At 39.8% G+C, this 131,326-nt stretch overlaps 2 protein-coding genes and 2 long non-coding RNA genes across 6 annotated transcripts; 3 read left to right on the forward strand and 1 right to left on the reverse strand.

Annotated features, from left to right (window-relative positions):
• Positions 1 to 633: 633 nt before the first annotated feature.
• LOC133255121 (uncharacterized) lies at positions 634 to 2,650 on the reverse strand. The gene is made up of 2 exons (XR_009738892.1): positions 2,396 to 2,650; positions 634 to 1,413 (listed from the first exon to the last, which is right to left on the reverse strand). It is a non-coding gene; the product is annotated as an uncharacterized LOC133255121 (long non-coding RNA).
• A 3,983-nt stretch (positions 2,651 to 6,633) lies between these two features.
• On the forward strand, positions 6,634 to 11,339 carry LOC133255120 (uncharacterized). The gene is made up of 2 exons (XR_009738891.1): positions 6,634 to 8,512; positions 9,804 to 11,339. It is a non-coding gene; the product is annotated as an uncharacterized LOC133255120 (long non-coding RNA).
• A 7,261-nt stretch (positions 11,340 to 18,600) lies between these two features.
• TRIM69 (tripartite motif containing 69) lies at positions 18,601 to 54,588 on the forward strand. 3 transcript variants are annotated; one of them, XM_061429724.1, is made up of 8 exons: positions 18,601 to 18,926; positions 21,664 to 21,810; positions 39,341 to 39,817; positions 40,654 to 40,749; positions 43,359 to 43,592; positions 44,368 to 44,390; positions 44,473 to 44,597; positions 53,992 to 54,588. In XM_061429724.1, the coding sequence occupies exons 2-8, from the start codon at positions 21,745 to 21,747 to the stop codon at positions 54,531 to 54,533; spliced, it is 1,563 nt and encodes a 520-aa protein (XP_061285708.1). In that variant the 5' UTR covers positions 18,601 to 18,926; positions 21,664 to 21,744; the 3' UTR covers positions 54,534 to 54,588. The 3 variants fall into 3 exon arrangements, with proteins under 3 accessions (XP_061285708.1, XP_061285709.1, XP_061285710.1); XM_061429725.1 differs by lacking the exon at positions 21,664 to 21,810 and having other exon boundaries at positions 18,605 to 18,926; XM_061429726.1 differs by lacking the exons at positions 18,601 to 18,926; positions 21,664 to 21,810 and having other exon boundaries at positions 39,466 to 39,575.
• Positions 54,589 to 60,664: 6,076 nt separating this feature from the next.
• TERB2 (telomere repeat binding bouquet formation protein 2) lies at positions 60,665 to 104,637 on the forward strand. Its single transcript, XM_061429727.1, has 7 exons — positions 60,665 to 60,774; positions 60,889 to 60,970; positions 61,733 to 61,872; positions 63,960 to 64,021; positions 66,791 to 66,876; positions 92,551 to 92,639; positions 104,489 to 104,637. Exons 1-7 carry the CDS (start codon positions 60,711 to 60,713, stop codon positions 104,629 to 104,631), a joined length of 666 nt encoding a protein of 221 aa, XP_061285711.1. The 5' UTR covers positions 60,665 to 60,710; the 3' UTR covers positions 104,632 to 104,637.
• The last annotated feature ends 26,689 nt before the right edge of the window (positions 104,638 to 131,326 follow it).

The raw sequence follows: 131,326 nt of genomic DNA on the forward strand, positions 1-131,326 counted from the left end.
GCTGTTTAAGAACGTTTTTCATAGCCATGGTGAAGGCTTCCGCCTTTTCCTTTGTCTTTTTTTGCCTTTCTTTCTTTTCCTCATATTCCCTAGCATAATAGACTGTCTGAGCCAGTTGTAACAGAGTATCTAAAGACTGATTTGGTCCATACACCCGTTAATAGCTTACCGCGGATATCTGGAGCCGACTGAGTGAGAAATCTATCCTTTAAGATCACTTTTCCCTCTTCACTTTCAGGATCAATCTCAGTGAATCTGCGAAGGGCTTCTCTCAGTCTATCTAGGAATTTACCAGGAGCTTCCTTCTCCTGTTCTATGTCGCCAATTTGCCATAGTTTAAAGGCTTAGAACGCGCCTGCCTAAGTCCCTCAAGAATACATCTAACAAAATGACTCTGATCCCATCTTCCTTTAGCTGTGTTGTAGTCCCAGTCTGGTTCTATAGTTGGGACCGCCTGATTCCCAGTGGGGAGGGCCGCTATCTCGTTCTCCCTCTTCCCTACTGATTCATTACCAAGCCACTCATCTCCATAAGCAACCGCTTTTCCCAAAACTCGAGTCTTTCACTCAGGAGTCAGCGTTTGTCCCAAGATATACATCACATCCTTCCAAGTGAGGTCATAAAGCAGAGTAACACCTTTAAAAGCTCTAATATATTTTTCTGGGTCCTCTAGATAGTTTACCAGATCCTCCTTGATTCTTTGTATTTCTTGATAAGAGAAAGGCTTATTAACTCTCACAGACTGATTATTTCTCCCGGTGGGTGTTTCATAAAGAGGCAACAGCTTGTGTGGCTGTTCCTCAGTCTCTCTGGCTGTTCTGCGCATATGATCCCAGGGATAGATTGGAGAAACCTGTTTTTCCTCTTCTCTTTGTCTCCTGTCCTCCATCTCATCTCTTACTTCGATGCTCTGAGTTTCTACTGAAAGCAGAGTAGTCTGAGGTCGTACTGGGACAGGAGTTGTTTGGACCTCCATGTGGGCAGTTTGAATCTCAGTTTGGATTTCCACTGAGACCAAGGCAACCCTTCTGAGGGGGGTTCTCTGGCTTTCAGTTTGCTCAGCTTGGAGCCCCGGGTACGGGGGCAAAGTGGGAGGACAGGAGGGAGCTGAAGGTTTCACGCCCAAATCTATACCCTTAGGACATAAGTCTGGCATATTTCGCAGAGAGAAAAAGGGCAACACATATGCCATTTCTACCCATTTCCCTTGTTCCTTACAGAACCGGTCTAATTATAGAACAGTATTAAGTATCCCTCCAACTGGCCACCGTTTGCCGTCCTCCAATGGATACCGTGGCCATGCAGTATCACATAGGAAGACCAGGTATGTCCTCTTTAAGCCCTGGGGATCAAATCTATCCCAGTTTTCAGGATACAGTTCAAAGGAGTGAGGCTGAAATTGTTAGCTCCCATCTGTAAGAGAGAAAAAAGCGACCAAGGCCATTTTTCTACCGGAGGTGTCCCTCCCTGCTCTAGATGGGGGTGTAGGCAGATATTACACCAAAAGCTTTTCCTTCCTGGTCGGACTTAGTCTGTCCCTTACCGACGCAGGCGCAGTCCACGTCCCTCCCGGTTCTACCACCGAGATGGGGTGGGGATGTACCAGGGGTAGACTTGATAGCATCCCTACTTGACGTCCAGCTCTTCACCCTTAACCTTGCTTGCCTCTGACGTCACCCGGGGGGACACTACTGGGGGAAACATTCGTCACCTGAGTGCCTGTGCACGACCCTGGGTATTTCCTGACCACAATAAGACCGACACGAACATAAAACTGAGATGTTCTTTCCAAGCGTCACCACACCAGTTTAAGAGCCTCCTCTGATCCACTAAGAGCCAGCGTTACCAAAGAAAAAAAACCCATTGCAGTCCCAATCTGAGTAACCTTTAACCTCAGAGATGTTCTTGGAGCTAGAGCTCCATCTAGCTTCCGAGCTTTTGATTTCTACCGAGGCTAGGTGCTTTCTTGGCTACCAATCCAAGTTTGGGACCTAAGCCACAGTACACTGTAACAGTATAGATCACAAGTCCCTTGAAAGTCTATGATCCGCCAGATTACATTAGTACTTCTAATTCCCAAGGAGTTATGAAATGGTCAAAGAGACAGAAAAGTTTGACCGAGAAAGGAGAGTTCAGTCCACAAGCTTTGCCCATTTCTGGTTGGTTCCCGAAGGAGACATTGGGTGCCTCTTGACATTGGCAGGTCGGTATAACCCCCTGACAGGTTTCTGCCATAAGCCATATGAGATCACCATGGAACCTCAGAGCAGGGCTCCTTACTTGCTTCACGCAGGGCATGTCATTCATTCACACAAGCACGCCGTAGAGTTAGTAAAGCATGGCAGACAACATGTTTGCTAAGAGAACAAAGAACTAAAGCTCCAAGCATCCTTACCTTGTCCTGAAGGATCCCGGACGAGCCTCCAAGATGAAAGGTTGTTGTTGAATCACACGAAGACACTGGGATTCTTGGCCCCCGGAGAAGAATTCAATCCGGGGCCAGAGATGAGGCTTGATCGCTCAGAGCCTTTGTGTAATAAAGTTTTATTAAAGTATAGAGGAGATAGAGAAAGCTTCTGACATAGGCATCAGAAGGGGGTAGAAAGAGTACCCGCTTGCTAGTGTTAACAATGAAGTTATATAATCCAAAGAATGTCTGGAGGTTGTGAAGACCTCATCAGACCTACTCCCATAATTTACATTTTAAGATAACACTGTCCTCAGGCAGGATACATCCTTGTAAAGACCAGGTCTACTCCCATAATTTACATTTTAAGATAACAGAAGGTTTAATCCAGAGACTGTCCTTAGGCAGGATACATTATTGTTACATAATCCTAAGGAATGTGGAGAAAGGAAAAAGGTTTGTCCTTTCTTCCTCCTTGAGAATTCCAGACCCCTCTCTCCTTGGGGACCCCTAGACTCCTTATCAACCTGCCTAGGAAATGACTCTCTCAGCAGGAATCCCTTAGAAGAAATGGAGTAGCCATCATGGTCATCAAAAGAGTCCGAAATGCAGTACTTGGATGCAATCTAAAAAATGACAGAATGATCTCTGTTCGTTTCCAAGGCAAACCATTCAATATCACAGTAATCCAAGTCTATGCCCCAACCAGTAATGCTGAAGAAGCTGAAGTTGAACGGTTCTATGAAGACCTACAAGACCTTGTAGAACTAACACCCAAAAAAGATGTCCTTTTCATTACAGGGGACTGGAATGCAAAAGTAGGAAGTCAAGAAATACCTGGAGTAACAGGCAAATTTGGCCTAGGAGTATGAAATGAAGCAGGGCAAAGGCTAATAGAGTTTTGCCAAGAGAATGCACTGGTCATAGCAAACACCCTCTTCCAACAACACAAGAGAAGACTCTACACACGGACATCACCAGATGGTCAATACCGAAATCAGATTGATTATATTCTTTGCAGCCAAAGATGGAGAAGCTCTATACAGTCAGCAAAAACAAGACAGGAGCTGACTGTGGCTCAGATCATGAACTCCTTATTGCCAAATTCAGACTTAAATTGAAGAAAGTAGGGAAAACCACTAGACCATTCAGGTATGACCTAAATCAAATCCCTTATGATTATACAGTGGAAGTGAGAAATAGATTTAAGGGACTAGATCTGATAGATAAGAGTGCCTGATGAACTATGGACTGAGGTTCGTGACATTGTACAGGAGACAGGGATCAAGACCATCCCCATGGAGAAGAAATGCAAAAAAGCAAAATGGCTGTGTGGGGGAGGCTTTATAAATAGCTGTGAAAAGAAGAGAAGTGAAAAGCAAAGGAGAAAAGGAAAGATATAAGCATCTGAATTCAGAGTTCCAAAGAATAGCAAGGAGAGATAAGAAAGCCTTCTTCAGCGATCAATGCAAAGAAATAGAGGAAAATAACAGAATGGGAAAAACCAGAGATCTCTTCAAGAAAATTAGAGATACCAAGGGAACATTTCATGCAAAGATGGGCTTGATAAAGGACAGAAATGGTATGGACCTAACAGGAGCAGAAGATATTAAGAAGATGTGGCAAGAATACACAGAAGAACTGTACAAAAAAGATCTTCAAGACCAAGATAATCATGATGGTGTGATCACTCATGTAGAGCCAGACATCCTGGAGTGTGAAGTCAAATGGGCCTTAGAAAGCATCACTACGAAAAAAGCTAGTGGAGGTGATGGAATTCCAGTTGAGCTATTTCAAATCCTGAAAAATGATGTTGTGAAAGTGCTGCACTCAATATGTCAGCAAATTTGGAAAACTCAGCAGTGGCCACAGGACTGGAAAAGGTCAGTTTCACTCCAATCCCAAAGAAAGGCAATGCCAAAGAATGTTCAAGCCACCGCACAATTGCACTCATCTCACACGCTAGTAAAGTAATGCTCACAATTCTCCAAGCCAGGCTTCAGCAATACGTGAACCGTGAACTTCCAGATGTTCAAGCTGGTTTTAGAAAAGGCAGAGGAACCAGAGATCAAATTGCCAACATCCGCTGGATCATTGAAAAAGCAAGAGAGTCCCAGAAAAAACATCTATTTCTGCTTTATTGACTATGCCAAAGCCTTTGACTGTGTGGATCACAATAAACTGTGGAAAATTCTTCAAGAGATGGGAATACCAGACAACCTGACCTGCCCCTTGAGAAACCTATATGCAAGTCAGGAAAACAACAGTTAGAACTGGACATGGAACAACAGACTGGTTCCAAATAGGAAAAGGAGTACGTCAAGGCTGTATATGGTCACCCTGCTTATTTAACTTATATGCAGAGTTCGTCATGAGAAACGCTGGGCTGGAAGAAGCACAAGCTGGAACCAAGATTGCCGGGAGAAATATCAATAACCTCAGATATGCAGATGACACCACCCTTATGAAAGAAAGTGAAGAGGAACTAAAAAGCCTCTTGATGAAAGAGAAAGAGGAGAGTGAAAAAGTTGGCTTAAAGCTCAACATTCAGAAAACTAAGATCATGGCATCTGGTCCCATCACTACATGGGTAATAGATGGGGAAACAGTGGAGACAGTGTCAGACTTTATTTTTTTTGGGCTCCAAAATCACTGCAGATGGTGATTGCAGCCATGAAATTAAAAGACACTTACTCCTTTCAAGGAACATTACGACCAACCTAGATAGCAGAGACATTACTTTGCCAACAAAAATCTGTCTAGTCAAGTCTATGGTTTTTCCTGTGGTCATGTATGGATGTGAGAGTTGGACTGTGAAGAAAGCTGAGCACTGAAGAATTGATGCTTTTGAACTATGGTGTTGGATAAGACTTTGGAGAGTCCTCTGGAGTGCAAGGAGATCCAACCAGTCCATTCTAAAGGAGATCAGCCCTGGGTGTTCTTTGGAAGGAATGATGCTAAAGCTGAAACTCCAGTACTTTGGCCACCTCATGCGAAGAGTTGATTCATTGGAAAAGACTCTGATGCTGGGAGGGATTGGGGGCAGGAGGAGAAGGGGACGACAGAGGATGAGATGGCTGGATGGCATCACTGACTCGATGGACGTGAGTCTGAGTGAACTCCGTGAGATGGTGATGGACAGGGAGGCCTGGCGTGCTGCGATTCATGGGGTCGCAAAGAGTCGGACACGACTGAGCGACTGAACTGAACTGAACTGATGCCAGTAGCATACTGTTTTGATGACTGTAGCTTTGTAGTAGAGTTTGAAATCAGAGCATGTGAGACTGTCAGCTTTGTTCTTCTTTGTCAAGATTATTTTGGCTAGTCAGGATCTATTATGTTTCTTTGCAAATTTTAGAATTATATGAAGAGTGCCACTGGTATTGTGATAGGGATTGGACTGAATCTGTAGATTATTTTGGGAAGTACGGTCACTTTAGCAATATTAACTCTTCAAATCCATGGACACAGTGTATCTTTCCATCTGCTTATTTCATCTTTGATTTCTTTTATCGCTGTTTATAGTTTTCTGAGTACAGGTCTTTTATGTCCTTAGATTTATTCTTAGGTATTTTATTCTTTTTGATAGGACTGTTAATGGGGCTGTTTTCTTTCTTTTTTTACACAGCATCACAGCAGGATTTATTGTTTCTTTGGTACCGTTTTCTTAATTTTTCTGACAGTTCATTGTTACTGTATAGAAATGCAACAGATTTCTGTATATTAATTTCATATCCTGCTACTTTACCAAATTCATTGATGAGTTCTAGTAGATTTATGGTGGTGTCTTTAGGATTTTCTACATATAATATAATGTCATCTGCAAACAGTGAAAGTTTTACTTCTTCCTTTCCAACTTGGATTTCTTTTTTTTTTCTTTTTCTTGTCTTACTGCTATAGTTAGGACTTCCAATACTACACTGAATAAAAGTGGTGAGAGTAGTGGGGAGAGTAGGTATCTTTGTCCTATTTCTGATCTTTCAGCTTTTCATTATTGAGTATAACATTAGTTGTGGGCTTGTCATGTATGGCCTTTTTTATGTTGAGGTATATATTCCCTCTATACCCACTTCATTGAGTTTTTAATCATAAGTAAATGTTTAATTTTGTCAAAATCTTTTTCTGCATCAATTGAGATGATCATATAATTTTTATTCAGTTCAGTTCAGTCACTCACTCATGTCTGACTCCTTGCGACCCCATGAACTGCAGCCTCCCTGTCCATCACCAACTCCTGGAGTTCACCCAAACCCACGTCCATCGAGTCGGTGATGCCGTCCAACCATCTCATCCTCTGTTGTCCCCTTCTCCTGCTGCCCCCAATCCCTCCCAGCATCAGGGTCTTTTTAAATGAGTCAGCTCTTTGCATCAGGTGGCCAAAGTATTAGAGTTTTAGCTTCAACATCAGTCCTACCAATGAACACCCAGGACTGATCTCCTTTAGGATGACTGGTTGGATCTCTTTGCAGTCCAAGGGACTCTCAAGAGTCTTCTCCAACATCACAGTTCAAAAGCATCAATTCTAAAAAAAAAAAAAAAAAAAAGCATCAATTCTGCGCTCAGCTTTCTTTATAGTCCAACTCTCAAATCCATACATGACTACTGGAAAAACCATAGCCTTGACTAGATAGACCTTTGTTGACAAAGTAACATCTCTGCTTTTCAATATGCTGTCTAGGTTGGTCATAACTTTCTATCCAAGGAGTAAGCGTCTTTTAATTTCATGGCTTCAATCACCATCTGCAGTGATTTTGGAGCCCAGAGAAATAAAGTCTGTTCTTGTTTCCACTGTTTCCCCATCTATTTGCCATGAAGTGATGGGACCGGATGCCATGATCTCCGTTTTCTGAATGTTGAGCTTTAAGCCAAGTTTTTCACTCTCCTCTTTCACTTTCATCAAGAGGCTCTTTAGTTCTTCTTCACTTTCTGCCATAAAGGTGGTGTCATCTGCATATCTGAGGTTATTGATATTTCTCCTGGCAATCTTGATTCCAGCTTGTGCTTCCTCCAGCCCAGTTTCTCATGATGTACTCTGCATAGAAGTTAAATAAGCACGGTGACAATATACAATTAATGTGATGTCCTGTGAATGCTCACCCATCCGTGCATCTCTGGGATTACTTGATCATGATATATGATCCTTTTAAGGTATTGTTGAATTTGACTTGCTAATATTGTATTTTGTAAGGATTTTTACATCTATGTTTGTCAAGGATTTTGGCATATAATTTTCTTTTTTTGTGATATTTGTTTGGTTTTGGTACCAGGATGATACTGGTCTTATACAGTGAGTTCAGAAGCATTCCTTCCTCTTCAGTTTTTTGGAAGAGTTTGAGAAGGATAGGTGTTAACTGTTCTCTAAATGGTAAGTCATCTGGTCATGGGCTTTTTTTTTTGATTGGGAGTTTTGGAATTACTGATTCAATTTCATACTAGTAATTGGTCAGTTAATATTTTCTCTTTCTTCCTGATTCAGTCTTGGGAGGCTGTACATTTCTAGGAATTTTTCCATTTCTTCTAGGTTGTCCATTTTATTGGCATATAATTGTACCCAGTAATCTCTCTTTTGCTTTGGTTTTCATTTATTTGGGCTCTCTCTTTTTCCTGATGGGTCTGGTTAATGCTTGATCAATTTTGTTTATCTTAAAAAAAAAAAACAACAAAAAAACACAAAACTCTGACGTTTCATAGATCTTTTCTATTTTTCAAGTACCAATTTCATTTATTTCCACTCTGACACCTTTATGATTTCTTTCCTTACACTAACTTTTGAGTTTTGTTTATTCTTCTTTTTCTAGTTCCTATATATGTAGAGTTAGGTTGTTTATTTGAGAGTTTTCTTATTCCTGGGGTAGGTTTGTATCACTATAAACTTCCCCCTTAGAACTGCTTTCATTGTGTCCCATAGATTTTTGGATCACTGCATTTTCATTTTTGTTTGTCTCCAGGTATTTCTTTTAAGATGTGATAATTTTATTTATTTATTTTTGGCCATGTTGCAAGGCATGTGGGATCTTAGTTTCAGGACCAAGGACTGAACCTGCATCCTCTGCATTGGAAGCACAGAGTCTTAACCACTGAACCGCCAGGAAGTCTTGTCTCCAGGTATGTTTTTAATTTCTTCTTTGATTTCTTCAGTGATCCATTGATTGTTTAGTAGCATATTGTTTAGTCTCCATGTGTTTTTTCCCCTTGTAGTTATTTCTAGTCTCATGGCATTGAGGTTGGAAAGATGCCTGATATGATTTCAGTTTTCTTAAGTTTGTTGAGACTTCCTTTGTGGCCTAGTACATTATCTATTCTGGAGAATGTTCCACGTGCACTTGAAAAAATGTGTATTCTACTGCTTTTGCATGGAATGTTCTATATATATCTGTTCAGCTGTTCTAATATAGTGTTTAAGGCAGTGTTTCCTTATTGATTTTCTGTCTAGATGATCTACTGATGTATGTGGGGGTATTAAAGTCCCCTACTATTATGTTACTGTTGACTTCTTCCTGTTTGTCTGCTCATATTTGCTTTATGTATTTAGGTGCTCTGTGTTGGGTGAACAATTGTTATTATCTATTTTTTTTTTTGGCCATGCCATGTGGCTTGTGGGATCTTCGTTCCCTGACTAGGGATCAAACCCTGGGCCCATGGCAGTGAAAGCACTGAGTTGTAACCACTGGAGTACCAGAGAATCCCCATATCTATCTTTTTAATTATAGTCATCCTAATTGGTGTAAAATGGTATCTAATTATGGCTTTGATTTGCATTTCCCTAATGATGATTAATGATGCATTATTTTTAAGTTACAAAATAATTTTAAAGAAGTATTTTCATGCTGAGGTTTTGAGAACTTTAACTATCTAGGTCACATGTCCCAATATCACAGAGACTAGACTCAAACCAAATCTCTCTATGGCTAATGCTTGGACTCCATACCCTCTTTTATAGAATAGAATCTAGGATAAAACTTCACTAGCTGCCTCTGTTAGAAAGGGAATCCTGGCCAAGATGAACCTCTGCATGGACTAATTGGTTCATTCGTCTCTTATTTACTATGAGAAACTCAAATATACACAGAGCTTTTTAGTCTCTCCATTTTCACTCTGAAGAAAAAAAAAAGTGTTTTCTTGAGATTCTCATAATGGATCTTGGATGAAGTAGTGACCCTTTCTCCTTGGTTAATGATTTTGTGCTTCTCTTTATGTTAGTGCCCACTGGGCTTCTCCTTCTCCTCCTCACCATCATCAGGACATGGAATGAGGAGGGACACAAAGTTTAAACTTAGTTTAAATGCACAGTTATCAAAAATTTTGAATATACTTTCCTCTATTTATCTATATATTTTATACTGCTGTCAATCTTATTTTAAGTATTACTAATGCTTAATTTTTCCTTTTTCTTCAGTTAAAAATTCAGATTGAGCTTTCTCGTAAGTGGCTCCCAGAAGATTCACTCCACCCCACTGTGGGAACACAGTAGTTGTGGAGGTGGAAACAGGAATGGAACCAGAATCAGAGTTCAAATATACTGGAAAATCTGAGCTCAACCAAGAGCTGTGGCACATTGAGGAGTTTCAGTTCAGTTCAGTTGCTCCGTCTGTCTGACTCTTTGTGACCCCATGAATCGCAGCACGCCAGGCCTCCCTGTCCATCACCAACTCCCGGAGTTTACTCAAACTCATGTCCATCGAGGCGGTGATGCCATCCAGCCATCTCATCCTCTGTCGTCCCCTTCTCCTCCTGCCCTCAATCCCTCCCAGCATCAGGGTCTTTTCCAATGAGTCAACTCTTCACATGAAGTGGCCAAAGTATTGGAGTTTCAGCTTTAGTATCAGTCCTTCCAATGAATATCCAGGACTGATCTCCTTTAGAATGGACTGGTTAGATCTCCTTGCAGTCCAAGGGACTCTCAAGAGTCTTCTCCAACACCACAGTTCAAAAGCATCAATTCTTCGGCACTCAGCTTTCTTCACAGTCCAACTCTCATATCCATACGTGACAACTGGAGAAACCATAGCCTTGACTAGATAGACCTTTGTTGGCAAAGTAATATCTCTGCTTTTGAATATGCTACTTAGGTTGGTCATAACTTTCCTTCCAAGGAGTAAGCATCTTTTAATTTCATGGCTGCAGTCACCATCTGCAGTGATTTTGGAGCCCAGAAAAATAAAGTCTGACACTTTTCCCACTGTTGTTTAGCATTCACTATAAACTTTGGCACAGGTTACTTATTTCAACACTGGATCTAAAAAGCACAAAGAACACAAGAATGTACTATGGTATCAAGGTGAGTTCCAGACAAGCAAGAGAATTCCACACATCTGTGGAAGGGGGCACAACTCTGGACATGATCTTGGAAGTGGAACTGATAGGACTTGGGGAAAGTTATGAAACAGCTGAACTCACTTGTGAATCTCTAGACCCTGCAGTGATTAACCTAACTCACCATGACTCTGTTGTGATTACTGAAGAAAGGAGGAGGTCAGGTGGAAATACAAGGTCACTGCATGGCCAAACGGGCAGCTGTGTGGTGAGCAGTGATAAGAAGGGTGATAAGGGACAGAGATGCATCTGTGACCAACAGCACCTACCATAACGCCCTGGAAGAAGAGACTTTAAGTTGCACATTACTTGGTTATATCCACTGTTGAAATTGTATGGATGGGCACTCGAGAGATTGAACTGAGTAAATGACATGTCTACTTTACAGAATGTGGCCACATCTGTAGGCAGTGCCTCTGCACTTCCCTTAAATATACTAAAAATCATCCAGTTTGTTTGAAAATTCAGCTGCCGTCAGTACCACTGCATCTATATATGAAGTGTGCTGTGTTGCTCAGGACAGACGGATAACCTGGTTAGGATTTTCCCATGACCTTATGCAGAAACTATAGATTGTTGCCATTCAGTACACTGAATTAAAAAAGCCTGGTTTTAAAAACCGCTCTCTGGAGTATATAGAAAACTCTTTCGTCGTACACGCTATGAGACTACCTTTTGATTTGTTTCATGCTGCAGGGCTTGACTTGGTTGTCATAGTATACTAGAGGCTGGTGGTTGTCCTCAAAGCAAATTTTCCTTTCTTCCTCATAACAGTCAATTTTAAATTGGCCACATATGGGCATTTTTGGTCATGTAAATAAGGGCAACATCCTAGAGATCACGGAGCAAATAAATGGAAGGAACCTGAGAGACTGACAACTTTGCAAACCAGAGCCACCTACAAGTTTGGGCTTTTACTTGAGAGGTGAATAAACTTCATTCTTATTTAAATAAACATTATATGGGGTCTTGTTTAAAGAAATGGAAACTTTATTTTAATTAATGGACTAAGGAGGGTGATATCTCCCTGGTTTCTTTGAATTTCATGACTCCACTAGAGTAGAAGGAAGTCAGTCCTTTATAACCACCTCGCCAACCAGCACGGTGGAGGTAGGTATAAAAGCAGGCCCCATGTCCTGCTGGGACTCCTAGTGGCTGTTAAAATCAGCCTGAGGAGATGTCTAGACACTGGAATCTAGAGTTGGGCTTCCGTGCTCTTTGACCTGCCACACCAGAGAGAGGCTGCCTTAACCCTAGGTTTACAAGTGTGCCTGCCTTCCACCATACTGGTCAGCTAATCTACAAGCTGGTGTGCGTCTATGTGAACAAATACATCACTGCATCCACATCCCAGGTGCTCCTGCAGTCTGACTGAGTCACAGGCCTTGAGAAAGCCTCCTTCTCGCCATCCTCCAGCACACATTAGCTCTTTTTTGTTTTGAAGAAAATCATATAGGACTCATAATTTCATCTGCACTTTACAGTTATAGAGGACATGATTTCTCCTATGTTCTCTCCTTTTCCCTCAGAATGAAATGTGAAGTAAAGTGTATTCTTTACTTACAATTGTTGTAGCAGTGTTGCTTTTCTCCATGGAGGCTCAGTTGTGCCAATGGAGCAGTGCCTATCCCAGCACCGTGTCTGTTCTACACACTGTATTCTCTGCAATGTCTCATACTTCAGACCTCAGTTGCTTGACTTGGCACAGTATATGCAAGATCAATGTGGTATACACCTTTTGTGTGGGTTTCTTTGTATGTTCTAAAATGAAACGAGGAAGAAAAATAACATGAAAATTTTAAAAAGTTATAAATATTAGATGTAGAACTTCCTACATTTCAATAATCCATCTTTTGTGTTTCACTTTGGAGACCATAAATTGCTCTATGACATAGCACAATATATCACAAACTTGGCTAATGATTGAAACACCTGAGGTGCCTATTAAATACAGATTCTGCTTTTGCATGTATTGTCCATGCAATTACTAGTGGTAAAGAACCTGCCTGCCAATGCAGGAGACATAAGAGACACGAGTTTGATCCCTGGGTCAGGAAGATCCCTTGAAGGATGGCATGGCAACCCACTCTGGTATTCTTGCCTGGAGAATCCCATGGACAGGGGAGCCTGGAGGGCTACAGTCCATAGGGTCACAAAGAGTTGAACACTACTGAAGCGACTTACCATGCATGCACATGTCCATGTGATTAGGGAAAAGGGCATATTTTCTCCAGCTTGCCAGCAGCCCTTGACTCTCCCTAATGTGCTCTACCCAGCCATATTTACCTTATGTAGACATTTGAGTTTTTGATCTCTGCTTTATGGGAAAAAATGCCTTTGGGGGAAAGTTGGGCAGCCATGGAGGCAGGGCCCTACTGCTGAGTCACACGCAGCAGTAGTCACTACAGTCACCATGACTGTAGCCTCTCTCTTCCCATACAGTCAGCGCCTGCAGCTGACCAATAGAGAAAGACTCCAGCAAGTGTTGCCCTTTGAGCTCCTGCTGCACTGAACAACTGAGAAGGACCCCAATCAGGGGTGCCCTCTGAGTGCTGCCTGTGCTGAGCAACAGGGAAGAACCTGCCAGGGCAGCCTTCTGAGTGTCAGCTGCCAGTGGCTAGAAAAGAATTCTAATAGTATTATATCTCCTGCTCCAGTAGCCGCTGGAAGACAAGAATATACAATGGGGAAAAACAGTCTCTTCAATAAGTGGTGCTGGCAAAACTGGAGAGCTAGTGTAAAAGAAAGAAATTAGAACACTTTCTAACACCAAACACAAAAATAAACTCAAAATGGATTAAAGACCTAAATGTAAGACCAGAAACTATAAAACTCTTAGAGGAAAACATAGGCAGAAGACTCTTTGACATAAATTGAAGCAAGATCCTCTATGACCCACCTCCTAGAATAATGGTACTAAAAACAAACAAATGGGACCTGAAAAGTGAAAGTGTTGGTCTCTCTCTTTGCGACCTTATGTAGCCTTCCAGGTTCCTCTGTCCGTGGGATTCTCCAGGCAAGAATACTGGAGTGGGTTGCCATTTCCTTCTCCAGGGGATCTTCCCGATCCAGAGATTGAACCTTGGTCTCCTCCATTGCAGGCAGATTCTTCACCGTCTGAGCCAACAGGGAAATTAAACTTAAAAGCTTTTGTACAGCAAAGGAAACCATAAACAAGATGAAAGACAATCCTCAGAATGGGAGAAAATAATTGCAAATGAAGCAACTGACAAAGGATTAATCTCCAAAATATACAAGCAGCTCATGCAGCTCAATATCAGATAAACAAACAACCCAATCAAAAAATGGGTAGAAGACATAAAAAGACATTTCTCCAAAGAAGACATACAGATGGCCAATAAACACATGAAAAAATGCTCAACATTGCTCATTGTTAGATAAAATGAAAAGTGAAAGTGAAAGTCGCTCAGTTGTGTCCGATTCTTTGTGACCCCATGGACTATACAGTCTATGGAATTCTCCAGGCCAGAATACTGGAGTGGGTAGCCTTTCCCTTCTCCAGGTGATCTTCCCAACCCAGAGATCGAACTCAGATCTCCTGCACTGCAGGCGGATTCTTTGCAAATTAAAAACTACAATGAGGTATCACCTCACATGGTCAGAGTGACCATCATCAAAAAATGTACAAACAATAAATGGGGGCCAGGATATGGAGAAAAGAGAACCCTCTTGCACCGCTGGTGGGAATGTTAATTGACATAACCATATGCAGAACAGTACGGGAATTTCTTTAAAAACTAGGATTAGAACTACCATATGACCCAGCAATCCCACTACTGGGCATATATCCTGGGAAAACCATAATTCAAAAAGACACATGTACCCCAGTGTTCACTGCAGCACTATTTACAATAGCTAGGACATGGAAGCAACCTGGATGTCCATTGACAGGTGAATGGGCAAAGCAGATGTGGTACATATACACAATGAAATATTATTCAGCCATAAAAAGGAACAAATTTGAGTCAATTCTAGGGAGGTAGATGAACCTAGAGCCTGTTATAGAGTGAAGCAAGTCAGAAAGAAAAAACAAATACTGTATATTAATGCATGTATATGGAATGTAGAAAAATGGTACTGATGACCCTATCTGCAGGACAGGAATAAAGATGCAGACATAGAGAACAGACTTATGAACACAGCCAGGGAAGGAGAGCGTGGAACTAACTGAGAGAGCAGCATAGAAACATATACATTACCATGTGAGAAACAGCTAGCTAGTGGGAAGCTGCTGTATAACACAGGAAGCTCAACCCAGTGCTATGTGACAACCTAGAGGAGTGGGGTGGAGTAGGGTGGAGGGTAGGAGGTAGGTTCAAGAGGGAAGGGACATATATATACTTATGGCTGATTCATGTTCTTGTGTGGTAGAAACCAACACAACATTGTAAAGCAATTATCCTCCAATTTAAAATAATTTTTTCTATAGTATGATAGACCTATGTTGTTAAAAAGATGAATAAGATCGTATCAAAGATGGTAAAGAATCTGCGTGCAATGCAGGAGACCCCGGCTTGATTCCTGGGTCAGGAAGATCTGCTGGAGAAATGGACAGCGACCCACTCCAGTATTCTTGGGCTTCCCTGGTGGCTCAGCTGGTAAAGAATCCGCCTGCAATGCAGGAGACCTGGGTTTGATCCCTGGGTTGGGAAGATACCCTGGAGAAGAGAAAGGCAACCCACTCCAGTATTCTGGCCTGGAGAATTCTGGGTCGCAAAGAGTGGGACATGACTGAGCGACTTTCACTTTCACTTGCAAGAAGCTCACAACTAGGGGTCAAGAGATGTGAAAACAGTTATAATACAAAGAAAGAAAGAAAGAATGTGGTGAAGGGCCTCCCTGCTGGTCCAGTAGTTAAGAGTCACCCTGCAACGCAAGGGACAGAAGATTCCAGGTGCCAAGGGGCAACTAAGCCGGTGCTCCACAATGCTGAAGCTGTGCCCTGGAGCTCAAGAACTGCAACTACCGAGCCCACGTGTCACAATGACTGAAGACCGCACGCCTAGAGCCCCTGCTCTGCAACAATAGAAGCCACCATAATGAGAAGCCTGAGCAACGCAACGAAGAGTGGCCCCTGCTTGCCACAACTAGAGAAAACCATGCAGCAACGAAGACACAGCACAGTCAGTAAATAAATAGATCTTTAAAAAATAAATAATAATGCAGTGAAATAAAATCTATGATGGAAATTTCTGCTAGTTGCTACTGGGGCATAAAAGAGGAAATAAATAACTGACTTCTCAGTAGCTTTCTTGGAGTCTTGAAGATGGAAAATTGAACTTCCAATTTATATTAAGTTCCACTGGAGTTCTTGAAGATTAATACTTCTTGTTAAGATTAATTCCTCTTATAGATACTAATATCTCTTGTTATATTTCAAGACAAAGTTAATTTGAAGGGGCATTAGTTTTGTAAACTATTTTCTGTATCAATGTTAGTGCAATAACAATAACAATAGCTATGACTATTTATTGGGTGCTTACTATATGCCAGATGCTGCTCAGTACTTTACATAAATTATCTCATTTAATCCTCGAAACAATCCTCTGAGGTATGTATTACTATCTCTATTTTACTTTTTATTTATTTAAAAATTTTTTGGCCTTGCCACGTGGCTTGTGGGATCTTAGTTCCTCAACCAGGGATGGCACTTGTGTCCTCTGCAGCAGAAGGGCAGAGTCCTAACCACTGGACCACCAGGGAACTCCCCATCATCTCCATTTTACATATGATAAAATTAAGGCTTGGAAAAGAAAAGCAACTTTGGCTTATGACTGTATTTTCATTTTCCACTACCCCCGATTACCAATTATATGGTAAAACCTGGTATGTAGTTTATATTTTTTTATTAGTGTATAATTGCTTTACAATGTTGTGTTAGTTTCTGCTGTAGGACAACATGAATCAGCCATATGTATACGTATATCCCCTCCCTCTGGGACCTCCCTCCCCACTCCCCCCATCCCACCCTTCTAGGTCATCACAGAGCTGGTATGTAGTTTATTAAACACCACTGTCTACTGCCCCCTTGCCCAAAACTTTATTTTTGAATAGTGAAATACAATCTTGAAATGCCTTTTTGTGAGATTTTGGACCTTTTGCTAAATAGGTTTTGGAATAACAAATTTCGAAGGTAGAAGGGAAGCCTCAGGAATTCATACTTTACAGATGTAAGAACTGATTCCAGAGGAGTTAAGACATCCTAGCCAAGGTTACTCGTCGTTCTGGAGGGAGACAAGGCTTGTCTCTCCTAACCCACTATTCTTGCCCCAGGGTCAAAGACTCAAGAATGTGCTGACTTCAATGTTTAATACAATCATCTTTACTAAACATTGTTAAACATTTTAACCAACAATAAAACATTCAAGATGAAACTTTTCTTTTTTTAACTTGGGGACATGATTTCTAGGTGATCATCAACATTTCATAGCCATTTATTTGACAAAGAACTTGATCCAATGAATGCTGTGTACCATCAAGGTAAGCATGACACAGCATAACCCAGCGGCTGTTCATAACTTAGGGAGGGGGCAGACATGCATTCAAACTGTTAAAATAATTATGTACAAACATGTACAAAGGAGAAGAAGAAGAAGGCAATGGTACCCCACTCCAGTATTCTTGCCTGGAAAATTCCATGGACGGAGGAGCCTGGTAGGCTGCAGTCCATGGGGTCGCAAAGAGTCGGAAACGACTGAGCGACTTCACTTTCACTTCATGTACAATGGTCTATTGTGCTATACAAATGTGTGAAGCAGTGGTTCTCAGCTGGAGAATGGGTCCCACTCCCATATCCCCAGCAGACATTTGGCAATGTCAGGAGATAATATTGATTCTCACAACTTGGGAGTGGGGGTGATACTGGCATCTAGTGAGCAGAGGCCAGAGATGCGGCTAAACATCCTCAAATTCATAGGTCAGCTCCCCAACAACAAAGACTTAGGCAGCCCAAAATGTCAACAGGGCTGAGGCTGAGGTGGTATACAAGCAGCAAAGTATTTTCTACAAGGGACTGGTTATGGAAGAGTTTACTGAAGAGATAAAGATTGGAGTGAGGGAGGGTGGGCCCCCAGAAGAAGAATCAGCATGTGCACAGCCACAGAAGCAGCATATGTAAGCAATCACACACTTGTGGGAGGGTCATGGGCGTAAGACTGAACAGCTAGGTAGGAGCTGACATAGGAGAAAACAGACTGAGTTGGAGGAGCCACTGTGAGAACCATGGGTCCTGTTCTGGCGCTTAACAGGTCACTCAGGAGCACAGGCTAGGTACTGATCACTGCCAGTGAAAACTGTCAAAGTGTTTAAAATGAGACTTCTCTCATCTTGCGTCCTTATGGTCTGGGGTTCTCCAGGCATATTACTTTCTCAGAGACACAATGCATAGGCTGTTTCAATGGAATGTAAGCTCTCAGGTGGAATGGGAGAAGGCAATGGTACCCCACTCCAGCACTCTTGGCTGGAAAATCCCATGGACGGAGGAGCCTGGTGGGCTGCAGTCCATGGGGTCACTAAGTGTCGGACACGACTTCACTTTCACTTTCACTTTTCACTTTCATGCATTGGAGAAGGAAATGGCAACACACTCCAGTGTTCTTGCCCAGAGAATCCCAGGGACAGGGGAGCCTGGTGGGCTGCTGTCTCTGGGGTAGCACAGAGTCGGACATGACTGAAGCGACTTAGAAGCAGCAGCAGCAACAGCAACGCCACTCAGCTGGGTCTCAACGCTGTGATGAAATCAGGAGCAGGGATGAAGTGGTTATTCCTCACGCATTAGTCTTACAGGCAAATGATGACGTTCCACTTTCGGGTAGCAGTGTAGGCCAGCAATGGGGATATGTGGCCCTTAAGATTAGACTGCCACCTTGAATCTAAATGAGTTGTTTTCCATTCCCTGCCAAAAAACGGTGGGCAAGGAGGCTGTTCCAATCAGGGTTTCTCTTTCTCTTAAGCTAACGATGACCAAAGCAACTGACAAACTGTCACGGAATCTGCCAGACCTCACTCTGGCCTTCCTGTCTCCCCAGCTCCTGAACTTTCCCTCCTTCTCTCATGCTCTGGGCCCATTCTTAGCAAACTAACAAGTCTCAGACTCCTGATCTGCAACCATCCTAGAGGCCTGTTGAGCTCTGGTCCAAGTGTCTATCTCTGCCCCCCGGTGGCCTGCTGATAGAGCTTCATGGAGGTGAGCAACCTTTTTCTAAGTTAGCTGGTTTCCTGAATATAATGTGGAAAACTGGATCACAGAAGAGGGCATGGATTTTACAGCATGAAAGAAAATTCAGGGGAAGAGTTAACTTGTGGCAGTTTATAGCTTCTATATTCTTTCCAGGCCTTGGAATAATTGAGAATTTAGAGAAGACTGTATGGTAGGAAGTATTGAAATCCACCACAAACTTTTGAGAAAAATTAACTATACAAAAATATACTTTCCTTCTTTCTGTAATCATGTTATTATAGTTTTATATTGAAAAATTTTTATTTCCTCATTATACTATCACACTTAGTATTTAACACTTAAAGTTGAATTGATTAAACACGGTAAATTGAATTCCTTCAAGATCTCTTCAGAGCTAAAATAATGCAGTTATACTCTGAAGTTAGTGTTTTCTTGATTGTCATATAGCTATAAGATGTTTATTTACTACAACTACAGGAAAGTAAAAAAAAAAAAACTCACTAAGATTCATCAACAAGAAACTGTGACATGAATTATCATTTCCGTTAGTTACCACTTCTTATATAGTTTAAATTATATGTATATTAGTCATTAAGATCAGGTTCTAATTTCCTCTATCACAGGACCTATAGATTTGCTCTTACCCTTCTCTGTCCTTAGCTGTTGAAACAAGGTGTAAGTATTCTGTTTATAATTTCTAGAGAAAAAAGTTTTCATTACTGCCTATTCCTACTACATTCTTATTCCTTTACAGTGAGGTCAGTAAAAATAGATACTTTTTTCTAATAATAAAAAAATTGTGTAATTGTGAACCTCCCCTTATTTCAAAATTTCAAGCAGAAGCTGGAAAGGAGTGAATTAAATGACTTAAGATCTCTTTCAATTCTGAGCTCTGATAAGTCAAAAAATTCATAATTCTCCCTTCTGTGAAAATGGCAGGATCTGTGAAGCATGTCTTGCTAGTCTGGTGACTCTGCCATGTGATTTGTCCTGTAAAGATGAATCACATTTCTCTGATCTTTTGGTTAATTCTTCAGAAAATCTGCCCATCAAAGTTTTAAAAAATTACTTTGAAGTAATAAAAACTGAGAAAAAATGCTCTTAAATAATGCAACAAAGGTCATTACCAAACAACAAATTCCCTTAAATATTTTATTAATCATGATTTCAAAAATCACAATTTAAAAGTCAGGAAAAAAAAATCTCAGGGAAAAACTAAGTATTTCTTCTGCAAGTTTCCAAGGACTTCATTACTCCTTGCCTTTTCTCTGTTCTAGAAGAATGTGCCTGGTGAGTGGAGAAGGATGGCTTTCTTAGACAGGCTTAGAAGGATGAAATCAATCCCTGACTTGAATTTCCCTCCCTCTGCCTTAAGGTTAGACTTTCCAAAAGGGTCTGTCAGTGGGTGTGATTTCCTAAGATTTCCAGGTAGAGCAATGTCAGAAACTTCTTTGATTTCCGATTGCACTCCTCCCTCTAGAGCAGTAGGAAGTTTTTATAGGTTTTTTCCCTCACAAATTTGATCCATTTGATAAATTCAACTGCATAAAACACTGGTTGGCTTTCTGGTGACTAAATGATTATTAGGATAATGGGTTCTTGGTCATATAAACAGTTCAAACCCAAGCTTCATCACTTAATTACTATGTAACCTTGGCAAGTTCTTTAACCTCTCTAAGCTTCAATGTCAGTTGGCACTAGTGGTAAAGAACACTCCTGCCAATGCAGGAGATGTAAAAGACGTGGGTTCAATCCCTGAGTCGGGAAGATCCCCTGGAGGATGGAATGGCAATCACCTCCAGTATTCATGCCTGGAGAATCCCATGGACAGAGGAGCCTGGTGGGCTACAGTCCATAGGGTTGCAAAGAGTCAGATACGACTGAAGTGATTTAACACACAATCTTCAATCTCCTTAAAAATGGAAAAATATCTATCTCATAAACTTGTTGTTGTACAGTCACTAAGTCATGTCTAACTCTTTGCGAACTCTATATAATGTTATATGAGGGTTCATTTATACACAGTATTTTGCACAATGAAAGATCAATAAATATTAGCTAATAAGATTAAGAGAATCCCTTGATTTATAGCAGCGGCTATACTCTTGAAAGTCAGGATAACTGGCAAAACCTCAACTGGCAAGATGAATTCACATGAAATACATACATTTCATATCACAAAATTCACCCTTCTATAGTGTGCAATTCAGTGACTTTTTGCATATTCACAAAGTTGTACAACCATCACCATTATCTAACTTTAGAACATATTTATCACTCCAAAAGAAATTCCATACCATTAGCAATCACTCCTCATTTCCCTCTTGCTCCAGCCCTAGCAACAACTAGTCTACTTAAGTTTTAAAATTTTAATGTTATTGGTGTATAGTTGATTTACAATGTAGTATTAGTTTCAGTTGTATGGCAAAGTGATTCAGTTATACATACACATATATTCATTCTTTTTTAGATTATTTCTCTGACAGGTTCTCACAAAATATTGAGTAGAGTTCCCTGTATTATACAATTGCTGGTCCTTATTGGTTATCTATCTTATATATATAGTAGTGTGTGCATGAATATGCCAAGCTCTGGATTTGCCCTCCCCCCGACATTTCCCCTTTGGTAACCAGAAGTTTGTTTCTGTTTTGTAAATAAGTTCATTTGTATCATTTAAAAAATTAGACTCCTCACACCAGTGATATCCGCTGAAATCTGTCTTTCTCTGGCTCACTTCGTTTAGGGTGATCTCTAGGTCCACCCATGTTGCTGCCAATGGCATCATGTCCTTCTCTTCACGGCTGAGTAATATTCCACTGTGTGTATGTACATCTTCTTTATCCATTCCTCTCTTGATGGACATTCAGGGTGCTGCTGTGTCGTGGCTGTTGTAAGTAGTGGGGGTGCATGTTATCTTTTTGGATTATGGTTTTCTCCTAATGTATGTCCAGGAGTGGGACTGCTAGATCACATGGTAGATCTACTTTTAGTTTCTTAGGGAACATCCATACTGTTCTCCATAGTGGTTATACCAAGTTACAGTCCCATCAAAAATGTAGGAGGCTTTCCTTTTCTCCACACACTCTTCAGCATTTATTGTTTGTATTTATCAGTTCAGTTCAGTTTAATTGCTCAGTTGTGTCCGACTCTTTGCGACCCCATGGACTGCAGCACGCCAGGCCTCCTTGTCCCTCACCAACTCCCAGAGTGTACTCAGACTCATGTCCATTGAGTTGGTGATGCCATCCATCTCATCGTCTGTCATCCCCTTCTCCTCCCGCCTTCAATCTTTCCCAGCATCAGGGTCTTTTCAAATGATTCAGCTCTTTGCATCTGGTGGCCAAAGTATTGGAGTTTCAGCTTCAGTATCAGTCCTTTCAATGAATAATCAGGGTTGATTTCCTTTAGGATGGACTAGTTGGAACTCCATGCAGTCCAAGCGACTCTCAAAGAGTCTTCTCCAACACCACAGTTCAAAAGCATCAATTCTTTGGCATTCAGCTTTCCTTACAGTCCAACTCTTATATCCATACTGGAAAAATCATAGCTTTGACTAGATGGACTTTTGCTGACAAAGTAATGTCTCTGCTTTCTAATATGCTGTCTAGGTTGGTCACAATTTTCTTCCAAGGAGTAAGTGTCTTTTAATTTCATGGCTACAGTCACCATCTGTGGTGATTTTGGAACCCTCCAAAATAAAGTGTGTCACTGTTTCCACTGTTTCCCCATCTATTTGCCATGAATGATGGGACCAGATGTCATGATCTTCGTTTTCTGAATGTTGAGCTTTAGGCCAACTTTTTCACTCTCCTCTTTCACTTTCATCAAGAGGCTCTTTAGGTCTTCGCTTTCTGCCCTAAGGGTGGTGTCATCTGCATATCTGAGGTTAATGATCCTTCTCCCGGCAATCTTGATTCCAGCTTGTGCTTCTTCCAGCCCAGTATTTCTCAAGATACTCTGCATATCAGTTAAATGAGCATGGTGACAATATACAGCCTTGACGTATTCCTTTTCCTATTTGGAACCAGTTTGTCGCTCCATGTCCAGTTCTACCTGTTGCTTCCTGACCTGCATACAGATTTCTCAAGAGGCAGGTCAGGTGGTCCATCTCTTAAAGAATTTTCCAGAGTTTGTTGTGGTCCACACAGTCAAAGGCTTTGGCACAGTCAATAAAGCGGAAATAGATGTTTTTCTGGAATTCTCTTGCTTTTTCGATGATCCAGTGGATGTTGGAAATTTGATCTCTGGTTCCTCTGCCTTTTCTAAAACCAGCTTGAATATATGGAAGTTCACGGTTCACATATTGCTGAAGCCTGGCTTGGAGAATTTTGAGCATGACTTTACTAGCATGTGAGATGAGTTCAGTTGTGCAATAGTTTGAGCATTCTTTGGTGTTGCCTTTCTTTGGAATTGGAATGAAAACTGACCTTTTCCAGTCCTGTGGCCACTGTTGAGTTTTCAAAAATTTGCTGGCATATTGAGTGCAGCGCTTTCACAGCATCGTCTTTTAGGATTTGAAATTGCTCACCTGGAATTCCTACAAGAGTTTTTAGAACTAACACCCAAAAAAGATGTCCTTTTCATTATAGGGGACTGGAATGCAAAAGTCCCCTCAAGAAACACCTGGAGTAACAGGCAAATTTGGCCTTGGAATATGGAATGAAGTAGGGCAAAGACTAATAGAGTTTTGCCAATAAAATGCACTGGTCATAACAAACACCCTTTTCCAACAACACAAGAGAAGACTCTATACATGGACATCACCAGATGGTCAACACTGAAATCAGATTGATTATATTCTTTGCAGCTAAAGATGGAGAAGCTCTATACAGTCAGCAAAAACAAGACAGGAGCTGACTGTGGCTCAGATCATGAACTCCTTATTGCCAAATTCAGACTTAAATTGAAGAAAGTAGGGAAAACCACTAGACCATTCAGGTATGACCTAAATCAAATCCCTTATGATTATACAGTGGAAGTGAGAAATAGATTTAAGGGCCTAGATCTGATAGATAGAGTGCCTGATGAACTATGGACTGAGGTTTGTGACATTGTACAGGAGTCAGGGATCAAGACCATTCCCATGGAAAAGAAATGCAAAAAAGCAAAATGGCTGTCTGGGGAGGCCTTACAAATAGCTGTGAAAAGAAGAGAAGTGAAAAGCAAAGGAGAAAAGGAAAGATATAAACATCTGAATGCAGAGTTCCAAAGAATAGCAAGAAGAGATAAGAAAGCCTTCTTCAGCTTTCAGTGCAAAGAACTAGAGGAAAACAACAGAATGGGAAAGACTAGAGATCTCTTCAAGAAAATCAGAGATACCAAAGGAACACTTCATGCAAAGATGGGCTCGATAAAGGACAGAAATGGTATGGACCTAACAGAAGCAGAAGATATTAAGAAGAGATGGCAAGAATACACAGAAGAACTGTACAAAAAAGATCTTCAAGACCAAGATAATCATGATGGTGTGATCACTCACCTAGAGCCAGACATCCTGGAATGTGAAGTCAAGTGGGCCTTAGGAAGCATCTCCACAAACAAATAGGAGGTGATAGAATTCCAGTTGAGCTATTCCAAATCCTGAAAGATGATGCTATGAAAGTGCTGCACTCAATATGTCAGCAAATTTGGAAAACTCAGCAGTGGCCACAGGACTGGAAAAGGTCAGTTTGCATTCCAATCCCAAAGAAAGGCAATGCCAAAGAATGCTCAAACGACCACACAATTGCACTCATCTCACACGCTAGTAAAGTAATGCTTAAAATTCTCCAAGCCAGGCTTCAGCAATACGTGAACTGTGAACTTCCAGATATTCAAGCTGGTTTTAGAAAAGGCAGAGGAACCAGAGATCAAATTGCCAACATCCGCTGGATCATCAGAAAAACAAGAGAGTTCCAGAAAAACATCTATTTCTGCTTTATTGACTATGTCAAAGCCTTTGACTGTGTGGATCACAATAAACTGTGGAAAATTCTGAAAGAGATGGGAATACCAGACCACCTGACCTGCCTTTTGAGAAGTTTGTATGCAGGTCAGGAAGCAACAGTTAGAACTGGACATGGAACAACAGACTGGTTCCAAATAGGAAAAGGAGTTCATCAAGGCTGTATATTGTCACCCTGCTTATTTAACTTATATGCAGAGTACATCATGAGAAACGCTGGACTGGAAGAAACACAAGCTGGAATCTAGATTGCCGGGAGAAATATCAATAACCTCAGATATGCAGATGACACCACCCTTATGGCAGAAAGTGAAGAGGAACTAAAAAGCCTCTTGATGAAGGTGAAAGTGGAGAGTGAAAAAGTTGGCTTAAAGCTCAACATTCAGAAAATGAAGATCATGGCATCTGGTCCCATCATTTCATGGGAAATAAATGGGGAAACAGTGTCAGACTTTATTTTTCTGGGCTCCAAAATCACTGCAGATGGTGATTGCAGCCATGAAATTAGAAGAAGCTTACTCCTTGGAAGAAAAGTTATGACCAACCTAGATAGCATCTTCAAAAGCAGAGACATTACTTTGCCAACAAAGGTTCGTCTAGTCAAGGCTATGGTTTTTCCTGTGGTCATGTATGGATGTGAGAGTTGGACAGTGAAGAAGGCTGAGTGCCGAAGAATTGATGCTTTTGAACTGTGGTGTTGGATAAGACTCTTGAGAGTCCTTTGGACTGCAAGGAGATCCAACCAGTCCATTCTGAAGGAGATCAGCCCTGGGATTTCTTTGGAAGGAATGATGCTAAAGCTGAAACTCCAGTACTTTGGCCGCCTCATGTGAAGAGTTGACTCATTGGAAAAGACTCTGATGCTGGGAGGGATTGGGGGCAAGAGGAGAAGGGGATGACAGAGGATGAGATGGCTGGATGGCATTACTGACTCGATGGACATGAGTCTGAGTGAACTCCAGGAGTTGGTGATGGACAGGGAGGCCTGGCATGCTGCGATTCATGGGGTCGCAAAGAGTCGGACACGACTGAGCGATTGATCTGATCTCATCTGATCTGAACTGGAATTCCATCACCTCCACTAGCTTTGTTCGTAGTGATGCTTCCTAAGGCCCTCTTGACTTCACATTTCAGGATGTCTGGCTCTAGGTGAGTGATCACAGGATCGTGATTATCTGGGTCGTAAAGATCTTTTTTGTATAGTTCTGTGTATTCTTGCCACATCTTCTTAGTATCTTCTGCTTCTGTTAGATCCATACCATTTCTGTCCTTTATTGTGCCCATCCTTGCATGAAATGTTCCCTTGGTATCTTTAATTTACTTGTAGAGATCTCTAGTATTTCCCATTCTATTGTTTTCCTCTATTTTCATTAATATGTAAAAGAACGATAAATTTAAAATTCTTTCTATACAACAGAACTGTAGGAAATAAGACTAGAAATAAAAGTTTGCAACATGTTGTAGAGAATTCTGAATTCTGGGGCCCTTAAACAAACACAAAACTTATTTTGGTAGGCTATGGAGAGGAAAAAAGGATTTTTGAGCCAGATGAGGGTTAGCAATTATCATTTCTATCAGTATTATTAACTAGATCTTGCAGCTGATTAGATGATAGAGAATGAAGAAGAAAATAGCCAAAGATAATTCAGATTTCAAAAGTGAGATGCTGAAGTTCAATAAATAGAAACAGAGAAGTCAAGTTGGATAGAGTAACATGGAAACTTACATTACCATATGTAAAATAGATAACCAATGGGAATTTGCTGTATGTCTCAGGAAACTCAAACAGGTGCTCTGCACCAGCCTAGAGGGGTGGGATGGGGAGGGAGATGGGAAGGAGGTTCAAAAGGGAGGGGACATATGAAAACCTATGGCTGATTCATGTTGAGGTTTGACAGAAAACAACAAAATTCTGTAAAGCAATTATCCTTCAATTCCAAAATAAATAAATTTAAAAAAGAGAGAAGAAACTGGTTTAGAAAGAGAGACAAGTTCTATTTAAGTTATGTTGAGTTTAAAGGACATAGTTTTGGGTTCAGAAATTCAGATTTGGGAGTCATGTTTGTAGAAGCTGTATCTGAAGTTATGGGAATGAACAGCTCACTTGGCAAGATGAGAGTACAGAACCAGAAGAGCGCTGAAGACAGTTCTGGTGATTATTTACTCAGAGATAAGGAAGAGAAACCAGCTAAGGCAGGGGAGTGGTCAGAGACAAGAGAACTAGGGCGGCATTGGACCACAAGAGACAAAGGAGACACTCAATACCTCAAGGAGAATGAAAATTAATGTATTAAATGAGTGTTTAGTAAATTACACAGCAAGCTTTAAGAAAACACTTTCTACAGGGTGCTGGGGTAAAGGGTCTGTTACAAGAGCAGAGATTCAGAAAGGTTACCTTAAGTAAAGAGGCATTCTGAGGATAAACATCCATTCATCTAACGCATTTGTTGAGCCCCTAGGAAGGCAAGGTGTTGTGTTAGGGGCAGGAATCCAGGAAAAGTCAAGGGACAGTGCTGTGGTTAATGTAACACAGTCACTCCCCACATCTGTTTCTATAATGTACTTCTTGTCTCGATCATCTAACTGATTCTTTCCACCCTCCAGTTCCAGTTCCAGTTCAGTTGCTCAGTAGTGTCCGACTCTTTGCGACCCCATGAATTGTAGCATGCCAGGCCTCTCTTGTCCATCACCAACCCCCGGGGTTCACTTAAACTCATGTCCATTTAGTCGATGATGCCATCCAGCCATCTCATCCTCTGTCGTCCCCTTCTCCTCCTGCCCCCAATCCCTCCCAGCATCAGGGTCTTTTCCAATGAGTCAACTCTTTGCATGAGGTGGCCAAAGTACTGGAGTTTCAGCTTTAGCATCACTCCTTCCAATGAACACCCAGGACTGATCTCCTTTAGAATGGACTGGTTGGATCTCCTTGCAGTCCAAGGGACTCTCAAGAGTCTTATCCGACACCGTAATTCAAAAGCATCAATTCTTCGGCACTCAGCTTTCTTCACTGTCCAACTCTCACATCCATACATGACCACTGGAAAAACCATAGCCTTGACTAGACAGACTTTTGTTGGCAAAGTAATGTCTCTGCTTTTGAATATGCTATCTAGGTTGGTCATAACTTGAGTAAGCGTCTTTTAATTTCATGGCTGCAATCACCATCTGCAGTGATTTTCGAGCCCAGAAAAATAAAGTCTGATACTGTTTCCCCATCTATTTGCCATGAAGTGATTGGACCAGATGCCATGATCTTAGTTTTCTGAATGTTCAGCTTTAAGCCAACTTTTTCACTCTCCTCTTTCACCTTCATCAAGAGGCTCTTTCTGCCATAAAGGTGGTGTCATCTGCATATCTGAGGTTATTGATATTTCTCCTGGCGATCTTGATTCCAGCTTGTGCTTCATCCAGCCCAGCGTTTCTCATGATGTACTCTGCATATAAATTAAATAAGCAGGGTGACAATATACAGCCTTGACGTACTCCTTTTCCTATTTGGAACCAGTCTGTTGTTCCATGTCCAGTTCTAACTGTTGCTTCCTGACCTGCATACAAATTTCTCAAGAGGCAGGTCAGGTGGTCTGGTATTCCCATCTCTTTCAGAATTTTCCACAGTTTATTGTGATCCACACAGTCAAAGGCTTTGGCACAGTCAATAAAGCAGAAATAGATGTTTTTCTGGAACTCTCTTGCTTTTTTGATGATCCAGCGGATGTTGGCAATTTGATCTCTGTTCCTCTGCCTTTTCTAAAACCAGCTTGAACATCTGGAAGGTCGTGGTTCATGTATTGCTGAAGCCTGGCTTGGAGAATTTTAAGCATGACTTTACTAGCGTGTGAGACGAGTGCAATTGTGTGGTGGTTTGAGCATTCTTTGGCATTTTTGGGATTGGAATGAAAACTGACCTTTTCCAAAGTCCTGTGGCCACTGCTGAGTTTTCCAAATTTGCTGACATATTGAGTGCAGCATTTTTACAGTATCATCTTTTAGGATTTGAAATAGCTCAACTGGAATTCCATCACCTCCATTAGCTTTGTTCGTAGTGATGCTTTCTAAGGCCCACTTGACTTCACATTCCACCCTACATATCTGCATTGGTTTTTTATTTTTGGCCTTACGTTTAAAATTCATCTTCTAGATTATATTTATTTATGATTCTCCATGGTGTGATCTTTTTGTTCCAAATGCTACATCATGGAAACCTTTAAGCTTTTGCTTTGATTGTCAGTTTCTTGATTCTCTCTCTTGTTTCCAGAGCTAAATTTGCAAGAGGTTCTGTTTTTCCCATACCATCTTTTTTCACTGAGTCACATCTTGGGTTGTTGAACACCCTATGGAATGGGTCAGAAGCCCACCTGTATTTTAATTACCTGGCAGATGGTCAGTGGAGGTCACAAGCTATATGCAGGCTTGACCTTTAGCATGGACTACAGGAATGACAGCAACTGTGATCAATATATCTAGTAGGTCCTGGGGGTGAATCTTAGTTTAAAAATACTGTGGGAAGTATTGTGAAGCTGTGGGAAGAATAGAGCATAGCCTTTTCTATAACACTGCTTAACATTGACTTTGAGTTCCTATACCTGTTGCTGGAAGGAAATTTAACTTGAAATCTTTGAAGAGAGGCATCCACATTGATGACTGCTGAAAGTCCATTACTTAATCTGATTAAGATGGTGTATGAAAGACATATTGAAATATCCTCCCCTACCCTCTCCCCAGCCCTTCTCTACAAACACAAAAGGATTGGATAAATGGTCAAAAACAATTTAAGCACTGGTTTTCAAGTGTTAGAATAAAAACTGATTTTTTTTCTTCTCTCAGAAATTCATCCAACTCAAAACTATAAAGAGGATGAAAAACAAACAAAATAGACAAATGAAAACAGATAAAAATAGTCTGTAAGCCTGGACTACAGCCTATGACTACAGCCCAGTATAGTGAAAGTCAAACAGGAATGTGATAATGGATGCCCTAGGGATGCAGATTTTATACAATGTGAGAGTAATATTGCTTTCCAAAGAAGGTGACCCAAGACCAAAAAGCTCTTGTACTGAACAACAAGAACAGCCAAGCAGACTGAAGTTGGAGTTTTTTGTTTTTAATTTCCATTTGTCACAAAGATTTGAGGTATAGGGAAGGTGAAGTTGAACAAGGACAGATAGTCATGCCTGTAAAAAGCAGTCTGTTGGTACGGAATAGTGAAGGACATAGATCCTGCACTGTAAGAAACCCTGAAATGCTAATCATGGGGAAAAGCAAGCACTAGCACATACTGGTTCATACAGCAAATGACCTTAAATATGGTCCTGCCTCCATCCTCTTGGAAGTCTCTTGCAAACAGCCGAGGAAGAACTCAGCTCATTCAATGTTAAAAAAAAAAAAAAAAAGTAGCATCCATAAAAAAAGAATGGGGAAAAATGTCCAGAGCAAAGCACTGAGAACTTTGGAATTAGAGAATATGAGAAGGAAATTAAGAGAAATGTGGGCTAAAGGGAGAGGCGCTTATATTTGTCTGATAGACGTTGCAGAAAGACAGAAGAATGGTGGAGGGGTAATATTCCAAGAGAGATGGCTCTATTAGGTCCAGGCAGGCAAGACCCAGGTTTGAGGAGATTAAGTGTCAGGGGTAAAGAACACAGGCAACACAGGGAAACTAGGGAGCAAAGGTCTAGGAATTCAAGCCAAAGCATTTGGATAGAAAGAGGTGAAAATATAAGTGTGGAAAGAGAGCAAGAAAGGTATCAATGAGTATGGAATCTGATGAATGGTGAGGCAAAGCATTTTTAGCCATGTTCTCTTGGCTAGAACAGATCTGAATATGAGTGAAACTAAGTTTACAAGGAGAGGCAAGCACAAAGTTATAACTGGTAATGGAGGGTTAGAAATGAAGAGTTAAGAGTTCTGGATACTTAGATTCTTGAGGGGATGTACAGCAGATAGAGACAACTGAGGTCTTAGCGTCAGAATCCTTTGGACTCCCTTGATTAGACTGACTTGAGTGTCAGAGCAAATTCTGAATTCTAGTTTTCCTTTCAAGAGCATGAGAGAAACCTATGGACTAATCATCAGGGATTCTGCCTCAGAATAAATTTTCCATCTATATTTAAGCTTTTCATCCTGTGGAGGACCCAATATGCATATTGAAAAATAGTATTTGTACACTTAACATTTCTTTTTTCTCCCATAATAATGTTCCTCACTTCTGTCTGCCTAAGATCTGATCTTTTGAGTCCTATCTTATATAGCCTATATATTTCCATTGACCACACCCCCTAGTCATACATCAAGGACCCATCTATTATGCTTTCCTAAAACAAACTAGGGAGAAGGCTATGGCACCCCACTCCAGTACTCTTGCCTGGAAAATCCCATGGATGGAGGAGTTTGGTAGGCTGCAGTCCATGGGGTTGCAAAGAGTCGGACACGACTGAGTGACTTCACTTTCACTTTTCACTTTCATGCACTGGAGAAGGAAATGGCAACCCACTCCAGTGTTCTTGCCTGGAGAATCCCAGGGATGGGGGGAGCCTGGTGGGATGCCATCTATGGGGTTGCACAGAGTTGGACACCACTGAAGCAACTTAGCAGCAGCAGAAAACATACTAGAGATATTACCTTGCAAACAAAGGTCCATCTAGTCAAGGCTATGGTTTTTCCAGTGGTCATGTATGGATGTGAGTTGGACTGTGAAGAAAACTGAGTGCCGAAGAATTGATGCTTTTGAACTGTGGTATTGGAGAAGACTCTTGAGTCCCTTGGACTGCAGGAAGATCCAACAGTCCATCCTAAAGGAGATCAGTCCTGGGTGTTCATTGGAAGGAGTGATGCTAAAGCTGAAACTCCAATACTTTGGCCACCTCATGCGAAGAGTTGACTCATTGGAAAAGACCCTGATGCTGGGAGGGATTGGGGGCAGGAGGAGAAGGGGACGACAGAGGATGAGATGGCTGGATGGCATCACCGCCTCGATGGACATGAGTTTGAGTGAACTCCGGGAGTTGGTGATGGACAGGGAGGCCTGGCGTGCTGCAATTCATGGGGTTGCAAACAGTCGGACACTACTGAGCAACTGAACTGAACTGAAAACATACTTAGCTCTACTATACAAATTATCCTCCTGCTCTGAGGAGGTTTCATCTCAGTCTCCATTTCTATACTCCTGAATCACAGCGTTTCAGCTTTAGCATTTAGGAAAGGGTAAGAATACACAGAGCTGGTAATGGTATATGCTGGGAACAGTGGATCCTGGCATTTGAAAAGTCTAAGCTGGGGGCAAAGTCATTTCAGGAATCCTGGCAGAATACTCTGGAAGAAGGAGAGCCCTGGGCTGTCAATGGTGACAAGGTCCTCCACACAGCTAAATCAGACAGATCCCACAGGGCCCTGAGACTCCAGAAGTTCAGTTCTGGTAAAGATATGGCCTGTGAGATGGAACTCCAGACTTGGTTTCAGGCCACCCTCTCGTTGCTGATTCCAGAATAGAGACAGGCTCAACCCATGGCTAGTGCTCAGATGAGGTAGAATAAAGGTGAGTGGAGTGGGCAGGAAAAGCCACTGCTGGACCTGGGAAGGCTCCCACTCGACCCTCCTCCAGCTACGTTCTTCTTTATAAGGTAGAGAGTCCATGGCTGGAAAATGCTCTCTCCCATAAATATTTTAAACTACATGCCATGCATCCAGGACTCTTAAAATTCTCTATTCAAGAGATTCTGTGTCCACTGTTAGGACCTCCATAGCTCCCAGAGGCAACTGTGTGCCCGAAGGGTAGCTGTGTATAGGGATGTGTGTGTATGCGTGTATGGAGCTTTGTTGTGTGGGCTAGGTTTTCCACATACATGCTTATGAGGTACGGGATAGGGTAAAGGAGTTGGGAGGTTAAGAAGAATGGGCCAGAGACTTCGAGTAGTACTTTGCCATGACCTACAAATGCTAGTGAAAACCTAGATGTGAGCAGTTCAAGGGCAGAGCCTCTATCTTACCCACTTCTATGCCCTAACAAGTTTGGGAATTAGAACAGAGCTGAAATTATTGAATGTTTACTTCATCAGACTCTTAGGTACTGATATCAAATCCACTTCTACTGGTTACTATTTAATAATAGCAGCTATAATACTGTGAATCATTTATTCTGGGAAACACCTGGCAATACTGTGAACCATTTATCCTGGAAAACCTGCCACTATAAAACATCTTGAAATGCCAGTTAAAATGTAACAAACATCCTTTGTAATGCATACCTGAGTGTACAAGAAAGTAAAGAGAAATTCCAAAGAATACAGACTGGAAAGCAGTGAGATGGGCTGGAGTCATTGAGAGCTGTATCAGCACTGAGAGTTTTTGTGTATCTCAGGAAAACCCAGATTTAACAATTAAAAAAAAATTTATTTAACTTATGTAAAATTGATTTAACAATCTTTAGACCCACATCAAGTAGGGAGTTGGACCTCAGACCCTTAAATAATGCTAACACATTTGAAGGGTTACATCCTCAGTGAAGGAGTGGCAAAGAAAAATAATAAAGGACCTTTACTATCATGATCTGGGGTCTGAGTGATAAGAGTGTCTGTGGAGAGTTTTTAACCACAAGCTTGCCCTCCTACAGGGTTAGGCTTAAAATTTACAATCCCCTCTGTGAGCTAGCTAGTGGTAAAGAACCCTCCTGCTAATGCAGGAAATGTAAGAGAAGCAGGTTCTATCCCTGGGTCAGGAAGATCCCCTGGAGGAGGGTATGGCAACCCACTTCAGTATGCTTGTCTGGAGAATCCCCTGGACAGAGGAGCCTGGCAGGCTACAGTCCATAGGGTCACAAAGAGTCAGACATGACTGAAGCAACTTATTTAGCATGCATGCTTTGAGCTACAGATTTGAAACCAATAATATTAACATAAAATGGTGGAGGGTTGGTGTAATTTGGATCTCCAAGCAGAAATAAACACAGATATTCCCTGTCCGGACTTGCCTTTAATCTAGACAAAATATAAAATAGAAGAGATTTATAAACTAAATTATACTAAGTTACACTGCTGCTGCTGCTGCTGCTAAATCGCTTCAGGCGTGTCTGACTATGCGACCCCATAGATGGCAGCCCACCAGGCTCCCCCGTCCATGGGATTTTCCAAGCAAGGGTACTGGAGTGGGTTGCCATTGCCTTCTCCGAAATTACACTGAATTACACTAAAATTAAGGACTTCTTTTCATGGGAAGACACTATAATGGGGATGAAAAGACAAGCCATAAGCCAAAGGTGGGAGAAGATATTTACAAAACAACCAAAATAGAACTAGTATCTGGAATATATAGAGAACTGCTCTGAATCAATAAGACAAACAACTCATTAAAAAAATGAACAAAAGACTTAAGACACTTCTTCTCTTAACAAAAGATGATCCACAAATATGTGAAAAATGTTAAACTGTATTGCTGCTGCTGCTAAGTCACTTCAGTCATGTCTGACTCTGTCTGATCCCATAGACGGCAGCCCACCAGGCTCCCCCATCCCTGGGATTCTCCAGGCAAGAACACTGGAGTGGGTTGCCATTTCCTTCTCCAATGCATGAAAAGTGAAAAGTGAAAGTGAAGTCACTCAGTCGTATCTGACTCTTAGCGACCCCATGGACTGCAGCCTACCAGGCTCCTCCATCCATGGGGTTTTCCAGGCAAGAGTACTGGAGTGGGGTGCCATTGCCTTCTCTGGTTAAACTGCATTAGGTAATCACAAAAATGAAAACTAAAGCTATACTGAGGTACCATTACACATCAGTTGGTTTGTTATAAGACAGAAAATGTGACAAAAATAGACGTTGGTGAGGAAGTGGAGCAACCAAAATTTTCATGTCCTGCTAGTAGAGTGTAAATTCCTACCATTGTTTTGGCAAACAGTTTGGTATTATGTGGTAAAGGTAAAGGTGTTCATATCCCATGATCTATCAGTGTTATTTCCACATGTATAATGTTTACACATGTCCACAAAAAAATACAGAAAAGACATATAGTAACACATGTAAGAATGTTAATAGCATTGTGCATTTTTTACAAATTGAAGGTCTGTGGCAACCCTGCTCTGTGCAAGTATACTGGTCCCATTTTCCCAAAAGTATTTGCTCACTTTGTGTCTCTGTGCCACATTTTGAAAATTCTTGTAATATTTCAAGCTTTTAAATTAGTATATTAATATCTGATATATTACATATTATTATATAATAAAAATATAATTATATGTATTATTACATTTCTATCACAGATATTATATTACTTGTGATTAGTGATCTTTGATGTTATTGTAATTGTTCTGAGGCCCCACAGATCACACTTGCATAAGACAAGGATACTTAATAAATGCTGTGTGTGTTCTGACTGCTGCAAATGGGCCATTCCTTTGTCTCTCTCCTTTTCCCTGGGCCTGCCTATTCCCTGAGACATAGCAAGATTGATATTTGGCTGACTAATAACCCTACAATGACCCCTAAGTGTTCAAAGGGAAGGAAGAGTCACATGTCTTAAATAAAAAACTACAAAAGATTAAGCCTTGGTGAGGAAGGCATGTCAAAAGCCAAGACAGGCTGAAAGCTAGGTTTCCTGTGCCATGTGGCCAACTTGTGAATGCAAAGAAAAATTTCTTGAAGGAAACTAAAAGTGTGAGTCCAATAAGCTGTGAAGAGTGAAAAAGCAAGACAGCCTTACTGCTGATAATGGAGGAAGCTTTGGGGGTCTGGGTAAGAGATCAAACCAGCCACAACAACCCTTAAATCAAAGCCTCATCCAAGCAAGGCCCTAACTCTCTTCGATTTCAGGAAGGCTGGGAGGGGTGAGGGGGCTGCAGAAGAAGAGTGTGAATCTAGCCGAGGGGGACACACGGCTCCAGGAGCCATCTTCAAGACATGAAAGTTCCAGGTGAAGCAGCCAGTGCTGAGGTAGAAGCTACAGCAAACTGTTCACAAGCTCTCGCTGAGGTCATTAGTGAGGTGGCCACACTAAACAGCAGATTTTCAGTGTAGATGAAGCAGCCTTATACTGGAAGAAGATGCTACCGAGGACTCTCACAGCTAGAGGGGTAGTCAGTGGCTGGCTCCCTAGTTTCAAAGGCCAGGACGTGTCTCCTGCTAAGGGCGAATGCAGCTGGTAAGTTTAAGTTGAAGCCAGTGCTCATTTACCATTCTGAAAATCCTAGGGCCCTTAGGATTTACATTAAATCTACTCTGCCGGTGTTCTATAAACAAAGCCTAGATGACAACACATCTGCTGACAACATGGTTTACTGAATATTTTAAGCCCACTGTTAAGATCTACTGCTCAGAAAAAAATTATTTTCAAAATATCATTGATAATTTGTCTGATTACTCAAGAACTCTGATTGAGATGTACAATGAGATTCATGCTGTTTTCATGCCTGCCAACAGGACATGGGACAAGGATAATTTCAACTTTTAAGTCTTTCCATTTGAGAAATACATTTCATAAGGCTATAACTGCATTAGATAGTGATTCCTCTGATAGACCTGGGCAAAGTAGATTGATAGCCTTCTGCAAAGGATTCACCACTATAGATGCCATTAAGAACACTTACGATTTGTGGGGAGAGGTCAAACTATCAGCATACACAGGAATTTGGCAGAAGTTGATTAAAATCCACAAGGAAGACTTTGAGGGGTTCAAAACTTCAGTGGAGGAAGTACCTGCAGATGTGGTGGAATATCAAGAGAACCAGAACTGGAAGTGGAGCCTAAAGATATGACTCAATTAACTGCAATTTCACGGAACTAAAGAGCTTCTTGATCAAGGTGAAAGAAGAGAGAGAAAAAGGTGGCTTAAAACTCAATATTCAGAAAACTAAGATCATGCATCCAGTCCCATCACTTGGGCCCATAGATAGGGAAAAAATGGAAACAGTGACAGACTTCCTTTCCTTGGGCTCCAAAATCACTGTGGATGGTGACTGTAGTGATGAAATTAAAAGATACCTGCTCCTTGGAAGAAAAGCTATGACAAACCTAGACAGCATATTAAAAAGCAAAGACGTTACTTTGCCGACAAAGGTCTGTATTATAGTCAAAGCTATGGGTTTTCCAGTAGTCATGTATGGATGTGAGAGTTGGACCATAAAGAACGCTGAGCACTGAAGAATTGATGCTTTCAAACTGTGGTGCTGGAGAAGACTCTTGAGAGTCTCTTGGACAGCAAGGAAATCAAACCAGTCAATCCTAAAGGAAATCAACTCTGAATATTCATTGGAAGGACTGATGCTGAAGCTGAAGCTTCAATACTTTGGCCACCTGGTGCAAAAAGCCGACTCATTTGAAAAGACCCTGAAGCTGGGAAAGACTGAGGGCAGGATGAGAAGGGGATGACAGAGGGTGAGATGGCTGGATGGCATCACTGACTCAATGGACAAGAGTTTGAGCAAACTCTGGGAGAGACTGAAGGACAGGGAAGCCTGGTGTGCTGCAGCCCATGGAGTTGCAAAGAGTGGGCACAACTGAGCCACTGAACAACAAAAACAACTGGAGGTCTAGTGGCAGTCACCTTCCAACGTGGGGGGTGTGTGGCTTTGATTCCTGGTCAGGGAGCTGAGATCCCACATGCCTGGCAGCCAAAAAACCAAAAAATAAAACAGAAGCAACATTATAACAAATTCAACAAAGACTTCAAAAATGGTCCACATTAAAAAAAAAAAAAAACTTTAATAGAGGAGAAGTTGCTTGTTATGGATGAGGGAAAAACGTGGTTTCTCGAGATAAAATCTACTCCAGGTGAAGATACCATGAAGAGTGTTGAAATTACAACAAAGGATTTAGACTATGCCATAAAATTAGTGATAGAGTAGAGGCAAGGTTTGAGAGGACTGACTCCAATTTTGAAAGAAGCTGTAGTGTGGGTATAATGCTATCAAACAGTGCCACACGCTAAAGAGAAATCATTTGTGAAAGGAAGAGTCAATCAATGCACCAAACTTCACTACTTATTCCAAGAAACCTCCACAGCCACCCCAGCCTTCAGCAACCATCACCCTGAGAAGTCAGCAGCCATCAACACAGAGGCAAGACTCTCCACTAGCAAAAAGACTCCACTTGTTGAAGGCTCAAATGATGGTTAGCATATTTTAACAAAAAAGTATTTTTAATTAAGATACGTACTTTTTAGTCATCATGCTATTGCACATGTAATAGATTACAGTAATAACTTCCATATGCACTGGGAAACCAAAAATTTCATGTGTTTCACTTTACTCTGATATTCATTTTATTGTGGTCGCCTGGAAGCCAACCCACAATATCTCCTACATATGTCTGTATATAATATATATTCACCAAAGAACATGAGCAGGAATGTTCCTAGCAACACTATTTATAATAGCTCCACACTGGTAACTACTCAAAAAGTCTATCAACAGTAGAACAGAGAAATAAATTATGGCATATTTACACACTGGATATTATACAGCAATGAGGATGAATGGACCAAAATTATATAGAATATGAATAAATCTCACAAATATAATGTTGACAAAGGAGGTCAGCAACAAAAGAGTATATATTTGCATTTATATAAAATTAAAAACAGGTAAAACTAATATATTGTGTTGGAAGTCAGGATGGGGGTCAGTCTTAATGAGGGATAGTGACTTGAAGCAGGCATATGGGGGGGGAACTTCCGGGATGCTGAAAATGTTTTTCTTTTTTTAATGCTGTTTTCAACTATATTCTTTTTTCAAATAAACTTTTAATTTTATATTGAAGTATAGCCAATTAGCATTGTGACAGCTTCAGGTGGACAGTGAAGGGACTCTCAGTCATATACATGTATCCATTCTCCCCCAATCTCCCCACTTCCATCCAGACTGCCACATAACTTTGAGCAGAGTTCCCTGGGCTATACAGTAGGACCTTGTTGGTTATCCTGAAAATGTTTTGTTTCTTGATCAGGGTTATGATTACACAGATATGTTCATTTTGTGAAAAGTCATTGATCTGTACCTTTATGATTCTACATTTTCTGTATAAATGTTATTTCTGGAACATGTTTTTTAAAAGGGAAGGGTGAAGGGCCTGGATGATATTATAATTGATGATATTATGCCATTGACTGAGGAATCTGATCTTCCAATTCTTTGCACATGACTTCTAGAAAACAAAATGAAAGGTAATAACTAATAGAACAAATGTTTAAAGTAAAACTTTCAACTGATACAAGGAGAAAGTGAGTGGAAGAAGTGATATACAATGAAATACATTTCTTTGATTGGGTACTCTTTCATCTTCTGCCTTGGTTCTCTATTAAAGTTTAATAATGTTGGGAGTAGAATAAACTCTGATGTTAGAGAACACTGAATTTACTGATCACTTTCAAAGAAGCGATGATAGTGCTTTTACTCTGGCTGCACCAATTCTCAGCTCCTTTAGGAACAGAGCCCAGTACTCTGAAATGCTGAAATGGGCAACAAGAAAGAGAAACTCATTTTAGCTGTTCTTTTTCAAAGGTATCTTCCAACCTCTCCTCCAAAACTGATTCAGACAGCTACGCTGAAGTGAATGATGTGATCACCCAAATATCCTCCAAAGTGCAGATTCAAGATATTACTACGGAATTACACTGCCCATTGTGTAATGACTGGTTTCGTGACGCACTAATGCTAAGCTGTGGCCACAACTTCTGCCAATCTTGTATCCAAAACTTTTGGAAGCAGCAAGCAAATGAAACATTCTGTCCTGAGTGTAAGATGTTATGTCAATACAGTAACTGTACATTTAATCTTGTACTGGAGAAACTGGTAGAGAAGATTAAGAAGCTACCCCTGCTCAAGGGCCATCCACGGTGCCCAGAGCATGGAGAGAACCTGAAACTGTTCAGTAAGCCAGATGGGAGACTAATATGCTTTCAATGCAAAGACGCTCGATTGTCTGTGGGGCAGTCTAAAGAATTCCTGCAGATCTCTGATGCTGTCCATTTCTTCACGGTGGGTGAGCCCTGGGTCTTGAACAGTCTTGAGCAATTCCTTAGGAAGGCTGGGAAAAATCGTTTGTTGGACTTCTTTCAATACCACACCTTCATTCAGGTGATTATTAGAAAGCTCAGAGGGCTCAAAAAATACAATGTATCTTGCAAAGTTCTTTCTCTGTAGTTGTCAATCATAGGGAAGCAGTAAGGGAGCCCTGGCCTACTTCCTCAATAAATCAAACATTTACCTAAACCTTGCCTTGACAGCATTCTACTAGACACTGTACAGAACATGGACTTGTAAAATATTGCTTTTGTTATAAAAGTCTTGAAATTTAGTCAAGTTTAAAGTGAACAAAACAACAGAAGGAATATAAGACAGTCTACTGTTGAGAGCTAAATTTTTGTCACATTTGTAATTCACAAATGTTTAGAATTTCAGAGATTAGAGAAAACTGAAATAGTCAGGGGAGGCATGGTGAAAGAAAGCTTGAAAGGGGGGCAATTATTTGAATTTGGATGGACAGAAGGAAGAAACGAGTGTTGTGAGAACAATGTAAGTAAAAGTAGAGATAGCAAGAACAGTGTAAATATATTAGAAAATGTACAGAGTTCTGTTATCTTCCTCAAAGCCCTGTAGCTAGCTAATAAGAAGATAAAACTTAGTTTCTCTGCAGTTTGTAATTTTCTTCACAATTTTTGGAAGAGACAGGAATTATGATACAAGGGAAAAGGAGACTTTTGTAGCAGGAGCTTGCTTTCTTTCCCCCTGACACCCTGGGGCTTTGGGGTAGATGTTCTTCATGGCCCTTTATCTCCCAGTTAGCATGGGTTAATTCTTTATGGTATCCCCAGGAGGAGCTTACCATTCATCAGGGTCAACTGGAGGCAACCCTGAAGGAGCTTCAGTCCCTGAAGAATATGCAGAAGGATGCTATTGCTGCTCACAAGGTGAGGAGCAGGGCAGAGGGACCATGAGACAGAACTGGAATTGTACCCTCCCTGTAACTTCAGCTATATGGGTGGAAAGGTACCTTTACATATACAACAAAATGCTAAATGGCACCAGGCTATAGAAGTAGAAAACAGACACTGTAGAGTGGAAAGAAATACGGCAGTGGAGTAGGTTCCCAATAGCTGATCAACAGAGAGAGCAGACTGACCTTTCCCCTAGATAAGCTGATCCTTTTCATGGTGCAGTCACTAGGTGATTGCTATGGGGCTGTGATCTGTCTGATCTTTCCTATTATCTATGGCAAAATAAGGAATTTATTTTTAAAAAATCCACTAAAGATTGCTATGTTCAAAGAAATACCTTTCTTTCCTTTGGGCTTAAAACCAGGCCTCTCTGAACCAAGGTCTCTTAGATTGCTGGCTTTTCTCTCTGATCTAATCCTTCTTAGCTTTTCCCAAACTAAATAAAACTACTGCTTATACTTTCAACTTCACAGGACCTCTAGGACAACATTAATGGTTAGGGACTTGGCAAATCAGTTCCTAGGCTGGGGGAATAATTTGGGAGTTCTGTTTCTTCATTAATTACCCTATAGAGGAGAGTCTTCTCTGGCATTTGACATCTGGAAGAAGAAATAAATATAATGAGGGAAAGAAGGATAGATGGAAATAAAGATGTCTTAAGAGAATCGTGTTCCTGTTGTAAGAGTTCTTAGTTCAGCTATTACAGTCAACACTCATTCATTCAACAAATATTTGAGTGGTGCAGCATTATGCTAGATATTGTATTCCAACTATGGTGGGAGACAGATGTTAATGAAATAATCCCACCAATAATAAAACATCACTGTGATAATTACTATAAATGATTATAAATATACAGTATATTAGAGTATATAAACGGAGAGCCTAATCTAGATGGAAGAAGTCACTTACTAAAAATTGAAATTAAAAATTTCTTATTAAAAATTGAGAATTGAAAGGATAAGTGTTATCTTTAGCCAAGTGAACTGGGTGAGGGGAATATGAAGGAAATGGCCTGGAGAATGTTCTATGAAGAGGAAAGAGCATTATAGAAAAGTTCTTGAGACAGGAAGCTAGTTACTATGTTAAACAGAAAGAAGGCCAATTAAGATGGATCTTGGTAGGCAAGATGAGACCGAAAAGGCAGATAAGGCCCAATCATGTAGGCCCTTGTAGATAATGTTATGAATTTTGAATTTTATTCTGTGCATAATTGAGAAGTCATTAAAAGGTTTAAACAGGACATGGTCTCATCTCATTTTGAAAGCATCAGTCTGGTGGCTGTGTGGAATGTGGACTGGAGAAAGGCAATGACAAGGATAATGGTTAGAAGAAGACTACTGTGGTGATCCCAGAGAACGATGATGGCTTGGACTAAAATGGCAGTAGAGACTGAAAGAAATAAATAGCTTTAGCATATGCTTTGTAAATAAAAACTACCTGCATGTGGTGACTGATTAGATGTGAGAGGTGAGTGGTGATAGCAAATAGACAGTTGGATATACGAATCTGGAGTTGAGAAGTTGGTCTAGGCTGAAAATAAGAAGTCAGTGTATAGACTACACTTCAAAGTTGTGAGAGCAGAGGCTTTTACCGAGAATGAGAGTGTAGAATGAGAAAGGGAAAGAGCCCAGGACAGAATATCAAGTAATTTAATATTCAAAGCTTGGTTAGAGACACAACTAACAAATGAGACTGAGAAATATGGTGAAATAGGTAAAAGGAAAAATGCAAACGTCTGACCTAGAGGACAGTGAGAGTTAAGACTATTTTAAAGAGTACAATTACAGTGATTGACCATAGACTATAAGCTGGATAAGAGGGGACATGAAGGCAGAGAAGTTGATGAACAGAAATGGAGTGGTCAATGAATAGGAGGATTCTATGAAATCCAATAACAGTTGCAACAGTGGAACCTGGGTAAGTGAACATAAAAAGTAATTCTGGGGATGGTACAATTGCTGGGGAAGATAAAACCCTCAATGTGACTAAAAGAATGAGTAGATATAGGTAAAAATCACTAGAAATGATGATGAGGAACTGAGAAGCCAGGATGTCAGATGGCTTACCCACGAGGAAGAGAGCTCCCAGTGTAACAGTTACCAATTTCAAGTGCTTCAGACATTGCCCATCTCTGGCTCTTTTTGTACTGTGGTGCCTCCTCCAGTTCTGATTTCTTAAAAAAGGGCAGTTCTTCCAGCCTCCTATGGACCCAGTCTAACAGCATCACTTGGTAGATACTGGTTTGTACTTCTGGATAAAAGGGTATTATTGTTCATTTTACAAAGTTTGATTAACCCCACAGTCTTATTTAAGATGGCATTGGTTACCACCTCAGTTTTGCAACAGCAACCTAGAGATGACTTTTGACTATTTCAACCCTGACTATTAAACTAGCTGGGAAAGACAGAACACGTTTTCCAAAAGCCTCCTTTTAGTACAGTTGAATGTTGATATGCAGTATTTGTATGCGTTTTCCTGTTATGGTATTTCCCAAGTTGTGTGAGTGCTGGTGGTGTGGGCCCCCATCCCTAAATGCTAGTCTCAGTAATTACCATGGTGATGATCATGGAGGTTTCCAGGAAAACAAGCTACATCTGCAGCAACACATCTCCCTGGAGTTTCTAAAGCTGCATCAGTTCCTGCACAGCAAAGAAAAGGACCTTTTAAGTGAGCTCCGAGAAGAGGGGAAAGCCTTGAATGAGGAGATGGAGCTGAATCTGAGCCACATTCAGGAACAGTGTCTCCTAGCCAAGGAGATGTTGGTGAGCATCCAGGCACGGATGGAGCAGCAGAACCCCTTCGACTTTCTCAAAGTGAGACTCCATACCAACATGACAATGGGTACAACAGAGGGGGGAAGAGAGGGTTGGAAAGAATGTACAAGCAGATTTTCCCTTCCAGGAGGGGAAAAAAATCTGCTGTAGTGATTTTAAGATTCCCTGGGAGAAAAGCAGAAGGTTCCTTTTGCCTTATACTCAATTCAAAGTTTTCACACGCCTAGTAAAGAAGATAGTAAGATGCCATTAAAAGAAATCTGTTTTAATATTTCCCCATAAAGAACTCTGAAGCTTTATTTCTCAAAAATAAGAATGTTGCCACCTAAACTGTATTTTTACTGGCTCTCAGTAATCATAAATTGACCTGTTTGAAAAGCTGTTTGCCAATCTTTGCTACCTGACGCTTCACCTCTAAAGTGGCATTGGTTACTACCTTAGGACTCAGAAGCTTAATTTAGCCATAGTAAAGAAAGTGGCCTTGGGGTGGGAATATCTATTGTGTTGTTCTCCTGAGACTACGTGGCAGTATAGGTAAAAACAGCTTAACCTTAATTTTTTTCTTGTTTCCTGTAAAAAGAAACTCTAGAAAATCAGAGGAAAGTAAGCCAGTTTATCGTGGGATAGACGAAGGATGAAGATCAGAAACAAGGCATTTGGAGGATGAGAGGAGTTGGTGGCAATGGGATGGGGGCCATCTGCATAGGACTGCAGTTTTGACCATCAAATTTTGGTGGTGGCCAGTAACACCAAACAAATTTCTGGAGCTGATGAACACGCATCTAACCTTTCCATTTCTCCTTTCCTCTTCTAGGACATCACACCTCTCTTGGACAGGTAAATGTCTCCTTGTGGTATTAATAGCCTGCCTTCAGTCCCTGGAGGATGTCTAAGAATAAACAATTTACGTCCCCTGCAGCTTGGAGCAAGGAATGAGAATGCTGACGCCCAAGGAGCTTGTCTCCAGAAAGCTGAGCCCAGGCGTGTTCAAAGGGCCCATCCAGTATACGATGTGGAGAGACATGCAGTCCACCCTCTCTCCAGGTAACAGTGGGTAGGAGCCGTTGGTTCTTGGGGGTCCCAATTTAATGTTTCATTCTCAGGACCTCTTCTGTGGCCCTAACAGTACGTTTGAGTCTAGAAGGAGGGAGGCATGAAGTTTAGCCAAAAGGCTAGTTGGTATGACTGAATTTCTTCTCTTACTGTTATCTAAGAATGCAGGATCTTATACTTGTGAATAGAGTCTGGTGTCAGAACTAACTTCTCAGCCTATGATTTTGCTTGACTGTTCTATCAAATGTAACAACCAATATTTTAATATTTTTCTAAAACAGTTATATAAGTCTCTGAGGCATCTCTGCTCTGAAGGTAGAAGTTACTATACATATTCATCATATGTATGAGTACAGTTCCTCTTGTGGTTAATGTTCATAACATAGAGTATATCATCTTAGGAGATTGTTTACAGATCTTAAGTGCTTCAAAAGAAAACCAATTGTTTCAATAGCTGTGACTAAGTTTTTGTCATCCTGCAGATACTAAAAAAAAAAACAAAAAACCAAAACTGGACAGGACAGGACAAAAGAACACAAACAACATTTCAAGAACATAAAATAAAGTTCCAAATAAAAAGTTACAGAAATAGAGATCTAAATAAAGTTTTTTATAGACTCATTATTATTTGTAATTACTGATTTAATGAAAATCACACATCTACCCCTGCTAATGTTTCCAGGTAGCTGACAATGAAAAAAATCAGCTTTACTGAGGTATAATTAACATAGAAGAAAATTTGTTAATTTTAATGTACAATTTGATGAGTCTGACAAATGTACACACTTATGTAAACATCCCCAAAATCAAGATATAGAAAATTTCTGTCATCCCCAAAAGTTCCTGCATAACCCTTTGTGGTCAATCTTTTTCTTCTATCCTCAGTTGCTCATAATCACAGATCTACTTTATTTCACTTTGTCTTTTCTAAAATCTCATACATATATTATGTAGTTTTTTCTGTTTGGCTTTTTTCATTTAGCAAAATGCTTTTTGAGATTCACCTATGTTGTTGCATGTATCAATCACTGTATTTTATGGATACATCACAATTTGTATATTCATTCACCAATTGATGGACATTTGGATAGTTTCTAGTTTATGGCTAGTATGAAGAAACCTGACTGAATATTTGTTTATAAATCTTTTTGCTTTCTTTTTTAAAAATTTATTTTTATTTAACTGATTTATTGGCTGCGCTGGGTCTTTGTTGCTGCACCTGGGCTTCCTCTAGCTTTGGTGAGCAGGGGCTACTCTTCATTGCAGAGCTTGGGCTTCTCTTGTCGCAGAGCATGGGCTCTAGGGCACATGGGCTTCAGCAGTTGCAGCACCTGGGCTCAGTAGTTGCAGTGCACAGGCTTAGTTGTTCCACAGCATGTGGAATCTTCCTGGACCAGGGATTGAACCTGTGTCCCCTGAATTGGCAGGTGGATTCTTAACCACTGAACCACCAGGGAAGTCCATGCTTTAATTTCTTCAGGGTAAATATCTAATGATGGGATTGCTGGGTTGTATGTTAAGTATATGCTTAACTATAAGAAACTATCACATTTTTTCCCCTTAAATGGTGGATTCATTTTAATTCCCACCTCCAATGGATGAGAGTCCCAGTTTCTCCAAATCCTTGCCAAAGTTTGATAATGTCTATCTGATTGTTTTAAATCCATCAAAGAAAATATTTTGTTCAAGCTCCCAAAACAAATTTGAGAAGTTATGCTGGATTTAAATTGAAAAAAAGCCAAGTTAAAACATGGAAATAAAGTTTTCATTTGATGGACGCTGAAACCAGTGGATACGTTGGATCTATCCCATGTGGTATTTTTCGAGTTTTTTTAAGGGTCTACCAGGCTAAACCCTTTGTTGCCTTTACCGCTTTTGCTTTGCTTTCCCGCTTTCCTTTCTTGCACTTTGCCTTCAGCTTTTTTTTTTTTTTTTCCTGCCTCTGGTTCATCCAGCATGGAGTAATATCCATGCTGGTCTAGAAGACTCCTTTTGTTTCTCTTAATATCAGTCTCCATTTTTATGTCATCTTTTAAATCTTTTACTACATGTTGAGTTTTACCATGACAATGTTTGGATACCACCACAGTTTTATTTTACCTTATTTAAAAAAAATACTTTTCCTCATATAGAATTGTGGGTTGATAGACTCTACTACTTTAGAAAAGCCACTCCATTGTTTTCTCACCTGCATAGTTTCTGATGAGATGTCTGTTATCACTTTTATATCATTTCTCTGTATGTACTATCTTTTTTCTCATGGGTTACTTGTAAGATTTAGTTTTTTGTCACTTTTTTTCCACCAAGTTGACTATGCGGGTCTTGGTGTGTTTTCTCAGATCCATGGGTTTATAATTTTCATCAAGTTTGGAAAAATGTTGGCTATTATTTTTTTTAGGTTTTGTACCTCCATCTTTTCTTCTCTACTTCTGGAACTCTAATTTTACACATGTTGTTGTTCAGTCACCAAGTTGTGTCCGACTCTTTGCAACCCCATGGGCTGCAGCACACCAGGCTTCCCTGCCCCTCACTTATCTCCTGGAGTTTGCCCAAGTCCACTGCCTCGGTGATGCCATCCAACCATCTCATCTTCCGTCACCCTCTTCTCCTGCCTTCAATCACATTAGACCACCTAAAATTGTCTCACTTCTCATTGATGCTCAGCACTTTTTAAGCCTTTTTTCTGTGTTTCATTTTGAATAGTTGCTATTGCTATTCAAGTTCTCTCATCTTTCCATCTGCACTGTCTAATCTTCTGTTAATCCTGTTTAGAATGTTTTTCATTTCAGTTACATTTCTTCAAAAAGTTGCATCTTTTTATATCATCAGTTTCTCTCTTTACCATGTTTATTGTTCATCTACATTCTCAGGCTAATGAGAGATATTTATAATATCTGTTTTAATGTCTTTGTCTGCTAATACCACCACTGTTGTAATTTCTAACATGTTTTTATTGTGTGAGTTTTCTCCTGACTGTGGGTTATATTTTCCTGCTGCTTTGCATGGCTGATGTATTTTTTTCTCCTTAATAAACTTTATTTTTTAGAATACTTTTAGATTTATAGGAGAATTGAAAATATAGTAGAGAGTTTTCATATACCTCATCCCTAGTTTATATTATCTTATATTTAGTGTGATACGTTATTTACAATTAATGAACCATTACAATTACATTACTAGTAGCGAAAATCAATAGTTCATTTGAATTTCCTTCAGTTCAGTTCAGTCGCTCAGTTGTGTCCGACTCTTTGCGACCCACGCCAGGCCCCCCATCCATCACCAACTCCCGGAGTGAATTTCCTTAGTTTTTACTTAATGTCATTTTCCCATTCCATGATCCCATTGAAGGTGCAACATTACATTGAGTTTTAAGCTCTTCTTGGCTGTGACAATTTCTCAGGCTTTCCTTGTTTTTTGATGATTTTGACAGTTTTGAGGACTGCTGGTTCTGTATGTTGTAGGATGCCACGTTAGTGCAATTTGTCTGATGTTTTTCTCACAATAATGCTAGGGTTGTGAGTTACTGCGAGGGAGACCATGGAGTTAAAGTGTCATTTTCATCATATCAAGCATACATTCTGTCAGCATAGTCTATGACTGTTGATGTTGGCTTTAATCACCTGGCTGAGGTAGTGTAAGTTATTTCCCTTCTCTTTTCCATACTTTGGAAAGCAATTTACTTTGTGCAGCTCACACTTAAGGAATGGATAGTTATGTAATTTGTCTCTTCTGGCTGTCAAACACGATCAGTTTTACATTGCTATTTGCTAACTTTGTTGTAATCCTTTAAGCTCTGTTGATTTAACTTTGGCATTTAGTGAAGTTATTTGAAATAACTTTGCTCCTTTTGACACTTTAAGCTTTGTTGAGCCTTTAAGCTTTGTTAGTGTGTTTCAATAGAAGCCTTTAATCTTGGGCTAACTCTGCCAATTTTCTAAGATATTACCCTTCTGAGTACTCTGTCTGATGTTCCACATATTATAACATTTTTCCTGACTGGCAGGATTGAAAACTGTTCCCAGTCTTGTGTGAGCTCTGCTTTCTGGAGATTCACTGTCTAGATTTAATGAATTTCACTGTAGTCATGTGGCAATACTCAGTCACATCCTTGAGGGAATCCCTTTGTAGATGTTTTGATGTCTCTGTGCAGCTTCCTCCTCTGTTACTCCACCCTGAAAATTTTAGCTCTCTCAGGATCACAGTATTTTTCTTCTTGTACTCTTTGCCCCCAAACTTCACTTCTAGCATCATTTAAAGCACAAACTGACTTTTTCCTTACTTTTGGTATAATTTTACATTTAAGAAAATCAAATGGGATTTATTTAATATATGGCTATTTTAATAATAATGTAACTATGGTCAAACCTTGGTAAAATATACTTTATACTTCTTATTTCTAGGCCTTTGCTTATTCTTATCCTGCAGATTCTTATTTTCTTCTTTCCTGCCTTATAAATGAGGCTGTTGCTTTAAGACAGGGGCTCATACTTTTTCTGTAAAGAGTTAGACAGTAAATATTTTAGGTTTTGGGGGTTGTTTGGTCTTGTCAAAACTACTTAACTATACCACTGTAGTGAAAAAGCAACCATGGACAATATGGCCATTCATGTATTTCAGTGCAGGGAACTGTTTTTATCTTAAAATATTTTAATATATTTTCTTTAGTTTTGTGTGTATCAATAAAATATCACCAAAATTCACTCCTTCATTTGACATACTCAGAGAGGGCATACTACATGCCGAGCATTAAGTTGGGCTCCAAGGATACAGAAATAAAAGACATAGTTTCCGCTCCCCAGGAGAGTCTCGAAGACCAAGTTAGAGTCTGCAGCAACCTTCTAGGTGAAAAATTATTAAGATGTAAGCCAGAGGCATGGTAATGGAACATAAAGAATAGATTCCAGAGACAGAATTCTGAGACCTGAAATATACAGGACAGTAATTAGCGGTAAGGCATAGAGAAAGGTGATGTCAAGGATGGAAATACAGGGGATGCAGATTTTGGAGGGGGCTGATGAGTTCAATTTTGGCCATGTTGTGTTGACCTACAGAACAATTAAATGTATATATTCAAATGGATAATTATTCTAACTGGAGCTTAGGAAAGAGGCCAGAGCTGGAACAAATAATATTGAGTGAGGGTAGCTGAGCTATTGATATAAATGAGATTGCCTAAGGAGAATGAGAACATACAGTCAAAGAGAGAGCGTGTTATAGAGAATAACAACAGATGAAGGTCAATTAAGCCTCAGAAGGGACTGAGGAATTATCTGGCCAGAGAAATAAGAGAAAAAACAGGAAATAAAGTCCCCATGGAATCTAAAGCAAAGAGAGTGTCAAGGAGAAGGGAATGGTCACTCATACCAAATGCAAAGATAAATTTAGAAAATAACTGGAAGAGAGATGCTTTTAAAAATTGGTGGCTTTGATAGGGGCGATTTCAAAAGAGTGGAATGAGTATAAATTATTATATATTGTATAGGGTTCAGGAACAATTTGGAATGAGGCAGTAATGAAGTGAATAGATCACTCATTTGAGAAGTTTCAATAAGAAGGGAAGATGTACATGTGGAAGCAAAGACAAAAGAGGACTTCTAAAAACATACTGAAGGGAAGCAGCCTGTAGAAGGGCAGAAATCAATAGTATAAGAAAGGGAATAATTGGTGAATGTTGGGAAGAGTGAGAGCTACAGAAAAGAGAGGTACTGACTTTACTTAGCTTTCTCCAAAACTGGAGAGGAGATAAAGACGGTAGAAGCAAATAATTTTGTAAGACAGGGTTTGCAGTGGGAGTAGGAAGAATTGAGGGATTCACCTCTTCATTCATCTATTCATTTATAAAATGTACTGTAGTTTCTCTGTGAAAGAGGAGATGAAACCTTCTGCCTGGAAGTAAGGACGAAGTGGTGGAACAGGGATTTGAGGAGGAGTTGAAGGTTTGAAATTGCTGTTGTGAGGAAGTAGAGAGGCTTTGATTTGGGAAATATAAGAGTTTCGGGCAGTGCTGATGGCCAAGCATAGAGTAGAAATAATGAATTTGTAGAAGTATCTGTATGCATGATTTTGTGATTTTCATCCTGCAATGGTGAGGAATTAGGATGTGAATTTGAATAGCTGAATAGATCCAAGGTTGGAGAGTTGCATGGCAGATGCTGCAGAAACAGAAACATAAGAGGACAAAAGTGTTGAGGTTATTGGCAATGAAGCTTTCAATGCTAAACTGTTTAGGGAAGAATTTTAAGCCAGGAAGCAAAGAGATTAGGATAATGAAGAGAAATAGGAGACTAGAGATGTTAATGAAGTCAAGTCATGGTTGTAGGAAGAGATGGGAGTGAGAAAGCTCAAAAAGTAAAAGAGTATGGCATACCTAAATTGAAGATTTTAGAGAATGAACAGTTCCTGATGACGACAAGTTCCAGAATATAGTCATTGATATGGGCACCTTAAATGTAAAGGAGTCAAAAGTCATTAGCAGTAAAGTCAAACACATGCAAGAAGAGAAGGGCAGCTATATCCAAAAGACAGTAAAATCCCTTGAAATGATGGGCTAGATTTGATGTAGGAAGGTAAGGCCAACCCAAAATGCAGGGGGTATAACCAGGAAAAGTTTGTAGATGATAGCATTAAATACAGCCAGAGGGAAATGTGAAAAGGAATGACAGGAGCCTCAAATGAAGAATGATTTTTTAACATGAGATTGAGGAATAGAGCACAGGTCTGGAAGTGGTGGTGGTGGCTACCTGATCTCCAGCATCTGAATTTAGAAAATGAACAGTCTCTTGAACTTCTGGAAGCTGTTATTCAGTTAGCTTCTTTTTTTTTTGGAAGAATCAGTCTGGATTATGTTAAATTAAGGAGGTGATAAGGGAATTCTGTAAACTGAAGATGTATGAGAGTTAAATGGGAAGGTAGATCCAAAGGGCAGAGTGGAAATGGTTGGGTGGGAACAGATGGAGGATGGGTGAAGGCAGAGGAAGTAAAGAACAGAATAATGAGGATAAAGTACAGTAGACATTAAATCATTAGAGAGATCTACAATCTGGGTATTTATGCGAAGGATAACAGGAATACAAAGCGTGGTGAAATTAGTTGGTGTCAAAGATTCATATGGAACTCTAATTGCAGTTCATTTAATTGTTTAACAAATAGTTACTTGAATACCTAGGAACAGTTTCAAATTTTGAAGATAGATGAGGAAACAAAACAAAGTCCCTGCCTTTCCAGAGATTACACTCTAGTGGAAGAGACAATCAAGTAATTTCCCATACTGATAACTACTGTGAAGAAAACAAAGCATGATATACTCAACAAATAATTATTTATGAGAGAAAAGAAAGCAGGATAAGAGTATAAACCATGATAGATGGATGAACATGCTACTTTAGATAGAATGCCCAGAGAAAATCTCTTTGAGCAGGGTCTCCCTGTGTTTTATTGTAGACATTTCTAAACATACTGAAAAGTTTAAAGAATTTTACAGTAAATACTTCTATACCTAGCTAGATTCTATCAATAACATTCTATTGCACTTGCATGAATAAAGGTCTGAATGATGTTAAGGAGTAAACAATGTGGTGAAATAGTGTCCAGGGACAGAAATAGAAAGTGTAAAGTCCCTGTAGTAGGAATGAACTTAGTATGTTCAAAGAATAGCCAAAAGGCGAGGGTGGTTGGACCAAACTGAATGGGGGGAGGGAGGTGGTAAGCGGTTGGAGATGAGGTCAGAGAAGTGGGTAAATCATGCAGGCCTTGTCTCTTCGGTAAGGACTCTGGATTTTACCTTGGATGACAGGAAGCATAAGAGTATTTTGAGTAGGAGAACTAGATGATCTCATTCTTCTTCTTGGCAGAATAGGCTGCAGACAGGCAAGAGTGGAAACAGAGCAATTAAAAAGCTACTGCAGTAGTTTCAGGACACTGGTATTTGTGGAAATTATGTCTATACATTCTGAGTAGGCTCAGAATATATTCTGAAGGTGGAGCTGACAGAACTTACTGTTGGACTGACTATGGCATAAGAAGAAAAGCTGGGATGCAAAGCTGACTCCTAGGAATCCTCAAAGCGAGGGCAGGCTGAGCTAAGCTGGAGATGTCAGAGGCTTGGTTGATGAGAGCAGATGGGGGTTCTAAAAAGGTTAGCAGGAATTCTTTATGATACCTTCAAAGAAATTATAGTCCTCACATCCTAAAAAATAACAACCCTACATGAATGAGGATCGATCTGTGAGAGTGAGAAGATTTGGCCTACATGGAAAATCTTCAGGATTCTTCAAAGTCTCTTTGTTAGAAAGAAAAAGTCTCTGGGATGATGGAAAAGACTCAAGCTTTTCTGAGAAGAGAGAGAGAGGCTGGATTGTTCTTGCTTCGGAGGATAAATAAATCCACTAACAATAAATGTGTTACAAATACAAATGCATATTTGTATCTTTGTCCATGATTTGAATAGTTTTTGTGTTTCCTTTATCAAATTTTGTGCCAAGGCTCAATTATCTCACATTTAGAATTTGTGTCACCTTCTTGCTAATATGCTTCCAACCTCTCTTCATTTAGAAATTCCTTTTTTATACTGCTGTCCATTGATCTGTCTAAACCACTTGTCAAATTACCTGTGATGAAGGACCAGTTTTAAAAACTAATGTTTGTAGAATATAAACGTTATTTGAAAAAATGGAGTTAAAAAAATTACAAAGTGCAAGCCCAGTTTTTTAACTAAATTGATTGAGCTAAAATTACTTTCAGATTTCTATGACAGTTTCTAAGAGCTTACTCTTAATTTCTCTACCATCCTGTCCCAGACTGGCAATTACACAGTTTGGGAGTCACAGTCAGATCATCAGTGGCATTAACCATTCCAGACCTCAAAAGTTCCAGTGTCTATTAAACCAAATGCAAACTTACCACCACTGTCCTCTAAATTCTGTATCAGTTAGTTCAGTCTCATTTGCTCCTAACAGGCAAGCCCTTATCTTCTCTATCATGCAAGCTACTGTTTTTAACCCATTCTGTTTTTGCCATTGTTTACCCAAACACCTCATACATGTTACATCAAACTAAAATACTTATTGCCTTAGAGATCTTTTTTGGGCACACTTACTAAATCTTTATCCTTTCAGCATTTCTTATTAGAGTATAAATTGCTTCAGAGTAAAGTCTGATTTTTTACCACAAATATAAAAAATGTCTAGAATGTAGCCACATGGATATCAAAACAATATATATATATATATATATATATATAGAGAGAGAGAGAGAGAGAGTATATAAGTTATTACCTGCTCATCTAAGCATATATGGCATGGGGAGATAAAGCACATAAATACTGTCCATGGGAACTTGCATTCATCCCTTTTTCCCCATGCCCTGCTTTCTCTTATTTTCTTACTAGGCCTATCTCCATTAACTCTGGACCCTAAAACTGCTCACCCAAATCTAGTGCTCTCCAAAAACCGAACCAGTGTGTGGCATGGTGACATTAAGCAGCTAATGCCTGATGATCCAGAGAGGTTTGACTCAAGTGTGGCTGTGCTGGGCTCAAAAGGCTTCACATCTGGAAAGTGGTACTGGGAAGTGGAAGTAGCAAAGAAGACAAAATGGACAGTTGGAGTTGTCAGAGAATCCATCCTTCGAAAGGGCAGCTGTCCTCTAACTCCCGAGCAAGGATTCTGGCTTTTAAGACTAAGGAACCAAACCGATCTAAAGGCTCTGGATTTTCCTTCTTGCAGTCTGAAACTGACTAACAACCTCAACAAGGTGGGCATATATCTAGATTACGAGGGTGGACAAGTGTCCTTCTACAATGCTAAAACTATGACCCACATTTACACCTTCAGCAGCATGTTCATGGAGAAACTTTACCCCTACTTCTGCCCTTGCCTTAATGATGGCGGAGAGAATAAAGAACCATTGCATATCTTACATCCACAGTAATCTGTCATACTATTGTGTAAATTCAGAAAGTTATTAAAGAGGTACTGAAACAGTTTACCAGTCTCACTGGTTTCTCTTCCCAATGTATGGGGAACTCTGGAAAATGAAAAGAGGATTCACAAATTGAATTCCATTCTCAGTATTCTAAATGGATTTCACTGGAGCTTTTTGAGATGTTATTCTAATTCTCTGGGGTCTACTATGACACAGGAGCCACTTTCATGAGCATGCTCATCCATCCTTTTTTACCAGAGCAAAATGCAACTGGAGTTTGTGATGTTCAGGAACCCTTTTCAAACATGATCAGAAATTCTATCATGCAGTCCTTATTCTCCAACACAATGACTCTTAACAGATTATTTTTAGACATGCACTCTTCTTCCTATTTAATTATGCTCTTATGTAAATTTTACAAAACATTTATTTCCTGGAACCTGTTACTTTAATTAAAAGAAAACTGTTCCTGAGATTTAGAAAATAAGATGGACTGGGCTAGTTTATAATCTGGTCTTGAATTCTCTCAAGATACTTTTTTAGTCCAGCTAATCTCTAACTCTTTCTCGGTCTCTTTTTCTTGCTTTACCTATCTGTGGAGCATTTGTTTTTCTGTATTCAAATATATTTAAGTATATCCATTTACTTTTGACTATGTCCTTGCAAACATTCCTGCCTATAATTTAAACAGCAGTGTATTTCATCTTGTACTCCCCAATATATTCATTCTCTAGCTTGTTGCTTCTTTCTAAGCATTACTAACCTCAGCAGTACCCTTGGGGAACCATCCCTGTCTCCTTTCCACGGAACTCCCATCTAACTGGGCTTCATTCTCTATATCTGACAGTTTTTTTGGGAGGGATGGAGGGCAAGGAAGCAGTGCTTAGGATCTGCAGCATGGCCCTCTCAAATTACAATCAGCACAGCTCTTTTGGCAAGGTAAAAGCCCCCTATCCTATCTGTCATAGTGGAAGGATACCTACACTACAGGTAATATTTATGTAGTGCTGGAATACACAATATACATACATTTGTAACTGCTGATTTGGGCAAACAGCCATGACATGTTATGGCTACATTTAAGAAATGTTTTTTTAAAAAAATGAATTCATTTAAACCAGAATGTAATAAAGACCTATTCTGTACCTGGAACCTTGCTAGATGTTTTGAAGGATATAAAAGTATAAAAAGAAAAAAAAAAAAAAGGTTCACCTAGGAGGACTTAAAAGAAATTCAGGTACCTGGACCCCATTTAAGACCAATTAAATAAGAATCTCTAGCAGTTGGGGCACAGGCATGTGTAGTTTCTAAAAGCTTACTAATGTGTCCAGGGCAGAGAACCACTGAACTAAAGGAACATGATTTCTCTCTTTTTTAAATCATAAAAAAAACCCAAAAACTTTAAACATAGAGAAAAATTACATACTTGTATGATAAACTCCCATATACTCTCCACCTACATTACCAATCATTAACATTTTGCCATATTTTCTTAGTCTCTCTTCCTGACATCCACCCCATATGATTTTGTGTGTGTCTATAATTATAACTAATGTAATTTTTGCTGAGCTACTTTAGAAGAACTTGCAGGCATTAGGATTCTTATTCCTAAATACATCAGCAAGTACCTTCTAAGAACCAAGATATTCTCTTACATAATCACAGTACTAAATTATCAAATTCAGAAAACTTAACATCAACACAATACTACTTATTAGCTAATATACAGTCCATATAAATAAGTAAATATTTCTAATGGTGGGATTTTAGGCACTATGGTTAAAAACAACCCTCAAGTAATATGACAAAGAACTTGGGGGAAAGATGAGGGTCTAATTAAGTCATATACAGGCCAAGTTTTAGATAATTGACATGTAAAGTCTGTCCTTTGGGACAGACAAGTGCTACAGAGTTCAGAGAAAGGGGAGGTCAATATTCACCAGTAGAGGAGGAGAAAATTCAAAGGAAAAGATGTGATTAAGTTGGACAAAATGAAAGATAAGTAGGAATGAATGTAAATTCTAATCTAGACTTGGAAAATGTATTTCTTAAAAATCAATGTTTTGTGGTAATGGTTGCATAGCCACACAAATATACTATAAATAGTGTTAGTTGCTCAGTCATGTCTGACTCTTTACAACCCCATGGACTGTAGTCCGCTGGGCTCCTCTGAATTCTCCAGGCAAGAATATTGAAGTGGGTAGTCATTTCCTTCTCCAGGGAATCTTCCTGACCCCGGGAGCAAACCCACATCTCCCGTATTGCAGGCAGATTCTTTACCTGCTGAGCCATCAGGGAAGCCCATACTATAAATAAGCTAACTGTAAACATAATGGGGAATTTTTATGAGAAGTATATTATACCACAGTAAAGTGTTTTTTAAAAAGGGAAAGAAAATAGTGAATGTTTTATTCAGATCACCAGGGGAATTACAACAGGCCACAGGTGTATACATATTTTCCACTATCTATAGGAATCAACCTTTAATACTTTTTCAGATATGCTACTTCAGCTTTCCAGTATTTGTCTTAACATAGATGACACAAATTTTCCCCCAGTTTCCCTAGATAATTGGTTATTCTATATTGAATAATTTGAAGAACCCAGTTACTGAGAACTCAGATTACAATTAAAAGTAGGAATTTTTTTTTAAGGAGTATGAATTATAAAACACCAATATAGGACTGCCCTGTTAGACTCTGAATGCATGCATGCTAAATCATTTCAGTTGTGTCCAACTCTTTTGTGACCCCATGGACTAAAACCTGCCAGGATGCTCTGTCCATGGGATTACTCAGGCAAGAATACTGGAGTGGTTGTCATTTCCTCCTCCAGGGGATATTCCTGGCCCAAGGATCAAACCTGCGTATCTTATGTCTCCTGCATTGGCAGGTGGGTTTTACCACTAGTGCCACCTGGGAAGCCCAGACTCAGAATAGTTTTCACTAAGAAGCATGACTGGGGCTATCTTATATACTGTTTTCTCTCATGCCACAGGAGATGAGGCCAATAATAACCAAAAAATGAAGTAGAGGATAAAGAGTCTCCAGTCAGTGTGTTCGGATTCACTGAGGTGAGAACCTCAAAAGGAAAATGCCTTGTAAAATACATTCTGAAGAGTACATGTAATGCAATGTACAGTCTGGAGAATAATACAAAAAATCCCACTCATTAATTCACTATCTAGCTTTGGAAATACAACAGTATTGAAAACTTTTGAGGGCCCCTGTGTATCTCTCCCAGCCCTGAGTTAATCACTATTCTATGTTTTGTGTCTGTTTTTTCATTTGTAAATAATTCATAAATACACTTTTCCAACAAACGTATTGTTTAGTTTTCCCATTCTACATTTATGTTTAGTTTTCCCATGTATGTATTCCTAGAAAGTATAGTTTCATTATGCCTGTTCTTTGAACTTTAAATAAATGGAATCATGCTGCATGTCTTCCTTAGCTTTTTTAAATTCAAACTTTTGTTGTATTCCAGTGTATGAAAATTAAACAATTTAAATAATCCAAACTACTGTTAATAAGTAAGTAGTTGTTTTTAGTTGTTTTATTTTTTAAATGATCTCTGTTGCTATCCTTATTAGCAACAATGCTGCCATACACATTATTGGATATGTGTACCAGTAAGTGGGGGCAAGAATTTGTCTAGGTTTATACCTAATAAGCAGTGGCACATAGGGCATGCACATCTTCAAGTAAGTAATGCTCAACAGTTGGTCAAATTGTGCCAATTTACACCATCACTAGCAGTGGGAGTCCCCATTAATCTAGGGCTTCCCTTGTGGCTCAGCTGGTAAAGAATCCGCCTGTAAAGCGGCAGACCTGGGTTCCATCACTTGGTTGGGAAGATCCCCTGGAAAAGGGAAAGGCTACCTACTCCAGTATTCTGGCCTGGAGAACTCCGGGTCGCAAAGAGTTGGACACGACTGAGCAACTTTCACTTTCACTTGTCATTTTTATTAGTAGGAGGGTACATATGTAAGGTGGATACATAATGGTATCTCACGGTTTTAGCTTGTATTTCCCTAATTACCACTATGGTTGAGCATCTTTTGAAAAGTTTATTATCCATTTAAGTTTCCTCTTCTGTGAAATGCCTATACAAATGTTTGCCCAATTTTTGCATAAGATTGTCTCATTGATTCACAAGATTACTTACATGTTCTGGATACCAATCCTGTTGGTTGTTTGCACTGCAAATACTTTCTCCGACAGCTTAATACTTTTGTCTCATTTTTAAAAATTTCTTCTCACAGGTCAGAGATAGTCTCCTGTGTTTTATTCTACATATTATAAAGTTTTGCCTTTTATATTTAAGTGCTTAATTAGTCAATCAGCTAGAAAGTAACAAGTATACATGTGCACGCACCTGAAAACATAATTTCAACATATAAAACAAAAATTAACAATATATTAATAAATCTGCAAATAATGGGAGACTTTAACATGTCTCTCTCAGTAATTGATAGAAGAATCAGACAATATGATTAACAAATTTGACTCAATGAACATAGGTTAGATAGAACACTGTACCCAACATCTGAGAACATCCAACAGCTGCAGGACATTCTTTGTAAATACACACAGGAGTCTGAACATATATTTCAGTCAGAAGGAAAGTTTCAAGAAATTTAAAATGATTATAATCACACCAGTTATATTCTTTGATCTTAAGTCATGTAAACTAGGTATCAATAACAAGATAACTAAACAGTCACATGAACTTGGAAGTTTTTAGTATTTTAAATAACCCATGGATCACAAAAATCCTATTGAAAATCTGAAAATATTTTTAATTGAATGATAATAAAAATAACATCTGAAAAACTGGCAAACTGTTTAAAGGAAATCAATAATCTTATATATGCATACTAGCAAAACAAAGTATGAAAAAAAGTCATCTCTTTCAAGAAATTAGAAAAAGAATAGCAATGTAAAGCCAAGAAAAGTAAGAAGGAAATTATAAGTGCAGGAATTAATGATATACAAATGAAACATATGAAAGTATCAAAAATGTCACAAGTTTGTTCTTTGAAAAGGCTAATAAGAACTGCAAACTTCTGGTAAGACTAAGAAATGAAAAGAAGGCACAAGTAACTAGTATCACAAATGAAAATGGAACCACTGCTACAGAGCCTGACATTACAAAACATCATTTAAGTTTTTATTGCATGCTCAGTCACTCAGTCATGTGTGACTCTCTGTGAACCTATGAACTGTAATCCGCCTGGCTTCTTTGTTCATTGGATTTCGCAGGCAATGCTCAACTTTATATCAATATTTAAATTTTAGAATAAATTGACCCCATGCAGGAACAATGTGCTTATCAAAACTGATGTGGGGGAACGCTAAAGAATAACATAATTTAAACGTCGGTGATACATTAGTATATTAGGTTTTTTAAAAAAGGTTTTTGGGTTTTAGTTTTTTACTTTTTTTAGTCTTGCAATGGCAGCTTTTGAATCCTAACCACTGGACTACCAGGTAAGTCCCTTTTAAAATGGGATACTGATATTTTTGTTTAAGAATTCTTCTCTTTTAGAGACTCCAACTGAAACATTTATTTAAAAGAGATAAAATGGGTTTTGTTTCAAAATAATGACACAGCACAAAACCTTTGTTAATACTTAGGGCTTAAAACTCACAAACAGGACACCTTCCTCCTCTGCCGAATCAGGGAAAGCTTAGACTGCTACTGCTAAGTCACTTCAGTCGTGTGCGACTCTGTGCGACCCCATAGACGGAAGCCCACCAGGCTCCCCCGTCTCTGGGATTCTCCAGGCAAGAACACTGGAGTGGGTTGCCATTTCCTTCTCCAATGCATGAAAGTGAAAAGTGAAAATGAAGTCGCTCAGTCGTGTCCGACTCTTAGTGACCCCATGGACTGCAGCCCAGCAGGCTCCTCGGTCCATGGGATTTTCCAGGCAAGAGTACTGGAGTTGGGTGCCATTGCCTTCTCGGAAAGCTTAGACAACTCTTCACAATTTCACAAGCAGCTGCGCACAGCTGGTAGAGACCAGAACCTTCTCCGTCGTGCCTCAGGCTTTTCGGAGGCATTACTCTGACAACCAATCATGGAGCTTGGCTTCGGACCCAGGACCAATCAGTGGCCTCGCCTCCCGCCCCGCCCTGCCCCGCCCTCCGAGTCCTGGCGTGAGGAGCGTGAGGCCTCGCCATGTTTCAAGGGCAGCGGGGTTGGTTCTGTGGCAGCGTCAGCCACGACCTGAGGCAGTTTTGGGGTAGGAGGTTGGGCAACAGGGGTGGGTGAGGTGGAGAGGAGAGCACCGCCCTTCCCTCTGGTACCTTGGCCCCAGGGCACTTGCTGGGCTCACCCTGTGCTCTTGCCTCCACAGTGGCTGAAGGGGGGACTATCAGTGACCCGAGGGCCGCCGACTTCTTGTTCAGCTGCGATGCCTCACACCCAGACACGCTGAGGTACCTGAAGGTCACCTGGGGGTACCTTTGGGGACATGAGGAACTAGGAGTTGTCGCTGGCAGTTGCTGTCGGCTAGTAAATACTGATAATAGGAAGAGACTGGAAACGAACAAATTCAGTCCGGTGTGGATGTGTGGGGAGGGGGAGGGGCAGGCTCAGAAATAGCTCACAGTCCCTTTTTTCTGCCGCTAAGGCCTGGCCTCCTACCCATTCCTCAAGTCTTTTCCCGACTTCAGGTTGTGTTTTTCCAGCAGACTTTCCCACATCCGTGTGATGCCTTGTGGAACTCTCCTGTTCAGTATATTTAAGCCAGATCTGATTGCCTGTTACCTTAAACGTTGTGTTCTGAAAATGTTGGTAATTTCTTGAGTAATAACTCCTACTCCCATTAGTCTGTTAATTAATCCAAGTAATCCAAGGTCAAACACCGTGTTCCGTGCTCCTGTAAATGTTCTTTGTTCTTGCTGCCACTATTTTAGTACACACCGTAAACTGCCTCTTGCCCTGATATCACAGGAACTTTCTGGGAGGTTGCTCTGACTCTGTCCACCAGTGAGCCCCCTTAACCTTGCAGTGGGATGTTTACGGAACAGAGGTCTGATCACGGTTCTGGCTCCCTCCCTTTCTCACCCCTTCACTCCCCACCTTCCAGTCTCCTGATCACCTACAGATAATTCTGTTTCCATTCATTTATTCTTTCTTTTGAAATGTTGAATACATTCTTGTTTATTTCATAACCTAAATTATTTCCTTTCTCCTAGAATATATCAGAGTCTTGATTACATAGAAGATAATGCTACAGTTTTTCACGCCTACTATCTCTCTGCTGTAGCCAATGCTGAAATAAAAAACTCGGTGGCTTTAGGTCATTTCATTCTTCCTCCTGCAAGCCTGCAAAAAGGTTAGCAAAGATCTTTAATCGCTCCGAAACTCCGAAATCCAGCTATGTCATCCAGCTTTACTGATATTTGTTCTTCATCAGAGCTTTTTGTTTTATATCATTTAATATAAATAGAAAAGCATGTACTTTGGATCAGATTGCCTTGGGTGTGTATTCTCGATTTGTTTATCATTCAGTCTTACATTAACCGAGCTCCTACTGTGCCACGTTTCAACCAAGGCGCTGGGGATTCAGTGGTAAATAAGACTGATGCAAATATTGTCCTCACATTGTTCACTGGTGAGAATCTAGCACTTAACTAGTTTTTGTGGCCTCCAGCAATTTCTCCCCAGTTGTTTTGAGGATAATATATTAAGTAATCTGACCTGTGAGTATATAATAAACGCTCATTGCTAGTTTTGACTCTCACCGTTATTTTTTCTGTTTTTTTCTCCACTGATATTTCAAGATTCATCGTGATAATAAATCCATGTGTTTGTATTGTTTTTATATTATTTAAAGTACTTGCACATTATTTCAGCAACTGTATGAAGTAAAGAGCAAATGAATAAATTGCTTCTGAGATTTGTTCTTTCAGTTTTCCCTGCTAGGAACACACATTCTTAGCCTGTTCTGTCCAAATCCTACTATCCCATTTTTTAGATCTTCTTATTACCCAGTTCTTGATGTATTTCTTGATGTGTAGGTGTCCATCCCTAGAAAGACAGACTGAAAATAGTACAAATTCCCAGCGAGCAGAGTATTTAAAAAAAGAAACAACTTGAAAAATATTTCTGTAGAAGAGCTTTGGGAACTTCAAGGATTGGCTTTCTTCCATAGTTGATGTCCTGGCAAAACCTAGTTGTAACTTAAAAAAGAAATTGTTCTAAGTGGTTACGCAAATATATTAATAACTGGATAGGAGAATTGATTTACTTAAAATCAGTGAATACCTATCTTCAGGGAGCTTATATTATGGAATGACTATCTGATCTAAGTTATCACTCCTATTAAATCTTTGAGTTTAACAACTGACATTAAAATGTATTCGACTTAAAAAAAATCCATTTTAAATGAAAACATGCTCCTTTTAAAAAATTTAAAGTATGCATTATCATTCACCTAGACTGGGATTGTCTAGTAAAAGCAAGAAAGGCAAATGTAAGCAACATACTAATTTTAGGTTTCCTAACACCCACAAGTTAATAAAAAAAGATGAAATTCATATTAAGAATATGTTTTATTTAACATAGCTAGAATATTATTTCAATATATAATCAGTATAAAATTATTGATAAATTTTTGTGTTCTTTTTTTTTGATTCCAGGGTTTATTTTAAACTTTCAGCACATCTCAAGTTGGACTAACTACACATTTCAAATATGTACCTACATTTATCTAGGTAGCTTAGGTCTAGAGGAATCTAGACAGCTTAGGTCTAGAGGAATGTTAACATTTTATCCTTGAGTGGGCTACTGTGGAAACCTGAGATCATTGATTTAAGATGTCAGTCCTTTGACATGCTGAACATTGTAGAATTCCTGCACTATCATGCCCAATAGACATGTTGCTCACCCTACCTTCTTTTAACAAACTAAACTATTGAATTATTTAAAGTGAAAGTGAAGTCGCTCAGTCGTGTCTGACTCTTTGCGACCCGTGGACTGTAGCCCACAAAGCTCCTCCGTCCATGGGGTTCTCCAGGCAAGAATACTGGAGTGGGTTGCCATTTCCTTCTCCAAATTTGAATTATTTAAGCACTCCACAAATTCAGGAATTTTATGCCTTTTATTTTGACTGGACAGTTATCTTTATTAATGCTTGGCCTAAACACACTGACACCTTATGAAAATACCATAGCAGAAAAGTTTAGAACAATGATTTACATAATGCATTGGAATCATCTGGAATTTGTTAGAAATGCAAGTTTCCAGCTTCTCCTCAACAATCTGGTTCAATAGGAGTCCTCATTTTAAACAAATATCTTAGGTACTTTTGATACAAGTGGAATAATGCCGACCTAAAAATTTGAAACCTAAACAAAATTCAGTGAATTCTACAAAGTTACTATTTGAAAAATAATATTGGATTTATTTTTATTACTACAGAAATAAGGAGAAAAATTGGTAGTTTTATTTGGGAACAAGACCAACATTTTCTGATAGAAAAGGTAAGAGTAAATTAAGGTATACAGTTTATACAGAATATACAGTTTAAACAAAAAATTTGAAAGTGTAATCTTTAAAATATGTACTAGTGATGTGTTTGGAGAAGGCAATGGCACCCCAGTCCAGTACTCTTGCCTGGAAAATCCCATGGACGGAGGAGCCTGGTAGGCTGCAGTCCATGGGGTCGCTAGGAGTCGGACACGACTGAGCGACTTCCCTTTCAATTTTCACTTTCATGCATTGGAGAAGGAAATGGCAACCCACTCCAGTGTTCTTGCCTGGAGAATCCCAGGGACGGGGGAGCCTGGTGGGCTGCCATCTCTGAGGTCGCACAGAGTCGGACACAACTGAAGCGACTTAGCAGCAGCAGTGATGTGTTAGTTCCAGTGACCCAGAGTAAGAAATTTAGAGGGCATGTTTTTATTGTACATTGTCTCATTTGGCATTGTTTTTACACTAGTAACATTAGTGAAATTGAGATTTTTGTATGAATAAAATAAAAAGCTTGAAAGTTTGCCTCAGTAATATTAAGGGAATAATAGGTACACAGTATTTACCAGTTCTTTGCTGCCAGTGTAGATGCTATCTGATTAATTTCTTGTTGTAGTATTTGTTAAATGTTATGAGTAATACCTCAATAAATGTATGCAATACTGTAAATTTTTTAACTTTTGTCATCCTGCCTCACATTTGCCATGTTTTTTATTCACTTCAGAATCTTTATGCAAAGGCAAAATTGGTATAAGAATTTATCCAAAAAGAATAATGATGGTGATGGATTATAATACTTAAATTTTTTTTAAAATCCATGATTCCACAGTTATACTCCAAAGCATAAAGAAAGAAAAAAAAAAGAACAGAGGAACAAAAGGAGGAAAAAAGGCAGAAAGTAAAGAGGGAAGGAGGGAAGTAAAAGATGGGGTAGGAAAAATTTCCTTTTAGAATAAAAGGTGATAAATGTAGAAAGGATGATAGGGTAGAAAATTTGCACTTTACCACTCCCAATAAAATAGTTGATTTAGGCAAGGGCCATAAATGGATGCTAAAATCATTATCTAAAATGATCACCTCACAGATTACTTACTAATTACAAAGGCAAGCATTGCTTATACTTTTACAATGGAGGGATCTGGCAGACAGCGTCTTAACCAACTGATCAAATTTAGCATCACCAATTTGAAACAACCTCTTGTTATGTTCAGCTCAATGTGATATAATAAAAAGGACACAGTATAGGGAATTCCGGAGAAGGCAATGGCACCCCACTCCAGTACTCTTGCCTGGAAAATCCCATGGACGGAGGAGCCTGGTAGGCTCTAGTCCATGGGATCGCTAAGAGTCGGGCATGACTGAGCGACTTCACTTTCACTTTTCGCTTTCATGCATTGGAGAAGGAAATGGCAACCCACTCCGGTGTTCTTGCCTGGAGAATCCCAGGGACAGAGGAGCCTGGTCGGCTGACGTCTATGGGGTTGCACAGAGTCAGACACGACTGAAGTGACTTAGCATAGCATAGCATAGGGAATTCCCTGGCAGTCCAGTAGGACGCAGCACTCTTATTGCTGAGGGCCCAGATTCAATCCTTGGGCATAGAAATAAGATCCCAGGAGCTGCCAAAGCAACATTAAGAAAACACAGTATTATCTTGTGTTCTTGTTCAAGGTTCTGAATTTAATTATGAGCAAATACTCAAATCCTTGACTTGTTAGAGTGTTCCTGGGACATAAATGGTGGTAGAATGGTTATTATTTGATAATAATTATTGAGTATACCAAAAGACCCTTGAAGACCATTACTCTGTTTTAGAAATGAGAAGACTGAGATAAGAAGGTAAGACCTCTGACTTAGTTCACATAGCCAGATATTAGTAAAGTGGAACCAAATTTTCTCAGCTCCAGCCCAATCCAGTGTTTCTTTAATGTATTAGTAGCATATGCCTGTATTGACTGTTGACTCTAGAAATTGTATGATTATATGATAAGGGATTTTGTTCTTTCAAATATTGATTGATATTGAATATTAACTAATTATAATAACACAACCATGGAATTTGTAAGTAGAAGTTACCTCTTTTAATGGCAATAGCAAGGGTAAATCTGAAAAGTAATTTGGGAAACATTATTATTGTTTAGAGTGGGCTTGCAACCTATATATAGAAATTTCCTAATGGAATATTATGTAAATATGTTATAGATACCAGAATCTGAGGTCTGTCAACTTTAACATAATCTTTTGGAAAAGCTTTATATATGTTTATTTTGTAACTCTTTTGTAACTCCATAGCTAAATGTTTCACTTTAATTTTGAGGGGATAACAATTTGTTCAACTTACTTCATATTTTTGATTTGTAACTTGCAGGATGCCTAGGAATTTTCATGTTGAGGATTTTAAGAAAGTTTAAATCAATTACACTTTTTTTGGCTTCTTTTTTTTTTTTTAAACCAAAGAGTTATATGACCACATTAGGGAAAATTTCAAAAATCAATAAGAGAATAAAATCAGTCAGTTTTATTATCTAATACAAATATAGCTTATATTTTTAAAATCCAGGTCTCCTTTCTTTATGTATCTCTAAAAATAGATAATTCTGTGTGTGTATATACAAAATTTTGTGAGTTTTTCCTAGGAAACGAAATGGAATGGGTCTGAATTTGTATACTTTTGTGACTGTTGGTATATATATTGCCAATTTACTTTTTAAAAAAATGATATTGATTGCATGATTGGTATGGCTGATTTTTTTAAATGTGATTTTTTTTGCTATCCACAGCATGATGAAGTAACATCAAATGAACTAAAGGTCTTTAGGGAAAGCAGTGTATTAGCAACAGATCACAAGAAAGACTTATCCAAAAGGTACTGAATTTGTATACTTCACTGATTTGTATACTTCATTCAGTATACACACCTTTGAACACTGTGTCTTAATCTCATTTAATCTTCAGTCTTCTTATGACATTGGTATCATTATCACCATTTTACAGAAATTGCCATTTTACAGAAAAAGAGATCAAGTATAGGTCAGTTCAGTTCAGTTGCTCAGTCGTGTCCAATTCTTTGCGACCTCATGGACTGCAGCACGCCAGGCTTCCCTGTCTATCACCAACTCCCAGAGTTTACTCAAACTCATGTCCATAGAATCGGTGATGCCATCCAACCATCTCATCCTCTGTCATCCCCTTCTCCTCCTGCCTTCAATCTTTCCCAGCATCAAGGTTCTTTTCTAGTGAGTCAGTTCTTTGCATCAGGTGGCCAAAGTATTGGAGGTTCAGCGTCAGCATCAGTCCTTCCAATGAATATTCAGGACTGATTTCCTTTAGGATTGACTGTTGGATCTCCTTGTAGTCTAAGGGACTCTCAAGAGTCTTCTCCAACACCACAGTTCAAAAGCATAAGTTCTTCGGCACTCAGCCTTCTTTATAGTCCAGCTCTCACATCCATACATGGCTGCTGGAAAACCATAGCTTTGACTAGACAAACATTTGTCGGCAAAGTAATGTCTCTGCTTTTTAATATGGTGTCTAGGTTGGTCATAGTTTTTTTTCCAAGGAGCAAGAATCTTTTAATTTCATGGCCGCAGTCACCATCTGCAGTGATTTTGGAGCCCCCCAAAATAATGTCTGTCACTGTTTCCATTGTTTCCCCATCTATTTGCCATGAAGGATGGGCCTGGATGCCATGATCTTAGTTTTCTGAATGTTGAGTTTTAAGCCAACATTTTCACTCTCCTCTTTCACTTTCATCAAGAGACTCTTTAGTTCTTCACTTTTCTGCCATAAGGGTGGTGTCAACTGCGTATCTGAGGTTATTGGTATTTCTCCCAGTAATCTTGATTCCAGCTTGTGCTTCATCCAGCCCATCATTTCTCATGATGTACTCTGTATATAAGTTAACTAAACAGGGTGACAATATTCAGCCTTAACGTACTTTCCCAATTTGGAACCAGTCTGTTGTTCCATGTCCGGTTCTAGCTGTACTTCTGGACCTGCAGATACATTTTTCAGGAGGCAGGTCAGGTGGTCTGGTATTCCCATCTCTTTAGAATTTTCCACAGATTTTTGTGATCCACACAGTCAAAGGCTTTGGTGTAGTCAATAAAGCAAATGTTTTTCTGGAACTCTCTTGCTTTTTTGATCCAGTGGATGTTGGCAATTTGATCTCTGGTTCGTCTGCCTTTTCTAAATCCAGCTTGAACATCTGGAAGTTCATGGTTCATGTACTGTTGAAGCCTGACTTGGAGAATTTTGAGCATTACTTTGCTAGCATGTGAGATGAGTGCAATTGTGTGATAGTTTGAACATCCTTTGGCATTGCCTTTCTTTGGGACTGGAATGAAAACTGACCTTTTCCAGTCCTGTGGCCACTGCTGAGTTTTCCAGATTTGCTGGCATATTGAGCCCTCATAGATCAGTTTTTAAAGAATCTGTCTGCAATGCAGGAGACCCTGGTTCGATTCCTGGGTCTGGAAGATCCTCTGGAGAAGGGATAGGCTACCCATTCCAGTGTTCTTGGGCTTCCCTCGTGGCTCAGCTGGTAAAGAACTTGCCTGCAGTGTGGGAGACCTGGGTTCGATCCCTGGTTGGGAAGATCCCCTGGAGAAGGGAAAGGCTACCCACTCCAGTATTCTGGCCTGGAGAATTCGAGGGACAGTCCATGGAGTCTCAAAGAGTTGGACATGACTGAGTGACTTTCACTCACACAGTCACTGAGTGCAGCACTTTCACTGCATCATCTTTTAGGATTTAAAATAGCACAACTGTAATTTCATCACCTCCACTGGCTTTGCTTGTAGTGATGTTTCCTAAGGCTCACTTGACTTCACGTTCCAGGATGTCTGGCTCTAGGTGAGTGATCACACCATCATGGTTATCTGGGTCACTAGATCTTTTTTATATACTTTTTCTGTGTATTGGTGCCACCTCTTCTTAATATCTTCTGCTTCTGTTAGGTCCATACCATTTCTGTCCTTTATTGTGCCCTTCTTTGCATGAAATGTTCCCTTGGGATCTCTAATTTTCTTGAAGAAATCTCTAGTCTTTTCCATTCTGTTGTTTTCCTCTAATTTATCATTGATCACTAAGGAAGGCTTTCTTATCTCTCCTTGCTATTCTTTGGAACTCTGCATTCAAATGGGTATATCTTTCCTTTTCTCCTTTGCCTTTTACTTCCTCAGACAACCATTTTGCCTTTTTTGCATTTCTTTTTATTGGGGATGATCTTGATCGCTGCCTCCTGTACAATGTCATGAACCTCTGTTCATCATTCTTCAGGCAGTCTGTCTATCAGATCTAATCCCTTAAATCTGTTGGTCACTTCCACTGTATAAGATTTAGGTCATACCTGAATGGTCTAGTGGTTTTCCCTGCTTTCTTCCATTTAGGTCTGAATTTTGCAATTAGGAGTTCATGATCTGAGCCACATTCAGCTCCTAGTCTTATTTTTGCTGACTATATAGAGCTTCTCCATTTTCACCTGCAAAGAATATAATCAGTCTGATTTTGGTGTTGACCATCTGGTGATGTCCATGTGTAGAGTCTTCTCTTGTGTTGTTGGAAGAGGGTGTTTGCTATGACAAGTATGTTGTCTTGGCACAACTGTTTTAGCCTTTGCCCTGCTTCATTTTGTACTCCAAGACCAAACTTGCCTGTTACTCCAGGTATCTCTTGATTTTCTACTTTTGCATTCCTGAAATGAAAAGGACATCTTTTTTGGGTGTTCATTCCAGAAGGTCTTGTAGGTTTCATAGAACCGTTCAACTTCAGCTTCTTCAGCATTAGTGGCTGGGGCATAGACTTGGATTACTGTGATTTTGAATGGTTTGCCTTGGAAATGAAAAGAGATCATTCTGTTGTTTTTTGGATTGCATCCAAGTACTGCATTTTGGACTCTTTTATTGACTTTGATGGCTACTCCATTTCTTCTAAGGGATTCTTGCCCACAATAGTAGATATAATGGTCATCTGAGTTTAATTCACCCATTCCAGTCCATTTTAGTTCGCTGATTCCTAAAATGTCAATATTCACTCGTATCATGTTTGACTACTTCCAATTTACCTTGATTCATGGACCTAACATTCCAGGTTCCTATGCAATATTGTTCTTTACAGCATCGGACTTTACTTTCATCACTAGTCACATTCACAACTGGGTGTTGTTTTTGGTTTGGCTCTGTCTCTTCATTCTTTCTGGAGTTATTTCTCCACTGTTCTCCAATAACATATTGGGCACCTACTGACCTGGGGAGTTCATCTTTCAGTGTCCTATCTTTTTGCTTTTTCATACTGTTCCTGGGTTCATGAGGCAAGAGTACTGAAGTGGTTTGCCATTCCCTTCTCCAGTGGACCACATTTTGTCAGAACTCTCCACCATGACCCATCTGTATAGGGTGGCCCTACACAGCATGGCTCATAGTTTTATTGAGTTAGACAGGGCTTTGGTCCATGTGGTCAGTTTGATTAGTTTTCTGTGATTATGGTTTTCATTCTATCTGCCCTCTGATGGATAAGGATAAGGGGCTTATGGGAGCTTCCTGATGGAAGAGACTGACTGAGGGGGAAACTGGGTCCTGTTCTGATGGGCACGGCTGTGTTCCCTCCTTGGGTATGGCTAAGCCCTCTTGGAGGAGGTCGCCATTAACCCTACCACAGAGTGGCCAGAACTTACACAGGACTGGGGAACTGACTCTTGGAGGGCACAAACAAAACTTTGAGCACACCAGGACCCAGGAGAAAGGAGCAGTGACCCCACAAGAGACTGACCCAGACTTGCCTGTGAGTGTCGTGGCATCTCTGGCGGAGGTGTGGGTCAGTGGTGGTGTGCAGCAGGGTCAGGGGCACTGAGTGCGGCAGTGTGTGCACGACCCTTCTGAAGGAGGTCACTGTTATCCTCATCACCTCCACTGGTGATGGTCTGGCCTCAGGTCAAACAACAGGGAGGGAACACAAGTGTAGGTAGATGAAATAATTTCCCCAAAGTCACACAAACTTTTAATAAGTGAGGAGAAGCAGGATTTTAACTGGGTCAGTCTAATTCCAGAACCCATGCATTTAACCATATTATGCTAGACTATCCTTACAGAAAAGAAACAGGATTTTTTTGATTACTGTGATATTATTTTAAAATGTATATAATATAATAAGGAAATAAACTAAATATTAGTAATTTTATTAGGATTGGAGGATTAGGAAGAGGATTTCCCTCTTTTCCAAATTGTGTATAATGTGGCTACTTTGGCTTAAGAAATAAAAGTTATATTTTAAAAGACAAACAAACATGGACTTGGCATTGTGTTAGGGCTAATCTGTGAGATGCACCCTTCTTTCAGGCTTATTCACTATCTAGTCCCAATACTATATTTTCCACTTCAGTGGTTTCTAGATGTTCATAGGGAGCATTAACTATTGAAAGTATGGGATTTAGCTGCTGAAATAAAATGATCTTTCTTCAATATAAAAATTAATGAGTTTAATTTATATAGTGTAGTTTTTTTACCTTTAAGTTTTTTCCCATAATATTTTCTTGTTCCTTTTGTACCTCCTATATAGTTTTCCTTAATTTGATATACATTGTTATCTGATGTAGCACAAAGTTGTGTATTTAATTTTAGTGAACTATTGCTTCATGGTCCCGTGACTTATAGATAATACACCACTTAAGTTTAAATATCCATATTCTAGGTCTTTGTATTAAAAAGCAGAGACATGACTTTGCCAACAGAGGTCCGTCTAGTCAAGGCTATGATTTTTCCAGTAGTCATGTATGGATGTGAGAGTTGGACTATAAAGAAAGCTGAGCACCGAAGAACTGATGCTTTTGAACTGTGATGTTGGAGAAGACCCTTGAGAGTCCTTGGACTGCAAGGAGATCCAACCAGTGCATCCTAAAGGAAATCGGTCCTGAATACTCATTGGAAGGACTGATGCTGAAGCTGAATCTCCAATACTTTGGCCACCTGATGCAAAGAGCTGACTCATTTGAAAAGACCCTGATGCTGGGAAAGATTGAGGGCAGGAGGAGAAGGGGATGACAGAGGATGAAGTGGTTGGATGGCATTACCGACTCGATGGACATGGGTTTGGGTAGACTCCGGGAGTTGGTGATGGACAGGGAGGCCTGGCATGCTGTGGTTCATGGGATCGCAAAGAGTTGAACATGACTGAGCGACTGAACTGAACTGAACTGAATCTCCATTCATAGAACTCCTTTGAACTTGTTATCCTTTTTGAGATAAGAAACTGGTAAGGTTAGGAAGAAAAATGAAATTGAAAAGTTGAGACCATGAAGATATTAAGGAATTAGTAAAGGAGAGAAGAGTTATCCTAAGTGACCTTGTAAGAGAAGAATGGGAAAAGGAAATTTTTTCTTATTTTATTTTTTTCAGTTTTATATATTTATTTTCTTTACAATATTGTATTGGTTTTGCCGAGTCTGCCATGGGTGTACATGTGTTCCCCATTCTGAACCCTCCTCCCACCTCCCTCCCCATCCCATCCCTCTGGTTCATCCCCTGCACCATCCGCGAGCACCCTGTATCATGCATCGAACCTTGACTGGCGATTCATTTCACATATGATAATTTACATGTTTCAATGCCATTCTCCCATATCATCCTGCCCTTGCCCTCTCCCACAGAGTCCAAAAGACTGTTCTATACATCTGTGTCTCTTTTGCTGTCTCACATACAAGGTTATTGTTACCATCTTTCTAAATTCCATATATATGCGTTAGTATACTGTATTGGTGTTTTTCTTTCTGGCTTACTTCAGTCTGTATAATAGGCTCCAGTTTCATCCACCTCATTAGAACTGATTCAAATGTATTCTTTTTAATGGCTGAGTAATATTCCATCTGCTGATGGACATCTAGGTTGCTTCCATGTCCTGGCTATTATAAACAGTGCTACGATGAACATTGAGGTACACGTGTCTCTTTAAATTCTGGTTTCCTCAGTGTGTATGCCCACAGTGGGATTGCTGGGTCATAAGGCAGTTCTGTTTCTAGTTTTTTAAGGAATCTCCACACTGTTCTCCATAGTGGCTGCACTAGTTTGCATTCCCACCAACAGTGTAAGAGGGTTCCCTTTTCTCCATACCCTCTCCAGCATTTATTGCTTGTTGACTTTTGATTTGCAGCCATTGTGACTGGCATGAAATGGTACCTCATTGTGGTTTTGATTTGCATTTCTCTGATAATGAGTGATGTTGAGCATCTTTTCATGTGTTTGTTAGCCATCTGTATGTCTTCTTTGGAGAAATGTGTGTTTAGTTCTTTGGCCCACTTTTTGATTGGGTCATTTATTTTTTCTGGAATTGAGCTGCAGGAGTTGCTTATGTATTTTTTAGATTAATTTGTCTGTTGCTTAATTTGCTATTATTTTCTCCCATTCTGAAGGCTGTCTTTTCACCTTGCTTATAGTTTCCTTTGTTGTGCAGAAGCTTTTAAGTTTAATTAGGTCCCATTTGTTTATTTTTGCTTTTATTTCCAATATTCTGGGAGGTGGGTCATAGAGGATCCTGCTGTGATGTATGTCGGAGAGTGTTTTGCCTATGTTCTCCTCTAGGAGTTTTATAGTTTCTGGTCTTACGTTGAGATCTTTAATCCATTTTGAGTTTATTTTTGTGTATGGTGTTAGAAAGTGTTCTAGTTTCATTCTTTTACAAGTGGTTGACCAGTTTTCCCAGCACCACTTGTTAAAGAGATTGTCTTTTCTCCATTATATATTCTTGCCTCCTTTGTTGAAGATACGGTGTCCATAGGTGCATGGATTTATCTCTGGGCTTTCTATTTTGTTCCATTGATCTATATTTCTGTCTTTGTGCCAGTACCATACTCTCTTGATGACTGTGGCTTTGTAGTAGAGACTGAAGTCAGGCAGGTTGATTCCTCCAATTCCATTCTTCTTTCTCAAGACTGCTTTGGCTATTTGCGGTTTTTTGTATTTCCATACAAATTTTGAAATTATTTGTTCTAGTTCTTTGAAAAATACTGTTGGTAGCTTGATAGGGATTGCATTGAATCTATAGATTGCTTTGGGTAGTACACTCATTTTCACTATATTGATTCTTCTGAACAAGGTATATTTCTCCCTCTATGTGTGTCATCTTTGGTTTCTTGCACCATTGTTTTATAGTTTTCTATATATAGGTCTTTTGTTTCTTTAGGTAGATATATTCCTAAGTATTTTATTCTTTTTGTTGCAATGGTGAATGGAATTGTTTCCTTAATTTCTCTTTCTGTTTTCTCATTGTTAGTGTATAGGAATGCAAGGGATTTCTGTGTGTTGATTTTATATCCTGACTTTACTATATTCATTGATTAGCTCTAGTAATTTTCTTGTGGAGTCTTTCGGGTTTTCTATGTAGAGCATCATGTCATCTGCAAACAGTGAGAGTTTTACTTCTTCTTTTCCAATCTGGATTCCTTTTATTTCTTTCTCTGCTCTGATTGCTGTGGGCAAAACTTCCAAAACTATGTTGAATAGTAGTGATGAGAGTGGGCACCCTTGTCTTTTTCTTAACTTTAGGAGAAATGCTTTCAATTTTTCACCATTGAGGATAATGTTTGCTGTGGGTTTGTCATATATAGCTTTTATTATGTTGAGGTATGTTCCTTCTATTCCTGCTTTCTGAGGGGTCTTTTATCATAAATAGATGTTGAATTTTATCAAAGGCTTTCTCTGCATCTATTGAGATAATCATATGGTTTTTATTTTTCAATTTGTTAATGTAGTGTATTACATTGATTGATTTGTGGATATTGAAGAATCCTTGCATCCCTGGGATAAAGCCCATTTGGTCATGATGTATGATCTTTTTAATATGTTGTTGGATTCTGTTTGCTAGAATTTTGTTAAGGATTTTTGCATCTATGTTCATCAGTGATATTGGCCTGTAGTTTTCTTTTTTGTGTCATCTTTGTCAGGTTTTGGTATTAGGGTGATGGTGGCCTCATAGAATGAGTTTGGCAATTTACCTTCCTCTGGAATTTTCTGGAAGAGTTTGAGTAGGATAGGTGTTGGCTCTTTAAATTTTTGGTAGACTTCAGCTGTGAAGCTGTCTGGACCTGGGCTTTTTTTTGTTGGAAGATTTCTGATTACAGTTTCAATTTCCATGGTTGTGATGAGTCTGTTAAGATTTTCTGTTTATTCCTGGTTCAGTTTTGGAAAGTTGTACTTTTCTAAGAATTTGTCCATTTCTTCCAAGTTGTCCATTTTATTGGCAAATAGTTGCTGATGATAGTCTCTTATGATCCTTTGTATTTCTGTGTTGTCTATTGTGAGCCCTTCATTTTCATTTCTAATTTTGTTGATTTGACTTTTCTCCCTTTGTTTCTTGATGAGTCTGGCTAATGGTTTGTCAATTTTATTTATCTTCTCAAAGAACCAGCTTTTGGCTCTGTTGATTTTTGCTACGGTCCCCTTTGTTTCTTTTCATTTACTTCTGCCCTAATTTTTAAGATTTCTTTCCTTCTCCTAACCCTGGGGTTCTTCATTTCTTCCTTTTCTAGTTGCTTTAGGTGTAGAGTTAGGTTATTTATTTGACTTTTTTCTTGTTTCTTGAGGTAAGCCTGTATTGCTCTGAATCTTCCCTTTGCTGCTGCTACTGCTAAGTCACTTCAGTCGTGTCTGACTCTGTGCGACCCCACAGATGGCAGCCCACCAGGCTCCCCGTCCCTGGCATTCTCCAGGCAAGAACACTGGAGTGGGTTGCCATTTCCTTCTCCAATGAATGAAAGTGAAAAAATAAAGTGAAGTTGCTTAGTCGTGTCCGACTCCTAGTGACCCCATGGACTGCAGCCCACCAGGACCCTCGGTCCATGGGATTTTCCAGGCAAGAGTACTGGAGTGGGTTGCCATTGCCTTCTCCAGAATCTTCCCCTTAGCACTGCTTTTACAGTGTCCCATAGGTTTTGGGTTGTTGTGTTTTCATTTCTATGCATATTTTGATTTCTTTTTTGACTTCTTCTATGACTTGTTGGTTATTCAGCAGCGTGTTGTTCAGCCTCCATATGTTGGAATTTTTAATAGTTTTTCTTTTGTAATTGACATCTAATCTTACTGCATTGTTGTCAGAAAAGATGATTGGAATGATTTCATTTTTTTGAATTTACCAAGGCTAGATTTATGGCCTAGGATGTGATCTATCCTGGAGAAGGTTCTGGTATGCTTGAGAAAAAGGTGAAATTCATTGTTTTGGGGTGAAATGTCCTATAGATATCAATTAGGTCTAACTGGTCTATTGTATAATTTAAAGTTTGTGTTTCCTTGTTAATTTTCTGCTTAGTTGATCTATCCATAGGTGTGAGTGGGGTATTAAAGTCTCCCACTATTATTGTGTTATTGTTAATTTCCCTTTCATACTTGTTAGCATTTGTCTTAGATATTGCGGTGCTCCTATGTTGGGTGCATATATATTTATAATTGTTATATATTCTTCTTGGATTGATCCTTTGATCATTATGCAGTGTCCATCTTTGTCTGTTTTTACAGCCTTTGTTTTAAAGTCTATTTTGTCTGATATGAGTATTGCTACTCCTGTTTTCTTTTGGTCTCTATTTGCATGGAATATCTTTTTCCAGCCCTTTACTTTCAGTCTGTATGTGTCCTTGTTTTGAGGTGGGTCTCTTGTACACAACATATATAGGGGTCTTGTTTTTGTATCCATTCAGCCAGTCTTTGTCTTTTGGTTGGGGCATTCAACCCATTTACATTTAAGGTAATTATTGATAAGTATGATCCCATTGCCATTTACTTTATTGTTTTGGGTTCAAGTTTATACACCTTTTCTGTGTTTCCTGTGTAGAGAAAATCCTTTAGCATTTGTTGGAGAGCTGGTTTGATGCTGCTGAATTCTCTCAGCTTTTGCTTGTCTATAAAGCTTTTGATTTCTTTTTCATATTTGAATGGAATCCTTGCTGGGTACAGTAATATGGGCTTTAGGTTATTTTCTTTTATCACTTTAAGTATGTCTTGCCATTCCCTTCTGGCCTGAAGAGTTTCTATAGAAAAATCAGCTGTTATCCTTATGGGAATCCCCTTGTGTGTTATTTGTTGTTTTTCCCTTGCTGCTTTTAATATTTGTTCTTGTGTTTGATCTTTGTTAATTTGATTAATATGTGTCTTTGGGTGTTTTGCCTTGGATTTATCCTGTTTGGAACTCTCTGGCTTTCTTGGACTTGGGTGATTATTTCCTTCCCCATTTTAGGGAAATTTTCAACTATTATCTCCTCAAGTATTTTCTCATGGTCTTTCTTTTTGTCTTCTTCTTCTGGGACTCCTATGATTCAAATGTTGGGGCATTTAACATTGTCCCAGAGGTCTCTGAGACTGTCCTCATTTCTTTTAATGCTTTTTTCTTTTTTCCTCTCTGTTTCATTTATTTCTACCCTTCTATCTTCTACCTCTTATTTTCACAGCTATTTGTAAGGCTTCCCCAGACAGCCATTTTGCTTTTTGCATTTCTTTTCCATGGGGATGGTCTTGATCCCTGTCTCCTGTACAATGTCACAAACCTCTGTCCATAGTTCATCAGGCACTCTATATATCAGATCAAGTCCCTGAAATCTATTTCTCACTTCCACTGTATAATCATAAGGAATTTGATTTAGGTCATACCTGAATGGTCTAGTGGTTTTCCCTATTTTCTTAAATTTAAGTCTGAATTTGGCAATAAGGAGTTCATGATCTGAGCCACAGTCAGCTCCCAGTCTTGTTTCTGCTGACTATATAGAGCTTCTCCATCTTTGGCTGCAAAGAATATAATCAATCTGATTTTGGTGTTGACCATCTGGTGATGTCCATGTGTAGAGTTTTCTCTTGCGTTGTTGGAAGAGGGTGCTTGCTATGACCAGTGCATTTTCTTGGCAGAACGCTATTAGTCTTTGCCCTGCTTCATTCTGTATTCGAAGGCCAAATTTGCCTGGTACCCCAGGTGTTTCTTGACTGCCTACTTTTGCATTCCAGTCCCCTATAATGAAAAGGACATCTTTTTTGGGTGTTAGTTCTACAAGGTCTTTTAGGTCTTCATAGAACCATTCAACTTCAGCTTCTTCAGTGTTACTGGTTGCGGCATAAACTTGGATTACTGTGATATTGAATGGCTTGCCTTGGAAATGAAAGAGATCATTCTATTATTTTTGAGATTGCATCCAAGTACTGCATTTTGGACTCTCTTGTTGACCATGATGGCTACTCCATTTCTTCTAAGGGATTCCTGCCCACAGTAGTGGATATAATGGTCATCTGAGTTGAATTTACCCTTTCCAGTCCATTTTAGTTCACTGATTCCTAGAATGTCGAGGTTCACTATTGCCATCTCCTGTTTGACCACTTCCAATTTGCCCTGATTCATGGACCTAACATTCCAGGTTCCTATGCAATATTGCCCTTCACTGCATCGGACCTTGCTTCTATTACCAGTCACACCCACAACTGGGTATTGTTTTTGCTTTGACTCCATCCCTTCATTCTTTCAGGAGTTATTTCTCCACTGATCTCCAGTAGCATATTGGGCACCTTTGACCTGGGAAGTTCATCTTTCAGTGTCCTATCATTTTGCCTTTTCATACTGTTCATGGGGTTCTCAAGGCAAGAATACTGAAGTGGTTTGCCATTCCCTTCACCAGTAGACCACATTCTGTCAGGAAAAGAAATGCAAAAAAGCAAAATGGCTTCTGGGGAGGCCTTACAAATAGCTGTGAAAACAGGAGAATCAAAAAGCAAAGGAGAAAAGGAAAGATATAAGCATGTGAATGCAGAGTTCCAAAGAATAGCAAGGAGAGATAAGAAAGCCTTCCTCAGCCATCAATGCAAAGAAACAGAGGAAAACAACAGAATGGGAAAGACTAGAGATCTCTTCAACAAAATTAGAGATACCAAGGGAACATTTCATGCAAAGATGGGCTCGACAAAGGACAGAAATGGTATGGACCTAACAGAAGCAGAAGATATTAAGAAGAGATGGCAAGAATACACAGAAGAACTGTACAAAAAAATCTTCACGACCCAGATAGTCACGATGGTGTGATCACTGACCTAGAGCCAGACATCCTGGAATGTGAAGTCAAGTGGGCCTTAGAAAGCATCACTATGAACAAAGCTAGTGGAGGTGATGGAATTCCAGTTGAGCTATTTCAAATCCTGAAAGATGATGCTGTGAAAGTGCTGCACTCAGTATGTCAGCAAATGTGGAAAACTCAGCAGAGGCCACAAGACTGGAAAAAGTCAGTTTTCATTCCAATCCCAAAGAAAGGCAATGCCAAAGAATGCTCAAACTACCGCACAATTGCACTCATCTCACACGGTAGTAAAGTAATGCTCAAAATTCTCCAAGCCAGGCTTCAGCAATATGTGAACCGTGAACTTCCGGATGTTCAAGCTGGTTTTAGAAAAAGCAGAGGAACCAGAGATCAAGTTGCCAACATCTGCTGGATCATGGAAAAAGCAAGAGAATTCCAGGAAAACATCTATGTCTGCTTTATTAACTATGCCAAAGCCTTTGACTGTGTGGATCACAATAAACTGTGGAAAATTCTGAAAGAGATTGGACTACCAGACCACCTGACCTGCCTCTTGAGAAACCTATATGCAGGTCAGGAAGCAACTGTTAGAAGTGGACATGGAACAACAGACTGGTTCGAAATAGGAAAAAGAGTACGTCAAGACTGTATATTGTCACCCTGATTATTTAACTTCTCAGCAGAGTACATCATGAGAAACGCTGGGCTTGGAATAAGCACAAGCTGGAATCAAGATTACCGGGAGAAATATCATTAACCTCAGATATGCAGATGACACCACCCTTAGGGCAGAAAGTGAAGAGGAACTCAAAAGCCTCTAGATTAAATTGAAAGAGGAGAGTGAAAAAGTTGGCTTAAAACTCAATATTCAGAAAACGAAGATCATGGCATCTGGTCCCATCATCACTTCATGGGAAATAGATGGGGAAACAGTGGAAACAGTGTCAGACTTTATTTTTTGGGGCTCCAAAATCAGCGCAGATTGTGATAGTAGCCATGAAATTAAAAGACACTTACTCCTTGGAAGAAAAGCTATGACCACCCTAGATAGCATATTGAAAAGCAGAGACATTACTTTGCCAACAAGGGTCCATCTAGTCAAGGCTATGGTTTTCCAGTGGTCATATATGGATGTGAAAGTTGAACTGTGAAGAAAGCTAAGTGCCGAAGAATTGATGCTTTTGAACTGTGGTGTTGGAGAAGACTCTTGAGAGTCCCTTGGACTGCAAGGATATCCAAACCAGTCCATTTAAAGGAGATCAGTCCTGGGTGTTCATTGGAAGGACTGATGCTAAAGCTGAAACTCCATTACTTTGGCCACCTCATGCGAAGAGTGACTCATTGGAAAAGACTCTGATGCTTGGAGGGATTGGGGGCAGTAGGAGAAGGGGACAACAGAGGATGAGATGGTTGGATGGCATCACTGACTCAATGGACATGAGTTTGTGTGAACTCTGGGAGTTGGTGACGGACAGGGAGGCCTGGCATGCTGCAGTTCATGAGGTTGCAGAGTCAGACACGACTGAGCGACTGAACTGAACTGATCTTCTACCTCATTTATCCTATCTTCTGCCTCTGTTATTCTACCGTTGCTTCCGTGCAGAGTACTTTTGATCTCATTTATTGCACTATTCATTATATATTGACTCTTTTTTTTTTCTTCTAGGTCCTTGTTAAACCTTTCTTGCATCTTCTCTATCCTTGTCTCCAGGTTATTTATCTGTAACTCCATTTGTTTTCAAGATTTTGGATCATTTTCACTATAATTAATCAGAATTCTTTATCAGGTAGATTCCCTATCTCTTCCTCTTTTGTTTGGTTTGGTGGGCATTTATCCTGTTCCTTTACCTGTTGGGTATTTCTCTGCCTTTTCATCTTGTGTATATTGCTGTGTTTGTGGGTGGCCTTTCTGTATTCTGGCAGTTTGTGGTTCCTCTTTATTGTGGAGGTTCCTTGCTGTGGGTGGGGCTGGATGGGTGGCTTGTCAAGGTTTCCTGGTCAGGGAAGCTTGTGTTGGTGTTCTGGTGGGTGGAGCTGGATTTCTTCTCTCTGAAGTGCAATTAAGTGTCCAGTAATGAGTTTTGAGATATCAACGGCTTTGGTGTGACTTTGGGCAGCCTGTATATTGAAGCTCAGGGCTATGTTCCTGTGTTGCTGGAGAATTTGAGTGGTATGTCTTGCTCTGGAACTTTTTGGCTCTTGGGTGGTGCTTGGTTTCAGTGTAGGTATGGAGGCATTTGATGAGCTCCTATCGATTAATGTTCCCTGGATTCAGGAGTTCTCTGGTGTTCTCAAGATTTGGACTTAAGCCTCCTGCCTCTGGTTTTCAGTCTTATTCTTACAGTAGCCTCAAGACTTCTCCATCTATACAGCACCAGTGATAAAACATCTAGGTTAATGATGAAAAGTTTCTCCACAGTGAGGGACACCTGGAGAGGTACACAGAGTTACACAGAGAAGAGAAGAGGGAGGAAGGAGATAGAGGTGACCAGGAGGAGACGAGGGGGAATCAAAAGAGGAGAGAGCGAGCTAGCCAGTAATCACTTCCCTATGTGCTCTCCTGATGTTCAAACTGGTTTTAGAAAAGGCAGAGGAACCAGAGATCAAATTGCCAACATCTGCTGGATCATAGAAAAGGCAAGAGAGTTCCAGAAAAACATCTATTTCTGCTTTATCGACTATGCCAAAGCCTTTGACTGTGTGGATCACAATAAACTGTGGAAAATTCTGAAAGAGATGGGAATACCAGACCACCTGACCTGCCTCTTGAGAAATCTGTATGCAGGTCAGGAAGCAACAGTTAGAACTGGACATGGAACAACAGACTGGTTCCAAATAGGAAAAGGAGTTTGTCAAGGCTGTATATTGTCACTCTGTTTATTTAACTTATATGCAGAGTACATCATGAGAAACGCTGGACTGGAAGAAACACAAGCTGGAATCAAGATTGCCGGGAGAAATATCAATAACCTCAGATATGCAGATGACACCACCCTTAGGGCAGGAAGTGAAGAGGAACTCAAAAGCCTCTTGATGAAAGTGAAAGAGGAGAGTGAAAAAGTTGGCTTAAAGCTCAACATTCAGAAAACGAAGATCATGGCATCCGGTCCCATCACTTCATGGGAAATAGATGGGGAAACAGTGGAAACAGTGTCAGACTTTATTTTTCTGGGCTCCAAAATCACTGCAGATGGTGACTGCAGCCATGAATTAAAAGACGCTTACTCCTTGGAAGAAAAGTTATGACCAACCTAGATAGCATATTCAAAAGCAGAGACATTACTTTGCCAACAAAGGTTCATCTAGTCAAGGCTATGGTTTTTCCTGTGGTCATGTATGGATGTGAGAGTTGGACTGTGAAGGAGGCTGAGCGCCAAAGAATTGATGCTTTTGAACTGTGGTGTTGGAGAAGACTCTTGAGAGTCCCTTGGACTGCAAGGAGATCCAACCAGTCCATTCTGAAGGAGATCAGCCCTGGGATTTCTTTGGAAGGAATGATGCTAAAGCTGAAACTCCAGTACTTTGGCCACCTCATGTGAAGAGTTGACTCATTGAAAAAGACTCTGATGCTGGGAGGGATTGGGGGCAGGAGGAGAAGGGGACGACAGAGGATGAGATGGCTGGATGGCATCACGGGCTCGATGGACATGAGTCTGAGTGAACTCTGGGAGTTGGTGATGGGACAGGGAAGCCTGGCGTGCTGCAATTCATGGGATCGCAAAGAGTCGGACACGACTGAGCGACTGATCTGATCTGATCTGATGTGCTCTCCACAGTCTGGACTGCTTAGAGATGTTCACGGAGTTACACAAAGAAGAGAAGAGGGAGGAAGGAGACAGGGGTGATCAGGAGGATAAAAGGGGGGAATCAACAGGAAAGAGACAGATCCAGCCAGTAATCTGTTCCCTAAGTGTTCTCCACAGCCTGGAACACACAAAGAGATTCACTGAGTTGGGTAGAGAAGAAAAGGGGGAGGGGGAGATAGAGGCAACCTGGTGGAGAAAAAGGAGTTTAAAGCGGGAGAGAAGAGTCAGGCCAGTGATCTCACTCTCACGTAAAAATGGGTACCGAAGATCGTGTTCTTAAAGGTAGAAAGTTGATAACAAATACCAAAAAGCAAAGATTAAAAATCTAGAGTAGAGATTAGATTCTCAAAAATACAGTATTAACAGAAAACAAAACAACAAAGTCACAAAAGTTATGAAATATATATGTGAAGTTTGCTTTAAAAATATGGTCTTTTTTTTTTTTTGCAAGGTAATAGGTTATAAAAGTGAAAATTAAAGGAGTAATAGGGGACTTAAAAGAAAAAAAATTTTTAATTTAAAAATTGATAATAAAAATATATCTAGGACTTTCTCTGGAGCTGTTCCAGACAGTGTGGGGTCACTTCATTTTCTGATAGTTCCATGGTCCAGCTTGTACTTCTCAAGGTCTATAGGCCCCTTCCTATGTGGTCAGTGCTAACCTACAGGGTTTTAATCTGTTGCACCTGTCACTTCCAAAGCGGTTCCCTCTGTTTATTTTAGCTTCTTCTGTTTGCTGGTCTCCTCAGTGTCTAATTTCTGTCTTGACACAAGGTGGGGCAGTGGTGGTCACTTTTTTTAGGCTCACTTGTTCAGTCGTGCTGTGGGGAGGTAGGAACACTGCAAACAAATATCACTGGCATGTGCTCACAGTGATTCAGTCACGCTGGGTTTGACCCTGCTCACAGCGTGTGTGCTTTCCCAGTCTACACTGCTCAGGCTCTAGGTTGCTCTGCTGGGAACTGTCTGATGCTGGCCCTGGTTTGCATGGCACAACCCAGGTCTAAGCCGCTCAGGTTCAGGTTCTCGGGTACTCCACAAAGGTGCAGACTCGGTTGGGCCTGCGTTATGTGCCCGTCCCAGTTCCGAGTGGCTTAAGTGACCAGGTGCTTCGCGAGCACAGTTGCCCCCAGTTGAAGGCTATGACTTATCCCCTCCCCCGTCCCAGCCACTTGGTTTTCTGCGTGTACAATGGGCGTGCCTTCTCAGGTGTGCCCTGTGTCTCTTCTGGGGAGCTGATCTCTGGCTGTGACCCTCCTGGCGAATGTTGACCATCCAGAATCCCAAGAAGTCTTGGTTAGCAACAAAGTCTGCTTGCAGTTTGGTATGGGATGCCTCTCTGGGGCTGCGATTGCCCCCTTCCGGCTCTGGCTGCCCTCACCTGTCTGTCTCCGGTGGGGGATCGGCCGGTCCACAGCCGGCTAGCTCTGCTCAGTCCTTTGTTCTGTGAGTGGGCCTTTGTTCTGGCGGTGTCTTAGATTAAGGCTTTTATAGTTATCCCGCAGTCTGGGTTACTATCTCAAGCTAGTTCCCTCAGATTGCTCTCGGGGCATTCAGGCCCGGTCCTTGCCCAAAGCAATGCAGCCCGCGCCTCCCTGTGCAGCCCCCGCTTGCTAGTGGGGTTGCCAACATATGGGCTGCTGCTCTGTTGGGAGTTGCTGTTAGGCACCGTAATCTGTGGGTTTTAATTATTTATTTTTCCTCCCGGTTACTTTGACTTCTGAGATTCCAAGGCTCACCACAGACCCGCCGGAGAGAGTGTTTCCTGGTGTTTGGAAACTTCTTTTTTTTTTTTTTAAGTATACATTTATTTATTTTAATTGGAGGTTAATTACTTTACAATATTGTATTGGTTTTGCCATACATCAACATGAATCCGCCACAGGTATACACGTGTTCCCCATCCTGAAGCCCCCTCCCTTCTCCCTCCCCGTACCATCCCTCTGGGTGGGATGATTTGGGAGAATGGCATTGGAACTTCTCTCTTTTTTAAGACTCCCTTCCCTACCTCTTTTGTCTCTCTTTTTATCTTTTGTCCTACCTCCTTTTGAAGACAATGGGCTGCCTTTCTGGGTGCCTGATGTCCTCTGCCAGCATTCAGAAGTTGTTTTGTGGAATTTACTCAGCATTCAAATGTTCTTTCGATGAATTTGTGGGAGAGAAAGTGGGCTCCCTGTCCTATTCCTCCACCATCTTAGGACCGCCTCCAGGAAATAGAGATTAAAAAGTAACTCCCAGTGATTCACTTGACTAGAGAAGATAACAGATGTGTGTGTGTGTTTTTTTTCCTTCAAGAAATGGTTGTCCTGCAAAATGCAGAACCATAAGGAAAATATTGATAATATCACTACCAAAACTATTTTAAACTTGTACCTGGAAATAGAAATATAAACCAAGTTAAAAGAAAAATATATACTTGAAAAAACATTTGACAAAAGCTGTTTTCCTTAATATACAAAGAGAGCTTACAAATCTGGGGGAAATATGTCTAATATTTTCCAGTAACAACAAAATAACAACAAAAATAAAGGTAGATGTCTTTCTTTGTGGAACCACCAGAGCGTGTAATATTGAACACTGAATGGTGAATTAGTTATTGAACACGTGCCAAATGAAAGACATTTATGAGCTAAGCCATTCACAGTATTTCATTTGATTCTCACAACTCTATAAGATAGATAAATAGTATTAGCCTTGTTTTACAATTGAGGAAACAGGTTCAGAGAGTTAAATAATTCACCCGGTATTATTTAAGTAGTGAAGGTAATTTGAAACCAATTCTAGAGTCCAAACTCTTAATCATTGTGCTGTTTTTCTTTCCCAGTATGTTCCCAAATCTTCTGAAAACGGCATGAATTTTTGCTTATTTTTCTTGTTCTTGTTTTATAATAAATGTAATGCATCTGGTTTGACAAAATGGAAAATACTAACAACAACAACAACAAGAATAAAGAAAATTTAAATTGTGAGCAAACCCACCACTCAGATAACCACCATCAACATTAGTACATTTCTTGCTAGTTTTATACAGATACACACATTAAATGGGCTTACCAGGTGGCACTAGTGGTAAAGAATCCAGCTGGCAATGCAGGAGATGTAAGAGACATGGGTTCCATCCCTAGGTCAGGAAGATCCCCTGGAGGAGGGCATGGCAACCTACTCCAGTATTCTTGCCTGGAAAATCTCGTGGACAGAGGAGGCTGGTGGTTGAGAAACCAGACACATGAGCATAGACGTCCATAGGATTGCAAAGAGTTGGACATGACTGAAGCGAGTTCCATGTACACATTAAGTAGAGTTGAGGTCGGACAGCAGAGAGTCTGTCTCTTGATTTTCTGTTTATTATTGTATGGGCAGTTCCCCATTTTGAAAAACCTTATTTGATATTATGTCTGTAATGGCTGTATTGGCATTTAATCTTATTGTCTGTTTAACCACCTCCCTTTAAATTAAAAAAAATTTATAGTTTGCTATTCTCGTAGCACCTTCATAAATATCTTTTTAAAAATAAATCTTTCTCCACTTTTTAGATAATTTTCTTTTTGTTTTTTTTGGCTGCACCATGTTGCTTCCAGGATCTTCGTTTCTTGACCAGCTACTTGGCAGTGAAAGTACAGAGTCCTAACCACTGGACAGCCATGAAATTCCCTAGATAATTTTCTTAATGTAAATTCTCAGATGTGGATTTTATGATATTAATGAAACATGAATGTTTTTAAAGGCCATGATGCCTATTGTTAGTTGCTTCCCATAAAAGTAAAAATTTAAAAATCCCACCAGTGTTTGTCTCACTGCATCCTCATCAGTATATTAATAAGTCTTGTGCTAACTTAATAGATGAAAAATAGGTTCTTGGTTTAATTTGCATTTTTTATTAGATTACTAGTAGGTTTGAATCTTTTTTATTAGCATTTTACATGTCCTTTTCTATGACTTATTTTTACCCTTTCCTCATTTTCTACTGGGAGTCTTACTGTTTTTCTTATCAACTTGTCTGATACCTTTATATAATAGCTATATTATACTTTTTGTCACATTGCCACATATCCAGTTTGTCACATTGTTTCCTCAGATGTTTATCTGTCTTATATTTTTTGGAGACATAAGTTTTGAATTTTTACATTGTTAAACTAATCACTTTTCTTTTTCTTTTACTGCTTTTATGTCCAGAAAAGTCCTTTCCCATTTATATATCAAATAGGTTTTTTATTCTGCAGATATTCATTTTGTATATGGTATATGTTAACAGTTGAAGATCAAAATTTATTTCTGTCTTACAAATAAGTTTCCACCAGTTTTTTTAAAGTCATAAACACCTCTGTTTATTGAACACAAACTTGGTGAGCAATGGTGCCAATAGTTTTTATCCATACCTCAAATAACTGTCACAGAAAATGTAAAATTCACTGTTCTTTCCCCATTTTTAGACTTCTACCAGTTTTTTAGAATAAATCTATCTCCAGCTGATGTGTGATTTTCTTTGTCATATGTTGTTTTTAATATGTCTGGAGATCTGTTTTTAGGCTATGCTCTATTTCATAAATCTGTGGATTTGTTTTGATATTCTTCTAAGTTATATAACTTAAATACAATATTCTTTTAAGTTATTTAACTTTATGTATTTTAATACCTGACAAGGCATGTAAATACTAAACTCATTGCTGTCCTTTTAAAAATCTTTTCCTTAGTTCTTCATGCCTACTTATTATTTTCTATTGTCAAATTTTATTTTTAATAGATAATATATTCATATGGTTCAAAATTCAAGATACACAAAAGGGGAAACTATGAAATATACTCTTACCTCTGATGCAGGGTAGCTCCTCTCGGCCACTGCCCCTGCCCTTGGGCACGGGGTAGCTCGTCTCGGCCACTGCCTCTGCCAACCTAGATAGCATATTAAAAAGCAGAGACATTACTTTGCCAACAAAGGTCTGTCTAGTCAAGGCTATGGTTTTTCCAGTGGTCATGTATGGATGTGAGAGTTGGACTATAAAGAAAGCTGAGTGCAGAAGAATTGATGCTTTTTAACTGTGGAGAAGTTCACAGTTGATGCTTTTGTTGGAGAAGACTCTTGAGAGTCCCTTGGACTGCAAGGAGATCCAACCAGTCCATCCTAAAGGAGATCAGTCCTGGGTGTTCATTGGAAGGAATGATGTTGAAGCTGAAACTCCAATACTTAGGCCACCTGATGCGAAAAGCTGACTCATTTGAAAAGATCTTGATGCTGGGAAAGATTGAGGGCAGGAGGAGAAGGGGACAACAGAGGATGAGATGGTTGATTGGTGTCACCGACTCGATGGATGTGGGTTTGGGTAGACTCCAGGAGTTGGTGATGGACAGGGAGGCCTGGTGTGCTGCGGTTCATGGGGTCGCAAAGAGTCGGACATGACTGAGCAACTGAACTGAACTGAACTGATGAAATATACTGGCTTCTAGATAGCCCGTTTCCCTCCCAGAGGAACCAGTATTATCAGGTTCTTGTATATGTGTATACTGGCAAATTCAAGTAAATATTCTTCCTTTTCTTCATAGATAGTAATATTCTATAAACGTTGTTCAGCACCTTTCCTCTTTTCGCTTAATAATTTACCTTTTAGATCATTCCATGTTAACTACATAAAGAATGCTTTCATTTTTATGCTATGTAGTATTTTATTATATGGATTTACCATAATTTATTTAACTTTTCCTCTTTTACTGGACTTGAGGTAATTTCTCATTTGCTGTTAAAATCAGTGCTTCAGTGATTGATCAAGTAATGTCATTTTGTATGTGTTCAAGTGTCTGTAGAGTAATTCTTAGAAGGGGGATTGCTGAGTCAGGAGTGTATACATTTTGTATCCTTGATAGGCCTTGTCAAATTGCCCTCTAAGAGGTTAAACCAACTTACATTCCAATTGATTTTGTATTTACATGGCTAGGGTAACCAGACATCCAGATTTGCTTGGGACGATCTTGGTTTTAGCACTGAAAAGCCCATGTCTGAGAAATCCCTCAATCCAGGGTAAACTGGGATAGTCACCATTCTTCTATACTTTCTCTGACACAGTGTGATAACATATTTCTACCTTCACATTAGCCTTTTGCTAATATATGTTACCCCTTCCCTCTTCTTTACCTCAGCAGATTCTGGCTTTTCTTTATTTTCCTCTACAGTGCCTGGTAGACCCATGCTACTTTGGAAATATAGACCTTGTTAAGACTTATCCTGTAGTGTGGCATTCCAGATGTGCTATGGGTAAAATAAGGTGAAGACTGTTTGCCAAAGAAATACATAATTTATATAAAAAATAAATTTCATAAATAAAAAATGGGTTTTGCATGCAGAAATTTTGTACTATATGTATTCATTCTTTTTTTAAAAGAAATTATTTATTTTTGTCTGCACTGGGTCTTTGCTGCTGTGCACAGGCTTTCTCTAGTTGCAGCGAGTGGACTTCTCATTGCAGTGGCTTCTCTTGTTGTGGGGCATGGGCTTGGCATGAGGGCTCAGTATTTTCAGCACAAGGGGCTTAGTTGCCCCATGGCATGTGAAATCTTCCCAGACCAGGGATCGAACCTGTGTCCCCTGCTTTGGCAGGTGGATTCCTAACCACTGGACAAAGTCCTGTATTCATTCTTTCTTACTAATATTTTCTTTAACGGCTCCTTGCGTTTTGTGTCATTTTTAAAGAAAGCCTTCTATGAGATTATTATTATTTTGCTATGGTTTTTCTTAATGATATTTTTAAATTGAAATCTTTGACACATTTCAAATATATCTTGGTGTAAGATGTGAGGTATGGATCTCACCTTCTTTTTTTTCTTCAGATAATTACTTTTGTCTGTTGGTTTGAATGAATAATTTATCTCCCCCCTGCCACTGTATTGAAATGCCACCTTTATCCTAGGTTAAATCCCTTTAAGTATTTGGGTCTATTTCTGGACTTTATTATTAATATATTCTATTACATTCATTTGTCGTACAACAGTACCACTGTTTTAATTATTTATAATATTATTTAATATCTAGAGCTAGTTCCTCCTCCTTACTCTTTTCCAAATTTTCTTAGTTAACTATTCTTCCTGGTTTATTTTTCCATCTGAATTTTGATAGAATTTGAACCAGCCTGTTCATACTAAAAATTCCTGTTGTTATTTTTAGTAACATTACAAAAATTATAGGTTAATTTAGGGAAACTTTGACGCTGAACCTTCCTATCTGATAAAATGGTATATTTTTCCTCACTTGTTCAAGTTTTCTTTTGTGGACCTTAAAAATTTTTTTTCAGGGGACTTCCCTGGTGGTCTAGTGACTAAAAATCCGTGCTCCCAATGCAGGGGGCCCTAGTTAGATCCCTGGTCAGGGAGCTAGATCCTACATGCTGCAACTAAAGATCCCGCATGCTGCAACTAAGATCTCGTGTAGCCAAATAACTAGATAAATATTTATTTTTTTCATATTTTCTTCATATAAATCTTATATTTCTTTTAAGATTATTCCTAGGTATTTTTTCATGTTATTATAAATTTAATCTTACCTCCTGTTAGATCTTCTAACGTGATTGTTCCTGTGAATTTTAGAATTATTTCTTCTTGAGCACTAAAATCCCTTTGAAAATAATTGATAATTTTCAGTATTCCTATCCAAGACAATGCCTTTTTTGTTTTTATTTTTTGATATCTCAGTAAGGTTTCCTAATTTTTCTACACATAGAATCAGAAACTGCTTATTATGTTATTCCTAGATTTTTATGAACTTTGTTGCTATAGTGGATTGGATCATTTTTTCCATTTTATTTTCATTAGTCATTGCTGATACATAGAAAATTTATTTATTTTTGAGTATTTGTCTTACATTTACCCAATTGGAATCTTTAAGATTCTAAAAATATTTCAGTTTTTCCTCTTGGCTTTTCAGGGTACACATTTATATCATTTGTTAATAATGAAAGTATTTTTTCTTCCTTTTCTCTATATAGCTCTTCTATTTTAGTAGCTATCTCTTCCATTTCTTGCTTTCCCCTCCCATATCTCTTTCTGCTTGGCCAGAAATTTTAGAGCCATGGTAAATAATAACAATGATAATGGGTATCCTTGTTTAGTCCCTGACTTTTCTGGGAACATTGTTTTGCTTTATTTGTGGGACTCTTCCTAAATGAGCTATGGTTTCTCTATTTTCATTTCTTTTCTTTTAATTTATTGACCATGCCTCATGGCATGCACGATCTTAGTTGCCCAACCAGAAATCAAATCCATGACCCCTGCAGTGGAAGCACAGAGTCCTAACCATTGGACCGCCAGGGAAGTCTCCAAGCTATAGTTTCTTTTAGATGGACTTTTAAACAAATTGAAAATAAAGTCTTTGTTATAACTCAATATAATTTTAGATATTTTTTAGGAAAATAAATTTAAGGATGACTTCAATGTTTTATTATTGAAGTTTTTATTCTCATACAGTTGTATTATCTATGGATTATATATAGTCTAAATATAGTAAACATTGCTATTGGGAGTTAGAAAACAAGATATTTCAGTTGAAAACTGCTTAGCTCTGTAAAAATTAGAATATAATTAATTATACTATATAACCACACTCAGAATAATTTAACTTTTTCTCTTTTTAACTCAGAGTCACTTAGTTTACCTCATGTTTTTTCCCAGACATCATTTTTTGCTTAAAATGTGCAAATACTAATTAATAGAGTTCCAGTTATTAGAACACAATAGCAGTAAATGTTACGATTATTTAAAATGGAGCCTTTTCTTTTAGAGTATTTAAAATTATATGTGTATTTATGTTTTTTATCTAATTATAAGGTATTATTGAATTATTATGCTTTAAAGAATATTGGGGAAAAGACCAGGTCTCTATTACTCAATACATACTTGTTTTGTGAAGCAGTCAAGAAAACCAAAAATATCTGTTCAGTTCAGTTCAGTCAGTCAGTCATGTCTGACTCTTTGCGACCCCATGAATCACAGCATGCCAGGCCTCTCTGTCCATCACCAGCTCCCAGAGTTTACTCAAACTCTTGTCCATTGAGTCAGTGATGCCATCCACACATCTCATCCTCTGTTGTCCCCTTCTCCTCCCTCCTTCAGTCTTTCCCAGCATCAGGGTTTTTTTTTTTCACATCAGTCAGTTCTTTGCATCAGGTGGCCAGAGTATTGGAGTTTCAGCTTCAGCATCAGTCCTTCCAGTGAACATTCAGGATTTATTTCCTTTAGGATGGACTGATTGTATCTCCTTGTTGTCCAAGGGACTCAAAAGAATGTTGTCCAACACCACAGTTCAAAGGTATCAATTCTTTGGTGCTCAGCTTTCTTTACAGTCCAACTCTCACATCCATACATGACTACTGGATAAACCATAGCTTTGACTAGCTGGACCTTTGCTGGCAAAGTAATGTCTCTGCTTTTTAATATGCTGTCTGGGTTGGTCATAACTTCCAAGGAGCAAGCATCTTTTAATTTTATGGCTGCAGTCACCATCTGCAGTGATTTTGAAGCCCCCCAAAATATAGTCTGTCACTGTTTCCACTGTTTCCCCATCTGTTTGGAAGCACAAAAGAAGTTCATAGTTAATGTTTCACCTAATAAGACTGAAGTCTTATCACAGAGCAATACATTGCTATACATATTGCCTGGAATAATTTCTAATTTGTATAACAAGTCCAAAAAACAAATATAAATATGACTTTCTATATGTTTCATTTTATAGCACAGAAAAGCATTTTATAAGGACTCCAGTTGTAGAAAAGCAGATGTACTTTCCTCTTCAGCACTATCCAGTGAACAACATGGTAACAGGTAATTTAAAATATAATTTAGAGTCAACTCAAGTAGGAAAGAAACAAGGGAATATCTTGTACAAAGTCTAACTTCCCTGTCATACACACTAATAGGAGAACCTCATCACACATTAAATAAATTAATCTGCAGAACTGACCCAAAATAGGCCCTGTATTTCCTGTGTTAAAATGCTGGTCTATTGGTAAGGTGGAAACACATCCGTGTTTACATAAGACAGTTCCAGTTTATGCCTGTTGTCCTGGCATCAACTTTTGCTCTTAAGTGTCCCAATATGGAAAATTAATTGTATAAAATGTTAGTGTTAGTTGCTCAGTCATGCCCAACTCTTTGCGGCCCCCTGGACTGTAGGCCCCCAGTTTCCTTTGTCCATGGAATTCTCCAGTCAAGAATACTGGAGTGGGTAGCCATTCCTTTCTCCAGGGGATCTTCCCGACTCATGGATCAGGTCTCCTGCATAGTAGGCAGATTCTTACCATCTGAGCCACCAGGGAAGCCATATTAATTGCTTGAACAATCCTAATTATATAGTTTCCTTTGAGAATCTGATGAAACATAGGTCCCTTCCCCTAAGCATGCATACATACAAACATAACACATAAACTTTACATATAATTTAAAGAGGCTCACATGTGCCCAGAAGCCCTTTCATGGGTCACCCAGATGTTGAAAGACTTCATATTTATAGGTTTTCTAGTGCCCAGCATAAAAAGAAGACAGTTAATTGAGGCTGACATTGAGAGGGTGCAAACAAAAGAGCTAGTTGAAAAGTGGCCTTTGAATTTGAATAGTGTTAAGTGAGGCAAAGTAGGAAATATTATTTGGATAATTTGATGTGGGTAGTATTTAGTAGGGTCATTGTTAATTTTAAAAATAGAGGATTTAAAAAATTTGTTTTTAAAACACTACAATTAAAATGTGTGGACTTTTGGATGTTTCATTATAAAATCATTTGTATATTTATCATTTTATCTTTTTTAGCAGTGTCATAATTACCTCTTGCAACTAGTTTACAAATTCCTAATGTCTTCTATCATATTACTATTCATCTAACTAAGTTTATCTATCCAATTGTTTTATTAGTTTTTTCCTTCTATTCATTTGAGTAATATAAATGGCCTTCAGAAAAGCAATTAAGAACTTTGAATGTATAGTTTGGGGCTGAGTGTTGGAGATATCAAAGAAAACTTCTATTCCAACTATGATAGTAGAAAAGTCAGTTCTGGAACTCTTAGGAGCATTTTTTTTTTTTTTAACAGATTCAACAGGTTTTATTGCTTCATATGGTACATTCTTTTTTTTTAAATATAAATTTATTTATTTTAATTGGAGGTTAATTACTTTACAATATTGTATTGGTTTTGCCGTACATCAACATGAATTCACCACAGGTATACACGTGTTCCCCATCCTGAACCCCCCTCTTTCCTCCTTCCCCATACCATCCCTCTGGGTCATCCCAGTGCACCACCTCCAAGCATCCAGTATCATGCATCAAACCTGGACTGGCGATTCGTTTCATATATGATATTATACATGTTTCAATGCCATTCTCCCTAATCATCCCATCCTCACCCTCTCCCACAGAGTCCAAAAGACTATTGTATACATCTGTGTCTCTTTTGCTGTCTCGCTTACAGGGTTATCATTACCATCTTTCTAAATTCCATATATATGTGTTAGTATACTGTATTGGTATTTTTCTTTCTGGCTTACTTCACTCTGTATAATAGGCTCCAGTTTTATCCACCTCATTAGAACTGATTCAAATGTATTCTTTTTAATGGCTGAGTAATACTCCATTGTGTATATGTACCACAGCTTTCTTTATCCATTCATCTGCTGATGGACATCTAGGTTGCTTCCATGTCCTGGCTATTATAAACAGTGCTGCGATGAACATTGGGGTACATGTGTCTCTTTAAATTCTGGTTTCCTCAGTGTATATGCCCACAGTGGGATTTCTGGGTCATAAGGCAGTTCTATTTCCAGTTTTTTAAGGAATCTCCACACTGTTCTCCATAGTGGCTGCACTAGTTTGCATTCCCACCAACAGTGTAAGAGGGTTCCCTTTTCTCCACACCCTCTCCAGAATTTATTGCTTGTAGACTTTTGGATCACAGCCATTGTGACTGGCGTGAAATGGTACCTCATTGTGGTTTTGATTTGCATTTCTCTGATAATGAGTGATGTTGAGCATCTTTTCATGTGTTTGTTAGCCATCTGTAATGTATGTCTTCTTTGGAGAAATGTCTATTTAGTTCTCTGGCCCATTTTTTGATTGGGTCATTTATTTTTCTGGAATTGAGCTGCAGGAGTTGCTTGTATATTTTTGAGATTAGTTGTTTGTCAGTTGCTTCATTTGCTATTATTTTCTCCCATTCTGAAGACTGTCTTTTCACCTTGCTTATAGTTTCCTTTGTTGTGCAGAAGCTTTTAAGTTTAATTAGGTCCCATTTGTTTATTTTTGCTTTTATTTCCAATATTCTGGGAGGTGGGTCATAGAGGATCCTGCTGTGATTTACGTCAGAGAGTGTTTTGCCTATGTTCTCCTCTAGGGCTTTTATAGTTTCTGGTCTTATGTTTAGATCTTTAATCCATTTTGAGTTTATTTTTGTGTATGGTGTTAGAAAGTGTTCTAGTTTCATTCTTTTACAAGTGGTTGACCAGTTTTCCCAGCACCACTTGTTAAAGAGATTGTCTTTAATCCATTGTATATTCTTGCCTCCTTTGTCAAAGATAAGGTGTCCATAGGAGCAATTGTTGACTGCAAAGGACAGTGAACTAAGAAGAAGTACAGTTGCCCTTTGGATAGCAAGCGTTTGAACTTCCAGGGTCCACGTATATGAGGGTTTTTAAAATAAATGCTACAGTTCTACATAATCTGCAGCTGGTTGAGTTTGCAGATGTAGAACCACAGATAAAGAGGAACATTGAATCTCCAGGGCCATACATTGTAAGTGGATTTTTGACTGCTGGAAGAGTTGGCACCCTTAACCCCCCCATTATTTGGAAGGTCAACTGTACTTAAGTACTACGATTGGGAGTAGCTGATTGCTGCCTAGATTTTTCCCTAGATCTAAATATTCAAATAAGATGTAGGTACCTTAAACCATGGATGGTTATGGTATAGTATTGGTATTGATTTTGCTTCAGGCAGCTCCATCACCACTAAATGTCTTTTGCTCATTTGGATTTACTGACTGCTTGATAACATAAAGACCAATAATATTAAAATCAGCCATGCAATAAAGACAAACACTTAGATTTGGACAAGTAACAGTGCTGTTCTATATCTCATTGCCATCTTACTGTTTAAAAAGACATGGAAGTGTTATATAAAACAAACTAAAAAAGAACTATAGGGATGTCTCTGGTGGACCAGTGGTTAAGACTCAGGGCTTCCAATACAAGGGGCCTGGGTTTGATCCCTGCCTTCCCAGGTGGCACTAGTGATAAAGAACCCACCTGCCAGTGCAGGAGATGTAAGAGACATGGGTTTGATCCCTCAGTCAGGAAGATCTCCTGGAGGAGGAAATGGCACCCCACTCTAGCACTCTTGCCTAGAGAATCCCATGGACAGAGGAGCCTGGAAGTTACAGTCCATAGGGTCATAAAGAGTCCGATGCAATTTAGCACACAGGCAGAGAGCTAGATCCCATGCGCCACCACTAAGATCCAGTGCAGCCAAATAAAATTATTAAAAACTGTAAAAATAATCCTTAGTCATCTTTAAAGTATAATTTTAACCTGTGGTAAGCTGGTATTGATTTTATTGGTAGAACTAAAGTAAAATCTTCTAATTTTTTAATTTGTGAAGTTGAATAATTATTTTTTTCTTTCTAATACTGCATTAAATTTAAAAATAGTACTTTCTTGGAAGAAAGCTTTATTTAAAAAATAATTTAATTGTTTTTAATTTTGACATAAAGTGACAGTCTTTCCTTTTTTATCATGCCCATTTACCTGTACAGGAAGAAATAACTTCCTGTTGAGAAAATCAGCATGTGTTAATTGAAAATGTAGGGAAGTGGTAATCTGATTGAAAATGTAAGGCTGCAGTATTCTAATTTAGCAGTGTTATCAACATTTGTGACTATAACTTTACTGTCTCTTCCTCAAAATGGGTTGAGTTCAACTCAGTGAATGTTAAATCTCTTAAAATAAATCTAATTATATGTCTGGTTTTAGAAAATACAAGTTGGAGCTATACCCTAGAACAGGGTTTCTCAGTCCTGGAACTGTCATATATGGCATTTTCAGTTCAGTTCAGTCACTCAGTCGTGTCCGACTCTTTGCAACCCCATGGACTGCAGCACGCCAGGCTTCCTTGTCCATCACCAAGTCCTGGGGCCTACTCAAACTTGTGTCCATTGAGTCGGTGATGCCATCCAACCATCTCATCCTCTGTCATCCCCTTCTCCTCCTGCCTTCAATCTTTCCCAGCGTCAGGGTCTTTTCAAATCAGTCAGTTCTTTGCATCATGTGGCCAAAATATTGGAGTTTCAGCTTTAGCATCAGTCTTTCCAGTGAATATTCATGATTGATTTCCTTTAGGATGGACTGGTTGGATCTTCTTGCTGTCCAAGGGACTCTCAAGAGTCTTCTCTAACACCACAGTTCAAAAGCATCAGTTCTTTGGTGCTCAGCTTTCTTTATAGTCCAACTCTCACATCCATACATGACTACTGGAAAAACCATAGCTTTGAAATTGATGGACCTTTGTTGGCATTTTAGGCCAGATGATTCTTTGTTGTAGAGAGCAACCCTGGCCAGTGCCCATTAGATGCCAGTAGCACCCCATCCAGAAACATGCCCCTCTCCACCACATGACCCCCATGTTGTGACAACCAGACATATATCCAGGTGTTACCAGTGTCCCATAAAATATCAAAGTTTTTTTGGTCTGTTTTTTGTTTATTTTTTGCTTATGATGGGAATTAAGTTCTCTAAGTCTGCTGTCACTGGTTATAACCATAATAAAAAATTCTGATTAATAGCTCCATATGTGGCTTCCCAGTGGCTCAGTGGTAAAGAATCTGCATGCAATGCAGGAGATGCAGGAGACACCAGTTTGATCTCTGGGTCAGGAAGATCCCCTGGAGGAGGGCATGGCAACCCACTCCAGTATTCATGGTGGGAAAAGCCTATGGACAAAGGAGCCTGGAGGGCTATGGTCCACAGGGTTGTAGAATCAGATGTGACTGAAGCAACTGAGCACATATAGTTAATAAAAAGGAAAAGAATAACTAATAGTGATAAATTTCTTGCAGGCAAAAAATTTCAATCCTAGACCCCCATGCATTAAAGTGTGAAGTCTTAACTCCTGTCTACCAGGGAAGTCCCCAAACCAAAAAGTTCTGATAATTAAAAGTTTGGGAACTTATAAGAGATACTTTATTAGTTACATATTCAGTTCAATTCAGTTCAGTCGCTCAGTCGTGTCTGACTCTTTGTGATCCCATGGGCTGCAGCATGCCAGGCCTCCCTGTCCATCACCAACTCCCGGAGTTTACTCAAACTCATGTCCATTGAGTTGATGATGCCATCCAACCATCTCATCCTCTGTTGTCCCCTTCTCCTCCTGCCTTCAACCTTTCCCAGCATCAGGGTCTTTTCAAATGAGTCAACTCTTCTCATCAGGTGACCAAAGTATTGGAGTTTCAGCTTCAACATTAGTCCTTCCAATGAACATTCAGGACTGATCTCCTTTAGGATGGACTGGTTGGATCTCCTTGCAGTCCAAGGGACTCTCAAGAGTCTTCTCCAACACCACAGTTCAAAAGCATCAATTCTTCTGCACTCAGCTTTCTTTATAGTCCAACTCTCACATCTATACGTGACTACTGGAAAAACCATAGCCTTGACTAGACAGAACTTTGTTGGCAAAGTAATGTCTCTGCTTTTGAATATGTTGTCTATGTTGGTCATAACTTTTCTTCCGAGGAGTAAGCATCTTTTTATTTCATGGCTGCAGTCACTGTCTGCAGTGATTTTGGAGCCCCCCAAAATAAAGTCTGCCACTGTTTCCTCTGTTTCCCCATCTATTTGCCATGAAGTGATGGGACTGAATGCCATGATCTTTGTTTTCTGAATGTTGAGTTTTAAGCCAACTTTTTCATTCTCCTCTTTCACTTTCATCAAGAGGATCTTTAGTTCTTCTTTGCTTTCTGCCATAAGGATGGTGTCATCTGAATATCTGAGATTATTGATATTTCTTCCAGCAATCTTAATTCCAGCTTGTGCTTCATCCAGCCCAGCATTTCTCATGATATACTCTGCATTTAAATTAAATAAGCACGGTGCCAATATATAGCCTTGATGTACTCCTTTTCCTATTTGGAACCAGTCTGTTGTTCCATGTCCACTTCTAACTGTTGCTTCCTGACCTGCATAAAAGTTTTTCAAGAGGCAGGTCAGGTGGTCTGGTACTCCCATCTCTTTCAGACTTTTCCACAGTTTATTGTGATCCACACAGTCAAAGGCTTTGGCATAGTCAACAAAGCAGAAATAGGTGTTTTTCTGGAACTCTCTTGCTTTTTCGATGATCCAGCGGATGTTTTCAATTTGGTCTCTGGTTCCACTGCCTTTTCTAAAACCAGCTTGAACATCTGGATGTTTATGGGTCACGTACTGCTGAAGCCTGGCTTGGAGAATTTTGAGCATTACTTTACTACCGTGTGAGATGAGTGCAATTGTGCAGTAGTTTGAGCATTCTTTGGCATTTCCTTTCTTTGGAATTGGAATGAAAACTGACCTTTTCCAGTCCTGTGGCCACTGCTGAGTTTTCCTAATTTGCTGGCATATTGAGTGCAGCACTTTCACAGCATCATCTTTCAGGATTTGAAATAGCTCAACGGGAATTCCATCACCTCCACTAGCTTTTTTTGTAGTGATGCTTTCTAAGGCCCACTTGACTTTACATTCCAGGATGTCTGGCTCTAGGTGAGTGATCACACCATCGCGATTATCTTGGTTGTGAAGATCTTTTTTGTACAGTTCTTCTGTGTATTCTTGCCATCTCTTCTTAATATCTTCTGCTTCTGTTAGGTCCGTACCATTTCTGTCCTTTATCGAGTCCATCTTTGCATGAAATGTTCCCTTGGTATCTCTAATTTTGTTGAAGAGATCTCTAGTCTTTCCCATTCTGTTGTTTTCCTCTATTTCTTTGCATTCATCACTGAGGAAGGCTTTCTTATCTCTTCTTGCTATTCTTTTGAACTCTGAATTCAGATGCTTATATCTTCCCTTTTTTCCTTTGCTTTTTGATTCTCTTCTTTTCACAGATATTTGTAAGGCCTCCCTGACAGCCATTTTGCTTTTTTGCATTTCTTTTCCATGGGGATGGTCCTGATCCCTGTCTCCTGTACAATGTCATGAACCTCTGTCCGTAGTTCATCAGGCACTCTATCTATCAGATCTAGTCCCTTAAATCGATTTCTCACTTCCACTGTATAATCATAAGAGATTTGATTTAGGTCATACCTGAATGGTCTATTGGTTTTCCCCACTTTCTTCAATTTAAGTCTGAATTTGGCAATAAGGAGTTCATGATCAGAGCCAGTCAGTTCCTGGTCTTGTCTTTGCTGGCTGTGTAGAGCTTCTCCATCTTTGGCTGCAAAGAATATAATCAATCTGATTTCGGCGTTGACCATCTGGTGATGTCCATGTGTAGGGTCTTCACTTGTGTTGTTGGAAAAGGGTGTTTGCTATGACCAGTGCATTCTCTTGGGAGAACTCTATTACCCTTTGCTCTGCTTCATTCTGTACTCCAAGGCCAAATTTGCCTGTTACTCCAGGTGTTTCTTGACTCCCTACTTTTGCATTCCAGTAGCCTGTAATGAAAAGAACATCTTTTTTGGGTGTTCATTCTACAAGGTCTTGTAGGTCTTCATAGAACTGTTTAACTTCAGCTTCTTCAGCATTACTGGTCGGGGCATAGACTTGGATTACTGTGATATTCCAAGGTTTGCCTTGGAAATGAACAGAGATCATTCTGTCCTTTTTGAGATTGCATCCAAGTACTGCTTTTCGGACTCTTGTTTACTCTGATGGCTACTCCATTTCTTCTAAGGGATTCTTGCCCACAGTAGTAGATATAATGGTCATCTGACGTAAATTCACCCATTGCAGTCCATTTTATATCTCTGATTCCTAAAATATCAACATTCACTCTTGCCATCTCCTGTTTGATCACTTCCGATTTGCCTTGATTCATGGACCTAACATCCCAGGTTCCTATGCAATATTGCTCTTTACAGCATTGGAGTTTGCTTCCATCATCAGTCACATCTATAACTGGGTGTTGTTTTTGCTTTGGGTCCATCTCTTCATTTTTTCTGGAGTTATTTCTCCACTGATCTCCAGTAGCATATTGGGCACCTACAGACCTGAGGAGTGCATCTTTCAATGTCCTATCTTTTTGCCTTTTCATACTGTTCATGGAGTTCTCGAGGCAAGAATACTGAAATGGTTTGCCATTCCCTTCTCCATTTATATATTGCTGTGTAACAAATTGCTTCAAAACTTAGCAGCTTAAGACAGTGAACACTTATTATTTTATAGTTTCTGAGGACTAGGAATCCAGGAGCATCTTAGTTAGATGGTGGTAGTTTAGTTGCTAAGTTGTGTCCAACTCTTGTGACCCCATGGACTATAGCCTGCTATGGTCCTCTGTCCATGGGATTTCCCAGGCAAACATACTGGAGTGGGTTGCTGTTTCCTCCTCTAGGGGATCTTCCCGGCCCAGGAATAGAACCCAGGTGTCTTGCATTGCAGGCAGATTCTTTACTGAGTGAGCTACGAGAGAAGCCTTAGTTGGATACTTATGTCTAATAATCTCTAGTAACGTTGTAGTCGGAGAAGGCAATGGCACCCCACTCCAGTACTCTTGCCTGGAAAATCCCATGGACGGAGGAGCCTGGTAGGCTGCAGTCCATGGGGTCGCTAAAAGTCGAACATGACTGAGCGACTTCCCTTTCACTTTTCACTTTCATGCATTGGAGAAAGAAATGGCAACCCACTCCAGTATTCTTGCCTGGAGAATCCCAGGGACGGCGAAGCCTGGTGGTCTGCCGTCTATGGGGTCCAACAGAGTCGGACATGACTGAAGTGACTTAGCAGTAGCAGTAGCAAGGTTGTAGTCAGTTTGTCAGCTAGTTTGCAGTCATTTTCATTTCAGTTCAGTTGCTCAGTCGTGTCTGACTCTTTGTGACCCCATGAATCGCAGCATGCCAGGCCTTCCTGTCCATCACCAACTCCCGGAGTTCACTCAGACTCACATCCATCGAGTCAGTGATGCCATCCAGCCATCTCATCCTCTGTCCTCCCCTTCTCCTCCTGCCCCCAGTCCCTCCCAGCATCAGAGTCTTTTCCAATGAGTCAACTCTTCGCATGAGGTGGCCAAAGTACTGGAGTTTCAGCTTTAGCATCATTCCTTCCAAAGAAATCCCAGCGCTGATTTCCTTCAGAATGGACTGGTTGGATCTCCTTGCAGTCCAGAGGACTCTCAAGAGTCTTCTCCAACACCACAATTCAAAAGCATCAATTCTTCGGCGCTCAGCTTTCTTCACGGTCCAACTGTCACATCCATACCTGACCACTGGAAAAACCATAGACATTTTAGGGACAGGAAAATCCATTTCAAAGCTTATGCGTATGGTTGTTGGCAGGCTTTGGGTTCTTGTTGGGTTCTGGCAAAAGGCTTAGCTCTCACCAAGTGGACTTCCATAAGGGCTGTTCACAACGTGGTAGCTTGCTTTCCTCAGAATGAGAAATGCAAGTGCGAGAAAGAGTGTGTCGAAGACAGAAGCCAGTGTCTTTTCTATATCCTATTCTCAGAAGGGACATATCATTACTTCTGCCAAGTGCTGTCAGTCATACAGAACAACCCAATTACAAAGTGGGAGGAGCCTATACAAATTTATGAATACCAGGAGATAGGGATCCTTCAGGGCCATCTGAGGGGCTGGCTACCACAGACTCATATAGAATTGTCCACCAAGAATGTCTTTCCTAGGAACTCTCTTTTCTTCTCAATTATTTTGGGTTACATTTTCTAAAACATGAGCTAGTTCCTACCCCAAACAGTTGCTTTGGGAATGAATACCTGACTTGAGCTGGACCAATCACAGTTCTTTGGATTTCTAGACATGGAGTGCAGCAAGTAATGTCCTTCTTATTCAAGTGACCATAGCTCTAAGATATAAAACTTGAGAGCTATTGGTGGCCATATTTTCTACCCTGTAAAGAAAGTCAGCTTGTGTTGAGAAGAAAATTAATTTAAATTAATATGTATAGGAAAAAACTGGAGATCAGTGAGACAGCCATGAGAGCTAGTTATTTCTGAGGCTTAGCAATATGTATGCCTTCCTCATAGTTTGGTTGATATTGCAGTGTCTCTCCAGTAAACTCACCTTCATCTAGTTTATTTATTTTTTTAATTTTTTAAAATAGGTTTTTTTTGGAGTATAGTCATTTTACAATGTTGTTTTCATTTCTGCTGTATAGCAAAGTGAATAAACTGTGTGTATATGTATATCCCCACTTCTTTGGATTTCCTTCCAGTTAGGTCACCACAGAACACTGAGTAGTTTTCTGTGCTATGCATGCAGTAGGTTCTTATTAGTTTCTGTTTAAGCTAGTTTAAATTGGGTGTCTGTCAATTTCAGCCTGAAGTCCTAACTACTTCAAAACTGCTACAGTAATCCAGTTTTAAATCGTAAATGTCCTATCCTTATTTAAGTTGCAGGAATAATTTTATTAATATAGTAAATATTTAAAAAATTTTTATCCTCCCACATATCTTTAGAAACTTCACACAGTATGTATGTGCAGTTAATTAAATGTTACTATTTTAATGCACTAGTTTATTTTACACATAAATCTAGCCATTAGACAAGGACCATGAACAATATGGAGTATAGTAATAGTGCTTTAAGAGATGTTCTAAAGTAAATGGTTATGTTTAAAATATCTTTAAAGATGCTAATGAATTTTATGTTATTGGCCTCATAGTTAATTTATTAACTGAATTTATTACCTGTTATTATAAACAATCAAACCGTATAGATATACTGTTGATGGTGGTGGTCTAAATTCAGTCATCTCTGAGCTTTAGCAGAATTTTTTTTCATATGGTATTTACTTTTAAATTAGATTTCAATATTAGTATAAGCCACAGACATTTATATTACACATAAAACATTATCACTCAGATAAGCAACTGCTATCAAGGTAATATTACTCAAAATCATTGAGTCTGTAAGCTCTTTCCATTCAGGTTTTCTTTTTGATTCTTGTATCTATTTCAGATTATTAATGACATTGGAATTACTCACACCTACAACCTTTGTTGACTAAGTTGTGATATCAGTTTTCCTCTTAATTTTTTATTAAAGACTGTTATCTCAGTGTTAGCAATGCAGGAAGGTGTCGCTTGCCCTACTAGGGAAGATGAGCTAGCTGTTTGTGTTGTTAGTAACAACACAACCCTAGCTGGATAGGGAGTTCTAAGTGATTATATTTTAAGCCAGAAACACGTCCCAGTTATTTTGGTCTAGGTACTTTTAAGTTCCAGCCCTAACTGGTACATCACACTCTCTGTAGTCAAAGTGGCTAATGAAGTATCTCATGTTTTAAAAAAAGTATAAGGCTAGGGGTAGTGGTGAAGAGGGGAGGAAGGTGTTCCCTGATAGTTACCACATTTTATGGAGAATATTCTCACTGGTATTTCTTCTTTTTACTTCTTTTCTAAAAACATTCTTTGGAAATCTTAGCTCTAATAAATCAAAGACCTTGAAAAGGAGATAGTATGATAGAATTTCCAATATATATATTCTATTCTGTAGGTTATATATCAATTGATGCCATGAAGAAATTTCTTGGGGAGCTACACGACTTCATTCCTGGAAGTTCAGGTTATTTGGCATACCATGTTCAAAATGAAATTAACATGTCTGCTATAAAAAACAAATTAAAGAATAAGTATTAAGTTAAATATTGTCCTTCTATCTGGGCATTTATTTTCTGTAAGCTATTACCAACGATGTGCATATTTTAAAATCCTTCTCTTTGGGACAGGAGGTTGGGGGAATGGGGAAGAATTCTTTCTTCCTCAAAATGTACCTTTAGGAAATTCAGAATCATTTTGGCTCTCTGTTTTGACCTTTGGGATGGCCTTTCCCCCCAGCTTGTAAGGTTATGTCCACAAATTCTGAGTGCACAATTGTTATGGAGTAATTGTCAATGAAACATACTTCATGAATTCTCAATCTCTCTCCCTCTGTCAGATATTCTTTTGACTTTTAATGTTCTATTAACTATATATATATATATATATATATTTTTAAGTTTAATGCTGTAAATGCTAAGTTGTATGATTCTGGTCATCTTATTTTGATTAAAATCTCAGAATGTGATAGTTGAATTACTGTTTCTGGCTTGAAAAAATATGTTAAGAAATAATTCACAGTTCATTATATGGACAGTTTCTGATAATCAATGTATCAGAAGTGATTTAATGTAAACAAATGTTAAGTCTTCTGAAATGAATTCACAAGATACCATACAATCACAGTGCTAGAAAGGATCTTAGAGAATATTGGGTCCAACTTGTTTGTTTTTAATGAGGAAATGAAGGCCTTGACAAAGTGTCTTGCTTAGAGTGACTAACTGGAGGCTAAACGGGGACTGGAACATGGTCCTCTTTTAGCTACTGTTTGAACCATAAAACCATACTCAAACTGGCAAAGCAGTAGACTAAAAGGAGCCTGGGGTCCTGAGGACATTGTGGAGAAACCTGCCACCCCAGCCCTGGGTTGCCTACCTCTAGACTTTCATGTGACCGAGAAAATGTCTTTTTTGTTTAAGGCACTTTATTTTTGTGTTTCTTTCTGCCAGACTAACCATAAATGAGGCATAAGAACCGGCTACTGACCTTGTTTTATGGGAGATAATTGTATGGAAGATAACTAGTTCTTTACATCTGTAAAGTATTAATCTTGAAGTTATAAAGGTGACCGTAATAACATAGCATGTCTTTTACATTTATAGCAGCTTTAGTTAAAAAAAAACAACAGTTCTTTCAAATGGAATGTTTACAGTATTACTCAGCAGTGTGGAAAACTGAAAATAAACTCAGTGTTTAATAATTAAGTAATAGAATGTACCTTAAAATCATATTTCATTGATTTAATGGAATAGCCATTTTTTCTCTTTAACATCTTTATTAAGATACAATCACATACCACATAATTCACCCATTTAATGGGTACAACTTAGTGGTTTTAGTATAGTGACCGAGTTGTGCAACCATTACCACAGTCTATTTAGAACTTTTTCATCACCCTAGAAAGAAACCCCTTGCCTATTAGGTCAACAGCCATGCTGCTCTCCCATACCCATACCCCTGACTGAAGGCAGCCACTAGTCTACTTTCCATCTTTATAGATTTGCCCATTCTGGACATTTTTTGTAAGTGGAGTCAAGGAACACATGCTCTTCTGTGACAGACGTCTTTCACTTAGCATGATGTGGAGTTTATTCATGTTACACTTTGAGGTACCAGTACTTTATATTTTTTTATCATGAAGTAGTATTCTATTGTATGGACATTTAAGTAGAAAAAGATAGCTATTTTGCTTTGCCAGGCAAAGGGAGACACATTGGGCTTCTGCCTCAAAAAACTGTGTCTTCAGGAAGTTGTATAGTCTTAAATACATACTTTAGACTAGAACAAGGGCTAAAAATCAATGATCTAATAAGCATCCATATCAGGAAACTAGAAAAAAATCACCAGCAACTCCCAAGGAAAATAGAAGGAAGAAATAATATAGATAAGAGGGGAAATTAATGAAATAAGAAACAAATCTATAATAGAAAGGGACAACAAACCAAGAAAGTTTTTGCTTTGAAAAGACTAATTAAATTGATACATTTCTAGCAAGACTAGGTAAGAAAAAGAGAAAGAAGCACATAAAACCAGTATCAGAAATGAAGCTGAATTTTGAAAATTTTGAGAGAAATTTGACCAAATTTATGCCAGTAAGTTCAAATATTTAAATGAGCTATCTAAATTCCTAGGAAATCTGCTTTACTAAATCTGACATGCAAAAAATAGGAAATATAATTAGTCCTATAACTATAAAAATTATGAATTTACAAGATAAAAAGCTTCCTATAGCCCCATGAGTTACTAGTGTTGTGGTGTTGGCAAGCTATGTACCTATTTCCCCATCTCAGAAATGAAGATAATAACATAATGTCAGGGCTTCCTTGGTGGCTCAGTGGTAAAAGAACCCACCTGTCAATGCAGAAGACATAGATTCCATCTCTGATCCAGAAAGACCCCACATGCCTTGGAGCAGTGAAGCTTGTGTGCCACGACTATGGAGCCTGTGCCCTACAGCCTGGGAACCACAGCTACTGAGCCCACGTACTGGAGCCTAGAGCCTAGAGCCTGTGCTCCGCAACAAGAGAAACCAGCACAATGAGCAACTACAGAACAGCTCCTGCTTGCTCCAACTAGAGGAAAGCCCTCGCAGCAATGAAGATCCAGCACAGCCAAAAGTTAAATAATTAAATTTTAAAAGGTAGCGTAATGTCATAGGTAGTACTTTGAGGATTAAATTCTGTTAGGAGTACTTTGCATATGGCCTGGTAGTTGACACATACTCTGTATGCTGGCCATTGAGTCTCCTTTACGGTCTGGGTGTGTACCACTAAATACAAAAACACATTCTGTGGGCACCCTGCTGTGCCTGTTCTGAAAGGTAAAAGGGTCTGGTTTCTCTTTTTCTGAAGTAAAAGTGCTCAGGGGCAATAGAGGAATCTTAAATTTTAAAATAAGTTAGATGGTAAATCAGTCTTGTCCTTAAACCAGATTCTCTCTGCTCTCCTTTTGTACACCTGCCTTAGAGCCACTCTTCGACTATTTTCTGTTGCTCTGTGTGCAGTTGCCTACACACCTCCAGGCATGAATCTCAACTCTAGTGGCTTGGAGAAGGCTATCACAAGTTGTAATTTATACGTCAACTCAGTGAATCACTGTTTCTATTCTTCTGTTTCCCAGGCTATTATTGTCTGATTCCTGTTCTGACTGCTCCTGTAATCTCAGGGCATGAAATACTTTCTGGCCAGAATATCACCTATGTCTCCCGTGCTACATAAAGTTCTTTTTGGCTTATCTGATCTCTTCTCATACTTTGTCACTCTGGGGCTTTGCTCAGATATGGTTGTTTAACATTCTTTAGGAGATTTGCTCTTCCTTGGTTGGAGGGCTCTTCATTCCTCTAGTCCCTGCCTCTGCCGCTTTGAGCTTGTGACACGGACTTACCCACCTCCCAGAATTCCCAGGTTTGTTTTTCCTCCAGTCGAGTTGTTCTTTGCAGCATTGCCTTCTTAAATAAGAGCTTAAGAAGGAATGGTGGGATGAATTGGGAGATTGAGATTGACATATATACTCTGTGCATGCTCAGTCACTAAGTTGTGTCCGATTCTTTGCAACTACATGGACTATAGCCTGCCAGGCTCCTCTGTCCATGGGATTTTCCAGGCAAGAATACTGGCCATTTCCTCCTCCAGGGTATCTTCCCAACCCAAGGATCGAACCCTCCTCTCTCGCATTTCCTACACTGGCAGGCAGATTCTTTACCACTGCCCTACCTGGGAAGCCCATATATACAGTACTATATATAAAATAGATGATTAATGAGAACCTACTGTGTATCACAGGGAACTCTACTCAATGCTCTGTGGTCACAAAGAGAGGGTATATGTATCTGCATAGCTGATTCACTTTGCTGTACAGCAGAAACTAACAGCACTGGAATGCAACTGAACTCTTGATTTTTATTTTTTTTAAAGAAAGAAATGCAAAAAGAAGGAGCTTTGGGGCCCTTGCCCCTCTGGTGGGTTTTTTTTTCCTCTGCCACACTGTAATTTCTTCCACGCTGCTCTTTGGAGTCCATTTAATTTCTTTGTCCTAATTGGTCTCTTCACTGTACCTCCTCTGTATTGTGTTTCTTCCTCATCTGTTAGATTTTTAAAGCTGTTTCTTTCCTTCCCTCCATTCCAATTGTTCAAATCCTGTCTTACCTTGAAGTATCATCTCAAAGGATAAGTCTGAATAAAGCCTCTTTCACAAGTGCCCTCTCCCTACAGGACTTCAAGTGCTTTGTTTACTCAATCTAAAATTATAAATATTTGTGTATGATTAATGTGTAATTCTTTGTGCCCTCTACTAAATACTTAGGGTCTGGAGGACAGGGATATTTCTTACTTCTCTTTGCAGCTCCCAGAGCACCCAGCATGGTGCCTGGAATATGGAGGTTGTTCAGGAACTATTTGTTATATTGAATTCATGAACATGAGACCCCAGAGGATAAAGCAAGTGCTTCCCTTGCTTTCCAGCCTGAGACCAGCAGTGCTCTGAGTGGCTTCATTGCTTAATCAGGAAATGGGTTATAGGAACCTGGATATCCCAGATGAAACAAAGTCTTTCATAAAGCATGTTCATCAGTCTTGTAAGAATTGTCTCATTCATTTATCAACAAACATCTATTGAAACTAAGTGCTAAACCTAGTGAAGAGAGAAGATGGGGAATAGGACAAATGCCATTAAGGCACTAGTAATCTTGTTTAGGAATTTGAAACATAAACGTCTGACTGTAAGACAAAGTGAAATGGGTACTCTAATAAAGTATAAACCAGATTCTCTGAGAACACTAGTCCTTGATTTCAGGAGGGAGAAGGAAGAGGGACACTGGCATAGATGATGATGGCTCAGAAGAAGAGCAACTTTGTTTTTACCAGTGGACTCATAACATTGGCAACTAGCCACCAGCCAGATGTAGCTCTTGAAATGTGGCTGGTCTAAACTGAGATGTACATAAGTATAAAATATGTAGTGGATTGTTGAAAATGTAGTACAAAAAATTAATTAATATTGATTACATGTTGAAAATAATATTTTGAATATTTCACTTGTTTCTTTCTACTTTTAATGTGAGTTCTTGATGATTTATAATTAGATACAAAGTTTTAAGCCCACGTGGTTTTGGTTTTCCCCATGATTAGAAACTATACATCCCCAAGATACATTCCTGTCACTATCTGAAGGCTGAGAAAAATGAAAGACAGGGTAAATCTCAGTCAGTCAGTTCAGTCACTCAGTCATGTCCGACTTTTGTGACCCCATGGAGTGCAGCACGCCAAGTTTCCCTGTCCATCACCAAGTCCCAGAGCTTACTCAAACTCATGTCCATAGAGTTGGTGATGCCATTCAACCATCTCATCCTCTGTAATCCCCTTGTCCTCCTGCCTTCAATCTATTCCAGCATCAGAGTCTTTTCCAATGAGTCAGTTCTTCGCATCAGGTGGCCAAAGTATTGGAGGTTCAGCTTCAGCATCAGTTCACCTTCCAATGAACATTCAGGACTGATTTCCTTTAGGATGGACTGGTTGGATCTCCTTGCAGTCCACAGGACTCTCAAGAGTCTTCTCCAGAGTCACAATTCAAAAGCATCAATTCTTTAGCACTCAGCTTTCTTTATAGTCCAACTCTCACATCCATACATGACTACTGGAAAAACCATAGCTTTGACTAGATGGACCTTTGTTAGCAAAGTAATGTCTCTGCTTTTGAATAGTTTTGTCATAGCTTTTCTTCCAAGGAGCAAGCATCTTTTAATTTCATGGCTGCAGCCACCACCTGCAGTGATTTTGGAGCCTCCTAAAAATAAAGTCTGCCACTGTTTCCACTGTTTGCCCATCTGTTTGCCATGAAGTGATGGGACCGAATGCCATGATCTTAGTTTTCTGAATGTTGAGTTTTAAGCCAACTAGTTTTTCACTTTCTGCCATAACGGTGGTATCATTTGCATATCTGAGGTTATTGATATTTCTCCCAGCAATCTTGATTCCAGCTTGTGTTTCATCCAGCCTGGCATTTCTCATGATGTACTCTGCATATAAGTTAAATAAACAGGGTGACAATATACAGGCTCAACGTACTCCTTTTCCTACTGGAACCGGTCTGTTTTTCCATGTCCAGTTCTAACTGTTGCTTCTTGACCTGCATACACATTTCTTAGGAGGCAGGTCAGGTGGTCTGGTATTCCCATCTTTTAAAGAATTTTCCAGTTTGTTGTGATCCACACAGGCAAAGGCTTTGGCATAGTCAATAAAGCAAAAGTAGATATTTTTCTATAACTTTCTTGGTTTTTTGATGATCAAGTGGATATTGGCAATTTGATCTCTGGTTCCTCTGCCTTTTCTAAATCCAGCTTGAACATCTGGAAGTTCGTGGTTCACATACTGTTGAAGCCTCTCTTGGAGAATTTGGAGCATTATTTTGCTAATGTGTGGGATGAGTGCAATTGTGAACATTCTTTGGCACCGCCTTTCTTTGGGATTGGAATGAAAACTGACCTTTTCCAGTCCTGTGGCCACTGCTGAGTTTTCCAAATTTACTGGCATATTGACTACAGCACTTTAGCAGCATCATCTTTTAGGATGATGCCTACCCCTAATCCTAGAAGGGTAAGTCTGGCTCTGGAAGATACTTAGCCCTGAATATCAACTGTAAATCAGCAAAAACACCTGAATTATCAAGACTCGGCTCAGAACTTGGTCTTGTATGTGCCTGCGTATAAAGCTATTGTATCTCACAGGCTGCCGGATCCCAAGGAGTTCCCGACCTCACAAGACTCGTCTGAGAATCTGTCACCCAGCCAGGGTGTTTTCCTTTCTTATTCAGCAAATCCAGTGAAGTAAGCCTTGTCTGCTCAGTGGGGTTTTTGACGGTGTTTTGCTAAAGCCTAAAGTTGACAGAAGCTATAAACACAAAAATCAATAATTTATCTGTAGGATAGCAAGGCATGCCTAGAAATAGAATTGGGAAACAATCCTTCCACGGTACGTCAAGTAATAATAAAATGCTTAGAAACAATGTCCACAAGAAAGGCACAGGATCTGTATAAATAAAGCAGTAGAGTCATTCTGAAAGAAGTAATGACAAATGCCAACAAAATGGAAAACTGCGAGAAGAATTAACGTATCAATTTCTCCCAACTTATCATGGAATTCATACAATCTTAAAGGACCACAATACTTTACAAGCATTTTACCATGTTAAACAATTAGCACCATTCTCAAATTGGTAGCTTTAGATGAAATATGAGTGGAGTGTTATGTCCATAATTTATTTTGGCAGGTAAATAATATTAAACTATATAAGCATTAGTCTTATCTCTTATAAAAATAAATAAGACTTAATTGCATCTTCAAAAGCATTTACATTCAGCTTGATTTAAGTCATTTTGATTTCTTTATATTTTTCATTCTAATTTATCTTTTAATTTTAAAGATAATGTTGAAGTAATTTAATTTTCATTGAACAAATCGAGGTGATCTGTTGAAGGGAAAGTAATGTTTAGATGGAAAAAAATTGAGTCATATTTTGTAAGCTTTTATTACCTTCATTTTAGCAAAATCACTGTTTTCAATTATTTATATAAATACCCTTCCGTTCAACAGAACATGAAAGCTGTGCAGTGATAGCATTCTTGGATATTTAGTCAAATTTCAGTCTCATGGCACTCATAATTTCACACATTTTAAAGTCTTGTCTTGAAGATTTACATATTATTTGATAGTTTATTGGCATTTATAATTTTATCTTTAAAAAAGTAAATGCATCACATACTCACCTCACTTGCACTGTTGCCCATGACTGTTAGGAGGAGCTGCAGGAGGGTTCCTGAATTCATCTGAAAAGCTGGTGTCGGGGGGTGAGGACCGGGGGTGTCCCTAGGAGCTGGAGTGGGGGCCGGGCACCTGTAGGAGTTCCAGGTCCAGAGAAACTACGGAGGGACTTTGACCATGGTTTCTTGACCATAGTACTTAATTTTACTGTGGTATCTTTATGCTTTTATTTGTACTTTTTACTACTGTAATACAGACAAAATGGAAGACCAGTATTGGACTGTGGTATATTCAGCAATGTCATATCACTTAAGATTTATCTGGTCTTTGGTGAGGATTATTCTCAATGTCATGCTCTATGAAGCTATAGCATTGATTATTGTAAAACCTGTTTTATATACATACGAAAATGCAGTGTCATGGGTCTGAAACGTTTCTGAAACAATCTCATAAGAAATAGAAACTGTTATTTATTTTTTAAATATTTATTTTTCTGCACCTGGTCTTGTTTGTGACATGTGGGATCTAGTTCCATGACCAGGGATTGAACCTGGGCCCCATGCATTGGGAGAAAAAATATTTTTTCCCCTAGTTTTTATTTAGTTGTTAGCTCTAAATATGGCAGCTAAAGTTCTATATAAGAAGACTAGGTCTGGATATGATGAAGAATTTAAGAATAGAAGTCTTAGGAGTTTTGTTGTGGTAAATAAAGCAAAACAGGGAAAAGCACAAGTAACACTTTGCTTTAAATGTGAGATAAGTGCAAGTTCAAAAATAAGAAACGTGGTGAAAAAGGCCACTCCAGTATTTATTGAGGAAATATTGTGTGATGGGCCAGGTAGGTTCCCATCCCATGAACTGTACCTTCTAGTGGGCAGATGAGACATCTCATTTTCTGAACTCCAAGCATGCCCTTGATGTGTTTTTACTAGAGAGTGTGGTTGGACCTATTTGAATTGTTGTGTGTAGCAGCAGAATCTGGTGAGTCAAAAATGCTCTAGTTCTGATGTTCTGCAGGTTATGAGAAAGGCCTTACAAACAGGTTTTGGTGAACAGATTTCACTCGTGTTGCTTCCATTGAAATTCCAGTACTTTGGTCACCTGATGTAAAGAACTGACTCATTGGAAAAGACCCTGATGCTGGGAAAGATGGAAGGTAGGAGGAGAAGGGGATGACAGAGGATGAGATGGTTGGATGGTATCACCGACTCAATGGACATGAATGAGTCTGAGCAAGCTCTGGGAGTTGGTAATGGACAGGGAAGCCTGGCAAGCTGCAGTCCATGGGGTCACAAAGAGTCAGACATGACTGAGTGACTGAATTGAACTGAACTATTGATTCCATTAAATATTAACAGTTCTGTGATGAGGCAGAACCAAACAGGGTCAAAATCATACATGGATCATTGGAGTTAGACTTTTAAAAAATGTTTATTTATATATTTATTTATTTATGGCTGTGCTGTGTCTTTGTTGCTGTGTGGGCTTTTCTCTAGTTACAGAGAAGGGGGGCTACTCTCCAGTTGCAGTGCAGGGGCTTCTCATTGCAGTGGCTTCTCTTGTTGTGGTGTGCAGGTTTCTGTACTTGCCGCATGTGGGCTCAGAAGTTGCGGCTCCCGGGCTCTGTGGTGTGCGCGCTCAGTAGTCGTAGCCCAGGGGCTTAGTTGCCCAACAGCATGTGGGATCTTCCTGGACTAGGGATGGAACGTGTGTTTCCTGCACTGGCAGGTGGATTCTTTACCCCTGAGCCACCAGGGAAGCCTTGGAGTTAGTCTTTTAATAAGTGAGCCACAAAAAGGAATAACTGAGCCTCATGGATGACAATGGGCATCTTACTTGCATTCATCTCTTTAATAATAATCATTGGTATTTGTTGAGTGCTTGCTGTATACCATGCACTTTAAATGCGTTTTCCAATTTGTTATGTAATTGTACCAAAGATATGTTGGATATTGATATTTAATGTCTCATTGTCAAGTAAAGGGCACTCACCACCATCTATTAATACTCTCTCTGTTTCCATGAGCTCAGCTTCTATGGCTTAATCCTGCTATGGAAGGCTTGCAAGACACACATCTCAGCAGATTATAGTTGAGGATTTACATTCCTTACCTAAAAATAATAGAAAGTATTTTACATGCCACCTGGATGATGTGATTTTTTTAACAAATCAAGTTAAGTTGTAAGAAACAGATAAAAAGCACAGACAGCTAGGAAAGGATAAAGTGATGATCAGAAGAAAACTTTGCATAAAAAATAACATGATTACAAAATTAAAAAAAATTAATTCATGCCAAATTATCATCTATAATTTAAGCTACAATTATGGAATTTACAAATAATATGTTGACATCATGAGATGTACTTAAGTAGAAATTGACTAATTTTAGTAAGAAACAACACCAGTAGACATAACACAAAAATAATAAAAAATGATAAAAAATCACATCATCCAGGTGGCATGTATTCTTTTATCATTCACTTTTATTATGCCACCAGGCAACTAAGCCCACGAGCCACAACCCGAGAAGAGCCATGTGCTGCAAGGAAGACCCAGCATAGGAAAAATGAAAAATAAAAATGTTTCCCCCCTCCTGCACCCCACCACATCCCATCTCTCTAGGCTGATACATATGTGTACTCATGGCTGATTTACATTGTTGTCCAGCAGAAACTAACAAAACACTGTAAAGCAATTATTCTCCAAATGAAAAAAAAATTTTTAAAGTAATATCAGGCCCCCCAAAAAATATCACTGGAATATGTAATGAAGGTATATGGTTCAAAATTCAATTATCTGAAAAAAACTACATAAATTTAAATGAGAAAGAAATTGAAAAGTCATGAACTTTGCTTATCTTTCTGGCTTATACGTTAGCCCTTTCCCTTCCCAATTGTTGGGGGTGGAAATCTCATGCACTAAAACAGAATATATTTGAGAAAGACAAATATTTGAGAAGAATTGGATCACATTTACAAATATTTATTGGCTTGTGCAGATTCAATAGCGAAATCACTTTATAAATTTTTGCTTTTTCTCTCATGAACACTTTCTAAATGACTCAAGATGCTGTCATTGGTAACTCACATGGAGCCTGGCTATTTTTTTAAGTATTGTATCAAACTTCAGAAAGGCAAGTAAATACATATACAAGTGTTTGTATATTCATTAAAGCTTTCATTTAAAGTCAATAGCAAATGAATACATTAATTCTTTTGCTCTAGGGAGTATTCAATATTGGTGGTGGTTAATTAGTTGCTAAGTCATGTCCAACTCTTGTGACTCCATGGATTGTAGACCACCAGGCTTCTCTGTCCATGGGATTCTCCAGGCAAGAATATTGGACTGGGTTGCCATGCCCTCCGCCAGGGGATCTTCCCGACCCAGGGATTGAACCTGTATCTCCTGCATTGGCAGGCAGATTCTTTACCATTAAGCTACCAGGAAAGTCCATTTTCAATAATAAATGACTGCAATTACTGTCAATTTTGAGCTGAACAAGGTAACACAATCAAATTTTGTTATTTTTCTATTAATGAAACAGTAGTTAATGTGATGAACTAAGGGTAAAGTCATCTCTGAAACCGTGTATCAGAGAAGAAATATCTAATTAAATTAACTTTCAACACAAGAAGTTCCTGAAGTGGTGATCTGACATTTATTAAAGTATTAAAACCACAAAGTGTTTGCACAAACTGTTTCAGAAGAGAGAAAAAGTTGTAACTGTGCATCTAGGTATATCTTCCCTTCCTGAATTGCAGTGCCTTTCAGAAATGCATGTCTTTACCCCTGTCCAGAATTGATTTTCAAGTGTGCACAGTTTTAATCATTAATCAGTATGGAATCATGGGAAATAAATCCTTTCTTATATGACTTTAGTACATCCAAACATGAACCTTTCACCTCATTGTCATCTACCTTTGGATCCACATGCATTTCTGGTATTTTTTGAAGCCAAAAAAGCCTAAGGAAAAAGAAAGCCTAGCAAATCAGTAAATACGTTGTTTTCTCAGTGTGTACTTGTGAATTGGCAGAGATTTCTCATTTTTCCCATGACCTGAGTTTAGTTTTCCCTTAGTGACTTTTTCTTTACACCTTTAATATGTGCTGAGTTTTATCAAAGAATATATCGTCACCCTGTTTATTTAACTTATATGCAGAGTACATCATGAGAAACGCTGGACTGGAATAAACACAAGCTGGAATCAAGATTGCCGGGAGAAATATCAATAACCTCAGATATGCAGATGATACCACCCTTATGGCAGAAAGTGAAGAAGAACTAAAAAGCCTCTTGATGAAGGTGAAAGTGGAGAGTGAAAAAGTTGGCTTAAAGCTCAACATTCAGAAAACAAAGATCATGGCATCTGGTCCCATCACTTCATGGGAAATAGATGGGGAAACAGTGGAAACAGTGTCAGACTTTATTTTTCTGGGCTCCAAAATCACTGCAGATGGTGACTGCAGCCATGAAATTAAAAGACGCTTACTCCTTGGAAGGAAAGTTATGACCAACCTAGATAGCATATTCAAAAGCAGAGACATTACTTTGCCAATAAAGGTCCGTCTAGTCAAGGCTATGGTTTTTCCTGTGGTCATGTATGGATGTGAGAGTTGGACTGTGAAGAAGGCTGAGCGCCGAAGAATTGATGCTTTTGAACTGTGGTGTCGGAGAAGACTCTTGAGAGTCCTCTGGACTGCAAGGAGATCCAACCAGTCCATTCTAAAGGAGATCAGCGCTGGGATTTCTTTGGAAGGAATGATGCTAAAGCTGAAACTCCAGTACTTTGGCCACCTCATGCGAAGAGTTGACTCATTGGAAAAGACTGATGCTGGGAGGGATTGGGGGCAGGAGGAGAAGGGGACAACAGAGGATGAGATGGCTGGATGGCATCACTGACTCGATGGACGTGAGTCTGAGTGAACTCTGGGAGTTGGTGATGGACAGGGAGGCCTGGCGTGCTGCGATTCATGGGGTCAAAAAGAGTCGGACACGACTGAGCGACTGATCTGATCTGATGCTGCTTTTCAATGAACTCCATTCTCTGAAAACTCTCAGAAATGTTTGGCCTTGTGTGAACAAAAGAACAGAAAGCACCTAGAACAAATCTGAAACTGTAACACCTGAATGCTGTTCTCCACAAAGAAATAAACAAGTGTTGTAGAACAAGAAAATGGTAATATAATAAAAATAAGATTGGGAGTCACAGAGGAATCAAACAATGAAGTTAGAAGATACTATTTAGCTACTGAAAGTAAACATAAGTTGTAGATAATCCAATGTCTGTGCTCAAATAAATTAATTAGTGCACTTTCAGGGTGAAATACAGATTGTTTTGTTTAAAGATACTTCTTTTTATCTAGAGAGACATTTTGATGCCGAATAGCAGTGGAAGATATCTGAAAGTCACATTATGTATGCACTATAATGATATCATCTCCATAGTTTGAATAAATCTGGGTTTGTATATTTACATAAAAAGTTTCACTGGAAACCCAAAATGACAACTAAATTTGTCCAAAATGTCAGTGGTGTTGATGCGTAAGAAGCAAAGTCAGGTGAATCAGCTGAAGAACAAAGCACAAACTGTTTTAAAATAAAAATCAGTTTAAATTGTTTGACTATGGCATTTGGTTTGCATGAATAAACATGATATTGTTTCATTTAGTTCAGTTCAGTTGCTCAGTCGTGTCCGACTCTTTGCAACCCCATGATTAGCAGCACGCCAGGCCTCCCTGTCCATCACCAACTCCCGGAGTTCACTCAAACTCACATCCATTGAGTCAGTGATGCCATCCAGCCATCTCATCCTCTGTCGTCCCCTTCTCCTCCTGCCCCCAATCCCTCCCAACATCAGAGTCTTTTCCAATGAGTCAACTCTTTGCATGAGGTGGCCAAAGTACTGGAGTTTCAGCTTTAGCATCATTCCTTCCAAAGAAATCCCAGGGCTGATCTCCTTAACCCTTCTCCTCCTGCCCCCAATCCCTCCCAGCATCAGTCTTTTCCAATGAGTCAACTCTTCGCATGAGGTGGCCAAAGTACTGGAGTTTCAGCTTTAGCATCATTCCTTCCAAAGAAATCCCAGGGCTGATCTCCTTAACCCTTCTCCTCCTGCCCCCAATCCCTCCCAGCATCAGTCTTTTCCAATGAGTCAACTCTTCGCATGAGGTGGCCAAAGTACTGGAGTTTCAGCTTTAGCATCATTCCTTCCAAAGAAATCCCAGGGCTGATCTCCTTTAGAATGGAATGGTTGGATCTCCTTGCAGTCCAAGGGACTCTCAAGAGTCCTCTCCGACACCACAGTTCAAAAGCATCAATTCTTCAGCACTCGGCTTTCTTCACAGTCCAACTCTCACATCCATACATGACCACAGGAAAAACCATAGCCTTGACTAGACGGACCTTTGTTGGCAAAGTAATGTCTCTGCTTTTGAATATGCTATCTAGGTTGGTCATAACTTTCCTTCCAAGGAGTAAGCGTCTTTTAATTTCATGGCTGCAATCATCATCTGCAGTGATTTTGGAGCCCAAAAAAGTCTGACACTGTTTCCCCATCTATTTCCCATGAAGTGATGGGACCAGATACCATGATCTTCGTTTTCTGAATGTTGAGCTTTTAGCCAACTTTTCACTCTCCTCTTTCACTTTCATCAAGAAGCTTTTAGTTCCTCTTCACTTTCTGCCATAAGGGTGGTGTCATCTGCATATCTGAGGTTTTTGATATTTCTCCTGGCAATCTTGATTCCAGCTTGTGCTTCTTCCAGCCCAGCGTTTCTCATGATGTACTCTGCATATAAGTTAAATAAGCAGGGTGACAATATACAGCCTTGAGGTACTCCTTTTCCTATTTGGAACCAGTCTGTTGTTCCATGTCTAGTTCTAACTGTTGCTTCCTGACTTGCATATAGGTTTTTCAAGAGGCAGGTCAGGTGGTCTGGTATTCCCATCTCTTTCAGAATTTTCCACAGTTTATTGTGATCCACACAGTCAAAGGCTTTGGCATAGTCAATAAAGCAGACATAGATGTTTTTCTGGAACTCTCTTGCTTTTTCGATGATCCAGCAGATGATTGCAATTTGATCTCTGGTTCCTCTGCTTTTCGTAAAATCAGCTTGAACATCTGGATGTTTACGGGTCACATACTGTTGAAGCAAATGGCAGCCCACTCCATTACTCTTGCCTGGAGAATCCCATGGAGGAATGAGACTGGTAGGCTACAGTCCATGGGGTCGCAAAGAGTTGGTCACGACTGAGCAACTTCACTCACTCATTCACTCACTGTTGAAGCCTGGCTTGGAGAAATTTGAGCATTACTTTACTAGTTTGTGAGATGAGTGCAATCGTGTGGTAGTTTGAGCATTCTTTGGCATTGGAATGAAAACTGACCTTTTCCAGTCCTGTGGCCACTGCTGAGTTTTCCTAATTTGCTGACATATTGAGTGCAGCACTTTCACAGCATCATCTTTCAGGATTTGAAATAGCTCAACAGGAATTCCATCACCTCCACTAGCTTTGTTCATAGTGATGCTTTCTAAGGCCCACTTGACTTCACATTCCAGGATGTCTGGCTCTAGGTGAGTGATCACACCATCGTGATTATCTGGGTCATGAAGATCTTTTTTGTATAGTTCTTCTGTGTATTCTTGCCACCTCTTAATCTCTTCTGCTTCTGTTAGGTCCATACCATTTCTGTCCTTTATTGAGCCCATCTTTGCATGAAATGTTCCCTTGGTATCTCTAATTTTCTTGAAGAGATCTCTAGTCTTTCCCATTCTGTTGTTTTCCTCTATTTCTTTGCATTGATTGCTGAGGAAGGCTTTCCTATCTCTTCTTACTATTCTTTGAAACTGTGCATTCAGATGCTTATATCTTTCCTTTTCTCCTTTGCTTTTCACTTCTCTTCTTCTCACAGCTGTTTATAAGGCCTCCCCAGACAGCCATTTTCCTTTTTTGCATTTCTTTTCCATTGGGATGGTCCTGATCCCTGTCTCCTGTACAATGTCATGAACCTCCATCCATAGTTCATTAGGCACTCTATCAGATCTAGTCTCTTAAATCTATTTCTCACATCCACTGTATAATCATAAGGGATTTGATTTAGGTCATACCTGAATGGTCTAGTGGTTTTCCCTACTTCCTTCAATTTAAGTCTGAATTTGGCAATAAGGAGTTCATGATGTGAGCCAGTCAGCTCTCAGTCTTGTTTTTGCTGACTATATAGAGCTTCTCCATCTTTGGCTGCAAAGAATATAATCAATCTGATTTCGGTGTTGACCATCTGGTGATGTCCATGTATAGAGTCTTCTCTTGTGTTGTTGGAAGAGGGTGTTTGCTATAACCAGTGTGTTCTCTTGGCAAAACTCTATTAGCCTTTGCCCTGCTTCATTCCATATTTGAAGGCCAAATTTGCCTGGTACCCCAGGTGTTTCTTGACTGCCTACTTTTGCATTCCAGTCCCCTATAATGAAAAGGACATCTTTTTTGGGTGTTAGTTCTAAAAGGTCTTGTAGGTCTTCATAGAACCATTCAACTTCAGCTTCTTCAGTGTTACTGGTTGGGGCATAGACTTGGATTACTGTGATATTGAGTTGTTTCCCTTGGAAACAAACAGAGATCATTCTATTGTTTTTGAGATTGCATCCAAGTATTGCATTTTGGACTCTTTTGTTGACCATGATGGCTACTCCATTTCTTCTAACAGATTCCTGCCCACAGTAGTAGATATATAATGGTCATCTGAGTTAAATTCACCTATTCCAGTCCATTTTAGTTAGCTGATTCCTAGAATGTCGAGGTTCACTCTTGCCATCTCCTGTTTGACCGCTTCTAATTTGCCTTGATTCATGGACCTAACATTCCAGGTTCCTAAGCAATACTGCTCTTTACAACATCGGAATTTGCTTCTATCACCAGTCACATCCACAACTGGGTATTGTTTTTGCTTTGTCTCCATCCCTCCATTCTTTTTGGAGTTATTTCTCCACTGATTTCCAGTAGCATATTGGGCACCTACCGACCTGGGGAGTTCCTATTTCAGTATCCTATCATTTTGCCTTTTCATACTGTTCATGGGGTTCTCAAGGCAAAAATACTGAAGTGGTTTGCCATTCCCTTCTCCAGTGGACCACATTCTGTCAGACCTTTCCACCATGACCCGCCTGTCTTGGGTGGCCTCAAGACAATTTAAAAATGACATGAAAAGGAAAACAGCCTTCCAAATAAGTGGTGTAATGTCCATTTGTAGTACTGAAATAAAAAGAAAAAAATGTAAAAAAGAGAATTAATAAAAACATTTTTGTGAGGAGATGAGAGTACCCTTTTTTGTTTAAATAGTGTATTGACTGAATATTGGCTCTGATTACTGCATTCAGCCAGTTCCATCAGTTCCAAGCAGCCAGTTGCAAACAGTTCCATCCATAACACTGATGCTGACTTTCAGTGTAATGTCAGGGCTGAGTCACCAGAATTGGGTGGTGAAATTTTACTAGTAAGGCTTTTTGCCATCCCATTTCAGTGTGGACCACAGGAGAATGTGGTAGACAGTCAGGGCCTCAGGCAGAATGGGGTTAGGATGAGCATGGATGCTCTTAGAGGATGTGCTGGTGATAACTCACATTCTAAGATGCGACTTCAGAGGCAGATATTATTGAATGGTAAAAAGAAAAAAAATTTAGCCATGATATGAAATTAGCCCTTAGCCCTCATTACTATGTATAAAATAGATAACTAATGAGAACCTACTGTATAGCACAGGGAGCTACTCAGTGCTCTGTGGTGATTTAGATGAGAAGGAAACCCAGAAATGAGTGGATTTATGCATATGTATAGCTGATTCACTTTGCTGTATGGTAAAAATGAACACAACATTGTAAAGTGTCTATACCCCATTAAGAAAAAACCTGATTGCATCCAAGGCATTTGTGTAGGCTCTAGGGTTGCAAGCATTGGATAAGCAATTAAAACCTATCCTCATGGAGCTCAAAGTCTGGTTGGGAGAAAGAGAAGAGAAGATGGGGGATTAATATATCCATAAACAAAGGAAACTGCAGAGATATATGTTGTTAAGTGCTGTGAAAAAAACAAGCAGGAAAGTGATTTAGGGAATTTCTGGTGATGATAACAGTGTTTGTAAAGATGGCTAAGGGTATATCTCTAAGAAGGTAACATTTGAACAACAGCCTGAGAGTGCAGGAGCTCCGTGTGTGCCAGAGACGAGGGGATACTTGTGGAAGTGTGGTCTCAGGAGAGGGAACAGAACCTGCAAAGACCCCGAGGCAGGGGCACAGCGAGGAGGCCTGTCTATCTGGGGCCAGGGAGAGGGAGCAGGACCGAAGATATGCAGGGCTCACGGGGTCTTTATTGTGATGACTGTGGCTCCCGCTCCAAGTGACAGGACGGCTTTGGAGGGGGTGGTAAAGAGAGGCTTTGTGGACTTAGTGTGAACAGCTGTTAGATTTACATTTAGCCTCCAATTCTATCACACAGGGGATTTGTTTTTAAGTTTCTAACGTAATATTAGGGCTTCTTAGATGGTGCAGTGGTAAAGAATCCACTTACCAGTGCAGAAGATGCAAGAGACACGGGTTTGATTCCTGGGTTGGGAAGATCCCCTGGAGAAGGGCGTGGCAACCCACTCTAGTATTCTTGCCTAGAGAATCACACGGACGGAGGAGCCTGGTGGACTACAGTCCATGGGGTGGCAAAGAGTCAGACATGACTGAGTGACTGAGAATATTGTCAAATGAAGAAAAGTATTAGAAATGCCCGGGAGTTCAGTGGCAGCCAGAGAATGAGATATTGACTGTCTCATGAATGTGAAAGCATCTTAGGAGATGATACACACTTTCTCTAGTATACAGATCCTTCTATAACCATCAGTTCAGTTCTCTTCAGTTCAGTTGATCAGTTGTGTCCAACCCTTTGCAATCCCCAGGGACTGCAGCATGCCAGGCCTACCTGTCCATCACCAACTCCCAGAGTCACCCAAACCCATGTCCATTGAGTCAGTGATGCCATCCAACCATCTCATCCTCCATCATCCCCTTCTCCTCCTGTCCTCAATCTTTCCAAGCATCAAGATATTTTCAGTTGAGTTAGTTCTTCACATCAGGTGGCAAAGTATTGGAGTTTCAGCTTCAACATCAGTCCTTCCAATGAACACCCAGGACTGATCTCCTTTAGGATGGACTGGTTGGATCTCCTTGCAGTCCAAGGGACTCTCAAGAGTCTTCTCCAACACCACAGTTCAAAAGCATCAATTCTTCTGCACTCAGCTTTCTTTATAGTCCAACTCTCACATCCATACATGACTACTGGAAAAACCATAGCCTTGACTAGACGGACCTTTGTTGGCAAAGTAATGTCTCTGCTTTTTAATATGCTGTCTAGGTTGGTCATCATTTTCCTTCCAAGGAGTAAGTGTCTTTTAATTTCATGGCTGCAATCACCATCTGCAGTGATTTTGGAGCCCCCCCCCCCCAAATAAAGTCAGCTACTGTTTCCACTGTTTCCCCATCTATTTGCCATGAAGTGATGGGACTGGATGCCATGATCTTCGTTTTCTGAATGTTGAGCTTTAAGCCAACTTTTTCACTCTCCTCTTTCACTTTCATCAAGAGGCTCTTTAGTTCTTCTTTGCTTTCTACTGTAAGGGTGGTGTCAACTGCATAGGTTATTTTATTTCTCCCAGCAATCTTAATTCCAGCTTGTACTTCTTCCAGCCCAGTGTTTCTCATGATGTACTCTGCATATAAGTTAAACAAGCAGGGTGGCAATGTACAGCCTTAACATACTCCTTTTCCTATTTGGAACCAGTCTGTTGTTCCATGTCCAGTTCTAACTGTTGCTTCCTGACCTGCATACAGGTTTCTTAAGAGGCAAGTCAGATTGTCTGGTATTCCCATCTCTTTCAGAATTTTCCACAGTTTATTGTGATCCACACAGTCAAAGGCTTTGGCATAGTCAATAAAGCAGGAGTAAATGTTTTTCTGAAACTCTCTTGCTTTTTCATCCTAAAAAAGAACTTTCTAAAAAAAAAAAACAAAAACATAGCACTTTCCCATTTTCAAATACTTCATGTGTATGTATTCTTTCTGTTGTAAAGAATGTTAGTACTAGCATGCTTTATTGATCATTAGAAAATATTTGTTTAACAGAAAATTGTTTTTAAAAAGCAGATAAACACTCAGAAAAGATCATTAAAATGGTTTATTTTAAAACTCCCTTCTTAGAGTAGGTCACTGCAGTCAGTAAACATGTTATTCATACTTTTCAGCACAATTATAGTTTTGCTATTTAAGACTTACAGCATAGACCACTTTTTAATCTTATTTTTTTTGGATTTATTTTTATTTTATTTTTGGCTGTGCTGGGTCTTCGTTGCTGCACTCAGGCTTTGTCTAGTTGCTGTGACAGGGGGCTGCTCTCTAGTTCCCATGAGTGTGAGGGCTTCTCATTGCAGTGGCTTCTTTTTTGTTGTTGTGGAGCATGTTGTGGGCTCTTGGTGCACGGGCTTCAATAGTTGTAGCACTTGGGCTTAGTTGCCCTGCAGCATGTGGGATCTTCCCAGACCAGGGATTGCACCCATGTTCCCTGCACTGACAGGTGAAGGCTTACCCAGTGGACCACTGGGAAAGTCCCACTTGTTAGTCTTGATACTTGACACTGTGCCCCTGGATCTTGGCATGTTGGTTTTAGGCTCACAAACACTTTATGCCCCTGACTCCACGCAGGTGTGACGGAGGGCTTGTCATCATAGAGGGGTGGTCTCCACCCCTAGAGAGGTGGAGATGCCCGTGATGCGTGGAGAACTCTGATGTTCCACGTGGTTTGTGAAAGAGTGCATCCATGCAGGGGCGGGAGCCAGCCCGGGGCAGGCTAATCCAGGCTCACCTAACCATCGCTGGGGACCGGACTGCAGCAGAAACTCCGAATGTTGAATGTTGTTTTATAAAAAGGACACAGGCGTCCGTACCTGAGGGCAGATGACACAGGACACAGGCACTCGTTGCCCCTCCTCTTTGTCTCATGCCTCTGGTCCAGGGCTGGGTGACCTCACAGCCCAAGTCTCACTGGTGGTCGGTGGACGTGATTGAATGCCTCCCTTTGCCCTGTGGTTGCTCATTCAAAGTGAAAGTGTTAGTTGCTCAATTGTGTCTGACTCTTTGGGGCCCCGTGGACTGTAACCCGCCAGGCTCCTCTGTTCATGGTATTTCCCAGGCCAGAATAGTGGAATGGGTAGTCATTCTCTTCTCCAGGGGATCTTCCTGTCCCAGGGCTCAGACACATGTCTCATGCTTGGCAGGCAGATCCTTTACCACTGAGCCCCCTGGGAAGTCTGAACTGCTCTTTAGGTGAGAGCAAAGCCAGGGAGTGGAGGTCAGCCCCACAGTCGTCCGAGCAGACAGTGTGCTTCCTCCTTCATCAGAGAAGGCACCTCCGGTTCATCTCCAAGTGTGTCTCACTGGAAATAAAGTTGATGATTATCCATCTACTTACTCCTGAGAAACAGTTATCAGAAACATTAGTCTAGTTTTTATTGATGTAAATGTACTATTTTTCACAGTGAACCACAGTAGGCACTGGAATGTTTCTGTCATCCTCGATGCTTGAGGAGAACAAGTTTTCCTTTGTTTTGTATTAGATTACTAGTCCTGAGTAAACAAGTGTAATCTTTTTTTTTTTTCTCTTGACACACCTGGGAAAATAATTCAAATATAATCCTTTTGAGAGGGTAATAGGCAAGAAGGCTAGGGGTCTCCAAACGGAGGAAATAGGCTGCAAGTGTCAGACGTTTTTTATCTCTCTGTGAAGCAGCAGGAGAAAACAAACTACAAGTGTCAGATTTTTTTCCCCTTCTCTATATAAAATTAAAAGGTTTCTCTTAAAATTCTGTGTTGCCATAACGACACATGGTTCCACCTAAACATAACTTTTCTCAAACCTTGAGATAACCAATGTGTTTTTCTTATGGAAATGTTTTTCTTAAGCTGTGTTAATGAACTATGTATTTACCCTAGGCTCTGTCTTTCTTTAGGTCGGTTCTGCTTAAGACTCAGAACTGATAAAGGCTCAACAAACCAGTATGTTTTACTCATACATTGTTCTCCTAATCTATGTTAATGAAACTATATATTTACTTGGAAACCTGCCTTTCTTCAAGATTCATGTCAATGTTTTATGGCCCGGGATGACTCACCTTGTGCCAATGTTATCTCAAAATGCATGTTGTTGGTGAGGGGCCTGGTGCCATTCTGAGACATTTCCTTTCTCTAATTATCAGCCTGCTGATAGGTGTATAAGATACTGCTAAAGACTAGCATGTGGGCACTCTTTCCTGCCCCTTCTGATGTCTATGTCAGAAGCTTTGTCTATCTGCTTTATACTTCAATAAAACTTTATCACACAAAAGCTCTGAGCAATCAAGCCTCGTCACTGGCCCTGGATTGAGTTCCTCTCCTCCAGAGGTCAAGAATACTGATGTCTTTCATGGATCAGCAACAACTTTTCATCTTGGGGTCTCATCTGGGATTCTTCAGGACAAGGTAAGAATGCTACTTAGAGCTCTAGTTCTTTGTTCTCCTAGCAAACATGTTTTCTGCTGTACTTTACTAACTCTGCAGTGTGCTTGTGTGTGTGATTGATTGAAAGAGACACATGTGTATGAAGCAAGAGCTGTTTCCTAATCTGCGGTTCTGTGGTGACCTCATACAGCTTATGGCAGAAACGGTGTCGGGGATTATACCGACCTGCTGATGTCAAACAGAGAAGGTGATGGCACCCCACTCCAGTACTCTTGCCTGGAAAATCCCATGGACAGAGGAGCCTGGTAGGCTGCAGTCCATGGGGTCTCTAGGAGTCAGACACGACTGGGCAACTTCACTTTCACTTTTCACTTTCATGCGTTGGAGAAGGAAATGGCAACCCACTCCAGTGTTCTTGCCTGGAGAATCCCAGGGACAGGGGAGCCTGATGGCCTGCCGTCTGTGGGGTCACACAGAGTCAGACACAGCTGAAGCGACTTAGCAACAGCAGCAGCAGCTGATGTCAAGAGGCACCCAGTGTCTCCTTTGGGGAATGGCCAATTGTGATTGCCTGGGAAATGAAAGCTTTTGAGAGCTTTAATTCAGGGCTATAATTTAATGTGGAATGTGCCTGAATGAACACCCAAAAGCTTTTTGTGTTTTTCCTGAGTATCCTTTTTTAAATTAACCTTTATTCCATATTATACACTGATAGGCGTGTTGTCCGTGGCAGGTGAACTGAATGTATTTTCTATTTTGCTGTTATTTCTGCTTTCTCACCATTGTACCCTGATTAAATTCTAGAGACATAACTTCTGTTTGTTTTTAACTTACCATCTAAGCCACTGGGGAAGCCCCTCATCTGCACGAGCAGAGCAAAAAATACCACAGTTAGAGATCTGATTATGAAATAACATGTTCCAAATTATTTGTAAATAGTAAGGTCTTTCTTTTTGAAAGGAATGATTTTGAAATAACACAAACTTTGGTCGATCTTGCATTTCTGTATTAAAATAGCAGAGGTATTTGAAACATTCTTTCCATTTATTTTGAACTCTTCTCTGAGAAACTAAACCACACAGTGCTTTTGCCCATTAGGCTTAAGCAGTTTGGTAAAAGAGAATGAAAAAAACGAGACACCTCAGATGCCCTAAGACAGTCTGGTAAGTGATTTGTCTCACAAGAAACTGTAAAGCTGTTTCCCATCACTGCTGCTGAGGCATCCTACATCATGCGAAATACTGGGCTGGATGAAGCACAAACTGGAATCAAGATCACAAAGAGTTGGACACAACTGAGCAACTGAACTGAACTAGGTTCATCATAGCTTTTCTTCTGATAAGCAAGCGTCTTTTAATCTCATGGCTGCAGTCACCATCTGCAGTGGTTTTGGAGCCCCCCAAATAAAGTCTGTCACTGTTTCCCATCTATTTGCCACAAAGTGATAGAACAGGATGCCATGATCTTAGTTTAATGAATGTTGCATTTGAAGCCAACTTTTTCATTCTCCTCTCTCATTTTCATCAAGAGGCTCTTTAGTTCCTCTTCACTTTCTGCCATAAGGGTGGTGTCATCTGCATATCTGAGGTATTGATATTTCTCCCAGCAGTCTTGATTCTTGCTTGTGCTTCACCCAGCCCGGCATTTCACATGATTGTCTTGATCAATCGCCTCCTGTACAGTGTCACGAACCTCTGTCCATAGTTCTTCAGGCACTCTATCAGATCGAATCTGATTAGGGTCCCATTTCATATTATGCATTTGTATAGTCCATTGCCTTTCATCAATCATTGAAAAAAACCATTGTTTCATTAATTGAATGTTGTCTGCATTTGTGAAACCGTGTTTCAGTCTAGAAGTATGTGTTTATTTTTGAGTATTTTATCCAATTTCATTCAAATGCATATGTTTCTGCTAGTATCACAATGTTTTATATGCTGCTGCTGTGTACTTCAATAAGACATTGGGAAATGTCAGCCTCCAAGTTTGTTTCTCCTTTTTAGGGGTACATAGAAAAGTAATATGACTATTAGAATCAGCTTTTGTATTTTTCCCAAAGTTTAATTGAGATCACATTGAATCTGGAGATGTCTGTGTGCATTAATGTCCTATTAACTACGTTCATTCATTCCAATACTCTGGGATGTTTTCATATCAATTAAGGATTTATTTCAATTATTTTTGTGATTTTTCATTTTCTGTCTTACATTCTTGTTCATAAACTAAAGATATTAAATATTCAAATTATATTAATATTTAAAATGGTACTCTGTTCTTAAATTCCTTTTGAGGCTATTGATTGGTCATTTATAAAACTAAGTGGATTGTGTACTCACATCTTCTTGTCATAAATTTGTGAGTTGAAGGTCTGAAGTTGTTCATGCCTTAAACATGAATGCATAGAGATGATGTCAAATATGTTACTGCCTATGCTTGCTTTCAATGTGTAGTTTCCTAAGTGGATGCCTTTTAAGGCTTTACTTTGGATTTTGGTAGAACTTGTAGTAGAACACAGAATAATCTCTAAGAGCAAACATGCTGACCTTTTTTCTTATGCTATAATTAAGCTATTCTTTGTTAATGATGATCATAACATTAAACTGCCTGTTTTGTGCAATGCATTGCATCATAGTGAAAAAACTTGCTGTTAGTCCTGCTTTTGAAGGCATAGATATCATAATGTAGAATTGGAATTTGCTTAAATATTCTTATGTACTGCAAATCATGTGTTTATAATTAGGGTTAGGCTAAGGTTTAGCTTCAGCTTTAGGGCTAGGGCTAGTACATAGGATATAGGGTTTAAGGCTTAAGGTTAAGGTTAGGGCTAGGGTTGTGTGTGGGGTTAGGGGTTAGAGGCGGGGGTTAAGGGTAGGAGTTAGGGGTAGGGGTTAAGGATAGGGGTTGGAGAAAGGTCAGGGTCAGGGTCAGGAGTTAGGGTCAAGGGTTAGGGTTAGGCTTTAGGGTTAGGGTTTAGGGTTAGGGGGGTTTGGAGGTTAGAGGAGGGGATCAGGGGTGTGGAGAAGGTGGTCGGCAATGTGGAGGAGGGGTGGGAGGGTTCAAGGGCTGCTGTCTGCACATTAGTCTGCATCCCCAACCATCTTCAGAATTGCTCATTGGTGTAGCAAGGATCCCATATGGATTTTCACCTATGTAACTGGTCGGTTCTTAATGAGCAATGTGAACAGTGACATTAAATGTCTTAGTCAGGACTAGATACTTACTATGCCACATACAGGTGTAAGAACCTGGGGAGGCATGTGCAGCCAGTACCCCTAGGAACAGGGTTCAGACTTGACCCTTCAACATTTTGGGGTCCAGTCACTGCTTTAGCATTTCTGAGGGCCCAGTTCTGAGTCTAAGGGTTATGTAATCCAGCCTCCATCTTCCTTTAGTGAGACCCACACTTTTAGGATCCTACAGAGCAGAGCCTGTGGGAGTTCTCTGTGGCTTCTCTAACAAATGACTACATATTGGGTAATTTAAAGCAACAGGAGTTCATTCTCCCTCAGTCCTGGAGACCAGACACCTGAGATCAAGGTGGCACAGGGCTGAGGTCCCTCTAGAGGCTCCAGGATAGGGTCCTTCCTGCCTTCTCCAGCTTTGGGGCTCAAAGTGTCCCGGGGCTTGTGGCCCCCTCCTTCCCACCTCTGCCTCCATCTTCACTAGGCTTCTCGTCTGTGTCCTGTGTCTTATAAGGACTCTGTCAGTTGGATTGAAGGTCACCCAGCCCTAGATGACCTTACCTTGAGATCCTTAACTACATCTACAAAGACCCTTTTCCCAGGTATGGCCCTGTTCCCGTATTCTGGGGGGATACATCTTTGGGGGCCACCATTCACCCCATTATTTGTATATAAAATAACCCTTATTTTAGGAGATCACCACAGTCCCATATAGACGGGCACAGACAGTGGCCACACACCTGGGGTCTGGAGAGAATGAGGATCCTGGAGTCACCTGGAACAGATCATGCCTGGCTTCATCAGGTGAGGGGAATCACAGGGAGGAGTGGGGCATGGTCTTGTTCAGGCTTCAAAAAGACCATGTTGGGTGGGATGTGAGATGCACCATGAGGGCAGGGAGCTTTGTAGGGCGTGATGGAGGGATTAGGCTTGGGCCAGGGCCGTGGGTGTAGAGGGGGATTAGTGTGGGGGTTGGCCATATGCCCTGGAGAAGGAGCTGACAGTCCCTGGGGCACAAGGAACTGGGAACCTGGGAGGCTTCTGTGTTACTGAGCCAAACTTGAGTCCACACACCTGAGTGCAGTAAAGCCAGTCGCCTGACACCAGTTGCAGTAAAGGAAAGTGCAGCATTAATTGTAACGGCACCAATATGTGGAGACAGGTAACTCGTGCTCTAAACCCTGAAATCCCTGAAGGGTTTCAGGAAAGCAGTTTTACGGGACACATGAGGGAGGGGGTGACAGAGAACTGCTGGTGCACGGTTCTCTGGTTGGTGA

This window comes from Bos javanicus, chromosome 10 (genome assembly GCF_032452875.1).
Source record: "Bos javanicus breed banteng chromosome 10, ARS-OSU_banteng_1.0, whole genome shotgun sequence".
NCBI classification, from domain to species: Eukaryota; Metazoa; Chordata; class Mammalia; order Artiodactyla; family Bovidae; genus Bos; species Bos javanicus.

Excerpts from the sequence above, each read along its gene's own strand:
- TRIM69 (XM_061429724.1), top strand. The coding sequence starts at position 21,745 with ATGTACATCTTCTTTATCCATTCCTCTCTTGATGGACATTCAGGGTGC. Across the intron at positions 43,593-44,367 it reads ACCCCTTCGACTTTCTCAAA|GACATCACACCTCTCTTGGA; the intron begins GTGAGACTCCAT and ends TTCCTCTTCTAG. Across the intron at positions 44,598-53,991 it reads GCAGTCCACCCTCTCTCCAG|GCCTATCTCCATTAACTCTG; the intron begins GTAACAGTGGGT and ends TTTTCTTACTAG.
- TERB2 (XM_061429727.1), top strand. The coding sequence starts at position 60,711 with ATGTTTCAAGGGCAGCGGGGTTGGTTCTGTGGCAGCGTCAGCCACGAC. Across the intron at positions 64,022-66,790 it reads AACATTTTCTGATAGAAAAG|CATGATGAAGTAACATCAAA; the intron begins GTAAGAGTAAAT and ends TGCTATCCACAG. Across the intron at positions 66,877-92,550 it reads AAGAAAGACTTATCCAAAAG|CACAGAAAAGCATTTTATAA; the intron begins GTACTGAATTTG and ends TTCATTTTATAG.